The sequence below is a fragment of the Rattus norvegicus genome, chromosome X (genome assembly GCF_036323735.1).
Source record: "Rattus norvegicus strain BN/NHsdMcwi chromosome X, GRCr8, whole genome shotgun sequence".
Classification (NCBI taxonomy): domain Eukaryota; kingdom Metazoa; phylum Chordata; class Mammalia; order Rodentia; family Muridae; genus Rattus; species Rattus norvegicus.
The window spans coordinates 135,519,485-135,663,663 of record NC_086039.1 but is presented as its reverse complement, the minus strand read 5'-3'; the positions used below and the strand labels follow the sequence as shown (position 1 = coordinate 135,663,663).

The 144,179-nt window shown below is 39.2% G+C and overlaps 1 protein-coding gene and 1 non-coding gene across 22 annotated transcripts; one reads left to right on the top strand and one right to left on the bottom strand.

Annotated features, from left to right (window-relative positions):
* Positions 1–3,686: 3,686 nt before the first annotated feature.
* LOC120099481 (small nucleolar RNA SNORA48) lies at positions 3,687–3,826 on the bottom strand. Its single transcript, XR_005498652.1, has one exon. It is a non-coding gene; the product is annotated as a small nucleolar RNA SNORA48 (small nucleolar RNA).
* Positions 3,827–42,164: 38,338 nt separating this feature from the next.
* On the top strand, positions 42,165–137,408 carry Mbnl3 (muscleblind-like splicing regulator 3). Of its 21 annotated transcripts, none has more exons than XM_039099614.2 (10): positions 42,324–42,453; positions 80,690–80,936; positions 111,308–111,472; positions 120,478–120,669; positions 121,660–121,899; positions 123,241–123,286; positions 125,187–125,222; positions 127,415–127,509; positions 128,418–128,485; positions 130,247–130,385. In XM_039099614.2, the coding sequence occupies exons 2-9, from the start codon at positions 80,760–80,762 to the stop codon at positions 128,469–128,471; spliced, it is 1,005 nt and encodes a 334-aa protein (XP_038955542.1). In that variant the 5' UTR covers positions 42,324–42,453; positions 80,690–80,759; the 3' UTR covers positions 128,472–128,485; positions 130,247–130,385. The 21 variants fall into 21 exon arrangements, with proteins under 21 accessions (XP_038955550.1, XP_063135980.1, XP_063135978.1 ...); XM_039099612.2 differs by having other exon boundaries at positions 123,241–123,322; XM_039099608.2 differs by having other exon boundaries at positions 123,136–123,286.
* Positions 137,409–144,179: the final 6,771 nt, after the last annotated feature.

Here is a 144,179-nt window from a genome sequence, read left to right as displayed (position 1 = left end):
AGGGAATAACACTCGAAATGTATATAAGAAATACTCAAGTTAATAAAAAAAAAAAAGAAATATTAAAAAAAAAAGTATATCTACATTGCAGGCAGAATTGCAGAGTGTTCTAGAGAAAGAAGAGGATATATAAAGATTTCATTTACAGTGCCCTGTATTTGAGGGCAGTCTTGTTTGAATTAATCAAGCTATACCTTTTAAACAATTGAAGGAATTAAAAGCTGCATATTCCCAAAAAAAAAAAAAAAAAAAAAAAAAAAAAAAAAAAAAGATCCAGAGAAAGAAGATCCAAAAGACACAAATATCTGCAAATATCTGGTTTTTTGAAGACAATCCTTTCCAAAGCAAACAACCAACAACAACAACAACAGCAACAAAAAAAATGGTAAGCTGACCCCTGACACTATTAATGATTCTCTGTTATGCTTGCAGACAGAAGCCTAGCATAACTGTTCTCCAGAAGGCTTCACCCAGCAGCTGAGTCAGACAGATGCAGAGACTGATAGCCAAACATTAGATGGACCTCAGGGAGTCTTATGGAAGAGCTGGGGGAAGGACTGAGGAACTGGAAGGATTAGGAATTCCAGAAGAAGACCAACAGAGTCAACTAACCTAGACCTTGGAGGTTCCCAGAGTCTGAACCATCAACCAAAGAGCATACATGGGCTGGAACCTAGGCCCCAATATACATGCACATAGTAGATGTGCAGCTTGGTCTTCAAGCGGGTCCTCCAATGGAGTGGGAAAGGGGCTGTCCCTGGTTCTGTTATCTGCCTGTGTGTCCTGTTTCCCTAACTGGGCTACATTGTCTAGCATCAGTGGGAGAATTTGTGCCTTCTCCAACAGTGACTTGATGTACCAGGGAGAAGGGGGATGTAGGAGGGGTGAAATGGGGGCAGGGATGAGGGGGTGGGGCTGTGATCAGGATGTAAGTGAATAAATAAATTAATGGAAAAAAAAAAAGACATCTGTGTTCCTTCCAGCTTCTGGCTATTATAAATAAGGTTGCTATGAACATAGTGGAGCATGTGCCCTTGTTATATGTTGGAGCATCTTTTGGGCATCTGCCCAAGAGTGGTATATGTGGGTCCTCAGGTAGTACTATGTCCGATTTTCTGAGGACCCTCCAGACTGATTTCCAGAGTGGTTGTACCAGCTTGCAATCTCACCAACAATGGAGGAGTGTTCCTCTTTCTCCACATCCTTGCCAGCATCTGTTGCCCCCTGAGTTTTTTATCTTACCATTTTTGACTGATGTGAGGTAGAATCTCAGGGTTGTTTTGATTTTGCTTTTCCCTGATGACTGAAGAAGTTGAACATTTCTTCCAGCAGGATCTGAATACAGAGAGCTGTGTCACTGGCTTAGCTCTGGGGGCAGGCAGAAACTAGAAGCATTCTGTCCTAGACTGCTCCTGTGTCCCTGTGTCCTGAGGGCTCCAGATGGTCCCTAGGCGCAGAAGTGGTGGTCTTTCCTCTGCTCTCAGGTGTGTCAGAACTCTGGGTGACTGGCTTCAGTTCTGGGTGCAGGCAGTGATCAGAAGGGTCCTGTCCTAAGACTGCTCCTCGGTTCCTATGTCCAGAGCCCTCCAAACCCGTTTCTCTTGGGTCAGGAATGTGAGCAGAAGTGGTGGTCTCCCCATGCTCTCAGGTCTGTCCCCACTTCTGAGAGTCCAGCTCTCTCTCCCACACAATTTGTGTACAGAGAGCTGTGGGACCAGGTCAGCTCTGGGTGCAGGCAGAAAACGGAAACTCTTTTGAACTCTTAATCGATTCTTTGTGACTTTCATATCATGCACCCCAGTCCTGCTCATCACTCCTTTCCCTCATATCTGCCTCTCACCCTTGCAACCTCCCCCCAAAACAGCATAAATACCCACACAAAGAAACAACAACAAAGCATAGAAACATTTCATTGTGTGAGCTGTAGCATGTTGCAGTGTATCCTGCAGTATATCCTTTTGTCCACACATCTTCACTTGCAAATGTTTACTGTAATGAGTCATTGCTCTGGTTTGAGATCTCTGGCCTCTGTGACACCATTAATATTGGATCCTCATTGGAATTCCTCCTGTTTATCCTGTTGTTGCCCTGTGTCATGGAGATCCAGCAAGTTTCAAACTGCAAGACTAGCCCCATTCACGGCGCCCTTTGTAGATGATACAGGTTTTGGGGCGGGCCATTGCAGAGCCCTGGATCTGGGCTTGGATGGTAGATGAGATGGTCAGCCCGCAGGCTCTCCCTTATCTGCACCATCAGGGTGAGCACTCTAGCTGCTCTAGCTAGGCCACCCAGTGCCCTCGCCATCAGGAGGCAGGGTCATTTTTTTTTCTGCTCTCATGTCCTCGGGGCTGGCTCACCCATGCCTTCACTATCAGGGCCTGCTTCATTGTGTTGTCCAGGTGAGAGGCTGGGCCGGTTCTCCAGATTGTGAAACCCAGTAATGTGGTAGGGCTAGCTCCCCAGCTCTCGTGCCCTCAGGGGCCAGCTCTTCCAACTACAACGGGTGGTGAGGGCGAAGGGGGAGAGGGCACCACCCCCATACCCATATCACCTTAAGGCAGACAAGTGGTGGAGCCAGTTTTCCCTAGCCTTCATCATCAGGGCTGGCTCATCACTGCTGTGCTGCTCTGGAGAGGTGCAGGGCCTGTTTTCTAGAGTGTTGTAACAGGCAAGGGGCAAGAAGGGATCTCCTGTCTTCATGATCCCAGTACCAGCTCTCCTGACTGCCATATGTGGCAAGAGGCAAGGAGGATGGGGAAAGCATCACCCCTGCACCCGTGCCACCCTAGGGTAGATGAGTGGTAGGGCCAGATATCCTGTACTCTTGCCTTCTGGGCTGGCTCTCCTGTTCTCCCACCACCACAGTGAGGTCTGCTGTGCTTCAGTGCTGCAGCTGGCGAGGAACTAGTTAGCTTCCCTGAGCTTGTGGCCCAGAGGCATCTTTCCCAACTGCTAAATGGAGGGGAGGGGCATTACCTCTGCAGCTGGGCAGATGAATGCCCTCGGGGCCAGCTCACTCACCCACGTCATCAGGTCCAGTTCCACTGTTCTGCCTGGGTGAAGGACAAGGCCTACTCTCCAGAGCCCTGCCAGGTGAGAGCCGGGTCAGCTCCCCAGAACCTGACATCCAGTGTAGGGCAGGGCCCGTTCTGCATAGCTCCTGAACAGACATGTGGCCCAGAAACAGCTACCCCATACAGAGACATCCGCATGTTCTCCTGTGGTAATATGAGCCAAGGACATCGACATCAACCCCTGCCACTGCATAGTCATGGACTCAGACATGATTCTCATCAGGAGCTCAGGCTGGGACCCCACCATGGTCCCAGATGGCAGGACTGGACACTTATAACAATATGCTACTCCCCTCCACCCTTGGGTCGCCACAGTTTCTTCTTCATAATGCTCAAGCTGCTCCACTGTTTTCTCTCCCATCTGACCACCACATACTCTAGTGTTACCTCCAGTTCTCGGCTGGCCATGTGACTGGCAGTCTCCTGGGTGACATCTTCCATCCACGTGTGTGGCATGTAGGCAAGCAGGTGTCTATGACATGCCTGTGCCATGTTCTGGAGGGCTTGTCTGTGGGTGGCATGGCAGTCCACAGGTCTCTGTCTGTCTTCCTTCTTCAACACTTGTGCTGCCTGGATTTGATTTGATTTGATTTGATTTGATTTGATTTGATTTGATGAGTCCTAGACATAAGCTTTGGCCACCAAGCCAGGCATCAAGCTAGGATGAACAAAGGACTGCCTTCTGCTCTGCCCCTGACTGACAGAAAAACACCATCAACCACAAAGTGTCTCTTTGCTCATTGCCAGAAGGAGGCAAGGTATTTCTTGAGACGGATTTAAAGGAATGAAGATCTCCAATGGAGTGTGGGCTGGCTAGTTTATGTCTACTAGCTGCACGTTCTAGTCATATGAGAAGCCCTCATATTTAAATTTTAAAAAATGTAAATGGCTCCATAAGATCGGGCTATAACCAAGCCAGTAAGGCATTTTCTTAATTGGCGATTGATGTGGGCATGCCCAGCCCATTGTGGGTAGTGCCATCCCTGGACTGGTGGTCCTGGGTTCTCTAAGAAAGCAAGCTAAATTAACTATGGAGAGCAAGCCAGTAAGCAGCACCCCTCCACAGCCTCTGCATCAGCTGCTGCCCCCAGATTCCTACTTTGTGTTTCTGTCCTCACTGCTTTTGATGATGAACTACTATGTGGAACTGTGAGTAAAATAAACCTTGTCCTCCCTGAGATGCTTTTGGTCATGATGTTTCATCACAGCAATAGTAACCATAACTAAGATAGGCTAAATGAAGATAGGTACAGAAAAAGAAAGAAATTAATTTGTTGATTATTGAATTACAATTGTTCTGTTTTTAAATTATTTTATTTATTTACATTCCAGTTTTTATCCCCTCCCAGTCTCCGCTCACATAGTTCCTCATCCAATTTCTCCTCCCCCTTGCCTCTGAGAGGGTGCTCCTCCTCTCCTCCACCAGGCACCCTCCCTTCCCTGGAGAGAAGTCAAATCTCTTCTCCCACTGAGGCCAGACCAGGCAGTGATCCGCCATACATGTGCAGGAGTAGGGGATCAGGGGCAGGGAGGGGAAGGTTCAGACCAACCCACATATGCTTCCTGGTTGGTGGTTCTGTCTCTGGGCGCTCTCAGGGTTTGGGTTTTTTAACTCTGCTGGTCTTCCTATGCAGTCACCCTCCCCTTCAGCTTCTTCAATCCTTCTCCTAATTCAACCATAAGGGTCCCCAACTTCAGTCCAATGGTTGGGTGTATCTGTATCTGTCTCAGTCAGGTGCTTGTTGAGCCTCTCAGAGGACAACCATACTAGGCTCCTGAGTGTAAGCACATCATAGCATCAGTAATAGTGGCAGGCCTCGGTGCACCCCCATGAGATAGATCCCCAAGTTGGGCAGGTCACTGGACCACATTGCCTTTAGTCTCTTCTTGATTTTTGTCCCTGCAGTTCTTTTAGACAGGAACATTTATGGGTCAGAAATTTTGACTCTGGGTTAGTAACCCTGTCCCTCCACTTGAGGCCCTATCTACTGGAGGTGGACTCAGCAAATTCTCTCCCCTTACTGTTGAGCATTTTGGCTAAGGTCATCCCTACATTGAGTCCTGAGTCTCTCATATCCCAGGTCTCTGGTATTTTCTAGAGCATCCCCCCACCTCCTATCCCCAGATGTTGCATATTTCCATTCATTCTCCTGGCCCTCTGAGCTTCTGTTTTCTCTTTTCAGCCCTCCTACCATAGAACAAATGTCAGCAACCATCTCTCATTGATGGTCAGCACACCAAAAAGACACACTTGAGCTGAAGCTGAGTTTTATTGCGATGATATTTTAGCTAGTATCTCTAGAAGCCATATCACATCAAACAAATTTTTCCAGTGCTTGGTATTTGACCCAGGGCTTCATGCATGTTAAGCAAGTACTATCCCACTGAATGAAAACCGAGTGAGCCATTGGAAGTATGTATCAGAATCTGACTTAAACAGAATGTACCCAGTGCATCCCCACCTATACAAAATCATTTAATAAGACAAATAATATCCAATATAGACAGAAGCCTAGCATGGGCTAGCAGTCCTATATTCTATGTTTGAGGACATAGACTGACCCTGGCCTTAGAAAATACTGGGGTTTGTTCCCTGGTGACGTTTTTCTGGGAGCTCTTTCCTACAAATCTAACACCAAAGTTGCCCTTGGAAGCTTCTAAAGCCAACAACCCTTCAGGTGAGAAATCAATGCAGAAGCTCCCTGGACCCTGAGTTAAGCAATGTGTGTAGCAACTTAGTTGGCCAACAGCCTCAACCCTGCTCTCAGAGGTTGATGCCATGAAACTCTGGAGTCAGACACATATCTCTAGTAGCCAAAGTGTGGACCTCTGTCAGGATGAGCAGAGGTGACTCCATTGAGTTACACTGCTGCTGACAGTGGTGTGGTGCCAGAAGAACAGCAAACATTGTTTTTTCCACATGAGGAAAGCTTTGTTCATGCTTCTAGGGTGGAGAGTAGTGAAATAGCATTTGAGCATCATATGCAAACAGCAGAGTTTGAGTTCTTTTGAGACACTATGACAAAAGACTTGAAAAAACAAGCAAACCAAAACACTATAAGTGAGGAAAGGTTAATTTTGACTCACGATTTCAGAGAGAAAGAGAAAGGGAGGGGGTGGGGGGAGTTCAGTTCATTTCAGTGGGGTCTGGTCATGATGGTGGTAGTCTCTATCCTTGGTGACAAGACCATGTATTCACACTGTGGTCGTAGGCCAGGAAACAGAGACAATGGCTAGAATGAGGGGCAGGTATTACCCTAAAAGTTCTTCCCAAGGGACCTTCCTTTGTCATTCCACTTTTGCCCCACTTAAAGGTTCAATGACATTCAAAACCTGGGAACAAAATATGAGCCCCTGGGTGATACTATTAACTGCAACCAAAGCAAGCAACACAGCAACTGACAGTGTCTTTTTCTGTGGGCCAATTATCTGACCATGGGCAAGACAGGTAACTTTTCTGTGCCTCAGTACCCCCAACAATCTTAGATTTCTTTGGGGGTGTTGTGAACATCAAATAAACTAACACATAAAGCACTTAGACTAGAGCCCTGCATACGTGCAATTTCTTTTCTTTTTTTTTTTCTTTTTTTTCGGAGCTGGGGACTGAACCCGGGGCCTTGCGCTTGCTAGGCAAGTGCTCTACCACTGAGCTAAATCCCCAACCTGCAATTTCTTATTAAAGTGATCTTTGGTGACTTGTCACCACTTCTTCATGAACACTTAAGACCACGTTTGGTATCCTCCTCCCTGAACACATGTACACATGCGTGTGTGTGCACGCACGCGCGCGCGCACACACACACACACACACACACACTCACAAATACACTCTTCACTTTGAGCAGACTCAGTGTTTATGTCAGTTTCATGAACGTACTGTGAATCTCTCAAAGACACAAAGCAGTTCACCTTGGTTGCAACACAAAGTTCTCTGTTTCTCTTTTAATGGAAGAAGGTTAATTTATTCTTATCATAACACACTTAGACTGGACAGATTTACAGGGCTGCTTACGTTGGGGAGGATATGAATCTTTTAAAACAGTTACATAAAACAATTGCCCTCTGAACTTCAGGGTACTAATTTAGTAAATTACTTCACTATTTCTGGATGCTCTAATAACAGAAGTTAATGGGACAGACACATAAACAGGCAAGAAGTGATAGAATTAGGAACTCCAAATTCACAAAACAGACCAAAATGGCTAGATATCTGGACTCTATCAGTCTCCAAAGAAATTCAGCCCCTGCATTATTAGGTAAAGTACTAAATTTAATGTTAGTTGGAGCACAATATTATTTAAAGCCTTAAGCATGTGCGTCAATTGTACAACATAACATCTAAGAGATATCATCAGGGAACAAGAAACTAAGCAACGGTCTGCAGAGGGAAGCGATGAGTAGCCAGCAACCACCTTCTCTTTAATAACAGGATGCTGAGATAGAAAGAAGTAATTACAAAGCAATCCTCATTCTAGGCCACTTTCTATTTACACCTAGAGACACTTTCCTCACAATAGTCTATATTTTGTTATTCTTATTTTGCAGATTTAAACACTGAGGTTCAAAGTGATTATTCAAAGTGCCCTGTAAGTGTCCAAAGCCATGGTTTTAAATTGGGTTTGACATAAGCTTTGTATCAGCTCCTTAGTAAACAAAATTGATATGCCAATACTCATTGAAAAAAATTGATATGCCCTCTTAGAATAATTGTCCTGGAATTTTTACCACTGCCCAAGGTGTATGGAGAGGGGATCAATGAAGCCCAGAAGAAATGGAGTCTGGCACACAGCAAGGTTACTTGGTAGTACTGCTTTAGTATCTACTCAATTAAAATATAAAAAGACTAGACAAGGCTCTCCACTCTCTCCCTACTTATTCAATATAGTTCTCAAAGTCCTAGCCAGAGCAATCAGACAACAAAGGAAGGTCAAAGGAATACAAATTGGAAAGGAAGAAGTCAAAATATCACTATTTGCAGATGATATGATAGTACACTTAAGTGACCCTGAAGAAATTAAGTTTCATAGATGTGAAAAACCAAGTTGTAAAAACAAGGTTTTGAGAAATACATCTAACGTCAGGTTGCCTAATGTTATGACAAAGTTTTAGTGGTCAGAATGACCAGGCCTCAAAAAAATATATAAAAAGAAATATAAACTATTCGCTATTTTACTTGAAGTACTTAAAACATTCAAGGAGTGGGGAAACCAATGTATTTTGGTTCCAGTCCCAGTTCTAGGCAATTCCCAATTTGTCTGGATTTCACTTCTTCTGTTAAACAATCAAAAAAAAAAAGTAAACAACAACAACAAAAAATGAGTAGAGTTTTCAATGAAATTGAAAGAAGCTAGCAGATCCTCTCTCCAGCAAGACAATAATTGGACTACTGAAAATTTTATAACACATTTGAAAGTCTCTGGTTATTGTCCTAAGGACATAAAACAGAATTGTCCTGGAGAGGCTGAGATAGGAGAATTACAAGTACAATTTAGGTAGAACCTGTTTCAAAATAAAAATATAATACTAGAAAGAAAGGGCTGAAGGTGTTGCTTAGTGGTAGAGTACTGGTTTTTGATTGATCAGTTCAGATGAAAATATAGGTAGTGACTCTGTGTGTGTGTGTGTGTGTGTGTGTGTGTGTGCGCGCGCACACTCGAATGATATATACAATCATTTATTATTATGTATCGGTGTGGGAGTACACATCTGGAGGTCAGAGGATTTTGTTTGTTATGTATAACCAGGGTTATATCCTCTGATTCCCAATTGTTCAGTCAAAGAAGCATTCTATTAACAGAAGAATTAAACTGGAAACTTTTTGAAAGTTACCACTTGAAGACAAATTTGTGAAAATTTTGTATGTATTTTAACACCAGATAAGTCACCAACTTCACTGTCAAGGTGACTTTTCCTCATCTCCAACCACTTTCACTTAACTCTTAGCACCTTTCCAGAAACTTCTTAGTATGTTTAAATGCATAAACTTGAAATAATGATTAGAATGATTGTCTGGTTTGAATTTAAAAATTAAGCAAAGGGTGACACATAAGAGAAGCAGATTGTATTTTGGGTCTCCCAAACTCATCTCCGTATCCTATTTTCTGAGTCTTCCTAGCGATGGAACTGAGGCTATCAAATTGTTGTCCAAAGACTTGTCATGTTTTCAAATAGGACTGAAGATAAATTGGAAAACATTTCTTATGTAAAATTATTCTGCCATTTCATATGTGAACCTTTCTGGGAAAGATTCTGAGAAAAAGTAAAATACAAGAGTTCTGCTTAAATTATATATGAGGAGAAAGACAAAGTGATATATAAGAGAAAAACTTGCCTCAATGTAAATTGAAAAATAGGGGATAAAATTATGTAAACTTGGACCAGTAAGATGGCACATCAGAAAAGGCACTTGACACCAAACCTGGTGACCTGAATTCAATTCCTGGGCTCCACATGGTAAAAGAAGAGAACAGACTCATGAAAGTACACATAGTAAATAAAAATTGAGTGAGTCGGTAAATAAACAAATTGCATGTTTTAAAAGAGCCAAGCATGATGGTGCACACTTGTAACCCCAGCACTTGGGAGGTAGAGGCCATTGGAATGCTATGAGCTCAAGGCTAGCCTGGTTGGCATAGTGAGTTCTAGGCCAGCCAAGGTGACACAGGGAGACCACATATCAAAAATAGCATTTTGGTGATCCCTGGTGACATATTGCTATATCTGTACATCATAGCATCACTCAACCTGCGTCAGAGCTTCTTGCCAATAATTAACAGAGAGGCCCACAACTGGGGAGAAAAAGCGTTCACTCATCCCTAAATGGACGTCTTTATCAAACCTTTCCCTAAAGAAACTATGTGTCTCTGCTCCATCTCTGCAATTCTTTTAGACAGGACAAGTTTTGGGTTGGTTGGTACACTTATCCCTCTCCTGGGTGAACTGCCTGGCTACAGGAGGTGGCCTCTTCAGGTTCCATATCCCCATTGCTAGGCATCTTGGCTTAAGTCACCCACATGGACTCCTGGGAGCCTCTCCTATTCCAGGTCTCTGGGACTACCTTAGAGATGTGCCACCCCAACCCCAGCTGAAGATTTCCATTCATCCTCCTGGCCCTTTGGGCCTGTTTCTTGTCTCTCCTTGCTCCTGATCCTGTCTCCCCATCCCCCTCCCCTTCTTCTCTCCTGTTGGTATCTAGCAGTGATGTCACCTGGTCACCCACAGGGACCAGGGACCTGTCCATCTGTTGCTATGGCAGTAGCCATACATTCCCAGCATGCATTTGGTTCAGCTCCCACCTTCACCTGCGAAGCAGTTACATCACAGTTCAAATAAAGGGCAGACCTTTTCTGCCCCTTCCTCTTCTTTTTTCTCTCTTCTCCCCCACACCCTTGTCTCCACTGTTCCCAATAAACCTCTTCCACGTGGGACCATTATTGGCCTGGTGTGGTGTGTTCAGACACAAGCCACAACTCTATCACAACATCTCCCACCTCGTTCCCTCCCTCCCTCTGCCTCCTATGACTGTTTTGTTTCCTCTTCTAAGTGTGATTCAAACATCCTTGTTTAGTCCTTCCTTCTTGTTTAACTTTGGGTCTGTTGCATGTATTATGGGTATTCTGTACCTTATAGCTAATGGAACCTCACAGGAAGACCAACAGAGTCAACAAACCCCTGGGAGCTCTCAAAAGACTGGGCCACCAACCAAAGAACAAATAGGAGTTGGAAAGAGACCCAATCCCCCAGCCCCTGACCCAGCACACATGTAGCAGACAGGCAGCTCAGCACTCATGGCTATCTTGTCTCCCCTCAGTGGGAGAGGATACCCCTAATATGCCAGCGTGGAGCATACCCAGAGGGACCACCCTCTCAGAAGAGAAGGTGAGAGGGATGGGGGGATCCAGTGAGGGAGGGACCTGAAGTGGAAGCAGCAATTGTGGTGTAAATTAATGCATGAAAGAATGAATGAATTAAAAAGTACTACTGTAAACATTAAAACAAGAGAAAACTGCCCAGGAGGCAGTCAATTATGAAACCACTACCAGGTAGCAGTACTAGAGCTTACCTAACTTTGTGACTCAGAAACATGTAATGGTCCCCTTTTCTTGTTCCCTTTTTATCTCTCAGGTTGTGGCCTTAGAATGCTTTTCAGGATACTGGACTCTTTTACTCTTGGATTCTGAAGCTACACCCTTCCTCCTTCTGCCATATGGCTTATTATGAACAGTAAGGTTTCCTCACTTCCTCCTTCCATTGTCCTCTCCTATGCAGCTGCCAAGATTTACAGCTTGCCTGCCCAGGGGCCCTTCTTTTAAACTCTAATAAAACTGTCTTTTAACTTCCTTCTGAAAAACAAGACAAAAGAAGACAAAAAAGAAACTAACTTCTGGGTTTTTGGTAAGCCCAGAAGTTTAACAAAGTGTATTTCTGGGTATATGCATAAAGGTATTCCTATACCATTTGATCGGGATGGGTTGGACTGAGTGAATAAACAGATAAATCCCTTGATGGGATCTGTTTGGATGTCATTATTGGGAAATGGTGAACGGTGGAAGACCAACTTGAAGGAAGTGAACCAGAGGTAGTATATTCATGGATTTGATTCCATGCCTTAGTCTCTTCCTGCATTCTTCTTCTCTTGACTTCTTATAAGACAGGAAGTGAAGGATAGACAGTCATATGCTCCTGTGACCATGTTCTTCAGCTCATATGCACTGGGGATGACCAAACATGACCAGCCCTCTGAAATCATGACTCGAAACCATTCCCTCATTCCTTAGATCTTTTCCTCAGGCATTTTGACCTAGTGATAAGAAAGAAACTTATCTCAGCAAGGCAGCTGTGGAGGTTAGATGAGTCAGTCACATGAGAGCTAGGCAATCAACATTCCAGTGTGGCAGAAGGAAGTCAAAAGCCATCCACACACAGCTGAGAAGCACTACTGAGGGTTGATAGCTTCTGGGGAATGGAGAGTCAGTTTGCTTTAAGGGTGTGGTCCTTGGCAGTTTGACCACACTCTGGCGAAGGGTTCTACACCCATGAATACATGGCCATCACTTTTAGACTTCATTCTATGGGTTATTAAAAAATAGAAGACAACAGCATCAGTTTTAGGGCTGGAGAGATGGCTCAGTGGTTAAGAAAAAATAGAGGATACGAAGTTTGAGGAATGGCACATATGAGCAGGATTTAGAGGCAATTTGTCAGGGGTATCTGATCAAAATGCAGTGTATACATGCTTGAAATTCTCAAAATTGAATAAAAATATCCTGCGTGAGGTAACTCAGTCACAAAAGAACATGGCGGGCCCTCACTGATAAGTGGATATTAGCTCAAAAGCTCGGAGTACCCAAGACACAATTCACAGACCACATGAAGCTTAAGTAGAAGGAAGACCAAAGTCTGAATGTTTCAGTCCTTCTTAGAAGGGGGAACAAAATACTCACTGAAAGAATCACAGTGACAAAGAGCAGAACAGAGACGGAAGGAAAGGTCATCCAGAGACTGCCTCACCTAGGGATCCATCCCACATACAGTCACCAAACCTGGTCACTAATGCTGATGCCAAGAAGTGCTAGCTGACAGGAGCCTGATATGGATGTCTCCTAAAAGGCTCTGCCCGAGCCTTATTGATAGAGAGGCAGAGGCTAACAGCTAACTATCGGAATGAGCAAGTGGTCTCCAATGGAGGAGTTAGAGAAAGGTCTGAAGGAGCTGAAGGGGTTTGCAACCCCATAGGAAGAACAACAATAGCATCCAACCAAACCCCGCCGATCCCCCAGAGCTCCCAGGGACCAAACCACCAACCGAAGAGTACACATGGAGCTGCATATGTAGCAGAGGATGGACTTGTCAGGCATCAGTGGGAGGAGAGGCCCTTGATCCTGTGAAGGTTAGATGTCCCAGTGTAGGGGAATGCCAGGATCACTGGTGAGGCAGGAGGGAGGGGGGGGGGTGTAGCACCCTCATAGAAGCAGGGAGAGGGGGATGGAATAGAGGGTTTCTGGGGGGGGGGAAACCGGGAAACATTTGAAATGTAAATTTAAAAATATCCAATAAAAGAAAAAATTTAAAAAATGTTTAAAGAAACTAAATGAGTTAGTGATGTTGCTACACAACAGACCTATGAAAATATTTATAAAAGTTAAAAATAATTGTAGCTGGGCATGGTGACACACTCCTTTGTTACCCTGTACTCACAATGCAGAGACGGGTGGATCTTGGTGACTTAAGGGCCAGCATGGTCTACAAATCAGGCTCCAGGCCAGCTAGCTAGGACTACACAGACAAACCTTGTCCCAAATAGTAAGGGTTAACAAGAAGATGGTTTAGAGAATCAAAGCACTTACTGCCAAGCCTGACGATCTGAGCTCAATACTCATGGTGGAATGAACAGCCTGACTCTGTTAAGTTGTCCTCTGACTTCCACATACAAACATACAAATATACATGCACATGTGTGCATGTGCACACACAGGGACACACACACACAGGCGCGCACACACACACACACATATACACACACACACAGAGACACAGAGACAAAGAGACAGAGACACAGAGAGACAGAGACTGAAACAGAGAGACAGAGAGAAACATAATATTTTAAATTAAAAATAATTTAAATAATGATGACAAGAGTTTTTCAGTATTAATTAAGCCTCATGTATCACTTTCTGAACATAATATAATCCTTCTTCACACTCTTTAGTTAAGGTGATAGCCATCAAATTATTCTCAGAAAATGGCTATCTGTTCTCTTTCTAATGAATATGCTTTTTATGGGAAAGTATTTTAAAACTGTTGAATATCCTGCTACTCCACCAATGTTATACAATATTGTCTCAGAGTTTCTATTGCAACGATGAAACACCATGAGCAAAAGCAACTTGGGGAGGAAAGGGTCTATTTTATCACACAGCTTATAAATCTATCACTCAGGGAAGTCAGAGCAGGAAGTTCACAGCAGGATCCTGGAAACTGATTACTGGCTTGTCCTCTTGGCCGCTTGCTCGGTCTGCTTTCTTATATCATAAGACCAGGGGTGGAACCACCCACACAAGCTAATCCCTTCCACCACAATTATTGATCAAGAAAATACCCCACAGATTTGTACAGTCTTACCTTATGGTGGCATTTTTTCAAGTAAGATTCTCTCTTCCCACATATGTCCAGGTTTGTGTCAAGTTGACAGAATCCAAGCAGCACAAGTAGATTTATTTGAATCTTGTCTACAGTAGTTACCGTTTTAATAGATGCTACATAATGACATTTCTAATTCCACCATTGGTCCGAAATTCTTTGCTGGTACTGAAATTACTTTCTGTATATTCTATGACTAAACAAATAATTAAATACAATTTGGATGAAGAAAGCTAGATTTCTTATTGTCAGAAAGTGCAGGTACAAATACAAGAAGCAGGAAAAACAGAATGAACCAACTGGGACATAAGAGCATTAAGAATGTGAACTTTTTGATGCTTAATTTATTTAATAAATTTTAAATTTAACTGTTATCTATGTAGAAGCTCAGGTTGTCCCTAATTTGGTCAAATGGAAACACTGGAAAGATGACTCCTGTTTTCTTTTGACACACCTCTGTCACATTTGAGTAGTGTCTAATGTTCTTGTGCACCAGTACATTCCAGATTCATCTTTTCATTTTTGGTTTGTCCTAGCCTTGAAATTAGACATTTCTTCATAGAGCCGTGATTCCTTCCAGTAATTAGAAACCAAGAGCAGAGCCTTGGGAATACCCATTGCTTCTAGGCCCAACAGCTAGAGAAGCAGTGTGGGATGTGTGTGTGTGCATGTGAGTGTGTGCGTGTGTGTGTGTGTGTGTGTGTGTGTGTGTGTGTGTGTGTGATCAATTGATTGAGAACAGATCTCATGTACTGCAAATCATCTTGGCTATGTAGCTAAGAATGACCTTAACTCTTGATCCTCCTGTCTTTACCTCACAACTGGTTCAAACAGAATCCAACCAGCACAAATAGATTTATTTGAATCTTGTCTTTTCCCACTTCTCATATTTGCAGGTGTCTTCTCTGACAATAAGAAATCTAGCTTTCTTAATCCATATCATATTTACTTATTTGTTCAATCCTAGAACACACAGAAAGTAATATCAGTATTACTATCCCACTCCTTTGAGAAAAAGAACTCCACCAACTAGAATTCAATATTATTTTAGAGTTCTTTCATCTGTACCCCAGGGTCATGCTGTCCAAATAGTATCTCCAAAGGTTATTTAATGGTGGGAGTAGCAGCAGTGGCCCAGCAGACCAGCTTTGCAAACTCTGTGAGGGAAGAACCTGAGGAGTGGACTAGGACACTTGCGGCCAAACTTCTGCGTGCAAGTGTGATAAGGGGAAATGGCAGAAGAAAAGAATAAACCCTCAAGGTGGGGGGAGGGGTGTAGAAGCCAAAAGAGAAACAGGCCAAAGATGCCTACCTTCCTTAACCACTGAACTGCAAATAACAAAGGGCTAAAGTGGAGAATGCAACCTCTCTTCAAAGCATGAGAGAAAGAAGCCAAGTCTGATTAATAGGACATACTGCATTGTTCTCCAAACACAAACTTTTAGAGGAAAACAATGTTCCCCTGTCACATTTGTTAGCTGAGAACTCTTTTATTTAAAAATTTAAAGTGGGAAGGTGAGACGACTCTGCTAGTAAGCAATTCTCCATACTAAGCCCAATCCAATCTCCAAGATCCTCTTGGTAGAAGGAAGGAAGCAACTCACAAATGTTCTTATCAATTCCACTGTACACCCCTGCCACTACGAGGTCCAGAAGCAAATCAGTAAAGCAATTTGCTCCTTGTATTTTTTTTTTCAAAAGGACGATAAAATACATAGAATTCGAATTTGGGGTGGTTTCCACTTTCTTACATGTTAAGTAGACATTTATTCTATAGGTTGGGGGAAACATTTTTTTCATGTCAGACTTAAAGAATACCAAATGGCTATTTGGAGTCACGGCTATAGTGGTTTATTCCTGTGTTACTTTTCCCTCCCTTTTATTATAAATAGATTCTTTTCTCATACAATGTAGCCTGGCTACAATTCCCATTCCTCTATTCCTCTCAGTGTTTTTCTACCTCCCTTCCCATCTGGATCCACTCCTGTTTTGTAGTTCTGTCTCTCATTAGAAAAGAACAGGCCTCTAAAAGTGGATCTCTGTGAGTTCAAGGCTAGCCTGGTCTACACAGCAAGTTCAGAACAGGCAAGACTACACAGAGAAACCCTAAAAGAATTAAAAGAAGAGGAAGAGGAAGAAGAGGAAGAAGAGGAAGAAGAGGAAGAAAAAGAGGAGGGGAGGAGGAGGAGGCTTCTAACAACAAAATAAAACATAGTAAGATAAAACAAAACCCATCACATTGAAGCAAACCAATAGGATTAACAAAGCCTAGGAAAAGGCAGAAGAATCAGTGACCAATTCATTAACACACTCGGGAATTCCATAAAAACACTAAACTGAAAGCTATAATATATACACAGGGGACCTGGTGCAGACCTGTGCATACCTTGTGCTTGCTGTGTCAATCTCTGTGAGTTCATATGAGCCTCGCCCAGTTGATTTAGAGCCTGATTTTCTTGGTGTTCTAACCGCTCTGGCTCTCACACTCTTTCCAGCTCCTTTTTGTCAGGGTTCCATGAGATCTTGGGTTAGGCATTTGATGGAAACATCTCATTTAGACCTATGTAGCTATGTGTTCCAAAGTTGCACAATCCCACTCCCGTGTGTGTGTGTGTGTGTGTGTGTGTGTGTGTGTGTGTGTGTGCCTGTATGTGTTTCTCTGTCTCTCTCTGAGTCTCTCTTTTTCTCTCTGTCTCCCTGTCTTTCTGTGCCTGCCTCTCTTCTCTGTCATTCTCTGTCTCTGTCTGTCTCTTTGTCTTTCTCTGTCTCTGTCTTTGTCTCTGTCTCTCTGTCTCTGTATCTCTCTGTCTCTGTCTCTCTCTATCTGTGTGTTTGTGTGTGTATGTGTGTTTCTATCTCTGTCTCTCTCTGAGTCTCTCTTTTTCTCTCTGTCTTTCTGTGCCTGCCTCTCTTCTCCATCATTCTCTGTCTCTGTCTGTCTCCCTGTCTATCTGCCTCATTGTATTTCTCTGTCTCTGTCTTTGTCTTTGTCTCTATCTTTTTCCCTGTCTCTGTCTCTCTGTCTCTGTCTCTGTCTCTGTGTGTGTGTGTGTGTCTGTCTGTGTGTGTGTGTGTGCTCCTGTGTGTGCACATGCACTCATGACCATGTGTATACACCCCCCTGTGCTGTCTTGTAGGGTCCAGAAGAAGATGGTCTACCGCTCTTCATCCTACTCCTTTAAGACACAGTCTCTGAATCTGGAGCTAGGCTGGCAGTCAGAATGCCTTAGTGACCCTTCTGTCTTCCTACCCCTTCTAATAAAGCACTGAAGTTACAGACAAATGCTCAGTCATGCTCAGCACTTTGACGTGGCTTCTGAGGAGTTGAACTCATACCCTTAGGCTTGTGCAGCAAACGTCCTTACACATAAGCCCCAGGCCCTTAAAACATTTCAGTAACTTTTTTGTATATTGTTATTAATTAGTATTTGCTTTTGTTTAAGCTTAAAACAAACTCACTAGTAGATAAAACAAGTACTACCTCCAAATATCTCTACACTGTAAGCATCAGAATTTGCATATATTCTTCAAGGACTCATTTAAGAATGATACATGACTAATCCATGCTATTGACACACAGAAATTTTCCTGGATTGTACCAGGAGCACTCAGAAAATCACAAGTATCCTTATGAGACAGAGGGAAAGCAAAAGGACTGGTATGTGTGTGTGGAGGGGGGGAAGGGGAACAATATGAAGTGACCCTCCTTGTTTTCAATATGAAGGAAGATGTCAGCAGACTAATGAAGCTGGACAAGGCAGGAAGCAGAATTTGTTTGTCCTAAAAGTGCACAGAAGGAATCAGTGCTGCAGGCACTTTTATTTCATCTCAGGTTTCTGACATCTACAACTGTGTGACAATGAGTTTTTCATTTTAGGCTGGTATACCTATGCTAGTGTGTGACAATGGCAATAGAATCCTAATCCATGTTGACGTCAATAACATTTCACATTAACAGTAAAGCTTCATAAACAAAGTATTAAGTCTTAACTTTTTAAATTAAAATATTGACTTACCTGAAATTTGAAGAATGTACTTTGTGATTAATTGGATTTTCAGTTTTATTGGGTTTATGGGATATAAAATATATTTTAAAGGTTTTTAAAGATATTTAAAGGTTTTAAATATTTTAAAGATGTCAAAAATACTATCTCTCATGTAGCTTATTAAGAGTTTATTTTCTCTTATTTCCTTCAAATCTTGTTGTCTTTTAAAGATAGCAATGCTAAAATAATTATAATTTTTAAATGGTGGTGTAGGCCTTTAATCCTAGCACTCAGGAGGTAGAGGCAGGCACATCTGTGAGTTCAAGGCCAGCCTGGTGTACAAAGTGAGTGCCAGAAAAATCAGGGCTGTTACACAGAGAAATTCTGCCTTGAAAACCCAAAAAGATACAACTGTTATTTTTGATATTTTCTTTTTATTAAAAAGGACATCAAGTTTGAAGGTAGTAGGGGATGATGTGTACATGTGGGAGGCCTTAGGGAGCACAGAGGCAAATGTAATAAAAATAAATTCCTTGATATTCTCAACGAACTAATACAAATATTAGACTGAAAATATGCAGTCATCTTAAAACTTGTAAAAAGAAATTTCAGAGGTCCCATGGTCATTTTTACTTACATTTTTTTCTTGATTGATTCATTAAGGACATTGTAGAATTTTTCTAAGTATCAAGTATTGAAAGATATTTGTGAGTGATTTTTTTTGGCACGATTTCACTGTGACCTAAGAACATATGCTATATAAATAACTTGCTTTTGTTAATCAGTGTAAGTTTCTCTTTTAACTTGGAATTTTAAGATGAGAAGAAACCACAGCTAACTGAATTTTAAATAAAATACTGTTATAACTTTATTAATTGGGTAGCATATGTCTTATACCAAAGAAAAATAAACTTTCAATGGGCCAGTCAGGATACACACTAATGAATGAAATTGAACATTTACATATATTAGCTGAAGATTTTGTAATGTTGAAAGGCTATCATTCGAATGTGAGTGTTGGTAAGAAATACCAAACACCATTGCTGTGCAGCCTTGGGTAAGTGAGTTAATTTCATGTTCTAGGCCAAGTTAACTGCAACTTTGTTGTATTCAAAGTGAAAACATACTGAAACTCTTTCATGGATGTCAACATCACTAAACAACATGGAAACAATCTAGAATAGTTGGGACATTAAATAATGTAGCAACTAGTATAAAAGGTTAGCCTAGGCCAGAGCCCAAAAGGATGAGCATGTGGGAGATACTTCATATGTTGTTTCTCCTTCTCTGTTCACATCTATGGTTATCTTAGGAATTCGCAGAAGCTGTACTGAAGGAGTAAGTTAAGTTCTCCTTTTCTTGCAGAAGATGTGGTATTTGTTAGTTATATTGGCAGGCATTCACTTGCTTTATTGTTATTGCTTCTTTCTAAATAAAAGGAATGCCAGCAGGTTCCCAGCTCCGGTTGCTCTGTTCTTATTGAGGTTTTTCTCCTACCAAATGCTGAAACTTGTCATCAATTAAACTAATGGTATCATGATCCTCTGAGTATGTAATTATGAAAAGAAGAAAAAATGTTTTCTTTAATCGCTTAAGTAAGGGTCCGCATGGAATATTGTATATAACACTTTAAGAATCTTTAGTGGGATCAGGTATTATATTTCTAGAAAAGCATTTCAACCAGTAAAATGTTCAAGTGAACTAAAATTAAAGTTTTCAGTTCATTAATTAGCTTTTGATGTTCAAATACCAAAGAATAGAAAATAGAAAAAAAATCTTATGTATTTGTTAATGCAATTATCAAATACTGAATTCCCTTTTGTTGAGTTTAAATGTAGTCTTATTATTATGGGTTTTAATGTGTTCATAATAACCCCATGCAGCATTAAGACAGTGAAATCTGTAGTAAAGGCATCCACTTCATTTGTGAATCCACGCTCGTTATGCATTTCCAGTCTAAGCAGAGCGACTTTTTATTTCTATTCTCTTTATACCTCCTCTCCATTCCCATTATATAATACATTGAAAGGAATAAAACACACCAGTTTCAATTAGTAGATATACATAAATACCTATATTTACTTACACACACAAACACCCTATCCCTTTTCCCCTCCAAGACAGGACCTTTCTATGTACCCCAACTAGATTCAAACTCCATTTCCACCTCTTCCTTCTTATGGCTGTGATTTGGGGCATGTACCAGCACACCGAGCTCTATGCCTCTGTTGTTGAACATTCATTTGGGGATCCATAAAATGTAGCCACATGGGCCATTTACTTATTACAATTGCCTTTTTGTGTCGTTCTGGGGACAGAACTCAGGGCCTTGTGCATGTTGTGCAAATGTTCTCCTGCAGAGCTAGACCACCAAGCACTTCTTTATAACAGGCTCAAGATGTTTTATCTTTGCTGCTACTTTTAGAAACAAAGGTGGCTAGATTTTCAAGCCTCTACTTTAAGCCTCTACCTCTCTGCCTCACATTATTTAAATAACTTACATACTTTAAGTAAATCTAGATGCCATCCCTTGGCGGTGATATAGTTATTTCAGGGGAGCCCTTCCTCATTACCAATTACCTTCAGAACCTGCTCTTATGAATCAGGGTGACAATGTTTGATCTTCTGGGTGTGAATTTAATTTGTAAGAAGCTTAGATAGGCTGACTCTGACAAGCATTGGGGTGGGGGTAGGAAGTAAATTGGAAAAAACAATTTTCATAAAGTAAGTGTGGATCTCAAGGAATGAAAATGTTTCTCTTGCATGAGTCAGATGTTGTCTCTAAATACATTTTCACAAAGGAGTTTAAAAATGTTTAACTGGCAGTAAAGAAGCTACTTTTGGGAGAAAAAAAAGTCTACCTGAGAGGTTCAGCTCCATTGTTATTTGGCTTGTGTTGAAGCAATGTATAGTTGTTTTGTGGCATTTTAAGCAGACAATGATCCTTGTAGAATGAGTCCCTAGTTTATTCTCACATCAATTGGATAGACTTTTATTCTTGTTAATGAGTTCATAGATGAGTGGGCAATTAGGAGGTGGCAGTCTACTTGGACGTCCCTGATGACATATTTTAGCAAGATATTCCTTGGCCCTTTCTTGTTGCTCCCGCTGTCCCTTGGCTGCATGAGATGAGCAGCTTTATCCTATAGCACAACCCTGCTATGACGGGTTTACCCCATCACTGGACCACAACAATGCAGCCTGGTACTCACAGGTAGAAACTTCCTAAACTCGAAACCAAAACATACCCTTCCTTCTTTAATTTGCTTACCTCGGGTATTTTGTGACAGCAACAGAAAGTAATTAAAGCATTCGCAATGCCCAGAGGATCTGCTTTCCCAAGTTAGTTGCTTATACTTTCAGACACAAGAAGACAGAAGCTGAAGTGACTAATTATTGATTTACATAGGACACTTATGACCATCAATGACTGGGGAAGAAAAAGAATTCTGTGGCTTGGCAAGGCTGGCTTTCATGAGAGATGTGTCTACTTGAATACCTGGTATCAAGGCTCCTACAGTGTGTATCTAGAGGCCAAAGGACAATTTCATGGAGTGGGTGGGTTCTTTCCTTCCAGCTCCCTGTGGATTTGGGGGATTGAATTTAAGTCAGGCTTGCACAGTAAGTGCCTTGGTCTACTGTGCCATCTTACTAGATTCATTTCCCCTGTTTTTCAAGGCAAAGAGAAAAATCTGATATTTGTGTTTTTCTGTTTATTCTGAAAACTGCTTTCCAGCTTATTAAATGCAGCTCACATATGACACAATGTTTCCTTGGTCAGTGCGACCAATGTTCAACTAAAGTAAACCATATCCTTAGATACATAAAACCATGGACCACAGCCGGCCTAGCCAAGCCACAGAATGCATTAACTCAACATCTTTAAGAGCTCTCGGGGCGGGATTGGGGGGTGTTCATCCCTGTACAGGGGGACTTTGCAGCTATGAACTTATTGAGGTTTTCTATCATTAGTTTATTCACGAAATAGCTTTGAGTCCTAGCTGCCTTTACAGCGATAATAATACAAATATAACTTAGATATGATTCCAGTTCTTGAATCCTGATGACAAAATGAAAGATGAAGGGATTGAATTACATCACAAAGTAGGGGCACAAAGGAGAGTCTAAAAACTGAATTGGACAATGTTTTGTCACATCTCCACCAAGGCCTTTTGGTACCTGCCTCAGTGCAGAAACAAAACCCATGCTTAATGAAACTTAAGCCATTTATTCAAGGTACTTCATAGAAATAAGTTAGAAGTAAAGCACCTGCCTGGCATGCATGAGGCAGCACCACACACACACACACACACACACACACACACACACACACACACACACACACAAATATTCCAAACAAACAAGACTATCTTGTGGGTATTAATCAGAATGAAATACATACGGAGACAAAGTGTGGAGCAGAGACTGAAGGAAAGGCCACTCAGATACTGTCCCAGCTAGGGATCCAGCCTACATATAGTCTGAGCTTATTCTGGTCAGTGAGAATCACACAAAATAGTCAGTACTTTAGGGTCTTCTAAGGTCCTTTGAAAATAGTTTATCACCACAGCTGAAGGTTTGGTTCTGGCAGTGTATTCTTGCAGTTGGCAAAATGCTGTGTGATGAAACTCCATTAAGGAGAGCTTGGATCAATTAATATATGTACTGGCCTCACCCTGGAGTGAAGGGAGTTCACACTTGTCTGACTCAGCCTCCTAGGAAACAAGTCTATTGCTTACATCTAGAATCTTCCCTGTTCCTCAGTGGTCTGAGTCTTATTCCTTACCATGCCGCCTGCAAAAAACTTACTGGAGTTTCTTACAAGGCCAACTTCAGGCCTTGTTCATATTTATCAGAGGATTTGATTGGATGACACTTGAACATAGAGGAAAATAACAGCAGTTTCTGACTCAATCTAGTCATCTGCTTTACTACAGTTTGTTAGCAGGAAAGATAGTGATAAGAGCTTAGGTAACCTCTTAAATGTTTTGAGATAGGCTTTATCCCTTTGGAGATAAGAGTGGAGAGTTGGGAGAAATGACTTATCTAAGAACGCACAGTAAGTCAGGGGAATTGGAGGGAGTGACATAGACTTTCCAACTAATACTCAGCTTCTCTTTTGGGTCACATTGCAATTGTAAAGTAAACATATGCATGTCAAATATGCAACTATGTATTAAGTTGAGTCACAAAAATCATGTTTGTATTCCCTTATTTCAATAGCACAATTATAGAGAAAATATGTGTATAAAATATGCAAAAGTACATCAAGCCAAAAAAAATCAACCATTTTTACTTTCGTTTCACGAATATTAGCTACATCTAATGGAAGATTATAATATTAATTCCAACTTAGATTTATTTATTTATATCAGAGAATTTAATAGGGCTTTTTGTATCTTCACATTGTTCTGAAATGTATAATTTTCATAAGCTTCATGATGTAGTGCATTAGTTACTTTTCTGTTGCTATAATAAACACTATTACTAAAGTGACTTATGAAAGCAAGAGTTTATTTTGGCTTATGGTTCCAGTCGGAGAGTCGATAATGGTGGCAGAGGCACAGCAGAGGGGACTGGAACAGTAAACTGAGAGCTGACTCTTTCGACTCCAAACAGGAGGCAGGGAGAAGTGAGATTCGACTATGAACTCTCATAGCCTGCCTCCAGTGATGTACTTCTTCTAGTGAGACTCTACTTTTCAACTCTAACTTTGCCAAACAGTACCTCCAACTATGTTCAATTCATAAGCCTATAGGAGACATTTTTCTTTATAGCAAACAGATGGGTACTATCAATATCCTCAAATGTAAAAGATTCAAGAGATTTACTTTCAATTCAAATTTGTTTCAAACAGGGAACAAGGTAGATGCCGTCTCCCCATCATCATTTCTCCCTTGCACTGGAAGTGATTAAGGTGAAGTAATTTTCAAAGAAATAAATGACTGGCCTTGGATCCTGACTTACCTGCCATCCTCCCCCGTGAAACTACACTACCATAGATTGTTCAGAAGAACACACTGAGTACTGTGGAATCGTGGAATGTGACTCAGAAGTGGACTTGACATCCTTAGATAATGACATCCCCATCTTGTATCTGAGTGCTCTTTACAGCTCTGTGTTATCCTTTCTAAGACTTCTGCTGTCCTTTTGGCAACTCTCAGTTACCCGAAGGGGGAAGACTGATGGATCCAATTGCCAAGGTAGACAGAGTGTGGCCAGGCAGTGCCAGGTTCACGCTGTAACTAGTGATCACACCTGACTAGAACCTTGCAACACTTCTTGTAATCCCAGCAGGGCCTCCCCTGAGCAGAGGCAGCAATTATGCATAGTGGTTTTGAGATGTAAACAAATGTCCATGGGGGACCGAGTTAGAATCTGCCAAGTCATTTCATTTACAGCTTGCATCAAACTGGAATGAAAGGCTCTGATAGGGGACATTAAGTGCACTCATTTACCGTCTCAGCAAGTGGTTTTAGAATTTGTGTACAATGCTTTCTCTTTGGAGATATGATTGTACTGTATATTCAAGGCTCAGAAGGCACTTGAGAAATAGACTGCATCTTTAAAATAACCCCCTATTTCCTTTTGGACTAAGCTCAAGTACACCAGAGTGCTTTTGGCCATTTTTCATTACTATTACTTCTTATGATAGTGCCATAAGCCTGGGAAGGGATAGCGAAAAATTCTATTTTGATGGAAAAGTTGATGGTATCATATTGATTCTCTGCCTTTCTTTATGCTTCAGCAAAAGCTTTACCTGGTGAAATTTGAAATGATTATCTAAAAAATATCTAAGGGGCAAGGAAAGCCAAAACGAGTAACAGGCTAGAGTGTTGTGTCCTCTGGCCCTTAGTTTAAAACCCAAACTGGGAGAATGTTGGGATAATATGCATAAAAACGAGAGTGAGAAAACACCAAGGGATTATGGCCACTATGTTCTGTCATATGCTAATACAACGCAAACCACTGTAAGACCACTCACTCCATTAGTGGCTTGTAGGAAGCATTTAAATTTCTAAATACCAAAGGAAGATGAAAAGAAGCATATGAACTCAAGAAGTACACAAACTAGTTTGGTAAACAGGAGAACGTTGAGGCAGAAATCAAGTCAGACAGTCTGTGACTGAGGAGAGTTAAAACAGAACAGGATCATGACAATTTCCCAAGGGATCCAGGGCATTGATGAGTTCTTTAAAAGACCAGGCATTTGGCTCCATAGAAAAAAAAAGGAATTGTGCTGGGACTGATGAATTTGGACCTGGGTTCAAATGCTGCTTCTTTCTCATACTAACTGCTTAGCCTTGGGAATATTTGTTTATATCGGCAAAAAATGCATAATGCTCTGTGCTTTGTGAAATATTAACTCACATAAACTTTACAATTCTATTAAGCAAATATTATAAACTTCATTTTTTTTAAATTTATTGTTTACTTTCTGCGGTTTGGGGGATGGAACTCAAGAATTTGAACATGCCAGGCAAGTACCGAAGTGTAGGTTTGTGTTCTGCCTGCTGGGGTCTCTGAATGCTGTGTAGTCAGACAAAATGGGGAAGGCAGGAGGCTACATTCCATCCTCTCCACAGGGCTCAGGGGTGAAACATAGCCTAGGATAGGGGCGCCAGCCCGGGTGAGAAACAACACAAGCTGGGGCCAAAGTTGGCGTTCCCTAACTCCCAAGGAACCCAGGCACTGAGCCCAGGGTGGGGGAGAGGAGAATCCAGCTTAGCTCAGGGGTGTGTGTCCAGAGCACTGAGGGGCCCTCTTCAGGAGACTTAGGTGGCACAGCTCTGTGTGAAGAAAGCTTCCCATTCTCCACCCCCACAGAGGTTCTTGATGAGAGAGAGACAGCCCTTGCTTGTCCAAACTGTTTATTCATAGTGAAGAACAGGTGCATACAACTTCCTCAGGGTGGATCAGAGATTAAATACCGTTTGTAAGAGGGAATGTCTGGGAAGGGAAGCATATTGGCTAAATCCTCAGGGCCCATCTATACCCAATCAGCATGGAAAACGCTGTGCTTGTCATGATCCTCATGTGGGGAGTCACAGTCACATGCTCCAGGACAGGAACAAGGTCAGGAGTAGACGAAATACCTATAGTTCTCAGATATGAGAATTACTGGGGACTCTGAATCTGCTCAACCTTCCCAGATTTTGTTTGGTGACACAATTCTACTTGGTTCTCCACACCAAACTACTAATTAGTACCTCTAGCTACCATCCTCAATTGTACCAAAGAAGAAACTGAGGAACAGAAAGGTGAAATAACTCGTCTAAACCTGTAGAATTAAGAAGCGGTGGCACTGGGAAGCTAATCCAGGCACTGTTCAAATTCCTGTCTACCTACTTAACTGCTACGGTTCAGTTTTCCTGACAATACCTTTCTCATTTATAAAACAAATCATTTTGGTTCTGTTGTGAGGAGTAAATACTTTAAGGGGTCAGTAAAAATACATGGCACAAAGAAGCACTCGATATAAAGCATTCTCTAGGGAACAAAAGATAAATTAGTCCCTCCTGGAAAGTCCACCTTCTCCTGGGTCTTTGGACTCAATAGTGTCTGGTTAAGTTCAAAAATATATGTTGTCTCATTTCTTGGATCTTCGAAATTTGCTTCTGCCTACCAGAATGTCTCTCATTACACCCTAGGTATTTTGTCATTACTATTCTAGTGCACGTGACGTTCAGATTTCCAGCACCTCCTTTACCCTATGGAACAGAGCAGCTGCCAGATTCTAGCTAAAATACATATTAAGAGTTACCAAGTCAGCTGTACTCTTCTTCAAAGCAGAACATTCCTGCAGAATTTGACTTGCTAACAGGTATAAATTCACTCTTCAGACACCTCATAAATATTCTTTTATTGTGTATTTAGCTGTGTGCTAGGTGACATGTGCCTTACACATATACATACATATGCAGGCATGCCTACTCATGTATTTGAATGCTTAATCATTGGGGACTGGTAATACTTGAGAAGGATTGGGCCAATTAGAAGGTATGTCCTTCTTAGAGTAGGTATAGCCTTGTTGAACAAAGTATGTCACAGGGAGTTGGGGGATTTTGAGGTTTCAAAAGTTCATGCCAAACCCAGGCTTTCCTTTTTCCTTCCCCCCACCTCTCTCTCCCTCTCCCTCTCCCTCTCCCTCTTCCTCTCCCTCTCCCTCTTCCTCTCCCTCTCCCTCTCCCTCTATCTCTCCCTCTCCCTCTCTCTGCCTGCTTTCAATGACTTCTCCTGTATGACGTCTGCCATGAATACTGCCAAGTTTGCTCCCATAGTCATAATGGACTAAGTCTTTGAAAATGTAAGCAACCCCTGAATTAAATGCTTCCACCTATAAGACTTTCCATGATCATGGTCGCTCTTCACAGCAATAAAATACTAAGGCATTAAGGTCATAAGAACTTTGCATTCTATCCCGGAGACTCAGTGGAGCTTCACTTTGCCTAGCATTCATCCCCACAAACCAAACACTGTCTCCAGACCATCTTTCCCTTTTTCTTACTCCACAGCATCATTTGCCCATCCTTTATCTGCTGGCCACAGGGTCCAAGTCCCAGAAACTAAGTGACATGATGAAAGTAATCTCAGTTAAAGTGTCTATCCAGCTAACAGGTTGATGGGCTATACTCTTCCTGAGTAATGTGGTCATTTCAAAAGGTGGTTTTTGGAAGACATTAAGGCATGATGGCAGGAAATTTCAGGTCTCAGTGCAGCCTAGATTAGAAGAGTCTGCCTGAATACAACCTGGACTTTCAGAATTAGCATCACCTGCCTACTTCGCATGATGGCCTGTTGGGAAGTTTTCCTGGGGCCCAAAGTGTCTTACTGCCTTGTGGCTTTTAGCATGCCACACTCAAGGTTGAACAAATGAAATAATATACAGTACTCCTGTCTTGTTTGGGGAATGTGTCTTCTTTGGAGCCAGGGAAAAACTGCTGATCACAGCTGCTCTTTTGCACCTGGATAAAATCTGATGGTGCTCAGTACCTGGTAGGCAATCTTCCAAACACCTTTTATAAGGTGTTTTTTTTTCTTCAATTTTCACTAAATTGGGTATTATTTACATTTCAAATGTTATTCCCTTTCCCGGATTCTTGTCCATCAGCCTCCTAACCCCTCCCCCTCCGCTTCTCTATGGGTGTTCCCCTCCCCATCCTCCCCCCCCATTACCACCCTCCCCCCAACAATCCTGTTCACTGGGGGTTCAGTCTTGACAGGACCAAGGGCTTCCCCTTCCACTGGTGCCCTTACTAGGCTATTCATTGCTACCTATGAGGTTGGAGCCCAGGGTCAGTCCATGTATAGTCTTTGGGTAGTGGTTTAGTCCCTGGAAGCTCTGGTTGGTTGGCATTGTTGTTCTTATTGGGTAGCAAGCCCCTTCAGCTCCTTTAGACCTTTCTGTAATTCCTCCATTGGGGATCCCATTCTCGGTCCAGTGGTTTGCTGCTGGCATTCGTCTCTGTATTTGACATGTTCTGGCCGAGTCTATCATATAAGGTGTTTTTATTTCATTCTTACCAGTGACCTTGGGATGCAGACACTGTCATTACCTCAGCTTTCAAACAAAAACTAAGTTATAGAGAGGACATACTTGTTCAAGGACATACTGCTACTAAGCATGACTTTTAATCACATATAACAGCATTTGGAAGTCAAGTTTCTTTCACTGGCATAGCATCGGCAGGTAGAGCAGAAAGTCCTCTGGTTTATAGACACTGCCCTCCCCAGTAAGGCACTTTTTTCACCTTCTATCCAGAATATAGTGCTGCTCTATGATAGGCAGCAGAGATACAGGTCACTAGACTCTGCTCACGAGAGTCTACTCTGTAAGAATAGTCCAGGACTGGTGCCACCTTCTTCCCTTTTGTGTGACAGAAGGGTTTCAAGCACTCTTATTTTCATAGGGGAAAGGAGAGTCAGATGTATGCATTTAATACCAGCACTCAGGAGGTAGATGCAGGGCGATCACTTTGTGATTGAGGCCAATCTGTTCTACACAGTGAGTTTCAGGCCAGCCCAGGCTGCATTTGCTATGTAAACTGAGGATCTGTCTCAAAGAAAAAGAGGTAAAGGGAATGCTTAGGTTTGGTCATTGCTTTGAAGCTTGCTAAGGAATAGCCAAAGTGTGATTAGTACAATCCAAAGTAAAACCTGGGGCTGGAGTGGTAGTTCAGTGGTTAAGAACACTTGTTGCTCTTGCACATGACCCCTGTTCAGTTTCCAGCACTCACACAGTGGCCCGCAATTGTCTCTAACTCTAGTTTTATGGGATCTAATAACCTCTTGGTTTCTGTGAGCACAAGGCACATAAGAGAGCATACACATACATGCGGGCAAAACATATAGATAAAAGAAAATAAATATTTTTTAAATAAAAAGAAGTTTTGCCGAATTAATTCCCCACTGTGGTATAGTCAAATGAGGTTTGCTTTCAGGGTAGTTTGCTGGTCGTGCTTCTGTATCTGACCTGTATCTTCCTTCTCTCACTAGTAGAACTCTTACTACATGTGAAATACTGCATTAAGTAAAACCTATCACCATTATCAATAACAACCCTTTGACCAAAACTTCACCTTCTGTCATCTCACTCTATACATTTGGAGATAAATACCAAGTATTGTTTTTATTTTATTTCTGATGGCACAGAAAAATTGAAGTAGTTTGCCCAAAGTTGTTAAAATATGAATAGATGTTTCTTAGGCTCTAGTCCTTTCTTCATGTTTGTGCATTAGCATTCAGTTTCATCCCAGCATTCCAGTAAAGCACCCATGCATACTGATACTACATGCACAATAGCATGAATACATACTACAATGGCTTCATTAGGGCATCAACATATTACATGATGGCTAGAACATGCTTCAGTGTGGTTAAAGGTAGATATTTGATAAGTTAAAAATTGGAAAAGTAAGATTTTCGGTAACTGTGAAATACTTGCCTTTATGTTCATGGTCTCATCCTCCTGTGGTAATAAATCTAGTGGAATTATGATATGGAGTGCTGTCTACATGACAGAGTTTAGGTCATTCAAAATATGGATTTAGCTGTACCCATCCATTAATACACTGTTCAACTTGTGTGTTCTTTTTTTAAATTTCATTTTTCTTAGATATTTTATATATTTACACTTCAAATGTTATTTCTTTTCCTCCCTCTCCCATACCCCTCCCCCCTGCTTCTGTGAGGATGCTACCACTCCCACTCACCCACTCCAACCTCAATGCCCCAGCATTACCTTATATTGGGGAAACAAGCCTTCACAGGACCAAGGACTTTTCCTCCTATTGATGCTGGACAATGCCATCCTCTGCTACAGATGTGGCTGGAGTCATGACTCCCTCCATGTGTAATCATTGGTTGGTGGTTGAGTCAATGGGAGCTCTGTTGGGTCTGGTTGGTTGACATTGTTGTTCTTCTAATGGTGTTGCAAACCCCTATGGCTCCTTCAGTCTTTTCTCTAACTCTTCCATTGGGGTTTCCTTGTTCAGTCCAGTGGTTACCTGCAACCATCTTCATCTATGTCAGTAGGGCTCTGGCAGAACTTCTCAGGAGACACCCATATCTGGCTCCTGTCAGCAAGCACTTCTTGTCATCAGCAATGGTGACTGGGTTTGGTGGGTGCATAGGGGATGGATCCCTAGGTGGGGCAGTCTCTGGATGGACTTTTCTTCAGTCTGTGCTCCACTCTTTGTCTCTGTATTTCCTCCCATGAGTATTTTGCTCTCCATTCTCAGAAGGAATAAAGCATCCACAATTTGGTCTTCCTTTGTCTTGGGCGTCATATGATCTGTAAATTTTTTCTTAGGTTTTCCAAGTTTTGGGGCTAATCCACTTATCAGTGAGTACATACCACGTGTGTTCTTTTGTGAATGGGTTACCTCACTCAGAATGATATTTTCTAGTTCCATCCATTTGCCTAAGAATTTCATGAAGTCATTGTTTTTAATAGCTGAGTAGTAATCCATTGTGTAGATGTACCACATAAAAGCAGTAATACATAGATGGTCAGAATGGGGAAGGGTGGAAAGACAGAAAGAGGCCAGGAAAATAGTAACAGAAGAGAACTAGCCTTGGTAATGGAAAGAAAGTGAAGGAGAAATGGCAAGACCATGACGGAATAAAGAAAATAACAAATAAACAAATAAATAAATAATAAAAATCTCAGAGCAAACCATTTATTTCCCTAATTTATGAGTGAATTTTTTACACAAATTATAAAATGACTAAAAATAAATAGTAAATCATCAAGTTAACTAAAACAAAAACAAAAACAAAACAATAAACCCAAAACCAACAACAACAACAAAACCAGTCCCTCCTGATAGTTATTTTCATCAGTGCATACACATGAAGAGAATGGCATAATTTTTATTTTAAACATTCATTCACTTTATTTCATTAAACCTATTCCCATACAATTTTTCAGTATTCCAATTATTTCATTACATTTATATGTAATAAATACTTTTGAATATTTCTTCCCATGTTGGGTATTTATATCATTTTAACATATATTTTTAATATATGTTAAAGTTGCTAAAGTTGCTTGTTTTCTTCTTTCATACTGTTGCTTCAGGATTATTTCCAGGTTCACATTTCTATTCTGAAACTATGATCATATTTTATAATTCTTGATTCAGTTCACAATGGCTAAAGTGCTAGAAATATGCCTGTCATTTCAGATTCCATATACTATTGGATTTTGTGACTTGTTACTTTTGCCAGATGAATTAGTATCAAGTGTAAGTATTAGTATCAAGTATAAGTATCTTAGTTTAAAAGTGCATAATTTTGTCCATTTGGTATCTAAAAGAATCTTATAGATTTGTAATATTTCTTATGCAGATTTCATGTTCTGAACTTATATGTGATGATGCTACTATTTTCATATTTGTTTCAATACTTGTTTTACAGTTATGCTATATTCTCTGTCTCATCTTCCCTAAGTAATATTTTTCTTTTTTTCGATTTTTTATTAAGAATTCAAATGTTATCCCCTTTGCCCATTTCCCCTCCAGAAACCCACTATCCCATTCTCACTCCCCCTGCTTCTATGATGGTGCTCACCCACCAACCCAGCCATTCCCTCCCACCTCAGGTGCGCTGATATTCCCCTACACTGGGACATCGAACCTTGACAGGACCAAGGCCATCCTCTGCTACATATGCAGCTGGAGCCATAGGTTCAAACCTGTGTACACTTGGGATGGTGATTTACTCCCTGGGAGCTCTGGGGAGTCTGTTTGGTAGATGTTATTGTTGTTCTTATGGGGTTGCAAACTCCTTCAGCTCCTTCAATCCTTTCTCTAACTCCTACATTGGGGACTGTGTTCTCAGTTCAGTGGTTGGCTGTGAGCATCCACCTCTGTATCTGTCAGGTTTTGGCAGAGCCTCTCAGGAGACAGCTATATCAGGCATGTACTTCTTGGCATACACAATATTGTCTGGGTTTTGTGATAGTATATGGGATGGATCCGCAGGTGTGGCAGTCTCTGGATGATCTTTCCTTCAGTCTCTGCTCCACACTTTGTCTCCATATTTCCTCTTGTGAATAATTTTGTTCTCCCTTCTAAGAAAGACTGAAGCATTCCCACTTTGCTCTTCCTTCTTCTTGAGCTTCATGTGGTCTGTGACTTGTATCTTGGGTAATCCTAGCTTTTGGGCTAATATCCATTTATCAGTGGGTACATACCACGTGTTGTCTTTTGTGACTAGATTACCTCACTCAGGATGCTATTTCCACCCATTTGCCTAAGAATTTTATGAAGTCATTGTTTTTAATAGCTAAGTAGTATTCTATCGTGTAGATGTACCACATTCTCTGTATCCATTCTTCTGTTGAAAGACATCAGGCTAATTTCCAGTTTCTGTCTATCATAAATAAGGTTGCTATGAACATAGTAGAACATGTGTCCTTGTTATATGTTGGAGCATCTTTTGGGTATCTGTCTAGGAGTGGTATAGCTGGGTCCTCAGGTAGTACTATGTCCAATTTTCTGAGGAGCTGCCAGACTGATTTTCCAGAGTAGTTGTACCATATGCATTTCCCTGATGACTAAGGATGTTCTTAGCCATTCCATATTCCTCAGTTAATAATTTTTTGTTAAGCTCAATCCAAGTGGATTAAGGATCTCCACATAAAACCAGATACACTGAAACATAGTAGAAGTAAAAGTGGGGAAGAGTCTTGATCACATGGGCACTGGGGAAATTTTCTTGAAAAAAACACGAATGACTTATGCTCTAAGATCAAGAATCAACAGATGGGACTTCATAAAACTGCAAATTTCTGTAAGGCAAAGGGCACTTTCATAAGGAAAAAATGGCAAAAAAAAAACAGCTTGGGAAAAGATCTTTACCAATCCTATATTTGACAGAGGCTTAATGTCTAATATATACAAAGAACTCAAGAAGTTAGACTCCAGAGAATCAAACAACCCCACTAAAAATGGGGTACAGAATTATAGAATCCTTCCCTTTTCATTCATTTCATCATAACTAATTTTTGCCCACCTGGTTAAAATGTTCCCATATAACATAGAGACTAGGAAGACCCTTGTATTTGTGACTGTCTAGCTCCTTAATCCATTACAACTTTTATTTTACTTTGGTTAGTCCAAGTATATGCAAATGTGATCTACCAAAAATTCACTTCCCCTCAAAAAAGTCCCTTTGATGCTTCTTATTAGATTTGGAGTCTTTCCATTGAAACCAATACCAAAATCTCAGTGTTAGTTTAATTCAATGTGCTATGCTCTTTTTTTTTTCAGTGGCAAGCAGTTGCACAAGCCTTGGCAGGACCAATGGATTCTCCTTTCATTGGTGTCCAATAAGGCCAACCTCTGCTACATATGCAGTTGGGGCCGTGGGTCAGTCCATGTATATAGTCTTTGGGTGGTGGATTAGTCCCTGGGAGATCTGGTTGGTTGGCATTGTTGCACTTATGGAGTTGCAAGCCCCTTTAGCTCTTTCAATCCTTTCTCTAATTCCTCCAACAGGGATCCCATTCTCAGTTTAGTGGTTTGCTGCTAGCATTCACCTCTGTATTTGACATGCTCCAGCTGTGTCTGTCAGGAGACATCTATATCCAGTTCCTGTCAGCATGCACTTCTTAGCTTCATCAATCTTATCTAGTTTTGGTGGCTGTGTGTGTGTGTGTGTGTGTGTGTGTGTGTGTGTGTGTGTGTGTGTGTGTGTGTGTATACCACATGTGGGGCAGGCCCTGAATGGCCATTCCTTTGGGCTCTGCTCCAAACTTTAACTCAGTATCAACTCCTATGAATATTTTTGTTCCTCCTTTTAAGAAGGAGTGAAGCATCTGCACTTTGGTCATCCTTCTTCTTGAGCTTCCTGTGGTCTGTGGATTGTATCTTGGGTAATTTGAGTTCTTGGACTAATATCCACTTATCAGTGAGTGCATATCATGTATGTTTTCTGTGATTGGGTTACCTCACCCAGGATGATATTTTCTAGTTCAATGCATTTGTCTATGAATTTCATGAAGTCATTGTTTTTGATAGCTGAGTAGTACTCCATTGTGTAGATGTACCACATTTTCTGTATCCATTCCTCTGTTGAAGGGCATCTGGGTTCTTTCCAGCTTCTGGCTATTATAAATAAGGCTGCTATGAACATAATGGAGCATGTGTCTTTATTGTATGCCTGACCTCTTTTGAGTATATTCCCAGGAGAGGTATAGCTGGGTCCTCAGTAGTAGGATGTCCAATTTTCTGAGGAACCTCCATACTAATTTCTAATTTCCAGAGTGGTTGTACAAGTTTCCTCCAGATTTTCCAGTTTTGTTGAGTATAGGCTTTTGTAATAGGATCTAATGATTTACTTGAATTTCCTCAGATTCTCTTGTTATGTCTCCCTTTTCATTTCTGATTTTGTTAATTTTGATACACTCTCTGTGTCCTCTGTTTAGTCTGGCTAACAGTCCTTTTTACTTCTACTTGGTTGATTTCAGCTCTGAGTTTGATTATTTCCTGCCTTCTACTCCTCCTGGGTGTATTTGCTTCTTTTTGTTCTAGAGTTTTTAGGTGTGCTGTCAAGCTGCTGACATATGCTCTTTCCTGTTTCTTTCTGCAGGCACTCAGCGCTATGAGTTTTCCTCTTAGCACAGCTTTCATTGTGTCCCATGAGTTTTGGTATGTTGTGCCTTCATTTTCATTAAATTCTAAAAAGTCTTTAAATTCTTTATTTCTTCCTTGACCAAGTTATCACTGAGTAGAGAGCGTTGTTCAACTTCCATGTATATGTGAGATTTCTGTTGTTATTGTTGTTATTGAAGACCAGCCTTAGTCCATGGTGATCTGATAGGATGCATTGAATTATTTCTATCTTCCTGTATCTCTTGAGGCCTGTTTTGTGACAGAATATATGGTTAGTATTGGAGAAGGTACCATGAGGTGCTGAGAAGAAAGTATATCCTTTTGTTTTAAGATGAAATGGTCTATAAATATCTGTTAAGTCCATTTGGTTCATAACTTCTGATATTTTCTCTATGTCTCTGTTTAATTTCTGTTTCCATGATCTGTCCATTGATGAGAGTGGGGTGTTGAAATCTCCCACTATTATTGTGTGAGGTGCAATGTGTGTTTTGAGCTTTAGTAAGGTTTCTTTTACGTATGTAGGTGCCCTTGTATTTGGGGCATGCATATTTTTGATTGAGAGTTCATCTTGGTGGATTTTCCCTTTGATGGATATGAAGTGTCCTCCTTATCTTTTTTGATGACTTTTTATTGAAAGTCAATTTTATTTGATATTAGAATGGCAACTCCAGCTTGTTTCTTCTGACCATTTGCTTGGAAAGTTGTTTTTCAGCCTTTTGCTCTGAGGTAGTGTCTGTCTTTGTCTCTGAGGTGTGTTTCCTGTAGGCAGCAAAATGCTGTGTCCTCTTTAAGTATACAGTCTCTTAGTCTATGTCTTTTTATTTGGGAATTGAGTCCACTGATATTGAGAGATATTAAGGAATAGTGATTATTGCTTCTTGTTATTTTCATTGTTAGATGTGGAATTATGTTTGTATGTCTCTCTTCTTTTGGTTTCGTTGTAAGGAGATTACTTCCTTGTTTTTTCTAGGTTGTAGTTTCCCTGCTTGTGTTGGAGTTTTCCATCTATTTTCCTTTGTAGGGCTGGATTTGTAGAGAGATATTGTGTAAATTTGTTTTTGTCATGAAATATCTTGGTTTTTCCATCTATGTTAATTGAAGTGTTTTGCTGGATATGGTAGCCTGGGCTGCATTTGTATTCTCTTAGGGTCTGTATAACATCTGCCCAGGATCTTCTGGCTGTCATAGTCTCTGGTGAGAAGTCTGGTGTAATTCTGATAAGTCTGCCTTTATATGTTACTTCACCATTTCCCCTTACTGCTTTCAAAATTCGTTCTGTGTTTTCTGCATTTGGTGTTTTGACTATTATGTGACCAGAGGAATTTCTTTTCTTGTCCAATCTATTTGGAGTTCTGTAGGCTTCTTGTATGTTTGTGAGCATCTCTTTCTTTATATTAGGGAAGTTTTCTTCTATAATTTTGTTGAATATATTTACTGGCCCTTTAAGTTGGGAGTCTTCACTCTCTTCTGTACCTATTATCTTTAGGTTTGATCTTTCTATTTTGTCCTGGATTTCCTGGATGTTTTATACTAGCTTTTTGCATTTTACATTATCTTTGATGGTTGTGTTGATGTATTCTATGGTATCTTCTGCCCCTGAGATTCTCTCTTTTATCTCTTATATTCTGTTGGTGATGTATGCACCTATGACTCCTGATCTCTTCCCTAGGTTTTCTATCTCCAGGGTTAGCTCCCTTTGTGCTTGCTTTATTGTTTCTATTTCCATTTTTAAATCCTGGACGGTTTTGTTCAATTCCTTCATCTGTTTGGTTGTGTTTTCCTGTAATTCTTTAAGGAATGTTTGTGTTTCCTCTTTAAAGGTTTCTATTTGTTTACACGTGTTATCTTGTATTTCATTAAGGGAGTTATTTATGTCCTTCTTGAAGTCCTCCATCATCATCATAAAATCAGATTTTAAATGTAATTCTTGCTTCTCCAATGTGTTTGGATGTCCAGTATTTGCTATTGTGAAAGAACTGGGCTCTGATGATGCCAAGTAGTCCTGGTTTCTGTTGCTTAGGTTCCTGTGCTTGCTTCTTGCCATCAGGTTGTCTCTGGTGTTAGTTTCCCTTGCTGTCTCTGAAAGTGGCTTGACCCTCCTTAGGCCTCTGTGTCAGTACTCCTGTAGACCTGTTTTCTTTCAGCGGGATCTGGGAGCAGAGAGTTCTGCTCCCAGACTGGCTTTCATCTCTTGGTGTAGGCAGAAACCAGAAGGGTCCTGCCCCTGACTGCTCCTAGGTCCCTGTGCCCAGGGGGGCACAGATGGCACTAGGCAATTTCCTCTTGGGTCGGAAATGTGGGCAGAGAGTAGTCTCCTCTGAGTTCCCAGGATTGTCAGCACTCCTGAGGGTCCAGCTCTCTCCCCACCAAGTAATATTTTTGTAAAAAAAAAAAAAAGTTGACGTCACATAGGTTGTTAGTTTCTCTGCATATTCATGAGAATTACCCTATAGTAAACAATTCCCAGTTTACATATAGTAAACTCTGAACTTAATGATTATGTTGTGTCAAGGAAAGGTCTCATTGCAGTAATGTATCACTCTGGTTGAAGGTGTCAGTAAGCCATGGAGGTGACATATATGTGGGGGCAAGGTTATGTATATCCAATCCCTGTATTTTCCTCTTAACTTCAATTTAGGCCTAACCTGCTCTGAAATAAAACCCTGAATAAAATAGTCTTCATTTTCAATTATTTTTCCTTTCTAACATTTGCTGCCGGTTAATTTTCATATTGTGCCAAAACAGAAATTTCTCAGTAGAACTAGACTTACAAATGAATAAAACTATTTCTGTTTTGATCCAGTTTTTAAAGGAAATGATGTTTTTAAAGATAATTGGGCTTTCAATATGCAGGCCCTGTCATACTAGGAATGCAGTTCAAAGCACTTGAGAGATTGAGGCAGAAGGATCTAGCATTCCAGCCCAGTGGGGAATTAGACCCTGTCTCAAAACAAAAGAAAACTATACAGAGAGGGACATGGTCACTACTCGAAGGTAATGTTAATCATATATGTAACGTGGTTTTATTTTAGTTCTATTTAATCAACAATTATACATTTTTAGTAAACATCTGCATTTTATTGTTTGGTCATAGCTCTTATATTTATAGCAATGTTATGGCATACCAGATAGAACAAGTATCTGAATTCACATTAATTCAGACCTTATACCTTTGTTCAGTATTGTGTTAAAGTACATGGCCTGCCATCCTGATTTGGGATCCTTGTTCTGTTGCTTGGATAGATTTTACTGTGGAAAACCCTTGCTGTATCTGTTTTTAACATGAGAAAATCATCATCACCTTAAAGTGATTGTTATGAGGATTAAATAAACTAATCCAGGTCTGGACAATGGTTGCACACACCTTTGATCTCAACACTCAGAAGGCTGAAGCAGGTATATCTCTTGAGTTCTAGGCCAGCCTGGTCTAGAGAGTGAGTTCTAAGACAGCCAGGGCCGTTACAAAGAAACTGTCTTGAAAAATTAATAGTAGATATCTAGATAGATAGATATTTAGATAGACAGACAGACAGATAGATATATAGATCTTTTAAATAACATTCCTACCATTTTGTTTTGTCTTCTTTTGGGGGGATACTATTTTTTGTGTTATTTTTAGCATTATTATCTTCTGAAGATATTTTAAAAATATGGATAATTTATACTATATATTTCTCAAAGGCCTGAAGAAAAATTGCCTCATAAGTTCATCTGGTCCCAGTGTGTTTTAGAAGATAATACAATTCTTCCACCTTTGTCCTGACTTCTGCATTTACCAGAATATGTCCAGCTGACCCTGACAATTTTATGTAACAGAAAAAAATGGCCCAAGTTTTTTTTTCTTTTTTAAAACGTCTTTGCAACCTGAGAATTGCTGATCAGTTTATTATCTGTGCTTACAATTATTTTAGCATTTTGTTACTTACTGGATCATTTTATCATTTCTTGTCTAAGGAATGCAGTGTGCACTTTTATAAAAGCGTTACTTTGGATGCCAACATCCATTGGCTGTTTAAACTTTAGTTTTTAACAACCAGATTTCTGCTTTTTCCCCCCTGTCTCTTTATTTAGAAGCTTTGTGTGAACCACAAACTCCAAATTCCCAACTCTGAATGGAAAAGGCTTTTTAGGAATGGGTGAATAAAGAGTGAATAATGCCAACAGCTCTCGAGCCACCCTTCAGCGAGAAGACAAGAGGCTGCCGTGAAGCTGCTGCCTGCAGAGCACTTCTAGAACACAGCAAGAATTAACAAGTACAACTGTTGCTGATAATATAAGGCTGGTGAGAAGAGTGCTACAGATTCAAAACAGGAGGGAGATGCTTTTTGTTCTTTGTCATAGTATGGCCTCCCTTTTATGTCCAATTGCACAGGTTAATTGTCTTTTAAACTGAATAATAAATCAATTATGCTGCCTCGCTGAGGGGTGAGGGCACAGAAAATCGACTACAATATAATAAGAACTTTTGAAAAAAAAAAAAAAACCCTTACAATCATTACAATGTGTACACTAACACATTGCAGATTTTAACTGTTTGCCTGTACGGCATCTTTAAAAATATGTCTGTATTTGTTTGGGGGTCATAGTAATCCTTCTGATATGAAATCATGATAGGAGGTTTTAGAATTTTTCCTATTACATTAGTCAAAGTTAAATATAGTTTACTGGAAGAAGATGCTACTTCAGGCTGCTCTGGTTTTCACCTTACATTTTTATGTACAAGTGTTCATTGCAACTGTAAAATGCAACAAGAGCTTCGAAAGAATGTTCCCAAGGTATGTGTAAAGGTTTGCTCTCATGCCCCATTTGACTGTTTGGTGGGTCAAAGGGCCAGGAACGACAATTCTGAATCAAGCAGTAACCTTTGAAGATCCATCAAGGTACTAATGCTGAATGATCCCAAAATGCAAATAGGAGCAGATGGAGGTGTTATGAGACTTGAATGTGCAAACATTTATAAGAAGCCATCTAGAGTATTGGTGATGAGAAGGCCCTATTTTCTTTGATTATGTTCTTCTACACTTGGTCTTAGCCAAAAGGCCGAGGAGTTATGGTTATGTTCTTCTAACCATGTCTGAGAAGAGCCAAAGAGACTATTTACTGGCTAAAATGTGTTGATAAGGTTACTCCCCCCTCCAATGTAGGAAAGAAAATAATACAATCTCATTTGCAGTTTTCACTGACTAGCACTTTCAAGCAAGAGACAACGTTGAAACTATATTGTCCCCCAAATGGGTATGTTCCTAGGGGTATACTGTAAGCTCCTAAGGAACAGTTATTCTAGCAACTCCAGAACAGTGTAAATGGGCCTGTCTGTGTGGTTATTAGGAAAACCTGTGTATCCCACAGGAGATGTGGATTGCGATGATAGACAGAGGTGAGGGAACTGGTGTTGCTGATGTTTATAGTATACAGACTCCTTTGTTGAGTCACTGACATGACAGTCCCGTATTTGTTGGGTCACTGAGCATAAAGTTATATAATTCAGCCTTGCCCGTCTTCCAGGTTCCCCAAGTAACCAACACCTCTTTTAGTGTTCTCTAGTGGCTCCTGGACTGGCAAAACCACATCCTATCTGCCAGACAAGTTTGGCTTTTTTTTTTTTTTTTTAACAGTAGCACAGGGACTTTGGCAAGTATGAAAGACGGCGTGGGAGAAGTAGTTAGGAGTTCATGAGGTAACCAGGAAGTCCTTATTTTGACTTCTGTTAGGATCCTGGCCATAACTCTTAAGTGCTTGACAAGGTCCCTGCACACTGTCTTGGTGACTTTCCCAATTCTTGCCAAATGCCATTGCAGATTTTAATTCTGTGAAGGGTAGTTTGTGCCCAGTCTTCTAGCCATTGCTGTCGGACTCTGATTATTTTGCATTTTAACACACGGAGATTGATTTCTTGCCTAAAATGAGCTGAATTCTATTTGGATCAGTTCGGCAGAATTAAAAAGTATAATTAGCCTGAGAATTCACTTCACTCCACAACCTAACTGCCACTTAAATATGCCCTGCGATGCTTTTACACTTTGTGTGGGGCTTATAGAGCTGAGCTCTAGGCTGAAGCAGTTGATTGGATGCAGGAAAGCAGCCATGAACGGCTACGAGCTCCTTGTTGACGATCCTGCATATGCGTGTGTTATCTTCTACAATTGTCCTCATAAAATTAAATAAAAGCACGCGTTCATTATTGCGGGGCTCCAATTAAGAGACAGCTGGTGCTCTTATTACGCCTGCATTAAATTGAAACTTGTAATTTAGATGTCCAGATGCACACTTTAAAACCCAAGTATAAAACTGCATTTGCTTTGTCCATTTTCCATTCAGAAGTATCTGGAATCTTACCTCAGGGCTCCTCCTACCCGGTAAACTCCCTTGCAGTCGGGGAAGCATTTCCTCTGATCAACAGTTTTCCACTCCCAAATCTTGGAGGGAAATAAAAGATCTGGGGGGTTTATGGAAGGGAGGAGACCCAGGAAGGCAAACGGTGAGTATTTTACCCTCCACGAGTTGAAATACGCATTGATCAAGGGCATTTTGGAATTTTCCTACTACACCTCACCTGTCTCCGGAGTGTCTAGAAACCTATAGCTTTGCATTACAATTGTCTCTGTAGTTGGCACTGCCTTCGCTGAAGCTCTAGAAACTTTAGAGCCGGCTCGCGCTTGCGACCCGGGGGTGGTGTGCGCATATCCCTCCAGCCTTGCTTCTGTACATCCTGAACAACATTATGATTTGCCCCCATCCCCCCTCCACGCACACACACAGTTAATAATGCAATGACAAAAGCCACTCTCGGCGAGGGCTTGTGCAAGCTGAGGGCTTGGGGGTGGGGTGGGGGGAGGCGCCACACCCCCTGAGAATAAAGCCCACGCCAGCAGTCTCCGAAAAGCCAGCGCGAAGGTACGACTCGCACAAAGACGAGATTTCACGACGCAAGTGCGTCCTACAGGAAGAAAGTGCCCCCAGTCGGAGCGCGAGCAGGAGCGCGACTTTTTGGCGCTCTTTGCGAGCGAGCCGCAAGGAGGCGGAAGACTGTCCCGGGCCGGGGCGCGGGAATCGGAGCAGCCAGCGCCGGACGGGGGAGTTCCTGCGCGTGGCGTCCTCGCAGCGAGACGCCGCCGGAGTCGTCCTCTTGGTGAGGTGAGGTTGGACGGTGGCAGGGGTGGTGGCAGTGGCGGCGAGGGGCGACGGCCAGGCGGGGTGAGTGGCGCTACCTGGCCGGGCGGGGCGGGGCCGGTTCGGGGCGGCTGCGGAAGGCGGTTGCCGGCAACTCCAGGAGTTTGGCGTGAGTTGCCTTGCGGGAGCCTCAAAAACCAAATTGTCTCTGTGGAATGGCCGAGTGCTAAAGTGTGAGCCAGAGGGGTCGGCCTGGAGAAGCGCGGAGATGCGGGACTTTTGTGTGTATTGTGGGGGTGTACGGTGGAGGGGTGTCCGGGAGAACCTAGGACATGCCTCTGACTAGGGGCCCGACTTTGGGGGGATGAGATGTGGGGGGTTGGGGGGTGGGATGAGGGTCGGTTGCCACAGCAACCACGAGCCTCGGTGGCGAGAGCCTCGTGCCTGCTCCTGCCCGCCCTCCGGCTCTCCAGCTCTCCAGCTCGCCTGCCCGCGCGCGCCGCTGCGGCCAGAGAGCTAAGGCGCTCGGAGGTGTGCTCCGAGTGGACTGAACCAAACGGTTGCGAGCGCGGGGGGAGGGGAGGGCGTGCTCCCGGGCCCCTCCCCTAACCCGTCGGCCAAGTTGTGGGGGGACCCCCCTTACGGAGGGCACCCCACACACTAGCGTCTCCCCAGGCCCGAGGCAAAAGCGTGGGGGACTTGGGGACGGGGTTGGGGGTGGGGGCGGAGGTGGACACCTCAGGGCTTGTGGTCTTGGTCCCCGGAGTTCCCAGCGCGTGTTGCTGGACTTGACACCGTACACCCCGCTGCTGCTGACTTGGAGCCCGGTAGCACGTCCCAGCCCTGAAGTTATGGAGGTGGGGCGGGCTTTAATTTGCCTATATCTAAGGATTTCAGGAACCTCGCTTTAAAATGGCGGCATCCACTATACACCCCTGCTAAAGGCTCTCCTGGCACCAGCACCTGGGCCACCTCGCGCAGCGCTGCTTTTTTTGCTTCTCCTGCTAACAGATGGCATGTGCCCCTGTTGCTGCCTCTGCCCCTACCACTGCCACTGCTAGCAGGGCCCCTTAGCCTCTGGGTTTGCGCTAGCGATTGAAGGTAAGGCTGCGGATGAGTTTGGGTTTTTGAAACTGGCTGCCTTGCTAGGACGCCAACGAAATGCGCTGCTTTTTAAACTTTTTTCTACTCCTGCAAAATGGCAAACAGAAGGCAATTTAACACTGACTGCAACTTGTTGCGAGTTTTTTTTTTCTGTTTGTTTCGTTTTCTTTTTTCTCTTCTTTTTTCTTTTGCTTTTCCTCTTATCTTCCTCTCCCTCCCACTTTTCCCTTTTTAAGTTAAAGAAGCTTCCTGCATGGCTTGTCATTAGCAAAAGCTTTCTCCAACTAACTTTCCCATTTCCCTGGGATGCCTTAGCAGGGCCGCAGCAGAAGTGCCTCTCTTCCCTCCCCGTGTCGATACATTTGGGCAGCTTGCTTTGTACTACCTGGAGCTGAAGGGCATGACGGCTCTACATTATAGGGGTGTATTATAAAAGGCAGCTTTGGTTTTTAGCACTAGACAAAATGCTTCTATGATATAAAAACGACATTAAAACAGGGGTTCTACTGACGTTTAACAGCAGGCCATTAGTTGTGCTGTTTTGGCACACGTGAGTTTTTCAGAACACTGTTTATTGATACGTATGCACCCACATAACATACATCTATGTGAATTTTTTGTTCCAATGGCTTTAGGGAGTCCTTTTGTCTAGATGTTCTTAATTGCTATTTATAAACTGGCCCCTGAGCCCCCACAACCTTCCCATATGTGGATGTCAAGTTCATGGGAAAGCATCAATTAAAATAGAACTGCTGCAAGATTTAATTTTGAAATGATTGGTGATTTATCACAGTGCAGGCATCTTGGTTTAATTAGTAAGGCTTTGGGTGATTACTGATATAATGGTTGGAGAACAGACTGCTGGTATACCTGAACCAATGCCTGGACACCACCACGTAATATAACTGATCCAGGTATTTCCTCCCTCTGAAGAAAGGCATATTGACAGCGAGCCTTACCAGAGACTTACGCTTTTTTTTCTGATTTTAGGCACATTTTCTCTTTGCCTGTGAGAAATTTAGGCCTTAAGTAAACATTAACTAGTAAAGCAAGTTAATTTTTTAAAAATTGTAATGCTTTGGGGAAATGGTTTTCACAAATGTTTAGAAAAACTTCTCGAAGCAGAGCCTAAACAGCCTTTTGTGTATAACCTGGCTATACTACTGCACTCCTGGGTGCTTTTTACTTCTCTCAAACAGTAGACGCTGGAAAGGAGGGGAAATATTGTTTCACACTTACTAAAGTCTAGTGCAGGTTTTCTGCCCAGGTGCTGCTGTCTACCTAGAAACAAAGACCCAGTGCTGCTAACAATGGAATTTACTGTGTAATAATCCCACACTGCTCTCAGAGACCCATGGGAAGCAATCCCATTTGAAAAGGGAGGTGCTAGAGGGAGATGGATAGATATTTTCAAAGGAAGGATGACAAAAAACAAATTCTCAATTTTTTGAGATGATTTTTAATCTTTTTTTTATTTTTTAATGATTTTTTTTAATGATTCCAAACATCATCCTCAGTTCTATAAGCTGTGTGGTGTGACTGAATGACTTTGGGCCAAATACATCATTATAAAAAGCGAAAGTATTAAACCTTGGGGCCAGAGCATTATAGGTGTGAGAGCATATCCCAGTTAATGTTCTGCTGCCTTATATAGGGATGAGACTAGAAACTTTATTTGAAAATGGGAGAGAGAATTGGGACAGTGCTGGGTGGTGACTTTCTGCTTTGCTCTGCTTGTAAGAACCACTCCATTTCTCGGATTTCCGTTCCTGCTTTAAGAATGCATAATGAGTCCCAGGACTGTTATAAAACAGCTTTTTCTCAACTTGAAATAGCGTTTCCTAACAGCTTCTTTTTAAGGGGCATAAAACCTACGACATGAGCTCGTAGCCAAAGCAGCCTGAGTGTATTTGTACCTATCTTATAGTTAAATAATGTTTTGCATACACTACTGTTTAATAAATGTTGAACTATACAGGAAAATAGGCAGTCTGTAGTTCATAAAGGAACAGGTTTTGTGCACAGCTTTCAATTTAAACTGAAAGCCTTTTTGTACACGTGCAAGAACCTAAAATGCAAAGTAGATCACACTGCGCCTCCTCCTCATTTCATTCTTCCTGCCTAAAATGGGTTCTCTTGTCTCTCACCGTACTTCCAGGGACTTGGGAAAGTTGTCCTTTTAGCCAGTAGGTGTGTTATCTGTCCAGCTTTACACAATGAAGAAGTAAAAAAGCAGCTTAGGAATAAAAAAAAAAGGTTTGTCTTTTAAGTGGCTGCACCGTACTACACATTGCTGGAATGGTGACAAGCTCTTGGCTGTTGTACAGATGTTGACAGTATAGCTTGAAGTACAGTTCTGTTCTCCATTCAGCTGTCTTTGCATCTAGGAAAGAGGGGCGGGAAGAGAAGGAGTGAAAAGCCGTACTGTGATGGAGCTATTCATTCATAAAACTTTACACATACTCTGCTTCTGGTGAAAGAAAGTCAAGAAGGTGGCGGAATTTTTCCTTTGAAATAAAAGATTCTGTCTGCTAGATTACATACGGGCATTCGGGAAATGCGAACAATAAGTATATTAGACAAATATCTTGTTCGTGTCTCATTGTTAAAACAAAATAATGGTCACTGTCATGTTAAACTGCTCAAAAGTCTGAAAGTGATACAGGTTGCAATCACCTTTACATTGTTGTTCTTATTTTGAGACAGGGTCTCACTATGTAGCTCAGGCTTGCCCTGAACTGGTTACAGGTATGTATCAGGCTGTGGAATTATGAGAGCCATTGATTGAACAGATGGATTGAGACCATTATAAATGTGGTGTTAAGGAAGTAGAAATCAGAACTAATATCCCTCCATGGTATTTTTCTGCTTCTCCCTCGGTATGATATGATACTTCAAAAATGGAAAGCTGGGTTTCATATAAAATGAGGTGGATCTTTTCATTCTGAGAGAAAATACTGTGTCTAAGTGCAAGGAGTTTCAGTGTCAAATAACCAGCAAACAAACATGAATTATGAGCAAGGAGAAGCAATTAGATGTGTATTGATGTAGACTTTGAGATCTATAGGGAACTCGAAGGTTGTATGGTATACTTATATGTGGCCTCCTGACAACCAGGAGACTAAGCTGCCAAGACAACTTTGAGAATTAGGACATATAAGGTATCGATTACTTTGAAAACATTTTTATAGTCATTTTTAAAAGGCACGGTATAAGCCCATTATGATTTTCTAGTTGACTTTCAATTGGGTGATATTGTTTTTAAAAGATTGATGGGGAAGATTTTGGTTCAGAAATGAAAGTATTCCACAGTTTCTGGGACTATAGGTACAAGTATAACTTTGATTACAAATGTACAAATTTGTGGTCAATTAAGAATAATATATGTAGTCACACATTGATTTCTCCCTGAAATATAGAAAAATAGCTTTTTTACAGTGTTTTTACAAGATTAAATGAAAGAAAAACAGGTATATTGAAAATAAACAATAACAAATATTTTTATACAAATGACCTGTCTTTGTTGCTTAGAAATGTTTACCTCTGGGCACACTTTAAGAAAAAGGCTCCGTTTCTTAGAACTAAAGAGGAAGCAACAATAAATGAGACTTGATTTGTGTGTGTGTGTGTGTGTGTGTGTGTGTGTGTGTGTGTGTGCACGTGCATGTGCGTGCATGCGGATTTTTTTATTTTTTACATACATGGTGTTAGGATTATTGTTTCCCAGAACCCACGTTATAAAATGTAGTTGACATCGGCCTCTCTGATTTGCCGAGACTAATTTCCAACTCCTAGGCTTAAGTGCTTCTACGACTTTAACCTCCTAAGGAGCTGGGACTATAGCCATGCAGCCCCAAGCCCAGCTTCTCGAAACTCTTTATAACAACCATGAAAAGAAAAGTTAAGGGGAAGAGGATCCAGATTAGAAATTTAAGACTCAATTAGTCATGCTTGTTAAAATATATGTCCACTCTCAAGGCAAGTCCTTGCAGCAGGATTAAGTTGGCTGACAAGTAGAAGTGATTTGTTTATAATTCGGGGCAGTTTTGTCATTACCTATACTGTCAGTGCATCTGTGTGTCGTCGGAAAGAGAATGCCTACAATTGAGAAAGGGCAGTCTACATAGAAATACAGGGGCTAGCACTGGAGAATTCTGCCACGCTATTTGACCTCCTCAAGTCATCGGAGCATCCTAGAGAGAGACTGGAGTTTGGCTGGATTGGATTTTTCAAATTGGTTTTAGTGTGTCCCTGAGTGATCCGGAGAATTCTGAGCTTGTTGGCTACCTCCATTTGTGTAGAAATTTGGGAAAGATTTGCTTAGGCTCATTCAGGTTTCCTTAAGTGTAGCAGCACGTCCTTTGTAGGTAGACCCATGGATCTCTGTATCTTATATTGTCAGTGCTTTCTCTTCTAGGTAAAAGTTTTATTCAATTAAAGAATAGAATGCTATTTCTAACTTGCTCTTCATTTTATCCATACTTTTCCTGTGATTTTAAGTAATATCGTTTGTTCCTATTAACTAAAAATGAGGAATAACTTATATTTGACTGAATGTCTTGCTGAGGGCCATACTAGTGACTCAAAATGAGACCAGGGGCTACACATTCACTGACAGCTTTTAGGATGAGACCTCAGAGAGTGACCTGAAAGCTAACTGCTACTTTTCTGTCACCAGGAATTACATTTAATGTACAGCCTTGGCATCCCAGGCAAATCATCTTCACCGTGAAGTTATGTCTATACAGTTCTTTTTAACAAGCACCACAGATTACAAAAGAATAGATAAAAGAAAAACTGTTACTGAGGTACCTCCTGACATGTGTGTTTTAGAAAGTGATAGAGACACACGAGAAATATGAAAAAGATACTGGGACACTCTCTTTTTCAGACACTGTCCATTTACAGGTTGGATAGCTTTCTATTTTCCCAAGATGTGGGTGTGAATGGTGTCTCTTTTTACTGTATCTAGAAAGCAAAGCCCTATCAGGACAGGAACTGCCATTTCTGAGTCTCTGCAATCATCTTTTGTGCCCAGAGGACTATTGTTGTTTTTGATAGAGCTGTTGCAGTTTCTCCTCATGTAGCAATATAAAAGGAATTATGCAACAGGATGCATTGAGGAACAAGGTGGGAGGGACACCTTGTCGGAACACAAAGAAAGGCTTGAATTTCACCTCGTTTTTAGGCTGCTACCTTTATGGACAAAACAACAGCAAATAGTAAAAGCAGAACAAAAGTGTCACGTGTGGTATTAGTGTGTGTATGTGTGCACCTGTGAGTGCCTGTGTGTGTGTGTGTGTGTGTGTGTGTGTGTGTAAAATAGAATTCCTCAGTTCTTTCCTTTACAAATGGACATAATCTATTGCTTTATTAAGATAATGTTTGTGCATTGGGGCTCAGTGGATAAGTGTACATCGTGCACTTGTAGAGGACATGTCTTTCGTCCCAGTCATATCAGGTAGCTCACAACCACATCTGGCCACCTCAAGCTCCTACAGTCTTGTACACACATCCACCCACTCACGCATACATATAATTAAAAATAATAAAAACAGGTGTTTAAAAAGATTAGGTTTGTAGTCTAAATAAATATAAGTACTTGGGAGACTAATTAGAAAAGGGGGAAAATGGAGAAAGGCAATATGACTCAGAGGAGGGTAATAGGGGATGAATACACGTGATAATTTATGCATGTATAGAAGCAGAATGATGAAATAGACCATTTTGTACAATTAATATGCTCTGTTGAGATGCTTTTGAAAAGAAATGTGAAGTACTAGACTGGAATATCATAAAGGTGTTCTTCTGAGTTCTGTTTAAATTATGTAGAGGTGTAGTCAACAAGACCCAAGCATGAAGCTCACACCTCATCTCAGTATTAGTGTCAAGGATTTGTTTGCCTTTGTGTTTCTACCTGTGTGCTTGTATGTTTGTGCTTGCTCAGCCAGCGGCGTGAATGCACATACTGTTGCTAAAGGGCACATTGATGCTTTTGAAAATCCTTTCTGTCTGTAATTGGTGAGAATACCAAAGAAGGTGGGGGAACTATTCTCAGCAGCGATTTTGAGAGGGCAAACTCCCAACTCATTTATGCCAACCTCCCACCAGTCTCCTACCCAAGTACTTGGATAGCATAAAATAAACCTTATTAATTCATCCGGAAGTATAAACTGAAACACAGTGCACCTTATGTAGCCGTGTTTTATGTCTGCAAGTTTCAAATACATGAAAAGTGTGTGTGGAGAGGAGGTCTTTGGGTGCTGAATCTGTGTGATTGGATCTGTTCTATGAATGGCTATAGCAGTGGTCTCAGCTTTAGACAGATCTTGTGTCAGGAGTTTTTAAAGTAAGCTTGAGGCTGGATTCAGATTGACATGGACTGTAAGAAAAGGCTTTTTGGACTTTTTGGGGGGGGTGAGTTGCAAAACAGGGTTTCACTGTGTAACCTTGGCTGTCCTGTATACTGGACTGACCTCAAAGTCATAGAGACCCATCTGCTTTCTGAGTGCTGGGATTAAAGGTGCGTACCCTGTTTATTAGAACTTCTGAACACTGGTTGCCCTTTATTATGTATAAATCCTCTTTATCAAAGAGATAAATTTTATTCTGTGGAAGAAGTCATTTGAATATACTGAGAAATTCTATGTAGCAGAAATAACAATGCAAAATATTTTCCCTTTATTACTTAAATGTGCCTCCCCCAATTCTTGTGATTGAGAACTTGAACAGCTGGCAAAATGTACCACAGTGCTTTTCACTTTACTATGCCGGGGGAAAAAAATAAGAATCCCTCTGTATTTTGTGAAGAGTGATTTTCCTAATCTTAATAAGGATCTCCAATTTGATTCAGTTAGGTAACTCTTGCTAAATGTGTACAAATCCTTTTGTAGGGTGACGACCGTGATGATGATGGTGATGACAGTGGTATAAGAGAAACTCTTAGAAGCTGCTTCCTGCGATGCTATTCTGCATGTTCTAATAGTACTGATCAGGTGTGCGACAACTACGCTTCATAAGTTTGGTTCTGAAGTAACAGGAAAGAAGAGGCTGCATCAGTAATTCTAGTATTTGTTCCTAAATTCTTTTCCTAACTTTTGCCTACTGGTCTAGCATCCATTAAAATGCAGCAAAATGCCCAAATGACAGGCTGGGTGAGCTCTGCGAAGTTCATGACACTTTGTAAGTTACATTTGTCAATTCACTCATGGGCCATACAATAGCCCTTCTTATGGTCTTGTGTCTATCACCAAAGAAATCTCAGGAACAGTTTTAGCTATCTAAGAAAGCAGTTCAAATAAAAGTGCTTAAAATGGTGACCAGCAATGACAGGAAATGCTGGTTACCCTCGTCTCCTTCATAACTAAGTGAGGCCCCAGCTGGCTGACTGGCTTTAAACTTCCTGTTTGAGGGCTGCTTGGGTCAAAAGTAGCTGTGTTTTCCATATAGAGATTTTTTTTTCTTTATTCTGTAAGGCCACAATAAATCTGTCACTGGACTGCATATTTTGTATATTTTATGGACTGAATCATGTGGTTTGAGTTTAATTTGGAAGGCAGTGCTTTTACAATCAAGATTTTTTTTAACCCTGACATGTGCAGCTTTGGGTCTGGGATTGCACTGGTCTCCAACATTTTATGACTTTATTTACACAATAGTGATTGTGGAGGAGGGCATTTCCTGCTAGTTAATGACTGGCTGGAAGGCCCAACACTCCAAATCCAGGGGGAGAGGTCCATTCATTAAATGCCAAGATGGAGCCTGACCTCCTTTTCCATGAACTGGTAGGGAGAAAGTGAAACTGCAGTCTACCTTCTGAATTGCCCAGAACAGGGGGAGCAGAGTTAGCTATGGAGGTGGGGCCTCATGGCATGGGGAATGGGGCTTCTTTTCCTGACAGGAACATGCTAAGTCTTTCCCTTAGGTTGTCCAACAGGGTCTTGGGCCAGGAGGGCATTTCCTTTAGGTTGTCATTGCATAGGGATCCAATAAAATTACAGGCCCTTAACTGACCTGAAAATGCTCAACTAGGATGTACTGTAGCTACCTTAAAAACCTGTGCTATGACGTGATTGAGTTTCTTCATTGGTTGGATAACTGATTATGACTAAAGTAGGCAAGAACAACTTAGAATGGGATGGAAAGAATGTCTTCATTCAAAGTCACACTCGAGGGCACCAGCAGGTAGACATATTCTTTTCATTGACTCCCAATACACGAATGAGAAATACTGTTCATAAATCCTGCTTTAGCATCTGAGGAAGTACCTCGGGAGGTAGGGTGATAGTAACCATTTAACCGGTAACATCTCCAGGAAACAGTTTTCTTCTTCTGTAGTTCTTGCCTGCTGTAAGCCATCTGAAGTGTAAAGAACTTGGCATTGATTTAGAACAAAAATAGAATTAAGACCAGGGCTGGGTTCACATGTAGGAGTTCCTTATTTCATGACCTGTCCTTCACTCCCCTTAGCTTATTAAGCCTCCAATTTGCTGACTAGTTCAATGTTTATAAAAGATAAACGTCTGTTCTGGGTTCATTTAGTAGGTACATCCGTATGAAAACACTTGTGTGACACAGAACTTGTCTTGCCCTTTTACTTGAAATTAAAGTTCTTTTATGTCTTCCAAACTTGGTGGGGGTGGGGGTTGGTTAGAAGGACTGAACTGGAGTTTTCAAACATAGGCCGTCAGACACCTGGATCTCTTCACGGGATTGAGTAATCTGTCACACGCAGAGCAAACCAAATAGTAAGTTTCAGTTTCGAGTCTGGCAAATGTCATCATATACTTTTAAAATATTCTGTAATCTGGAGATTGCTGGTCATTACGAGTTTGCAAAATGAAAGGGTTTTAAAGTTTTGAATGCTCTACAAATAAACTGTGTACCCATTATACTTGTTATTAGTAAATGGTTCCTTCAGCAGGTTTTTCAACAGAGATGTGAATGATGAAATAACAGGTCAAAACATGATTTTGTTTAAAAACTTGAATTCAAAGGTTATAAATCACTAAGGTTTTTCTAGATTGAATTAATGTCAGTATTCTTCCTTACAAACTGTTTTGGGCTAAGAGCCAACCAAGTTTTCCCAATTAGGTATCCTATTGGCCTGAATATTCTATTCAGGCATAATTAGCAACATGGCTGCATTTAAACAACAATCCCAAAACCTTAGAGGGAGCTTGCTCTACAAATTTAATTATGCCCTTCATTTTCTTGACATTATTATTATTTTGCTTAGCAAACTCCTGCTGTATAGTTAATCTAAAAGTATATTATTTTAACGTTTGACTATGTCAGTCTGAATCACTGGTGTCAAAAAGTGAAGCTTTACCCTGCTGTGTATGGGCATAATAGTATTTCCTCGTTCTCTATGTCTATCTGTTTGATCTTTGTAGTTTTCAGGTATCAGCAAACGACTGGGCAGTGTGCAACAAAATGTATGCACTCAGTTGCAGTTAGCATCTCTTCAGAACAAAACTGCATGGAATGGATTTTTCCTTTTTGATTTTCTCGAGCGGACAGTGATCAAGGGATCCTGGGGCCATTGGTGTCAAAATACTGAGTGATGCTGGTTCAGTGCCTTGGTAGCTATGTTCCCATTTCCAAGTATCTAAGAAATTCATGAGAATGATTACTCACAAAGGGGGTGGGGGACAATAACCATTTCATTTTTCCGGTAATTAAACCCAGGAAGAGGAAATGAAAAAAGATTTCCTCTGCTGACCAGATATGATATTAGGCATTGAGTGCTATCCATTGGGATATTTGAATCATCCTTATTATAAATTTTCACATTCTGTGTATATTCTATGGAATCAAGTCATTGGTGGAAGGAAAATATTGTTGTCTAGGCTACTGTTGTTTCTGTGGTAGGATCATAAGTATCTTGTCTTCACCTTCCTACATCTGTGGCCATGTTCCCTCCCAGTGCTATCAACCCGTTTTCTGTCCTAGATATATTGAATTTATCTTCAAAGATCTCTTCCTGTGGGGTATCCTTTGGAGCCTTAAAGTGGTGCTGATTTCTCAATTCTCAAGACTTGAAATGCCTTTCATCACACACATTTAATTGTTAAACTCGTTACCGTCCTAAAAATAAAATCTCACTACCAAGGACTTAGCATCTAAACTCTATGAGATTCCTTCCTCAGAAATGCTACATGTAAACCCTAAGACTAGGAAAAGACATTCATCTAGTCATGGCGTAATTTCCTATCAGTTTAGGAAAGGAGACGTAAAGACAGCAACAACCATAATAGACAAGCTGTCATAACAGACATCAAAGCATTGAATATGTTACTTTATCCACAGTGATAAAGCAGCTAGCATATATTGGTGAGTGAGTTTGTTTGGTAGACCCTACGAGTGATATTTCTTCTTATTAAATTTGTTATAGTTCTTTTTTCGAAAGCAAAATTACCTACGTTTCAGATCAAAAGCCACCTTTGCCTATCGTATCTCTTTTACCACCAGCAACATTTACAGAGCAGGCTGTAGAAATATAAGTTAAATATAAGTTATTCAAAAATTTCAGAACTTGCAAGCATGTATGTAGTTGGCTGTATATTTATTTACTTTAGGCAAAAAAGATTCATCATTGTTTCGAGTGTCAACTACATTTTTTTCTTTAGCTTCTGGCGGTGGGTGGGGTATGTTATGGACTGTCTGGCAAATTAATAGTGAGAAGCAAAAGTTTTGACAGAGTACCAAAGGCTGTTGAAATCACAGCTCTCATTCATGTAAGTGTAACATTCTAGTTTTTTCTCAATCTGTTTAAAAATGGTATTGTGGTAAGTTGTGAAACATTCCCTACAAATTATATTTGAAACTTTTTAAAGCTTGGTGTATGGAACTTGAAGTGTTTGGCAGTCGAATGTGATAATGGTGAGTGGGACTAACCTCGGGAGTCAGAGTAGTTATCTTCTAGAATGGAGAAAGAAGAAGAAAGGGGGAAGGGGTGCAAGACTTGCTGCTCTTGCTTGGGTTGTTCTCTAGATCATAGCCCTCATTTTTCATCAACTGTTTCCGCCAAAGGAATGTTCTGATGTTGGTATTGCTGTTGATGGACGTTTTGTGAGCCATTGTGAAGTCATCCTTTGGTTCTAAGAATTGCAAGATTAGGCATGAGGAGAAGAAAAGCCTGCCATCTCAACTCCTAGTGGGATGTCCCTGTTCATAGCATCCATCATCTTAGATAAACAAAACAAGAAAAAAAAGCAGAACAAAACAAAATGCAAACATCTCTCAAAGTGGCAGGTTTTCTTTTTACAGTTGGCTTTCCCCAGATCCCTATAAAGGAATTCTTACTAAGAATGTTTCTAGAGTTTAGAAATTTCCTTCCCCTATCCAGAGCAGAAAACATTTAGTATAGGAAGTCAGAAAAATCAAATTACAGTTATTGCTTCTGTATAGTTACAGATTGCTCCCTGACTTGCTCGGTATGGACACGTGTATAGAATGTAACCACTGGAATCTAGATGCCAGGAGCTGAGGCTTCTCCTGACTTGGGCTCAGTGATATTGGAACACTTGGGTGGCAGGAGAACCAGTGTTTACAGCTACCTGCACCTCCAGAAATGTAGTAGACTTTTAAATCAATCTTAATATCTGTAGGCAGGAGTTTATATATGGGAATAAAATTTGAACCCCCATTTTCACACCCAATAAAAATGTCCTATAATAGGTGTTTATTCAGAGTCAACTGACATTTATTGAACAATTACCGTGTGCCAGATGCTTTACTAGGTACTTCAATTTTGTTTTGACAAAAATTTGCTAGTACGAAATATAATTTGTACTAGCCAATCAGGTATTTTCTTTGGTGTCTAATACATTACCCTGGTAAAAACTGTACCCCCAAGTCTTTGTGTACCTTTTACATATGTCTCCCGTGCAAGCAATACATTCGTACTTACTTCTCTTACTGGTTTGGGGATGAACTCCTTATCTGTCTGCCTTTACTTTTCAGGTTCAGGCATTATAGGTGTCAATCACTCCAACTCTTACAGGTGTATCCTCTCTGAGGTTATTGTACAGGTACAGATGGTCAAAACTAGCATTTCTCAATCAGTTTATTTTACCACAGACTCCAGGGAAACAAATTTTATTTAAAAAATTTTTTAATTAAAATGTAATTACTTCATTTTCCTCTTTCCCCTTTCTCCCTTCAACCCTTACCATATAACATCCTTCCTAAACAAGTATAGTCTATTTACTGTCACTTGTATGTGGTATCGGGGAATAACTAATTTGCTCCTGGAGACATTCCTGAGTAAGGCTATATTTCTCCTGCTCTTAGCATTTCTTAGTTACCCGTAGTTCTTTAGCTCTTATCTAGAGTCGTAGCCCCTTCATGTTAGTTTGTCAACTGCCGTGGTCCTTGTCCAGATCATATTTACACAGTCATATCGTTGAGATTTCCTGGGTCTGAGCCCCATGACATTTCTAGAAGATGCAGTCTTACAGAAGTCTTGCCATTCCTCTGGCTCCTATGATCTTTCCATTCCTATTCCACAACGTTCCCTGATCCTTGGGTGCAGGAGTTGTGTGGCAGATGTATTAATTAGTGCTGTCTGCATTCTGGTCACTGTGCTTTTCTATAATGGTCTCTGTCTGCTCCAAAGTGGAGTCCCTTCGATGAGGCATGGAAGCCGGGCCTAAGTGTGAGTGTAAGGATAAATGTTCAGAATGTAGGGAAGAGTTATGCTGCTTTAGTAAAGTTGTGGTTTTAGGTTCTCCTCCAAGATCCATAACCTCACTAGTCAAAGGGAGTTAGCTAGGTTTCCAATAACAAACATCATTTCCTCCTTATTGAGCAGGCCTTAAGTCCAAATACGGAAACGTTGATTACTGCCAAAGTGTGCATGTACAGTATGGCTAAGGAAGAGACCACTGTTAGTACAGGTGGGAAAATTTCCTTCAAACTATATGTATGCACATAGATTCTATGTATTCTATGTAACTTCAGATAAATAGGTATCCTGTTCCTTATGTCTTTTAAGACATACTGTTGTACTCTCTTCTTTTTTCTTCATTGTTAACCTCCCTCCCCTTCTCAAACTAAAGCCCTCTCTCTAAGTTTTCCAGTTCTCCCTTCAAGCATTTATATCCTGATATTCTCATCTCTAGTGCTATCCCTTCTATGGGCCCTTTTTACTCTCCTGGTTCTGTGCTTACTCCAATTATAAACTCACATCTGAAGAGTGGGAGTTTGGAGGCACAGGTGAGAACGGACATTCAAAGTTTGTCTTTCTGGATTTGAGTTACTTCCCTCAGGATAATCCTTCCATTCCTGCAAATTTCACTTCATTTTAAAAGACACTTTCTTAGCTGTAATGCCTGGGAATTCATGGCTGAAATAAATACCACATTCCAAGGATTAAATTGCATTGAAGTTACATATATTTCTATAAAATTATATGTATCCTTCTAAATATAAGCATCTGGCTTTCTATGCCTCTTTTCAAGTTACTATGCAAACCTCACTTGTTGATAATAATTTAAAAATACACTATCAAAATAGTTTACTGATATTTTTCAGAGTGCACACCAAACAAAAATCAACAGAAACTTAGAAGATTCCCCTCAACATGGAAAAATAGGTGGAAAGTACATTCTGAAGTGGCAATGAATGTTTTACGTTTTAATTCCTCGTTCATACTATCTGACTGAAATTTATCCTTCCCATCCTGCCCTCATTCATCTTCTCCGCATCTCCTTCCTCACTCCCGTTGCTTTCTCTGCTGAAGATCAAACTCAGGGCCTGACCCTACTAAGAACTCCTCTATATGGTTTACATTTCTACTTTACCATTTCACTTTGGAGAAAATAGATTTTTTTAATGCAATCCCAAGTAAAGTAACAGCTTAAATGGTTTTACAGTTCGATTCTGTGGATGCCCTTTTTCTTTGTTCAATTGAAACCACGAGCCAGGTAATAATTATTGCATACATTTTGGATGAGATTATTAAGTCTGTGACCACGGATTTGTAACTGTTTGCTTCTTTTCTTTTCTCCATCTTTATTAACTTGGGTATTTCTTATTTACATTTTGATTGTTATTCAACTGTTTGCTTCTTAACTGGTAGGGTTGCAAAGAAAAGCAACTTCATGTCACTTGTTTAAGACTATAATTTTGAAGAAATCAGTTTGGTAAACAAGTTGTGAACTCTAGACATCCTTAATTATTTTTAATATCTCTTCAAAAGCTTTATTATACATTACCAAAGAACTCCCACTCATAGAAACATCTGTCCTCTTGCAAGGGTTTGCGCTTAGATTTCTTCTTACACTTCCCTACTAGATTCAGCAAAGAAATTGAACTGAGTTTTTACAAATATTAATAGCATGAGTTCTCAGTATACTCTTGTCCAGTAAAATTATATATTTTTAAGGGTTCACACATCGAAATTAAAAGAATTAGAATTGAGAACCGACAGAAAAATGTATTTCCCCATAAGTCTGCATTTTCCTTTGAGGGTCATGTATATGCATGCACGTGTGCGTGATTAATATTGTAATAAATACCAAAGAAATGACGACTTGTTTGTTGAGCTTAAGGTGGAAAAATTCCAGCAAGGGAGACAAAGGTGAGTGATGAGAGAGCATTTCCAAACATAGCCCTCTTAAAATGGCCTTTCAGTAAAAGCCGTTGCCTCCACCTTTGGCCATCTGCATTGCATTCAGAGGAACATTTACTTTAGAATGCCAAGTGCCTTGTCTTTCTCAAAAGTGGGGAAGTCTGATTTTGTGGCGTTTTAAAGCCTATTCACTTCTAAGCAAATTCTGTTCATTTTTTCCTTGTGTTAGTTCACCCTCAGAACTCCTTCTCGCCTCCCAGTACAAACTTCGCCTTGTGTTTGCTTAGCATCACCTTTTCGTACACCTCTAAGTACCCGTGTGGACAAGGACACATCTAAGTTCCAGCATATCCTCTACACCTAACCAAGGGTTTGACTCTTGCAACAATTAGCCTGAAAATCCTACTCTTCCTATGTGTCATATGAGTGGTTCATCCAGCAGAGGTGGTAATTTATTTGACTTCAGTCAGGACGCAGCACAACTTTATGTGAAACAAAAAAAAGCAAGTCTCCAAAATCCAGGAAGAAAAGGTAAGGACATTATTCCCATTTGACGTCTGCAATCAGCTTTTTGTAGCGCATCAACCCTGGCATCCCTCTCAGTCTTTGCCTGAGAAACTCATAACTTTAGGAAATTTCCTCAGCTATAAGTATATTAGTCACTGTGTCGTGTTGTTCAAAAACCAATTATAGTTGACCTATCTATTACAAGTCTGCAATGTGACATTCTAAGTGTAAAATACTTTGCTCTCCCTCCTGCAACACAAACAGATACAAATATTCACTGGGAGAGTCTTAACTTATACTTTACCAAGAGTTCTAGACTATCTTGACTTATTATACACATATTTTTGTGTGGTAGCTATGAGTCTGTTCAAATTGATTCTCCCTATGCAATAACTGGCCTAAAATAAAATAATTAATCATTTGAATTTACTTAAGCATGTTAGATGATAAAGAGTTTTCAGTGTCAGTGTGGCACTAACTCCAGAGGGATCAACTAGAAAGTAACATTGAAAGTAATATTGAGGTCATGTTAAGAAGTGACAGGAAGAAATGATATGACACTACTCTTTTCCTACATAAGTTGAATATTCTATATCTGAAACGCTTGAGTCCAGAAGTGTTTCAGTCTTAAGTTTTTTTTAATGTTTTTGGATTGTTTGGTTATGTACCGTGTATTTTGAATTAGACCCAAGCCTAAACTTTAATTTCATTTATGTTTCTTGTAAGAAATTTTATATATTAACATAACTTTGCACACAAAACCCAGTTTTATGGTATGGAATTTTCTGCTTAAGGCACCATGTCAGTGTTTTTGTTTTTGTTTTTGTTTTTGTTTTTTTGTTTTTTTTTTTTTTTTTTTTTTTTTTTTTTTTTTTAAAGCCTTGGTTTTCAGTACCATGGTCCAAGCTTTTTGGATTTCACTTATCAGATTAGGGATGTTCAACCCGTAGTAACAACCACTCGTTCCATGTGAGACTCTTTGGTAAGCCGTTTACTGACACTGTCTCTAATGTTCAGAGCAACTCCGTGAGCTAGTGTTCTTATTATCGTTATTACAGATAGGGAATCCTCAGCTCTGAGATTAAGTAACATGCCTGGAGACATTATGCTAATAAACAGAAGCGTTACCACCTAAACTTAATGCCCTAATCCCAGAGGCTATGTATTTCTATAGACCCCACATTTGCATTAGAGAAGTATAAAACTGGTTTGGGAACTTGAGTATGCTCCCTGAACTTTCACATGTTGGCCAAGTACAATTAAGAATTGCATAAAAATAGAGGAAACATTTGGAACAGCACATGGCATAGATTTCCCATTTGCTTCCAAGTTACAGAATTACATGATTAGAAGGGTAGGGAGAGAAGCATCATGAAATGACTTGTTGAGGACAAGTCTCCTTGGGACGATACTCCCAGTAATAGCATCCCTTAATGTTCCGGACTTTTACAATGCGAGGTTTACTACAGCAGTACCTGATTTGTTTTTACCATTTTTTAAAACATTTTTATTTTATGTGTATTGTTGTTATTTTTATCGCGTGTATGTATGTGAGTTGCATGTGTGCTTGGTGCTCTTGGAGGCCAAAATAAGGCATAAGATACTCTGGAATTGGAGATGCAGATGGTTGTGAGCTGAAATATGGGTGTTGGAAATTGAACTTGGGTCTTCTGGAAGAGTAACCAGTGATCTTCACCACTGAGGGTCTCTCAAGCCACAGCTCCTGGTATTTTGTTTTGAGACAAGGTTTCACTCTGTAGCCGTGGCTAGCCTGGAACTAGTTGAATAGATCATGCTGGCCTTGAACTCATTAGAAATAGGGTTGTCTCTACACCTTCGAGTGTTGTCAGCTTTATAGGTTTCTCCCTTTCAAAGAATCTCTATACAGCTTGGTTATGTTCTCAATAACCCATTCATACTCAGTTCCTCACAGGCTTCCTCCGTGTATGAACTTGCCTCTTCTGGTCATTCTCTTGAATGCCAGGATAAAAGGCCATACCTGGCTTTTCCTAATATTTTCGTACGTATGTTTTGTTTAGAATTTTTCTATGTAAAGTGGTGACTGCATAGAGTTTATCCGCAGCACATTTTAAATCATGGTTTAGCCTGGTGTGGTAATTGATTTATAACTACAGCACTTAGGAAGCTGAGATGTGAGTTCAAGTTCAGCCTAAGGTGCATAGCAAATTCAAAATCAGCCTAGGATACGCAGGAGATTCTCTCTCAAAATAAAATTAACACTAACAATAAAAATAAACGACAAGATTTTCCTTCTGATGTATTTTTCATTTTAACTTTCCTTTCAGTCTACCTGCAGGCTTTTTGTTGTCGTTACTCTTGTGTTTGTTGTTTATTCTATATATTTTACCAGTCATATACTATAAATCAGCCAAATGTCTAGGTTCTGAAGATGAGCTAACAAGCAAGTGTTGAAATGAATTTAGTATTAGAAAGAAGAGCCTAAATTATTTTCTATAAGCTGAAACATCACAAAGAATTATTATATTTTATCACCTTAGATGTTCTTTTTTTGTTTAATTTTATTGTTTAAAATTTTTTATTCACACAGGTCACATGTGGGTTGTACGTATGTATTTGGAATTATATATACATATGTGCATATAGAAACAATTAATTAAAAACAAAGAGGTCGTGGATTTTAAATAGAGTAAGGAGGGGTATATGGAGGGCTTTGAAGGGATGAAAGGGAAGGGTAAAATTATATAGTTCTATTGTCATGACAAAAAAGAAAAGAAAAAATTCTGATTTAAATAGGCAAAAAAGTGGATATAGCCCAAATACCAATCGAATGCTGACTTAGATGCACAATTACATACAATTCAAGAACAAAAACAAAAAGCAGGGGCTAGAGAGATGGCGTGGTGAATTGAATCAGTTGCTGCTCTGGCAGAGGACTGCATTCCAGTTCTCAGCACCCACATGGCAGCTCACGACCATCTGGAACTTCAGTTTTAGAGGATTCGGTGCTCTCGTCTGTCTTCTGCAGTCACAGCAGGCAAACACATAAGATAAAATAAAATAATCTGAAACCCTGTAACTACAAATGAAAAAAAAAACCTGAAGAGCATACTGCTATGTAACATGAGCGAGCCATAAAAACATTGCCTAATCTCAGAAAGCCACATGCAGTATAATTTGATTCCTATGGAATGTCCAATAAAGACAAATGTATAGACAGAGGAATCGTACTAGAAACTGTATAGGAATGGAGAGATAGGATCATATCTGGGCTGTGTGGGGCTTCCTTTTAAGTAGAATTAAAAACCGTATAGTTGACAGCATTGGCAATTACAAATACCTGTAAATACAGTCTAAGCTTTGAACTGTAATTTGCATAGGGCATATTATGTGCTACATGTACTACAAGTTTACATCTCAATAAAGCCACCACTACATGCTTTACTACAATCTATGTTGAAACTTATGTATTTTCATTTTGAGAACTACATAAGTTATACTGATAGAGTTGATCCATTTTTAAAGAAGCGTGATCAATTAGAACAGCCTTGGAATCGTGTTGCTTCTATGATCTTTTCGAGAAAGTAAATTCTTAACTGAAGTCCTCATTTGACCATCTTCATCTTTAGAAGTATTCTCATGTAGTGTATATTTTTGCTGTGCACCCTTCTACATGCATCAAAACCTAACTTTGTCACCATGGAGCACAGTGCCTTTCATAATGCATGTGTTGATTACTTTTATTCTTTTACCAAGTTTCTTGAGAATTTACTAATACAAATTGTTGAGATAGACATTGAGCTTGTCAGGCTTACAGTTGAGCATCATTTTAATAGGGCAATAAGTGCTGGCAGTAAGTGGCACGGATTGACCTGTATTCCAGAGAGGCTGAAACCTTGAGGGTAGGTCTGTCTGAATCTGGTCCCTTAAATGCTAGTGTGCACATTGTATAAGGGGCATTCTTCGCTACATTTGAACCAATCCAATAATAAGGCATTCATATTTTAACTAAAATAGTGAAGCTAACCTGTATTTTCCCAGCATTTCAAAGAGCCATGCATTTCATCATCAAATAAATTATATGTTTTATTAGTAAATGAAAGTTAAGTAGAGCGATTATTAACATGGCTTGCCACCTCTAGACATTTTATATCTTGATGGGACTTTGAATAATCTCTATGTATTTATAGAAAGTATTTGAGTTCCTTGTGTGTGTTAGACCCAGATATTATGCATTTCATATGCAGGAGAGGCAGAACAGATTAGTCTCTGCAGGCAAACATTCTAGAACATGTCCGAATTTGATTGTAACTTTTCTTCTGCAGAACTTTGAGCCAACTTACTTAATCGTTCTCTGTGTGTGAATTTCCTCATTTGTTAAACAATGAAGTAAGGGAACCTGTCTTACAGGATTGTTTTGAGCAGTGAGTAAGTTAGTCTATGTGTATGTGTGTTTAAAATAGTGGCCCACACATAATAAAAATTGTGTGCACTTTTGCTGTTGTTTTTGTTGTTGGTTAATTGAAATCTTGTGCTTTATTATCCAATTTCCAGAAATTATTACACAATCACCTTTGCATGACATACAAACGATGGATGAATAGTTTTCTCTAAGCAAACCACCTCAGTTCTTATGTAACTGTGTGTGGAAATGGGAGAGCAGCTCAGCGTTCTTTCCTCTTTATTCATTTTCCATGGCCACAGAGAGTTAGAAGTTACCTGCCTATCTCTTGTCAGTGAGAACATTAAAGTAACACATATATTATCCTGTGCCAAAGCATCAGCGCATAGTTTAAAATATACAAGAGAAAAAGCACACAAGTATGTTATTTATACTTATTGACTGGATTTAAGCCACCTCATTTGTAAGGCTTGTGACTTAACTATGACCTTTTCCCCCCAACCAATGGTGTCATTGTTACCATGTTGTCTAGGAGCTAAATTTCCATAGTGAACTTCAGACATGTATTGCAGAGAAACTCTGACTTTTTTCCCAATATTTAGGAGTTTTACTAAGCCTAACATTGACATGCACAAAGTATTTTAGAATAATGATGAACTAATGTTGACTTACTAAGAAAGTCTTAGTATAGATTATTGTTAATTTTTTATGCTTATATATTGTTTTGCGATTGTCACTTCTAGACCAGTGATGATGTAGCCATGTAGAGTGAAGTAAGAAGGAGTGAAGAAGGTACTTTGTCACTGACAGTGGGGACCTCTTGGGACATGATATTGCATTAAATGGTGTACAGTCAAGGGTCCCTAGTAGATCCATTTTGAGCTTTTAACCACTGGGAACCAAGTAGTTAACAATATCTTCACCATATTTAAATCACTGTTATGTTTATCATTAAGTGCAGGTATTTTTATATTGTGCACACTCAGTAGATGTATTAAGTACCAATGCATTACTGAATTAATATGTCATATGTGCATTAATTAAATATTACTAATAGTCTTTATTCTATTAAATTCTCTTAAATAGTAGGTGAGATGCAGCTCAGTAGTAGTGCTTGCCTAGTACACGAAGCTCTGTCTCTGTGTGTTTCTGCCCCGTCTCCTTTCAACATCATCACATTATACTATTCCTGGTTCACTCTCCGGAAAATGTCTCATCTTCAGTGTTCTCATTAACTTGAATGAAACTAGACTCTTGCATATCTCTTCACAGTGCACATACTTCACATATGTGAAGGGATTGACTGTGTGGTATCCATTACCAAGTACCTAACACAAAGTAGTTCTATTTCCCAGGAGCATGCTTCAGTATGACAATGTAATATGGAGATTTGATTGGCCTACTTCCTGATAGGTTACATAGAAACCAGAGGACCCTTTCTCTTGTCTACCTTTTGGAATGTCCCAAAATTCAGCATTAAAAAATGACTTCTTAGAAAAGCATCAGCTCTAATTAGCTAAGCCCTATGCTATAAATATTAAATCATTTGAATACCATCCTTGTAGAGTTATCTAGTGCCTGTCCCAACATCATGCCATTGGATCTCTGAAGACTTCATATTTCTACTTGTGTTCCACCCCTCGATATTACACACTCTTCCTTGTGTGTAAATAATCTCAGACTGAAACATTTCCTTACTCTTCATGCACTTTAAAGAAGTCCCTTCAACCAATACCAATCTTGGTCTCAAGATCATTTTCTCAACACCTAAATAGCTATGACAAATAATTTCACTATTTCCAGTCCCCCATAAACTACCAAACTACATTAAGTTCATTATTACAGTAACTTCTGATTTATTGAAAAATTATCAGAAAATGTGGCTATGAATTAACCTTCGAAAAGCCTCGTGAGTTAGGATTTACCCTTTTATTAGTGTGAAGAGAAATCTTTCTGAAACATTTTGTAAAACCTTGATTTGGCTTTCTGTCACAGGATAGTGAGGGAAAATTCTGCTTTTCCTGGTAGCCTAAGCCACCGTTAGGAAGAAACAGTTTGCTGTGAAGGGCATGTTGAACATGTGGTGAGATCAACACCAAAGACTCAACTTTGGAGTCTAACGATCCATCATCTCTTCTATCTCCAGCTTTCTTTTGGACTTGAATGTTTGGGTTCACATCAAGAGTAATTTACAACAAATAATATTATTTTTGAACTTCCTTAGTAGGTTATCTGTACTTGTAGTTTGCTTTGGAAAAGGAGACCACTATTCTAAATCTGACAGGTTGAAAGTATTTGTCTCAACACCCCACTGAAGTAAATATAATGATTTTTAAGTCAAAGTAGTGGTTTTAGCTCTATGTCCACATGTATTGTCATGCCACAAAACTGAGTTTGTAAGACAAAGGGGTGACATACTAGGAAAGGGAGTAGTGTTGGATTTAAAACTTATTTCAAGGTTAAAAAAGACTATGCAACTTGGATTGTCTGAATGGAACTCGAGTTGACTCTGTCACTTGATCATTTTCTATTACTATCAGAATCATGCCCTCTGTAGTCTTGTCACTGAGTCAGTGACATGAAAGCAGAAAATATGGGAAATGCATCTGCACTTCTGGTGTTATGTTCATGACTGAGTCACCTTTCAAGAAAAAGCATCAATTCTTCCATGCAATGGATATGTATAGGTCTGTTCTTTCTGGTTTTCATTTATGCATTTTTCTGGACTTGCTGCTCTCAGTGTAGTGCTTTGCATTTGGGAGATGTTCATAGATACAACTTCCCCATTCACGTTAAAGTAAACAAGAACCCTGCTGGGATTATTTCTTTTGTTAGCACAGATGCTGTCATTGCAATTTACAGGGAATATTACCTTTGGAGAAGAGAGTATTCAAATAAGACTTAGCTTAGTGTTTTATATTTCTAGAAGTTTGTGCTTGAAAAAGCAGTGAAATCTAGAGCTTAATTATCCGCCATCTCTATAAATTTCTAAGTGTTTATAATCTGAGTAGATTCATTAAGGAAGGAGGCTGTTTTGTATGGTTGTTTAGCCTTTTGTTACCCTAAGGCAAGAAACAAACAAACAACAACAAAAACAGCAACAAAATTTACTATGGAAATAGCACATGAGTAAAAAATTTTTCCTCTCTGATACTCTAATAAAAATTACAGGTCCAGAGATTGTTTTAGCAATAGAAGACTTGTGTAGCTTGTGTAAGGCCTCACCTTCCACCCCCAAGCATTGCCAAAAGAAATGAACAAATAAATTATCACTGACTCATGGCATCCTGCTTTGGTAAGATGATTTTCATGTTCCTGGTCCAGCTTCTCATTTAAAGTGGCAAAATTGTAGTGTGGGAGGTTGGGGGAATGCCTAGCAAAATAGTTCAACAGTCCACAGAATGATAGACAATCGGGTATACCTCTCAAAGAAGGAGGGAACACACAAACTTTACAGAGAATTGCAGAAACTAAATACCAAGAAAATAAAAATGGCAATCTATAAATGGGCAAATGAAATAGTAGAATTTCCATTAAAAAGAAACACAAGTGACCAATGCTGTTTTAAAAGGTACCGAATATCCTTAGCTGCCAGGGAAATGCAAATTAAAACTTTGAGATAATACTTCCTCACTGTCAGAATGGCTATCATCAACATATGACAGCAAATATTAGAGAGTATGGGGGGGGGGATAATAGAGCTTTTATTGACTGTTGATGTGGGTGAAAATTTATAGCATCCATTGTGAAATCAGTTTGGATATTTCTCAAAAACAAATTAGAACTACCATCAGATGCAGCAATTTCCTTCCTGTGCCCATACCCAGAAAACTCCATAACCCACCATAGAAATATTCGTACTCCATGTTGATTGCTGTTTTATCATTATAACAAAATAATTAGAATCAATCTAATTGTTAATCAACAGATTAATGGATAATGAAAATTTGGACTGTGTGTGTGTGTGTGTGTGTGTTTGTGTTTGTGTGAGAATATTTTCAGCTCTAAAGAAAAATGTCACAAAATTTTCAGGAAAATAAACGGGCATAGGATGTATAATATTAAGTGAGTTTAGAGAATTTCAGAAAAAAACTGCATGTTTTCCCTCATATATATGTATACATATATATGTTTGTATGTAATGCAAGGACCAGTACACATGGGTTCATATAACACAGAGGAAAGAGAGCAAGAAAGTCTAAGCATTATAGGAAGTACCGACAGAAGTACCGACAGAGGCAATGGAATCCAGAAACAAAAGAGGTTATAAAGCTAATTGTTTTTCTAGTCCTAGGTCAGACATGGATTCTTTTTTATTCTGGTGGTGGATAAGTGCATAAAAATATATTCAATAGTGAGTAAAAGTATAAAAGGCCACGTGAAGCTTCATAGCCTCAGAATGACTGTCTACACCATTTATGGAAGGAAGTTTACTGAGATGTATAGAATTAGGGTCTGGTTAAATTTGCTGTAGGATTTCTTTTATTTGTAAGTTTTTATAATAAAATTAGTAAACCTTTTAAAAAGCACTCCATGCTTGTATTTCATGAGACACTGCTATGAATGCATTATAATGTTAAGACACCTGAATGGATGGAACAGCCCTGTGAGATAGATTCTGCTATGGATACTACATTATGGATGAGGAAACCAAAACATAGATCGTTTGTGTAACTTGGGTCTTTCAATTCAAGAAGAGTTGGTATAATGAACAAGACTTCTGTTTCCTAAACCCTATTCGCAACTCTTATGCTATGTTGACAACTTTTTGATGTGTTTCAAAAAATTAGACATTTAAATTTTCTCTTTTTTTCCTCATAAACAAGTACTCAGATACATAGTTTTTATTTTTAGGCTTTATATATTTAAATTAATCTTCCTATTTAAAAAATCTATAAAAGATACTCTCAAAGCCTGCCTTTCTTTATTCACATTGAAGAACTGTACATATATTTTGAATATATGAGACTGCAGCGGATTTCATTAACTGACATTGCTAAGATCTGGGTAAGCTTTTTCTTGTGTCTCAGAGGATGCTGTTACATCAGCTCTGTGCTGCGTCCCAAAGGTCGCTGTTTACTTTTTTTTTTCCATCTAGGTCCTTTGCACTCACTCTCAGACTAAGGGTTTAATTCTAATGTTCAGTTTGGTTAAAGTCAATCTAAGACACCAAATAAATACTATGATTTGACCATGTTTTCTTTCCTTCTAAATTTCGGATTGTTAGTCTGGAATGTTGGATTTATGGAGCACCTGCCTCATACCATGAATTTACAAATCTGTCATCTGTTTTTCTTTCTGCTGAGATTCGTATAAAACATATTGACCTATATTCAAATCCAAGCCACATTATTCTAAAGCTTCTTGTATGTACAACACAATAATGGGTTTTCTTCCCTTTGGGGGCCTTTGTCTCCTCACTAAGAAAGGGGTGGAAAGGTAGACTGAGAATCTACTAAATGTCTGGGAAGGGACTGGGTCCTGTTCTGAAGCTCTCATGGAAAGAGAGCAACAATTATAATATGATGGACTCAATGGAGAGGTCTATTTGGACAATGTTTTGTACATGTTTTGGTTTCTTTTGCCTGCAAGACTTGTGAAATCTGACTTTAGAGGAATTAGTAAAATTTCACCCTTGCTTAGGAAGTATATTCTGTAACTCTAGCTGGCCTTAAAATATAAACTTGTATGTAGTACTTAGTATTTAAAAAACAAATACAGGAATCCAGTTTTTCTAAGTCGCCACTTATCTAAACTCAACTGGAATTTTTCGATTTTATTTTGGCATGTAACCAACAGGATATATTATTGTTTAGGAACCATTTGACTTCATATTACTGAATAATCTAACCGTGTCAGGTACTGTGCTGGGGGATGTTATAGTAATTGTATATTCTATGTCCATTTCTAATCTTAGCAAAATGGAAATCAAATTAGTGTCACTCTTAGCTGCAGTTACTGAAGCCGGGCACCTTGAATGCATTTGTGGCAGTAGAAGCTGCATTGTAGATATGCAGGAGCATTTGAGGAAGACATTCTAGCAACGAGGGTGTTCGAAGCATTCCTTGAGAGAGGATGTACAAGGAAATCCCCGTGATGTTTATAGCAGAGACAGTGGTGCTGCGTAAGGGATAATGAATCAATGTGTGGGTCAAATAGTGAGGTGGTTCCTAAATAGTGTGGCTGATCCTAACCATCAGTAACCTTTTAGCTTTAAACATACTCTTTTTAGAAAGAGAAGTTGGAGTTCTTAAAATTATGGCTCGGAGTTCTTAAAATTGTGACATTTTCTCACTAAGGTTTTATCTTAAAATATGTTTGAAATATTGAAAATAGGGGATAAATGAGAGGCTGTGGCTTTTCCATGTTTGTACATTCAGCATCTCGTTATGTGTTGCTGAGTTAGTCCTTTTTCATTGTTTGTTTAGAGAATAAAAGGAAAAATGATTGATAACTACTCTTAAGGGGAATTCAGTGATTGGCTACTAGTCATGTAGTCCAAATGACTTAATGAGCTGTTCATTTGCCTGTTTTCAGCCTACAAACTAGAACTGGTCTTCGAGTATCACTTCAACACTCGAATTATTCAAATCCTCACTCCTTACCAAATGCGTCGGATTTGACTTTTGACACACACACACACACACACACACACACACACACACACACACACACACAGAGAGAGAGAGAGAGAGAGAGAGTCACGAATATCAACTAAAGACTAATGATTTTCATATGGAATTTGTGTTTTATTAAGGATTTGAAAATAATATTTATGTAATTATTAAAACTCTTCATGCTAGGTTGCATACGATCAGATTTAAGTATATTAAAAGGATTGTACACTTGAGTGGAAGTTGATTTTCTTTTTGCTAGTCCATCTAACACCACAAATCTTTGATTTACCCAAATAAGTATCTTGGTAATGTTTAAAAAAAGAAACCCTGATAACAGAAAGTCACATTCCAGCCATTATTAATGGGAAAGCTGCTTTGTTGCCTACAACTTGACTATTTTTAGTGCTACAAACATTTGGTAGTACAAAGGATAAATAATACTGTCCACATTAGGGCTTTAGGGGGCTTACTCCCAGGTTTTGCCTGTGTACGTTGAAGTTTGTATTTACCAAGAACCTTTATGTTTTTCTTTTATGTTTTTTTTCCTTTTTTAAAAATTGAGACATGGTCTCGCTATGTAACCTTAGCTGACCTGGAAGATTCTTATGTAGACCAAGATAACCTTGAACTCACAGAATCCACCTGCCTCTACATAGACTAAAACTATGTGTTATCATGACTCAGCCCTTTTTGATCTTTTGTGGACCATCCTGTTCCATAAAAAAGAATGTAGGCATTTTTGTTCATTGTATAGCTGTCAAATTTACTCACTTAGATCTTTTAGTACTTAGTAATGTAGATGCCATGTAATATTAACCAGAACTTCATTATTGCCCCTGTGTCCCCTGTATACACTATTATAAAATCATGAAGTGTGGTAGCGTTAGTGTGGGTTTTTATCTGATTTGTTAAACAATTCTCTCACCTCCACATAAATGTATGTACTCCATTTAATTTAATATTTTATTTAAGGCCCTCGTAACACCTTTTTTCCTCAACACATATTCACAAATAGACATATTTGTGATTATTTAAAGTATTTTTGACATTTTTATACATGTTTAACTACTTTTTAATTACTCTTACTTTCCAGCACTGTCAGACTCCATATAAATGCTTTTTCCCACATTCATGTTTTTTATGTACATAAACTTTTAAAGATACTTAGTAATCTATATGCCTGTTCTTACTCATTGACACTTGGTGGACAGACTAACTGGTTCAATTTCAACAGTTCCTTTGAACTTTATTTTCTTTGTATGTATTTTAATTTTTTTTATTTATTTAATGTGTTGGGGGTGTTTTGTCTACATGCATGTCTGTGCACCACATGTGTGTAATGCCTGTGGAGTCCAGAGATGTCACTGACTCCCCTGGGACTGGACTTATAGATGATTTTAAGTTACCATATATGTGCTGGGTCCTCTGGAAATCAGCCAATACTCTTGACCACTGGTCTATCTTTCCAGCACCTTGAGTTTTATTTTCAAGTGCCTGCTTTCTTTTAACGTTCTTATTTAGATTTTCTCCACAAGTGTCAGAGTATTTATTTTTCTCTCTGAATGATCTACATGTTCCAGGTTTTAATATAGAAAGTTAAGTGATTAGCAACAAAACAAGTTGAGTTTTGGAAGGTACTGACAACCTTGTTGTAATATTATAACTTTATAGTTTTTTCATAATTCCTAAAGTTTGGCTCAAAGTGTTCAGTTTGGTTTGGATAGCTATTTTGAGGTCAATAAATTTTGTTACTGAGAAAGAGATTTACTAGGCCCAAAGGCTATTATGCTTCCGCTCTCCAGCTGGATACCAGATTTTTAGACCACATGTTCTCTTGATTGTGCTTTTAAAGCCCATTGTGTGATGCATTTTCAAACGTAGTCACTAGCTATGCATGAGAAGATAGGCTCTTTCCAAACTCCGAGCAGTCAGAGTCCTCTAGATCCAGTGAATAGTGTGCTTTCATACTGTGATTACATACATGAGCTGGGAAGAAAATTGAAAACCTGGGGGTTATTTCTGGTGTCCATGACACTCTCATGGTTTCTGAGAAATTTCAATGTTGGAAAACTCAGTGCAACTATTTAGAGCCAAATCCAAAATTTCAGTTGCTGAGAGATTGTGCTTTTAAATTAAACTTTAACGTTGTTTCTCAACAGTACACATTTTACAAAGTATTGCAGATAATTGATCAAGCTAGTGACTATAAATTAATAATAGCATCTTGTCTGGCACAAAATAAGAGTTTCATAAATGTGAATTATGCTTATTTTATTTCATTGTATGCTTATAATGCACGTGTTTGTGTGGGTACGTGCATGTGTATGTGCATATGTGTGCGTGTGGGGGATAGAGCTTGAGATCTGGTACTTTTCCTGATCAAGTTTTACCATATTTTTTATAACAAAGGCTCTTACTGAATCTGGACCTCACTAGTTGCCTATACTGGCTGGACAAATAGCTCTAGAAACCCTCCTGTCTCAGACCCATTTCCCTCCCGTACCGGGGCTACACATCCGTGCCTCTTCTTCAACTTTGTGAGGGTAAGCATCATAATGTTGCAAGGCAGGCGATTTACCCACTGAGACATTTCCTCAATATTAACTATTATTAACAAATGAAAACTATTTAACTATACCAGTTTTTGTATGTGTGGTCGAATGCTAGGTAAAATAATCCTCAGATTTTATTGAGTATTTTGTGAATCCTAAACTCACCTTTGTGGTTTTTACTCAATACAATTCCCAGTATCTTACTTGATTAAAAATTAATATTGAGAACCTTTTATATCCCTGACCAGAAGGGATTGCCTTTCCTGTGGGAATTCAAAGCTGCTGAGGGTCCATGTTTTTGGTTTTTGTTGTTGTTGTTGTTTTGTTTGTTTGTTTGTTTTGGTTGTCAGTAGAAGGTAAACATTCCTCCACAGCCAGGAATTAAGCTCTAACACAGATCTCATTTGTTAGTGAAAGAAACCAATAAACCAGGACAATTGAGTTCGTTCACCTATTTGGAACAGACTGCCAAGGTAGCATATATGATCACCTTAGATTATTAGTTCTTCATTTGTTCATCAAAATTGTCAGGCATCTCAGCCCAGCAGACGAACCTTTTTGAGTCTGTTCAAGGTCGTAGTGATTAATAAGTTACTTTATCTCACCGTGGCTCTGATAACTACTGGGTACCCATTTAAAGTTCTTTGGAGTATTTTAATTATTTGACATGTACTTAATTTCTCAATCCCTTGTGTAAACCAGAAGTCTAAGTTTAATTAGCATGCCTTACAAATATAGGCAAAATAGTAATTTCCCAAATTACTGAGGCAAATGGGAGCTGAAACTGATAAAGTTCGTAGAATTGTTTCGTTGTTGCTTACATATTCTTTCTTTCCCCCTCCCTCCTTTCCTTCTAATGGTGGAGATGTGCCCAGATCCTCACAATGCCAGGCAACGTATTCTATCACTGAACCATGTACCTAGACCTAGAAAACTGTTTTTCATTGAAAGACAATTTAAATTACAGAGTTCAGATGTTGCTTTCCAATCTTATAGTGTTAAGCCCATTTGGGGGACAGAGGATGTGGTTCAGCCATTTAGGAGCACATACTTATGGGGGATGAGGAGTTCAGTTCCCACATACTGCCCTTAAAGTCTGGTTCCAGGGGATCCAACTCCCTCTTTTGACCTCTGACTCCCTCGTCTGGCTTCTGAGGGCACTGCATTCACATGTACACCCCCATCCCCATAATAAAAAAAAAATCAAATCTTGAAGCCTATTTTACTTATAGCTTTCCTGTACTGTGGAGGTCTTTAAATCTCTCCTTTGGGGCTTGTTGAAATTGACCTTGGGAGTTAGAAGACAACATGTCCCATCTAGGCTGACTGATTTCGTTGTGATTGTATTGTAGTCACACCGCTTTGTTTAGCATTAGCAAGTCCATTGAATACTTACTTGTGTAACATTTAATCAAACAGTGTTTAAAAGCCAAGATATTTAAAGTTATAAATTTTTCCATAAAGACATTTTCTATAAAGAATTGGTTTTGTCAGTCTAGCATAAATCACTCTGGGATATGAAGAACACATCAAATTCCTATTTTAGGAATCTTGTGAGGAAGACAGCCATAAACTTGGATCAAGACATACACACACACACAGAGAGAGAGAGAGAGAGAGAGAGAGAGAGAGAGAGAGAGAGAGAGAGAGAGAGAGAGAGAGAGGAGAGAGAGAGAGAGAGAGAGAGAGAGAGAGAGAGAACGAGAACTTAATATTCTGTTTGATTTGTGCTCCCTGTGTTTCAATCTTTATTCTTTCCTGCGACAGCCATTGTTCCCATCGACATGAATTCTAAACGACTGGTTTATAGGCCCCTCTTTTCATCAGATGCGTGATAGGAAGTAGTAACCAGACACCACAAGGGTCAGCGCTCTTGTATAGACATTTCCACAGAACTCATTTCCATAGCATTCTCCGTTCATGCCTACTGCAAAGTTTAGCTCTGGTCTTTGAAATGAGGGTACATTTTTTAAATGAGGGTACATTTGGTACTCTACCCACATTTTTAACCACAGTAAGTTTTCTGTTGTTTGTCTGTTCTTTATAACTGCTAATAAAGAAGGGAGGCTAGCCATTGAGACTGAGAGGCTGCCTTCATTTGGTGTAAGGCTGTGATGAATTCAGGTAGGGAGGCCCTTACTGGATGCTGACCAAGTGTAGTGATGGATGTCTTCATGTGGCTGAATCATTATATGCTACCTCAGAATACCTTGTTGACACATTATCATTTTAGGACACTCACATTTTTTGACCAGAGATAATGTGGTTCATGGTAGCCCACCTAATAGCATCTTAGAGTGCCTGAGTTTAGACCACAGTACTGCAAAACAAAAGAGAGTTTGTGATATACTTGGGCTGTTTATAAATATTCAAAGGGAAAATAAACATTATTCCACAGTTTTTATTATTTTGAATGTAGGAAAAATGCCAGTGGGAATTTAACTACATTTTAAAAAAGATTCTTCATTATAGACAATGAGACTTTTAAAATTGAGTATGGGTGTTATAAGTCAGTGGGTTTAAACCACTTGCCATGCAAGCTTGATATTCTGGTACTGATCGGCTACCAAAACTTTTCTTCTGAACTCCACATGGGAACTATAGCACATTTACATGCATGTGTGCAGGCACTAGTGAATAAATAAATATTTTAAAGTATAAAAACGTCATAAAAATGAGCCCACTTGACAAAATGGGGGTCACCTGTTAGAACAGTAATGATCAAAAGAAATCATTACATCTATCTTTTCTTCCATGACTATAGATATAAACCGAGGTAGGTCGTTTAATGGGTTTGTGAAGTAGAATAACTAGACTTAATTGCTATTTGAAAAAAAAAAGTTATGTGATTTTTGTTAACCTGGGGCTACTGTGGAAAACTTCAACAACGGTTGAAAAATTCTTTGAAAATATTCTTCACATGGGTAAAATATCCTTCCTTTTATGGTCTCTTTTTGCTTAACAGAAGACTTGAGTGTTCTCTAGGATACTTGTGAAATTAGGGTCTCCATCTGCTGTGCTAGGCACTACCCGTACGCCCTAAAGGGGGCACTATTGAGCCATTAACCAAAACAAAGGTCCTGAAGCAAATTTGAAACAGTCAAGGCTTTTAAAATCTTGTCAGCCTGCCAATGCAAGCAGTGTATGGCAGGTGTGCTGGAGATTTGTAAAGCCAAAAGAAATGGCCACAAGAAACTCAGAGGTAATACAGATGGTAAGGGAAGCCTAAAATGGAAAGAAATCAAACATTGTATTCATTGTTCATTCTGGAGCCCTATAAAAGTAATTTAAGGAGTGCCTCCTCAGCCACGGCGTCCTTGTGGTCATTGGAAATACTAGGCATTGGCCATGCTTCTATTTTGTGTACTGACTTGGAGAGACACAGAGTGGCGAAAAGGAGTAGATGGGAAGAATGTGGGCAAATGAGACAATAGTGCCCGTTAGTAGTGAGGTTGTACTCCTTGGGAATAACCTCCTACTTCTATCAGATCAGCAGAATGGAGTTCTTCCTAATTTGGTGGGGGTGGGGGGGCAGTGAGCAGGGAGGGAGAGGGATATTTTACGAGAAATAAAAGGAATCCTTAAAACACAGCGTGCCTTTTCAAAAGATGTACTTACTGGTGAGTTCATTGTATTTGCAATAAGTTTTTATACTTGCCTTATATTTTATCTAGTGGTCTTATAGATGAGCAATATTTTGAAGTTTAAAATTGTGAGAAAATACTCAAATTCACGGTTCCTTTGCTTCCAAAACCTAGAGAGGTAGACAGAACTCTGATTTTCACAAGGTGGTGATGAAGTTCCTCCCTAACAAGGTACAGCTGATAGGCTAATGTTAAATTAGTGTGCCACCTTAGTGTCTTTCAAACTAGGAGTCCTTAGGAGCAGTACTTGAGATTCTGATGACAAAATGAAAGGCAACGAAACTGAGAAGCTATATTCTTTCCTATCAGGGAGTTGGACAGAGCAAAGTTATGTCATGCAGACAGCTAGAATAATGAAAAACAATGTGATCTTTGCCATAACAAAGACCCAGAGTTTTGATATGGTTTAAAAGGCTGGTTATGATTGGACTGAGCACTGGGATCCCAATGGAGGAGTTAGGGGAAGGACTGAAAGAGCTGAAGGGGTTTGCAACCCCATAGGAAGAACAGCAATATCAATGAACCAGATCCCCCAGAGCTCCCAGGGACTAAACCACCAACCAAAGAGAACACATGGAGGTACCATGGCTCGTGAGAGGAGAGGCCCTTGGTCCTGTGAAGGCTTGATGCCCCAATGCAGGGAAATGCCAGCGAGTAGATGAGTGGGTGGGGGAGCTCCTTCATAGAAGCAGGGGGGGTTGGAGTAGGGAGTTTGCGGGCGGGGGACTGGAAAGGGGTATAACATTTGAAGTGTAAATAAAGAAAAAATTAATAGGAAAGGCTAGTTATAGAGTTAGACGGTTGGGCTTGAAGCTTAGCTCTGTAACCTACTTAGCTATGTGAAGTTGTGCAAATTAATTACTTAACCTTCCTCGCCTCCATTGTCCCATCTGTAAGATGGGAGCAATAGAATCCTCTCTAGGAAGAATCTAGGCAGCAATAAATCTTAGTGTGAATAATTCCTTAGTATTTCTCTTCATGACTCACTTTTGTGCAAGCATTTAAGAGTGGATAGAAGAGTATTAATTAAGTCAAAGTACCTGGTGTTAGAAACTCACGGTGAGTTAGAAACTCATGTTGAATTCACATTACTTAGTGTCAAACCCTTCACCAACTCTCTAATATAGTCTTTCCAATTCTCTGGTTCTTAGACTAGTTCTTTATCTAAATGGACATAAGAAATTCCACAAAGCCAGAGATCTTATCAGTATCCTCAACCGTGCCTGGCACATAGCAGATACCAGTACATGTTGGTTCAGCACAAGTTGGGGATATTATGAAAGGGATGATACACACCAGGCAAGAATGGAATGCTGTGAATGAAGCATAACCATACCACAAAATGACTAGCTTTCCTCTTTTGAGATTACCAAGGAAGATAAATGTTTTCTGTCGATCTGTACAGAAGGCTTGGTGTGAGAAGACACTGCCTTAAGTCATGGCGTAACCACTCACAGCTTAGTACTGTCAAACAAGAGGTTTAACTTTATGACTTTCATTTCTTTCATCAGAATATTTCAGTTATCACTCGTGGTTTAGAGTATTTTGGAGATAGCATGAGAAAGTCCTGGGGTTCCAGTCTCAGCACTTCAGAAAAAAATCCAACAACTGAAAACAGCAGTCTTTTTGAGAAAACCAGAGATTGATGCAATCCTGGCATGTGGAAACTGAAATACAGAAAAGAACAAACAAATGCACTAATTTCATGTTTGGCATTGGAGGATTCTTAATCAGAAAGGGCCAAACCTTTCCTGTTGCTTTAATATAAAGCAGCAAGGCTAAAGTTTTACTGTGTTCCAAACTAGGAGACCTTTAAAAATGTAAGAAAAGCCTATCTCTCATGCACAGTCTTTCAAGGACAGCTGTGTGAGGGAACTTTAGATTCTCACCAGCTCCTTTTGTTGTACCAAATTTCTTCTGAGCCAGCTCCCCAAATGTTTTCACCCTGAAGGAAGGAAGAAATGTATTGGCTAGAATCATATCGAGGAATTGGCCAGGGTCCCATCCAAGGTCAAAGGGAAGCAGAAAAATAAACCCTGTTCTCTACCCACTCCTGTTGTTGATGCTACATGGAATACTTGACTAGAGACTAGTTCCTGTTGCATTTTTTATTTGTGTACATTCAAAATTAAAATTTATACTTCATATCTGTTTCTTCATGATAGGCATCTGTAGAAAAGTCTTTCTCCAGATCTTTGCTGTTTATGTTCAGAGCAAATCCTCAACCCTTATAAATATTCCTCTTCTTTTGGTAGTTTTCTTTCACATATGTAATTTAGTTGCAGGATTAAAGGTAAATGTAAATCTACATACTCCGGAGCACACTGTTACAGTGTACTTTCCATAATATACTAAGCCACTTAGAATATGGGAACTGGATTTGCTCTTGGAAATGGCCTTAGTTAACCTACAGTGCTCAGAGGTAATGCCCAAGGTGAAGACAATGAAGCATGGGGTAGGCGCTCCCATTACTCTGCAGACTTGCTCCTTTTTCCTGTCTATAGTTTTTGTTGTTGCTGCTGCTACTGTGCCTCTTTACACTTAAAAATAAGGTATAGCTGTACTAGGCAATGTTTCACATGCTGTTCAATTTATTCATTTATAAGTGCTCAATTTGTCAGGTGTGGTAGCACACCCCTATCCCAACATGTTGGAGGCAGTGACAGGCAGATCATTGTGATGTCAATGCCAGCACGGTTGGACATAGTGAATTCCAGGGTTTGTAAATAATGTTTCTGTAAACATTGCCAGAATTTCAAGCTGCTTTTCAATAATATACCGAGGCATTGTATTGCTGGTTATATAACACTAACCTGGTGTGGAACTAATAAGTTTGTCATAACCACTGCACCATATTTGATCCATTTGCCTGACAACTTTAAACCTTTAGAACATGGTTGTACGTGTAATACAATGTGAAGGGAACCCCAGAGCAGTGAGAGTAGTCCTGGAGCTTCTGTTGAAAGCCCACACTATGCCCTCAGGCCCATTATTGAGTAATTAACTATAATTCCACATTCCCAGTTAGCTATTAAGTTTTCCAGAAGGGGACTAGAAAATTCACTGTGACAGTAGTAGAATTAAGAATAGTTTGTTCCTGAACGAGAAATGTAATACTTCCTAAGACATCAGTAATCCCAAGTCTTTAGCCAAATGCCAACCTCGTTCAGTAAGCGATAAGAAAACGAAGTCACCTACGACACTTTTAGAAAACTTTCTCTGAAGGAAGTCAGAGGGAAAAAAGCACATGGTTTGTCATTGACTAGATAAGCTTGATTGCATTTGGTAGGCGTTTAATTCCTCAATGGTAACTGAAAAGTCCAGTGATGTTGACTCTCCTCTGGCTATTGAAAAGACAAACAAAAAGGGTTTGATTATGCTCAAAAAATAAGTGGAAGATTTTCAAGAGTTTGAAATGCACTTTGGATGACGTTAACAAGATAGGTGCTTTATTGGTTACTTGGGGCTGACTTTTGTTTTGCTGTTACTTCCGATTTCGCGCATGGCATATCATTGGCAAATTAACTTTGCATGTGTCTTCTCAACTGAATTGCTTGCCACTGTTGCTGGTTGACACTGGGCTAACTGCAAATCTTCAAGCTGCATAATCCCTAACGTATTGCTTCAATGGCGCTTTCTATCTCGCCTACCTATGTGTGTTGAAATCTTCCTTTCATAAAAACTAATAAATAACCAGAGAAATACATCCAGGAACAACAGTCCTAACTGCTCAAGGAATTTTCTCAAATTGAAAGCACATTTTATATTTCCATCCCCCATTTCACTTCATAGGAAGTGAGTCTCTGGCTAGTTTTGTCATGAATGTTTCATATGTTTTCCATGCATACATGCATTCCTGTGTTGTGGTTTGAGGACAAATTATAGAGACTGCAATCGGCCATGATACGATTTAAAGACAGATTCCTGGTCCCTCTAAAAACCAGACACACACAAGTAAATTGAACGTGTAAGGGGATGTTATGATATTTTCTGCATAGTGGACACCAACATGCAGGATACCCTGAACGTATCAAAAATCAACGCTCATTTTTAAGAGACTGGGATGTTGCCCAGTTTTGTACTGCGCCAGGAAGCGCCCTTTTATTAATTGTATCTGACCATACTAAGTTGCAGTGTCGGTGTTTAGCTGCTTCCTGTTTTACATAAATCAGTTACTTTTCTTTCAGAATCTAGAGTTTGAAAGGAAGCATTGTAGTGGTTTAGCTAATTTCATTTATTTTTTTCTTGCAGGTTCTGAAAAGTGCCTTTTCTGAAAACTCTGCTGCTTGGATTCTACTCTAGAGCTCTCTTTCCAAGCCCTCTCCCCACATACCCTTCCCACTCCTACCCCTACAAAACCTGCCTTGCTTGTAGTTCACTGTCAGCAACTTGCCCATTTATTTTTTCTTTCATTCTCAGTTTTCTTAGTCATTTGTCCTCCCCCTTGATTTTGCAAAACTAGATTTTTAGGTTTTAACATCCTCCCAACCTTGTTCTTCTGAGCAAAGAGTTGGGGAGATAGACTTTTCTCTCCTTGATCAGAGACCATCCGCAAATTGCCAGCAACATATGCTTTTTGTAGGAATAATTGAAAACATCAACTAGATAGCATAGGATTCTTTTGAACGTCTGCCAATTATTTGAAGCAAATTCAGCAAAGGAACAAAATATAGCATTCAATATCTTAACCTTTCTAGTTGCCTTCTTAGGACTTGGTCTCTAATTTGATTTTCGGTTATTCTGATACAACGTTGACTTACTAAGTGGCTTTTAGTGCTTTGACCAGATCAGACTTGACTTTAGTGAGAACCTAAGTGCTAACAAATACTCCACCAAGGAACCTGCTCTCACTTCACATTTGGTTCTGATTCCCTTAGATCCCTTGAACCATCTGCAGCCATACTGTTCTCTGAAGAGGGTGCACTTGGTTGCCATTTTGCTCTCAGTATGACACCTGTCAATGTAGCACTAATCCGTGATACCAAGTGGCTGACTTTAGAAGTTTGTAGAGAATTTCAGAGAGGAACTTGCTCTCGAGCTGACACAGAGTGCAGGTTTGCCCATCCGCCAAGAGTTTGCCATGTGGAAAATGGCCGAGTGGTGGCCTGTTATGATTCACTAAAGGTGAGTGTTATGTGTGTGCACATAATTGCTTCAATGTGTTGATTTCTAGACATGTGAAAAGAAGATGTGCTAGAAAAGAGTAAAAGTAATAATATTATGAAATTATGTATTATTTGGTTTAAGACAAGGCATACCCTTTTGTGTGCTGAAGTAAGCCAGTTGAAGGGTTATTATACTAAAGTCAACTCATTAAGATAGATATACTTGTAAGATGAAAACTCATGAATTTTTGTAGGACTGGGGTATTATAAACTTGCTGAAGTTTAAGCAGGTTCTCTAGATGTCTCTCTGTCTGGTCTGTAACTTGCTATGTAGACCAGGTTAGCCTTGAATTTGTAGTAACCCTTCTGCCTCTGCCTTCTGAGTACTGGGCTTGCAGGCATTCACCACCATACCTGGCTAATTTACCATCTCATGGGATTTTAATTTGTATATAGAGTTTAGACCTTAAAATGTATCAGAATTACTCATTTTGTTTTCTCTATGAATGTTTTGCCTACTTGTGTTTATGTACAACTTGTGCATGCTTGGGACCCACTGGAGGTCAGAAAAAGGCATCAGATCCCCAACAACTGAAGTTATTGATGGTTATGAATCACCATGTAGGTTCTCGAAATCAAACCTGGATCCTCTACAAGAGCAACAAGTGTTCTTAATCACTGAGCCATCCTTCCAGCACAGAGAATTATGATATCAATAGTGACCAACATTCTCATGCAACAGAGAAACCTTTTGATGAATTATATTATACAGATAAGTATATATAGCTTATTTTGCATATTAGTAAGATATGAATACCATATAAGGTCAGTCACCAGTCAGAGAGAGCATGTAAGTTAAACCTCACTGTTCAGGAAGACTAGATATATTGTTATAAAACTAACTTCACTCATGTCTCTTCTTGAGCACACAACTGAAAACTTCCAATTTGTAAGTATCAAGAAAGTCCTACTGCCACAGTTGTCAGGCTTAAGTGTAGCAAAGTGTGAGGGCAGGTGAAATGCTCTATACAGCAGGACATAAATGACGGTGGACTATGAGAATGTATTCATTTTCATGTTTGATTCATAGTCACCTTAATGTAAGAAAAAGAATATCCAAATTACACCAGAGAAGCAACAAATGTGGATGGATTCTTGGTTTAATTAATAGATTTGCTCTCATGAATTTGAAATGAATAGGTTTAGCAAGAATTTTTTAAAATTTCGTGCTATTATGTGACTGTCATGATGATTAACTTCACCCCACTAACATTTGTATCGCTTGCTGCTGCGCTGGCTCTTAGAGGTGTGTTCTTTTGTGTGCTGCTTTCCTTAGAGGACATTTTCAAATGCTTTGCCATGGGTGACTCTTATGATTGGGACCAGAAATGCTCCAGACTTTAGAGTTCTTCAGATTTGGGGCCATTTTCGTCTTCAGATTTGGGGTTATTTTCATGTACATAATGAGATATCCTCAGGATGGGACCCAATTTCAAATGGGAAATTTACATTTTATGTATAATGTACTTAGGACCCATAGGTAATTTTAATGCAGTGTTTTAGTTCATCTATTGTTTGAATGCAAAATGAGGTTATGTATGGTATTTTCCAATTATGACAATTTGCCATTTTGGTGCTCAGAACACTGGATTTTGGAGCTTTTTAGTTTTTCCAATTGGGGATGTTTAATTTAAACTTCTCTAGTTTTGCTTATTTCTTGGTGCTAGTTTTTCTTGTGGACAATTCTAGTTCAATAATGGAATCTCATTATGGCAAAACAAAGGGTAGAACTAACATTGAAAAACTCCGAACTGCTTTTCTTTGAAGCAGATCTAATAACTCAAAAGGTTATTTTTTGGCTAATCTTGGTGGCACACAACTTTTATCCCGGAACTCAGTGGGCAGAAGCAGATGAATCTATGTTGAGTTCAAAGCCAGCCTACATAGCAAGTTTCAGGCCAGCTAGGGCAGCAGAGTGAGATCCTCTCTCAAAAAAGGCATTTCTTCATTGTTTAATTCATGCTCTATCTACAGGAGCTTTCTGTGTATTAGTTTCAGTTTCTTGGGACAGAACTGGGTTGGGCCTTGAGGCTAAAAGGATCACTGATTCAGTTAAGTCGTGGCATCTTTCACCCAGGGCACATGCAAGTCCAGGCATTGCTCTGGGTCCCTTTTCTTCTTGCTTCAGGAGATCTGGAATATAGTTCCAGTCCCACTAATCTGATCTTTCAGCTCCTTTGTCTCTCAAACCTTGAGTTACTTTGTCTTTAATAAATATATAATACCTTCACTACCTGGCTTTCATAATGTCTGCAGAGATTCCAAAGAGACAACACAAACAAGAAACAAAAATTATAATAAGTAGGAAGTGAGTGAAGTGTAAGTTTGACTTCTTACAGTTAACGGAGTTTGTCTTAGGAGCTATTAAAGGTTCCATTTAGGTAGACTTTGTTACTTCATGCTGCACGCTCCTGTGTCCAATCCATGTGATGAGGGTGATTTTAGTTCTGTAATTTACATACATCAGTGTTCTGTGGTTCGGTCAGAAGAGTCTCTCTTTCTAGACATCATAGAACGAGGGAGATGTGCGATCTCCATAGTCTTTTATAGACTTCAGGTCAGTGTTTCTATTAAAGGCAAAAGAATGCTTACTATAAAGTAAACATTGAGGACAATAATAAGAGAAAATCACTTATATTCTCTTCTGGACTCATTGCTCTTAAATTCAGGCATTGCGTTAATATCTTGATGACCAGTCAGACTAAATAAAGATGATTTACATAATTGCTAAAGTCTTAATTTCTTTTCATGAATATTAAATATTTCAAATATACAAAGCCTTTTATATAATTATTTAATTTGCCATTTAGATAGCACATTCATCAGCGTCCCATGTCTACTTAAAAGCTTTGCATTTCTTTCTTTCGTTTTTTTTGCATAGCTTCTTATCCAGGATATGCATGAAAGCTATACTGAGATCAGGGTAATTGACCTACGCTGATTGTACTCCTATCATAGGCACAACACAGAGAACGTGCCTTAATTACTGCCGACACATTCATTGCTCCTCTTGAATTTGTATAATTGAAGCACCGTTGAATTTCTCTGTGTTTTCTCATCAGTGGTTAAATAAGCAACCATTTGATGATTTGTAGGCTGTAGGTTGTTGGTTTTTTGTTTGAGTCACATATGCATGAATATGTATATCCGCATTGTGTGCTCGTGCATGTGTATCATGTGCATGTATGTGTGTGTGTGTGTATGTGTATGTGTGCGTATTCCATTAGTACTAGCTATTCAAACAGACGAAACAGTTCTTTGCCCACATTATAGGCACAATAGACACTGTCCTGTTCCCCCCTTGTAATGAGGGGAGGTCATGATAATAGGCAGGGTGACTGGAATGGATTGATTGTGCATTGTGTTAAAAGGCTGCGCTGATAACTATATGAATGCTGCACCATTTTCAGGGAGGAATCTAGTATGTCATGCCTGTAAATGAATTCTCAGCTACACAGAAGACTTTCGAGTCTTGTTACTATGTAGCTGTTTTTGACTCGGGTGCAGTGTCTCCTTAGTGCATTTATTTCAAACTTCCCCTTTGGCATTGTTCAACCCATTCTACACCAATTCCTTGGTATTATGGGCTGTCATTGATTTAGATTGGCATTTAAAATGAATTACCTGTAGATTTAACAAAAAATCATATGTTTGTGATTGTTTTCATAGCCACCTGCTTACTCTGCATCAGAAATATCAGGCAGATCTTCAACCTCCTACCCTATCCTTCATCACCTACCTGCTATACTAAAAAGACATAAATGCAGCAGCTAGTGCATTACAGCACATTGACAGCAATCACATCTACCTGTCACAGTCAGGACGTTGGGTGCTTTTGTAACAACTACTTGCTAGTTAAGCCATAAGAGCCGTCATAGTCAGAAGGTAATTATGTTAATCCATATATATTCTTAAGTGACAGAAACTGGGCGAGTACATAAAAGACCTCTAAATAATGTCATCCAACTTTAAGCACAATGATACTGTCTGTGAAAAATAAAGTATGTTATATAAAAATATTCTTGTAGGTAATAATTGGCCATAGCATCCACGGGATTGTTCTATATTTAGAGCTACTAATCACAACAATTTTCAGTAGCTTAAAGCTTAAGTGTTTGGGAACTGAGACTGTAGGACAGTGGTTGTTTGCCAAGCATAGTCAAGGCCCTGAGCCTGCTCTCCAGCACCCCGCCCCCCACCCCCACACACAAAAAGACCTCTTTGACTGTATTTTTGCTCATGCACATTTGCTTAGATACAGCTTGCCAGATGTCAGACTCTTAGCATAACCCCAAGGATTACATGAGATATAGTACCACTTATGAACTCCAGCAGGGAGATTTGCTTGCACTATAAAGCCTGTCTTTCTGAGAGTCATGAAAAAATAATGTTTTACTTAAAAAAATCTTGGATATTACCCTTTAAAAGGAATATGCCTTCATTTATATAGTCTTTTGAGGAATATTTTTTAAAAATCTCATTTGATTGAAAAATGGATTCTTGATTAGCACCCAAACACCCTCAGCTTATTTGAACTTTGAAATAAGTTTAGATTTAGAGAGAAGTTGCAAAAATAATAGAAGCATTCCCTGTATACTCCAGCAGATTTCCTGAAGTGTCAGCAGCTTGCAGCCCACTCGTGATATAACTCCTCCAACCAGAGAATAAGCCCTAAGCCATGCTCCTAAGGAAGGGACTTGACTTAAATTTCCCCAACTGGTTCCCAAAAGGCTCAGCAGTTCAGATATTTAGTTTAAAGAAGTTTTGTGTCCAAAGAATTTAAAATAAAACTAGGAAATGAGGAATTTTGGCTGCTGAAAGACTATTCAGTTGAAAACCTTTACCGTTTATATAGGAGGAAAGTGAAGAATTAGTAAGAGAAAGTTAATTTCCCAAGATCACTACAAAGCTATCGGAAGAGCTTGACAATTTGAGTTTTTATTACAGCTGAGAAGAAAAATGGAGAAAATATCAAAGGGGTCTTTAAATTAAAGTTTATGGTCCATGCTTAGTTCCTTTTCTGGAGTTATTTGTTAAGATGGGATCTTAGAAGCAGCCAAGACTGATCTTTAATTCTCACCAATTCTCCTGACTCAGTCTCCCAAGTCCTGAGATTACTGGAAGGAGCCGTAATGCCTGACTAATACGTAGTTTATTGTTAAACATTCGGACTGTTTGTTCCAAAATGGAGAGCAGACTGGAGATACTGTTGGTTACAATGTTATCTAACATTATGCTGATAGTTTTCTCAATTCCCAAGCATCAGAACACTGAGTTGTCTTTGTCCATTCTTTTCCCCAAATGCTGCATTGTCACATTAGTTAACCAGATTGGTGGCTGATTTTTCATAATACTCTCTGATGTTGTTATGTACTTACCAGGAAAGTGCATTGGCTAGCTAGTGATATCTGTCACCAATCGCCTTGAAGTAGTCTAGTAGCTGTTTAGCCTCAGAATGGATTTAAAAAAAAACCTTGAACTCTAATTGGCTTTATTTAAAATGTTGTTTTATAGGACCATAGCTCAAAGTCATTTCTCTCCCACCTTGCAGCCAAATTGTAATTGAGCACCTGGTGATATATAACTCAGGATAGAGCCAAGAATGCATTTGTTAATTGCTATTTTGATTATACCATTCCCATGTGATAGGAGACACTTGAAAATCTGAAATTAAACTGTGTGTTATATATCAGCTCCTCAGTTATGAAGTAACTTCCATGTTAAGGCAATATAGAAACAATTTTGTTTCTGTTAGCATAGCTATATGAAGTCATTGAAAATACTGTCCTTTTCTAAACCCTATTTGTGTGAACTGTGGGTACCTGGTACTTATGTACTTTTGGAACTTGGAGGTAGATTTTTAGGAACATGGCTTTGTACCCAGAATATCATTTACTGGCTGCTCATTTTCCCCCAAGAGATAAACTTTCTGCCTGTATCCTCCTTAAAGAGAATTTCTTTCTTTAAATCCCATGTCATTTGATCTTCAGCTTACAGACTTAGATGATTCAGAGGAATCATAGATGTCTGATGTCATTATCTTTTCATTTTCCTGTGAGTATTGAACTATATAATCAATGTTTGAGCTTTTAAAATTTGTTTTAGCAATTATTCTTGTATAATCTGGATTTGTAATCCTCTTTGACATTTCACCATTGTTGGGGTTTTCTCTTACTGCTATTAATTTATTTAATTAACTAATTAATTAATTTTAGAGAGGTTCTTTCTATGTATCCCTGGTGTCCTGGAGCTCACAGGCTGTTCTGGAACTCACAGAAATCCAGTGTCTCTGTCTCCTGAGTGCTGGGATGCCTGGCATATTTCAGTGCTTTTATTCCTATACTGACAGTTACTTTATCCAAGGTCAAGTTTACTGCCAGATGTAATTATACATATATTTAAGTTCTGCTTTTTGTTATCTTGATGTTACTCTCTTTAAAAAGTCAGTAGATGATTCCACTTTTGTCAATGTTTTATTTTCTAAGTGATCTCCCCTTTGTGAAATTAACCACATGGTCACTAGAAATAGACTAAATCATCTATATATTTTATGATACATTTGTGTAGTATTATAATCTGCTGTGTAGTAGTATAAGCTGTCGTTTGGTTAAAGAACATATGGATATAGGATACATCATTAGAAATAGTTTTTCAGCTTATGACTTTGCAGAAGCATTTATTAAATGTATATAAGCCTTTAACTGGGTGTTTTCTATCATAAATGAATATTATTCCCCCCTGAAATAGATTTTTTGACACACTAGAACTTGGTATAAAAAATTAACCTCTGTTCCTACCCATATTATTCTATGTAAGCATAGACAGTGAGGGTGGTTTCCAAACTGTGAAATTGTCCGTAAATTTGAAAGTGTAGAGCCCATAGTAATATAGCTGTTAAATACAACAAATTCCCTCAACCAAGACATATCTTTTGTGCCAGGCACAATTTGCTGACAAACTACATAGTAAAAATATTCTAAATTTTCTACTTACAAAAATGTACAGAATGTGTTGTTGCCTTTTTGCAGTTGCTGGGAATGGAACTGAAAGGTTGAGTGCCTGCTAGCTACCAGCTCTTCTACTAGTGAGCTACTTTTGTAGCCCATGTGCTTCTATTGCTTTGGTTTGTGACAGTCTCACTGGGTATCCCTGAGTGGCCTCTAAGTTGGAGCCCTCCTTCCTTAGGCTTTCCAAGTGCTGGGAATTCAGGTGCGCAGCCTTATTTAGGGCTTCAGAGGACTTTTTCTTCTGTGATTTCACACTCTTTACCTAGTTTTGTTTTATACCCTGAAATACATTGTGCATGGACAACATTGTACTATCCCTAACCTTTTATCCAGAGATGAGATTGTTTTCAGACTACATTGTCACATTATCCTCACACCTTTGTCCATGGGTCTATTTATGAACGATAGTAACACTGACCTAACAATTCAAGGATTTCTAACATCTTCAGGAACACTGTGTTCTTGCTTCAAAGATCTCAGAATACCTATCAGCAGAAGTTGTTTTTCTGTTCTGAATGTTTGTGCTCATCACTACGTGAAGTTACATTTTTCTAGCTTCTCAGATAGCATACTTCGTAGTTTTGCAATTTTGTGTTTTCTTCATTTTTAATAGCCAAGAAAGAACCTTATATGGAAATACATTCAAAGGGCTGGGGCTGGGGCTGGGGCTGGGGCTGGGGCTGGGGCCGGGGCTGGGGCTGGGGCTGGGGCTGGGGCTGGGGCTGGGGCTGGGGCTGGGGTTGGGGCTGGGGCTGGGGTTGGGGCTGGGGCTGGGGCTGGGGCTGCAGCTCAGCAGTCAGGCACACGGTTCACACAAGGAAGATCCCAAGTTCTATCCCCAGCACAGAAAAGCAACCAATCAAACAAACAAACAAAACCTTTGGAAATAAATTGAGTTGTAAATGTAACAGAAAAACATGAAAACCATGGTGATTTTCAATTTGCCAGCAGGTAGTTTGGAGGACTATTTGTGGTTTATTACCAGAATTTGTATGAACGTCAAGGGTTATTTAATGCTGAAGGTCCTGTTATATCCATTAGAAGTTCTATATGAATTACAACTCCCAAAGACACGATTTTTTAAACAAACATTTATTGAAACATCTTACTTATTAGACACTGATTGGGCTCAGTACACAAAATTATAGAAGACTTAACTCCTACTTGATCTCCTAGTATAAGACAGCTCTGTCATGTGTCATAAACCATGGATTATCTCACAGCTAAAAGAGTCCACAGGAAGGACAGGACTGGGATTATGTCCAGCTGTTGAGGTTAAAGACACAGACATGGAGGAAGTGGGATGCCGGTGTGTCTCAGAGTTGAGTGTTAAGGACAGGCTGGAGCATAGAGCTTACATTGGAGGGAGTAAAATTCAGTCAGCCAGATGGAGAATGTGACTCTGTGTTCGAGTGTTTAAATAGATGGATGGTTGAGTTGTCAAGGTGCTTACCCTGCAAGCCTGAAGACCCTAGTTGGGATCCCCAGGACCCACATAAAAAGCCACGTGCACATGCTTGTAATCCCAGGACTGGGAAGTGGAGAATGGGTGATCTCTGGGGCTCTCTGCCCAGCTAATCTACCGTAGTTGGTGGATTCCAAATTCAGTGAGGATCCTTTCATTAAAAACAAAACAAAACAAAACAAAACAAAACAAAACAAAACAAAACAAAACAAAAAGACCACGGTACAGGAGGGCAGGAGGACAGCATCAACTTCTGCTCTTTACATACTTCCATACACATGTGCATCCTCCAAACCTGTGCACACATGTTACCACCACCCCCCACACACACACCACATATTTTAGACTGGCTGTAGTGGCACACACCAGCACTGAGAGCTTGAGAAAGAAGGATCATGAGTTTGAGGCCAACCTAAGGTATCTACTGATATCCCATCTCAAAAACAAAGTTTGAGTGAGGTTTTAGTAAGGATCTCCCATTCTCTCTGTTATTTTATTTATTTATTTTTCTGCATTGGGTGCCATCTTACTATTACAACTTTTTATGATTACCATGTAATGGTGCCTTTAAGCTAAAAACACCTGTTCAGTGAAACAAACACCTTACAGATGTAACTTTTATAAAATTATCACCAACTTCTGCACTCGGTGACATTTAGCTTAGATTTGAAGGCTGAGAAACTGCAGATTTGTGCAAATGGAATTCTGTCCCTCAGAATTATAGACCTGTTCTTTATTCAAATGTTGGATATTCTATAAATTTTGCATTTTGTGTACTTTTACCTTATATTGGTACTTTCAGTGTTTTTCTGTCTGACTATCATTGACTATTATTTTTAAATCGTGTGAAGAATCTATTAAAATTTCAATGTAACTTGACATTAAAATGTTTTGAATTTGGTAGCACAAGGTAGCTCACCAATCAAGGTATTATTAGAATCATGATTAATGATAATGAGATCATTGTTATTTCTTGGAGTCTGAACATAAAGGCAAAGATAATTTCTAATACAGAGAATCCATGCAAACAATTTTTAAAAAATCCTCAATAACTATAATTTAGTAGAAAGACTATACTTTGAAAAGAAATAGCAAAATACTAAGAGTGTAGACTGAAAATATAATGTTATGGGGGTATCTGGGCAGGCATATGAGTTATAGCTTTGCATTATTAAGTCAGTACAAGCTCTTGCATTTTCCCCATGTTTATGACCATTCCTAGATAGCAATGTCCGGTATTCAAAAGAGAATATTTGGAGCCCTGTGAAATCCTCAGCAACTCTGGTATGAGCCAGTTTAGGCAGCTGACTCTGTTTTCTTTCAAAAACAGGAAAGATAAGATGAGCATGGTGCCCAGTGTCTATGATCGCTGAGTTTGGTAGTTGGAGACAGAATCATCAAAAGCTCAGGGTCTTTTGTGGCTATATAATCAGTTCCTGTCCAGCCTGGGCTACATGAAACCCTGTCACAAAACATACAAATAACAACAGAAGGACAGACAGACAGACAGCGTCAAGTCCTGTAATATTTTTGAAAATGTTTCAACAAAGAAGAAAAAGGTGAAGTATTTTAAGTATTGAGTAGCGTTCAGCTGAAGTGGGCTTTGACAATGACTTCCGTAGCTGTGATTTGAATGTGCTAATGGACAACTGACCTGTTGAAAGAATCAAGGCTCTTTTCTTCAAAGTTTATGCCTTGTTTTGATGGCACATGACATCTGTTCAGTCTTATGAGTAATACCTCAGGAAAATCCAAGCATCCTCATCAAAGTCACTCTTCCTCCTTCTCAGCTACCCAAAGTCATCCTAGTCACCTTTGCTATGTGCTGTGTTCTCAACCCCTCAATAGGTTTCAAGTCCTAGGGTCCCCTCTGCCTTTCCTTAGACTCTGCAACTCGAAGAGGGATGAGGCTGACCTTACATGAGAGGTGCTTAGTAGTGAATTATTTCCTTGATCAGGGAGAAAACAATGCAATTCAATATGTTTTCCTGAAAGCTCTGCCTTACATTTGGGGCCCAGTCATGAACTTTATTGTAGATTTGGGATGTTTGATAGAATTACCAAATTTTAAAAGAACTTCCTGTAATCCCTACTGCATCAAACTTACTCTTCAGGCCTAATGTAATGATCCTACTAGAAAAATACCTTTCTTCTAAGTCAATTTGTAAAACTTTTAGACACATGTAGCTCTATAAATAGAAATAGAGCGTGTGTGTCAGCATGGGAAGAGTTTGATTCTGTGTCTGGGTTGCATTTTTTCAGTTTCCTAAGCTCCTAGATGGCTTTCTTTAGACGGCGACATATAGTGAACATTCCAGTATTGAGAACTAGAGATCTCCATTGAAAAATCGGTTTCCAGTGATACAATTTCATTTATACAAAAGTAGCAATCATATTATTTTCCATACATTCAGTGCAAGTATTTTTCAGTCTAAACTAAAAGAAGAAATGCAGTAAGTGCAACTGCAACTAGTCTTAATATAAAATGGCAAAAGAAAAATAGGTTCAACTTGTCAAATGGGTGTTGGTATTTTCTTCATTGTGTGAAAGAGGGTGACTGAGAATGTAGCACAGCCATAGGAAGTTTAAGGCTCTTAGTGCTTTATCCAGCACCATGTGGGAGAGGGGATGGTGTGTATGTGAGTGTGTGTGTGTGTGTGTGCGTGTGTGTGCGCGCGCGCGCGCGCATGCGCACGCCTGCGCAGGCATGTGCAGAGACCAGGGGAAGACTTTGGGGGTCTTTCTCTAGCTCTCTCTGCCTTATCACCTGGAGACAGGGTCTTTTCTTGAACCGGAAGCTAGCAGTTTCACCTACACTGGCCAGCCAGGGAGCTCTCAGGATCCTTGGATCTCCAAGGTTACAGATGAACTGTGTATCTAGTGCTTGCTCTGAAAGTTAAGAATCTGCTGAGCCTCGGCTTTAGATTATCCATATTGAGACACTGTAGTCAGCATTGGGTTGTTTGTTTTGAGGTAAAAGCAAGAAAATGCTTTTACCTCATATTTTCCAGATATGTGTTTCTGGGGGATAGAGAGGAGAAGTGATGTTTTCAAATGACTGGGGCTTCCACAGTGTGAAGGTATGAATTTAAGGCAAACTCGGGGGGGAGCTTTTTTCAGTCCCATTTGAGTCCTGAGCAAACATGCAGAAAAACAGTCTGGCAAAGCTTGTAGAGCAAATATACTCACCATGGGACCAGAGCTCTCATGTACTTACTTGCCATTATAACTAATAGCCCTATTTTTGTAATCAGAAAATGAATTCATTTCCTAGTAACTTTGAAAAGCCTCATTTTTCGTTATAGTGATCTACATTGGCTTCCGGGGACATCACTGTTAGTACCATTACTGATGTCAGAGTCATGGAGGAAAATGGACAACTCTTCACTGGGGCCTTTTAGAAATAGAATTATCAACAACAGGAAAGGATGCTTGGTAAAGAGCTAAATCTAGTGTTTGATAAATAGAGCAGTATTCCCTGACAGCAGAGGATCACAGAACTATGGTGGCAGACTACCTTGCTCTGGACACTTGATGTGTGTTCTCTTGCTGTGACCTACACCTGCCAAAGAAGACTATCAAAGGGTAGGCTTGGCCTTCTGTTTTCAAGAAACCCTCCTTGTGATTCTGATGAACACAAATATTTGAAAGGATTTAATTTAGAGAAAAGATGTAACAATTCAAGATAATGTTTCAATGCTACAGAGTTTTTACAACTGTGCATTGTTCTTCCCAGTGCTTTGTAGCCTAACATTTCTTAATATTCTTTGGTCATAGAATGATATTTTTTTGGATTGTATGGAAACTTCTCATGGAATATTGTGTAGGGAATTAACCAAGAAGCATATTGTTGGATAAATATGTGAAACTGAAATGGAGTAAGATGATCTTAGCCATGTACCTGTTCTAATGCTTTAGAAAGGTTAGTGAATTTCTGTATGTTGAAAGCTCTATTGTCAGTATTGTAAAATGTGCAAAATACAAATACAAAATTGTATAAGCAGCAATTCATGAGGGCAAAGTGGTGTGCTTGTTATATTTGTGTGTGTGTGTTTACATATGCACGTGTGTGTATTTAAGCATTTTTGCATTTTTATGAGTCAATTTAGCTTCCAAAAGGTTAACTTGTTGATAAGAAAAATGGGAAATGAACTGACTTAAAATGAGATTCAACTTTTAGTATTTATCTACTTTGTATAATATTTAAAATCCCTTTGCTGTTTATAAGCATTGGTATTTTAACAATTAGCATCTTATTTTATGATTCATTCTTTTGGGGGTACAGAGGATTTTATTTGAGCACTTCACACATGTATATAACATATCTTCATCAAGCTGTTCCTTCCCCTCCCACTCCACTCCCTACCCTATCCCACCACCACTCCCTCCCAATTGTATTTGTTCTCCTTATTTACTATCATTACACAATCTGCTCATTGCTTTATCCTTTGCACTGACCAGAAACCATTCATACCTTGTCTGATTTTCTATCTTTTAATACGTTATAAATGAAATATAATATTGATCACAATAATGCTAGAACTGTGTCAATCAAAGACAGTGATGTCCTATGCTTTTGTGTATAAGAAAGATGATTTTGATATATTTTATTAGGATTCTAATATGAATTTCTGTTGCGTTACATTTCAGAAATATTGTTAGTTTTGTTTTCTGAGTACTGAGACTAGAACCTGGAGTGTTTGGTGGTCTGGCAAGTGTCCTACCACTGAGGTGCACTCTCGCCTTTGCTACTGATGAATCATAATGTAGGATAGTTGCAGTACTAGGAGAATACTAATTCGTCTGTCAAGTGCTAGTTTGTTGACAGTTGAAGAGGAGAGAGCAGGGGTTTGGAGTGTTTAGGGGACTGAGGGTGTTATGTGACTGCATCTTTATCGCCTGCTCCTCTACCTATGGAAAGGCTAAGCTACGGTAATAGCAACTTAACAGTAACATCCAGTTCTCATAGGAGAAATATCGCTTTTTAACACTATGTTAAATTATTTGTCTAGGCACTTGAGGATTTATATTACTTATGTAATCAAAAATTATGTAGAGTATAATGCATTGCTTCCAATAGAGAGCTAAAATGGTACAAATAGCTATAATTAGTTAGATTATTTTTGGTTAATTGTAAGGAAGTATTTTGGTACTATTAAAAATAATACATTTTTGGATATGGTATTATTTTATTTCCAAAATATAATAAATTTTACTCAGTCCCTATAGTCTTTCAAGGAACCTATAAAGTATACGGGATTAGGAATTACTTGTACAAAAAGTTAATTAACAGAATTTGAATTACAAATCTAGTGTATTTGGATTCTACTTTAGCGTTCTTTGCAGGAGAATCTACATTCATGTTACAATGCACTTCTTTGTTTAGTAAAACTAGTTTGGAGTATAACTAGTTTCTTAGTCAGGTTTCTGTTGCTATGACAAAATACCCGAAAAGAAGATAGTGTGTATTTTGTGTACAGTTTCAGAGGGTGTTTTCTGCTCTCTATCCTGAAAGGTGTTGAGTCCTGTAATTGGAAAGCCTGTGGCAAAGGAAAGCTGCCCATCTCCTGGGAGCCTAGAAGAAAATGGAGATGAGATGAGATGAGATGAGATGAGATGAGATGAGATGAGATGAGATGAGAGAGAGAGAGAGAGAGAGAGAGAGAGAGAGAGAGAGAGAGAGAGAGGAGAAGGAGGGAGGGAGGGAGGGAGGGAGGGAGAGAGAGAGAGAGAGAGAGAGAGAGAGAGAGAGAGAGAGAGAGAGAGATATGACAGGAGATAGAAAGAAAACTAGAAAGAGAAAGGGAGACTGATTGATTGATTTTTGAACTTACAGTCAATATTCCAAATGATCAGACTTGGGCCTAGTATCCTAAAGTTCATTGCCCCTCCTAGTAGAGTTGCCATCTGCCTAGCAAGTTTTCACTCATGACCCTTTCGTGAATATTGCAGATCCGAATCCAAATAATTAGTTCTAAATGGTTGATCCTCAGAACACTGAATTCGTGATTGTTAGTGGTTGTTTTCCCTGTCATATTATTTTCATTCTGTGCAGTCGCGTACATGTCATCAGCAAATATCTATAGCACTTTATGTCTTAAAAAGTTGTGAAAAAAAAGAAAAAAAAGTTGTGGAAAGGACAAATTGAAGAGTTGAAATGTGTACAGTACTAACATATTTATATGATATATCTGCCTACTCACTTATACTTGAAAATCCCAACATTCGTGGAGCTGAGCTTTTGGGGAGGAAGGAAGGCTTTCGTGAGATTGAATGCATGTACTGTGATTGAGTTGCCTGTTCTGAAAGGATTCGAATGTAACCAAAGAACAATCTGTACTGTTCTGTTCAAAACAAGGTTGAACTTTTGTCCCTTTTGGAGTTTTTCTCCAAACTTTATCACTTTGTGCTAATGTTGAAGCCACAGCACTCAAACCCTTGTGATCAGAAAGCCTGCTCCAGAATGAAAACACTGTGGGTTTCAGCTTCTTCTGTTGGGGTGATAAGAATGGTCACCAAATGCCACTCTTGGTTCTCTCTCTCCTCGGTGAGGTTTTGCTGAGCCCTTCCTTTTGCTGATCTTAGTGGTCAGGGCTCAAGCTCTCTTGACCTGACCAAGCTTGTGAAAACTTAACATTGTTTCTCCCAAATATGCCTTCAGAAGCCTGAAACTCGTATAAAAAGAATCATTCCACTTCCCGACAGATAAAAGACTTTCTTTTTTGTTTCAGTGACTAGCTAGTTGCTGCACATTTTCCTGCCCCCTCTCTTTTAAGCCAGTGTGTGTGTTAATGTGCATGTGCATGTGTGTGTAGGGTTTGGATGCATACATGCAAGTGCATAAGGAGGCTGGAAGTTAATGTCTAATGTCTTCTTCTACCATTCTCCATCTTCATTTAGAGGCAGAATCTTTTTTTTTCCTTGAACCTGGAGTGCATGCTTTGAAAGAGATTATAGAGGTTATAGAATAATGGGTTTCCTTTTGACATTTTCATTTATATATATATATATTCATATATATTATATATAATGCCTTTTATTTGCTCCCTCAATCAGCCCTCTCCTATTCTCCATCTCCCTGCTGACCCCTTTGCTTCCACAGACAGTCCTTCCATCTACTTCAGGGTCACCTATACTTTTTACACTCCCTGCTTTCCCTCTGTCCCTCCCTTTCCAATCTCTTCCTCCCCTATCACAGTCTGTTTCTCAAAGGAAGAAATTAAATAACAATAATTACTGGAAAAATCGTTCCACATTCTTTGCCATCTGATACAGAAATTTATATTTCCCTTTCTCTCCACCCTTAAGTGGATCCAGTCTTTGCTGAAACTCATGCAGGTGGGTGGGAGCTGTCTTGCCCCTCTCTAGGATGCACTCTACCTGTGACTGTGACTTTCAAGGGTATGTGTTTGCCATTTGCTGATTTGGGGAGGGGGGGGGTAATTTCTAACTTCTTTCATTGCTAAATGAAAAAAAGTATTGCACATTTTGAAATACACCAAATGGATTGAGTTCCTTAAAAAAAAAAAGAAATTTATATTTCCTTAAGATCACATCTCATCTAGCTCAAAGTTGTTTTCATCAAGGAAACAAATGCCTGGTGGCAGTGTGAACTGGTGTGGCCATTATTGTTTACAGTAAAAAGACCTCTCAATAAACCAAAGGCAAGGCACATACAGAAAGACTCAAGTCAGCATGCTGTAGAAATACTTGCACACCAATATTTACTGCACTATATGAACACTAGTTTTTTTTTTTTTATTAACTTGAGTATTTCTTATATACATTTCGAGTGTTATTCCCTTTCCCGGTTTCCGGGCAAACATCCCCCTCCCCCCTCCCCTTCCTTATGGGTGTTCCCCTCCCAACCCTCCCCCCATTGCCGCCCTCCCCCCATAGACTAGTTCACTGGGGGTTCAGTCTTAGCAGGACCCAGGGCTTCCCCTTCCACTGGTGCTCTTACTAGGATATTCATTGCTACCTATGGGGTCAGAGTCCAGGGTCAGTCCATGTATAGTCTTTAGGTAGTGGCTTAGTCCCTGGAAGCTCTGGTTGCTTGGCATTGTTGTACTTTTGGGGTCTCGAGCCCCTTCAAGCTCTTCCAGTTCTTTCTCTGATTCCTTCAATAGGGGACCTATTCTCAGTTCAGTGGTTTGCTGCTGGCATTCGCCTCTATATTTGCTGTATTCTGGCTGTGTCTCTCAGGAGCGATCTACATCCGGCTCCTGTCGGTCTGCACTTCTTTGCTTCATCCATCTTGTCTAATTGGGTGGCTGTATATGTATGAGCCACATGTGGGGCAGGCTCTGAATGGGTGTTCCTTCAGTCTCTGTTTTAATCTTTGCCTCTCCCTTCCCTGCCAAGGGTATTCTTTTTCCTCATTTAAAGAAGGAGTGAAGCATTCACATTTTGATCATCCGTCTTGAGTTTCGTTTGTTCTAGGGATCTAGGGTAATTCAAGCATTTGGGCTAATAGCCACTTATCAATGAGTGCATACCATGTATGTCTTTCTGTGATTGGGTTAGCTCACTCAGGATGATATTTTCCAGTTCCAACCATTTGCCTACGAATTTCATAAACTCGTTGTTTTTGATAGCTGAGTAATATTCCATTGTGTAGATGTACCACATTTTCTGTATCCATTCCTCTGTTGAAGGGCATCTGGGTTCTTTCCATTTTCTGGCTATTATAAATAAGGCTGCGATGAACATAGTGGAGCACGTGTCTCTTTTATATGTTGAGGCATCTTTTGGGTATATGCCCAAGAGAGGTATAGCTGGATCCTCAGGCAGTTCAATGTCCAATTTTCTGAGGAACCTCCAGACTGATTTCCAGAATGGTTTTACCAGTCTGCAATCCCACCAACAATGGAGGAGTGTTCCTCTTTCTCCACATCCTCGCCAGCATCTGCTGTCACCTGAGTTTTTGATCTTAGCCAGAACACTAGTTTTTAATTACATGTATTTATGTATGTCCCTGTGCACATGTGTGCTATAATGTGCGTGTGAGGGTCATAACACAGCTCGCATGAATCAGTTCTCTCCTATAGTGTGGGTGCCAGCAATCAAACTACGATCATCAAGCATGACAGCAAGCACTGAGATACCCGAGGAAGACTATATTTAGCATTCAGTTACCTTGTCTATTTATTTTCTGGTCACCCTAAATATCTATATGTACTTAATAAAATATCTCTCACTCTACACATATCTGTATATTATGTCAGTTAATATTGAGTCCTTATGGAGACTCAGCTAGCACAGCTGTTTGAAATTATCTAGGAAACTAGCTTCAGTTTAGCTCTACCAAAGTATTAGAAGCCAAAAAGGAGTCTTGGTCTTTAGAATGGGACCTGTGGCTGGGATAAAGCACCTAGGTTGAAGTGCACACTCTATTTCCGTTTTATCTCTGTGGGTCTGGGCACTTCCTTCCTTTTCTATTTCAGTTCTCTCCACTAGGAAGAGTCAATGAAATAATGCATTTATAACACTTTGACCAGTGTGTGGTAAATACACAGTGAAGGCAGCCACTTGTATTAAGCTAGATACACAGTGAAAAACTGCAAGTCAACTAGGTAGGACATACACATCTGTAATCCCAATACCCCAAAGCTACACACACACACACACACACACACACACACACACACACACACACACACACACATCAAGTTGAAGCCAGGCTGACTCCCCAAAGTTAAACCAGTTCATAGCATCCTATAAACCGTTCAAATGACTTTTCGTTGGTATGGAGTTGGTAGAAAACCTAAACGTGTGCTAACAGTAGTCACGTGACAAGTAACCTAAGCTCAGACCACGTGTAGAACTTTCCTCCAGCTTCCTTCTGAATCTTCAGCACTCCCTTGACCTTATAGAATCTAGTGTGTAATAAACTCACTGCAAAATGGGAAATGGGATAAGATTAAAAAGCATGCTCCAAGTACCTTTAGTGGAAAGATCCATGGGTGAGGCCTGCATACTGATGTTTTTACACTACCTGACTTACTTTACTTTATTGGCTTTGTAAAATATTTTCTAGACTGGAACTTGACTTGCTTTATATAGAAAGTATAAATAGATGAACTCATTTAATTTTTTCAAAACTCCCATTTTCTAAGTTTTAACTTGATTGACAAGGAAGACACAGCATACCTAGGGTAGATTTGTTTTATTTTTATTGTTCTATCCCAAATCGAGGACTCCACTCAATTAAAGTACAGATTAGATTACACTGTAGCGTGATGACACCTTTCTGTGCTGAATGTAAAGTGTTCCCATTGTAAAATGTACCTCATCCTTACAAGTACACCAGTCCTTCTATAAACCTTCCAGCTTTTCAAGTTACTTTGGGAATAAAACTGATGTATTTTTGGTCCTGCTAAGACTGAACCCCCAGTGAACGTGATTGTTGGGGGGAGGGCAGCAATGGGGGGAGGATGGGGAAGGGAACACCCATAAAGAAGGGGAGGGGGAGGGATTAGGGGGATGTTTGCCCGGAAACCGGGAAAGGGAATAACACTCGAAATGTAAATAAGAAACACTCAAGTTAATAAAAAAAAAACTGATGTATTTTAAATACAGCTAATTAATTCTCTCCATTCTTTGCTTTGCTTAATTTTTTTTCCTTGTTTGGGATTTAGAGATACTCATCTTTTGACAATGATGGTATTTCAACTTCTTCTTCGTAAGAGCATGAAGCATTTATGGTTGAAGGATTGATTTATTTTAAAACAGAAAACCTTTTTTTAATCTCTATATTTTCCTTAAACTAATCCATGTTCTAGTTACATTGTAGATGCCCTTATTTAGGTCTTTGACCGATAGGAACAGTGTCATCATTGTCAAATACTAAAAGCTCACCAAAAGCAGAGGTGAATTTAATGACATTGCTGTATTTACTGAACCAGCCTTGAAGAGGATCATTGTAAAACACACTTCTTCAAAAAGTTATAGCAGCAGTCTCATTTAGGGCTCTTTGTTGATTCACTTTATATCTCTGAAATGCATGTCTCTGAATTTCTAGGAAACTGAGGAAAGTAGTGGGTGTTAAGGCAAGACAGAATCAGTTCTTTTCTTGTCTTCAGAACATAGAAGATAACTGACCTAAGTTTTTGATAAATTTCAGACACATTTTGCTGAAGGTAACACTTTATTTAAATATAGTACACTTGGGGTTTGCAATTTCATCTTGAAATGGTATGACACTCTAAACCGTCTTGATTCTAGACCTTACATTTTTAAATAAATCTTACATACTGATAAATAAATATGAAATGCCTAAGAAAGTGTGACTTAGTTCATGCTACCAAAGATTTTAGAGGTGTCCCATGTCACCAAGTAAAACTTCTTGCTTGGAAATTACATCTTTGTTATTAATTGGAATTATGATAGGAGTGTGAGGAGAACTCTAGTTGTCATGTAAATACATGTGTCCCTTTCTGAGGTTTGTAACATGATCTCTTACAAACTTAGTAACCTGTAAACATTTTAATATAGTGCCCTCAAAATTTTTTCATCTGAAAGAATGTTTATCTTTAGCACAAGAGCACCTGATTTTTATCTTTATGTCTCTAATTTTCAAATGCAGTAGTAAGTCATTGTATATGCTATTATACAACTTTTGTGTGGATGGATAGGTGGCTGGATTTTGTGACAAAATTATCAAACTTACTGACAACACACTGTCTCTTGCAAAATTAACTTTTAAAACTCTGAACAGTAATTAGCGGTTTTCTCATCTTGTGTTCTCCTTACATGTTTGGAAGATATTTATCTAAATTAAATCCTTGTTTGAAATTTGTATTTCACATAGAGGCAGGAAATTTAATTTCGCTAAATGGAAACCCCAATGTTTAAGCATAGCACATAACCAAACCCCATAGGAATCGAGGGAATTGCCAAATACCTTCCTACTTCCTGAGTTTTAGTACAGTGAAAACTCACTTGAGACTCTTAAGTCATGGAAAACCTGGAGTAACTGGCTTGGTTCCAGGGGAAAGAACTCCCAGTGTAGAAAAGCCAGTTTGACAGAGGTGGCTTCGCACAAAAGAAAGCTACAGCAGGCTCTGTGGAATTTCTGATAAAGCAAGGAATGACCTGGGCCTGGGAAGATGACCCGGGCCTGGGAGGATGGCCTGGGCCTGAGAGGATGGTATGGGATGCTGTTTTGTAGCAATCAAAGTAAAACATGGCCATCTTGTTAGCTTTGGAGACATTTAATCTAGGCAAAAACAATACGACAACAAATATTGCAATGGAAAATCACTTTTTCGATTTAGGACAGAAACAAAAATGAAAATAAAACTGAAACAACAACAAAACAAACCCTAGCTTACAGCATCCTGTGACTTCTAGTTTGATCTTCAGTTTCTTTTTTTTTTTTTCTTTTCTTTTTTTTTTATCGGAGCTGGGGACCGAACCCAGGGCCTTGCGCTTGCTAGGCAAGCGCTCTACCACTGAGCTAAATCCCCAACCCCGATCTTCAGTTTCTTTATCTGTACCGTGAGGGAGATGAATTTTATATTTTCACTAGCCCTTCTATAGAAAGATCATAGAGGGCGTTTGATGTAATGTGGTAGCTTTTACTAATTAAAGAATGTCATAAAATACTGAGTGAACAACAGTGAGATTTCTTTACTGAAGGATATATGGGACTTTTGTATATTTTCACTCTCTGAGAAAACTATATATATTATTTATGCCATTTCGCCAAACTATTTCCATCAGGACTCCCTCCTTTTGATAGTCCTGCTTCGGAACAATGGTCTGTAGTACACTTCCTAGCAAATGATTTTCAAGACTCTTTCCACTTGTGTTATTTAATATGTCTGTTATATGTCCATCGATGTATAAAGTTCGTAAGCAGAGTATAATTTCATTCACTTGAAACCTATTAAATCTGAATCTTTTTTAAAGATTCTACTCAAAGACTCTGTATTACTGATAAATAAAAATAAATTCAGGAATGTGACTAGCAAATGATTCCTAAATTGACCGCCACTTCTCCGATATGTATTCATATTCAGCAGTGTGAGCCTATTTTAGCCATTTTCTGAAATGTATTTGATCCATTAGAATTACCCATGGCCTTGACTTTTACTTTGTTTTCATTGTATTTTTATTTTATGTGTATGGATGCTTTGCTTGTATATGTGTTTGTCCATCAAATGCATGCAGTGTCTGTTTAGGCTAGAAAAATGTGTCAGATCCCGGGACTGGAGTTATAAATGGTTGTGAGTCACCATGTGGGCCACAGGAATCGAGCCTGGATCCTCTAGAAGAGCAACCAGGGCTCTTAACCACTGAGCCATCCTTCCAACGTTATTTTTAAATTATTCCTTTTTAATTTTTAGTGTTTGTTAGTCTTCTGCGTGCCTGTAAGTCAGTGTGAGGCTATCAGATCCCCTAGAACTGGAGTTACAAACAGTTGTGAGCCACCACGTGGTTACTAGGAATTGAACCTGGGTCCTCTGGAAGAGCAGCCAGTGCTCTTAACGGCTGAGCCATCTCTCCAGGCTTTCTTTTAATATGAATAATCAAGCAAAACGCTATTCCAATTTTGTGTTTTGAGTATGTACTTGGATAAACTTTATGTGAGTATATAGAGACACATGACATTAACCTCTCATTTCCCTGGGTGTTAATGGATGAGTAGTCCACAGGCAGGATTAAGAAAGAAAGTCGGCCAGCCTGTTTAACCTCTCCTTAGCCCACAAACGGAAAAAAGCTTAAAAATATATACAAAAGCCTCATTTTCATGCTGTATTTTGTGTACTCAAAAATTTGTTGTTAAAGTTTGGAGTTCGACTGGGAGTGTAGCTGGAAGATAGTGGACTCTGCTGGGGACGGAGTCCACCTCCAGCTCCACAAACTAAATAAATAAATCGGCTGTCGAGTTCCATGCTCCTTCTCACTTAACCTAAAGAGGGAGCTCCAACGGGCATCGCAGTCACTGAGATGTACAAAAAAAAGTAAGTGTACTGTCTTGCCTCTGTGGCTTAGAAGGTGGAGTAGCTGATTGGTGTGATGCTTATGGTGGGAGGAGCTACGGAGAGAACAAATTGCCTTCTCCAGCAGTCAAGTTCCTTCAGTCCCTTCTTGCAGCTGGTCAGGTAAGGTGGAACTTAGCATGCCTTCTGGGTGACTGGTGTGCTGATCCTGGGCCGGCCGATGGGCCCTGTAAGACGGAGCTTCTCCGGCCCTTTGGTAAAGGGAGTAAAATGGGTTTGAGTGGGTTTGACTTTATTTAGCTCAGTTCACAGCATAAAACAGTTGCGGAGAAAGTTACCAGATAAAATATTGAAGGTAGCATATGTATACTTTGATGGCTTATCTAAAATTCAAAGTAAATTAGGAGTCTTTCAGTTCTATTTGTTAAATGGAACATCCTTAGGTAGAATTCAAAGCAAAAGCCTTAGTGAGGCCAGAAAAGGTACAGGGAGCTGCTGTTCTTTTTGTCCTGGCTTCCTATTTGCAGTGTTAGACTCCGAAGGGGGTGGGGGTGGGGGTCCGGACAAAGAAAGTAAAGGAGTACAGTGGATTCTAATGCTGCGCAAAGACGGACACTCTTCTGTATTGTCTCATAACAAAGCCTATGTAGTATGTAGCCATCTGATTACATGGCTTTAAGTGCGGGTTTTTTGCAGGTAATACACAAAGTTTTCTGTACTTAATGGAATGTTATGTTAGTTGCCACAAGGCACTGAAAGCCAGCTTCTGGGAATACTCACCATCAGTAGTGCTTCTGAATTTGATAACTTGGCACCAAGGTGTGTCTTTATCTTGGGGGTTTAGTTTGATTCTGGCTATTTTTAAAATAGAAATGCCTCATTCACCAGGAATTGGTTATTGACAAAGTATCCAGTAAATATTTTACCTAAAATGATTTGAGGGTATTCAATTGGAGCAGGGGTAAAAGCCGTATGTTTAGTTGGTGGGGAGGGGAGCAGCAGGGGTAGATTCTGGATCTCGGTGAGGTAAGATTGCTTCACCTGTCGCAAGTCCGTCATTTACTGTTATTTACTCTTTTAGTTTTCAATGAAGAAATTCAAGCCTGGGATTATTCATAAGTAACATCTTTCTTTAATGGGAACTAAATTGAGCTTGGGTGGAATATATTTCTTAAGAATTGATATATACAGTAGAGAGCCACAAGAAGGCTCCGCCTGCTGTGATTTTCCTAAAGCCATGTATTTCCCCTTTCTCGAAGTAGCTTAAGGGAATTTGACCTACAGCGTGCTTAAGAGAAATTCTGGGTAGGGTGGGGCAGGTAGAGAAGCACTTTGTCGTAAACAGACCCGAGAAATACAGAGCTCCCCTTGGGCGGGCCCAGGTGCTGATTAGATATGGATCAGGACTGGTTTTTTTTTTTTTTCTTTTTTCTTTTAATCGTTCCTGATGGTCATACAGTGGGGGTCTATGTTCTGGGGAATCTTGAGAGTCTTTGGATTAGAACTAGGGGGTCATGTCTGTGTGCCTCATGGACTCATATCACTTCTGGTCCAGTTATATTAAATACTAGAATGGTGGTCATATATTCCTCCGGGCTCATAGACTATTTTCTAGACCTAAATGAAATAATACTTATTCAATTCAGTCATGTGTTGACTATTGTTCTCTTTCTTGGAGAAAGAAGCGGGAATCTTGTGAAAGGCAGTATTAGGGGGAGCAAGAAGTCTATAAAATTATCCTCCCAAAGGTTAACAAACTCATGTGGCCACTATCCACCAGGCACAGATACATCCCTGGCGGGGGGGCGGGGCTTAAAAGATGAGAAAGATAGAGGTCTTCCCTGAGAGAGACTCTAAGTCTAGCAGACGAGATAGGCATGCAAACAATTTATTGATGTATTTAGTGATAGGTGTTAGGGCAGTGCTGAGTATACACATGGAGGCACAAAGGTAAGATAAGGGGTTGGGGGTGGGGAGAGGAGAAGGCCTCAGGAACAGTCTTTAACAGACACGTAGTCCTTTGAACAGATTCCATTTTGGGTACTGAGAACGAGAAAACTGGCTCTTGTGCTTACTAAGCTGCCTGTGAATCAGTATAAATCCCGTCACCCATCATACAAGGGTACACAAGCTGTTACTTCAAGCCTGATTCAGCCCTAAAAATGTTTCAGTTCTCAGAATCACATTATCTTAGTGGCTTCTCCTAGAACAACAGACAATTGTTGAGCCTAATCCTCCCTTCGTGCTTTAGAGGTCACAGCTACAGAGCCCTCTTGAAGAAGATAGGCAGGAAAATGCTACTTTCTTCCCAGAGTCTTCCCTATTTGGACTTGATAGCTAGTTTCGTGGTGGTCATGATTGCCCTGAGAAATGTGCCTTTGGGTTGTTTGAGGAAAATAGGGTTCTAATAGTATGAAGAAAGGGATGTTAATTGTACCTCTGAGGAGGACTTTGCTGGCCCATTCCTTGGTGGTTTGTGTTCAACCTCATTAATTTTGCCTTTAGCATATTTTCAAAACTGGTTTGTTGAAACATTTTTTCCAGATTTCTTACCAGCATGTTAAATTTATAATATAGGTGGTGAGATGCAACATGTTCAGGATACTCATGGTCTAATGCATCAATACTGATTGATGATACATTATTTGGAGGAGAAAATTATGCAGATTATCTCTATTAGCTGAGAGATAGAACTCCAAGAGAAAGAAAGTGGGAGATTTGCTGGTACTGCTAATAGCTGGGGAAGACGTACTTTGGAAGAATGCTGACTCAACTTTCGCTCTTTCAGATATTTGCTAGATTTCAATAGGTCTGTGATACGGCAGGAACTAGACAGCCTGGAACCTGGCAATTATAAATTCCCTATTCACTGGTCCATCCTCTGAGAAGCCACATCTATGAACATACATATGTTATAGTAGGCGAACACAGGTCAGGACTTTTTCCTTCCTTTACCACATGATCATTAAAACATGGTAACTCTTTTTCTTCTTGAACAAATTATCTGCGTGGTGTGTTTAACATTTATTTATTTTAGCTGCTGATAGTGCAGGCCCAATAAGGCCATGTCTTCGAAAAGGTAATTCAGGTAATTTGGGGAGGTAACTCCCCTCCCCATAATTCCAAATGTATATAAAAAGGCAAGATATTCTGCAAACAGCTGTTTTTGTTAAAGATACAGTAACTGACAGAAGGTAGATTTTCAGATTCCTAGGGTCCTTTTCTTATTTTGATAGATGGTAGGGCTCTCTCATGAACATAAAAAGTACTTTTCATAGGTTTTTTTTCCATCAAGTGCATAGTATTCTGTTAGCTGACAGACTCATAACTTCCAAGACTTAGGCAGGCTTTGAGTCATTACAATGCTACTTTTCTTTCTCTGTTAAAGGCTTGCTATTCACTTGTGAAAAGCCGAAAGGTACGGGGAAGGCAATAGATTGGATTTTGGAGGTTTTATAAATGCTCTGCAAGTTTCTCCTTTGTCTGTTATCAACTTTTTGATGCGGATGTGGCTCACAGATGTCGTCAGCCATTCCCTCGCCCTGCTGCTTTTTGGTCGCATTTTCCCAGACAGTGGGTGGGAAAAGAGGGGACTGGAAGACTCACCAGAGCAGCAGCACTTATCTCAGCAAAAACTGCTTTCCTTCTAGAATCATGGTGCTAGCTGCTTAACTTAACAACATAAAGACAACGAGGTGAGAGTGATATATGTGTCTTTAAGACCAAATGTAAGTAGGAAAAGAGGGAAATTGAGGCAAGCCTAAATGAGCTCACTCTGATTCCCTTATTTTTTTTTTTTGTCTCTGCATGGTTAAAGGGTGAGGAAAATTGAATTACTTATCTCGGCCAGCCCTAGCTGCTGTGTTTAGGATAGTCACTTAGGCCAAAGTATGTTGTTACTTAACTTTATGAAGTCCTTCCGAACATGATCTAATACTTACCGAATGCATGGCACTTCGGACTCTGAATCTAGATAAGAATGGAGTGAGCATGATACACCATTGACTTGGCTGTGGAAAATGAGGGGTTGCTTTTCCAGAGCTAAGATTCGTACTGGGTCATTGTGGATTCCTTGTGAAAGGGTGTCCTGTGGCCCACTCACACTGCTTCATGGTAATCTGTGGTCATTGGTTTTCAAAGGACAGCAGCAGTCTTTGGGACAGTCCCCTCCCCATCTACATCTCATCCTATCTCTATATGCTTTACCAAAGTCATTTTACCACTATAAATGAAAAAAACAAGGGTTACCAAGTGTTAAAAACTACAGTTTTACCCCCATCATGCCAATTAAAATATTAAAGCCTGTAACTAAATTTGGAGCTCTTGAAGAATAAATCATATCTAGAAGTTTATTATCGTCAAATGTTCTGCATATAAATATATTGCCCTGAGTTCTCTGAAGGGAGTTTAAAAAAATACATGAGGGTCTTAGTGTTCTTTTGTACCAGTGTATTTCACAGTTAACATGAATATTAAATTACATGAGCTCCTCATCTATTGTTTTGATAAAACAATGTAGATTTTCTATTTTATAAGCTTTCTTTGTCACAAACAGCAGTCTCCAGTGAGGTGGTATATTGCTAGGCATTTGCATTGTTATACAATTAAATTATGGATTCTGTCATTCAAAAAAGGATGCTTTATAAATCAAGTAAAATCTCATAACTAAGACGAATAACTTTTTTTTAATTTCATGATGCCTCATATCATGCTTGGTTTTATAGCCCAACTGGATGTGATTTTTACACTGTAAATTTCTTTCTTTTTCTATTTCTGTGTACTGTTTTTGCTTTGTAAAAAATCTCATTAGTTTCTAAAGAAAGAAGTTTAAGGAAAGTTAACTATTTGTAATGGACAGCAATAAAAAAATCATAAAGATTTTTTTCTCTCCTTCCTTTGTTCCTTTCCCTTCCTTCTAATACAGTAAGTGTAAATGATGTTAATATTCTGTAATTTTTAGCAAATGCTAAAATCTCAATCAGTTCCTTTTCTTTCCCTTTAAACAGCACTCTATTGAAATAGATAAATTAATGGGGGTAAAGGCACTCTACTGTTTGGAATTCTGAACGTAAGAGATGCATTTATATGTCTTTTCCTCCTCTGCAGAGGGATTACAAATCCTATCCCACAGCTACCTAAGAGCCGTTGTCTTTGTCTAGGCTTTACAACCCAAGGCAATCCGGCTCAGCAGCTGTCCGAGCTCTTTTCCTCACTGCTGCTGTGTAACTGCCCCCAAACCATAGGAATGACGCAATGGCCTAGAATGTGTGTCAGCAGCAAGCTGAAAGATAGACAAAGGTCAGGACTAAGGTATTTCCACCTGGTTAGCCGGCAGGAGCCCCAGCTGCAGCTGCCGCAGCTGCCGAAAGAACCTGAAATTCAGAGGAGAGGTCAGAAATAGGTGGAGCTTTAAGATCCGGACAATTCTCTTAGCTCTACGTAGAACTAGTAACTCTCCAAATTTTAAACCACATAAAGAGCAGCGAATTTCTGGAAGTATTTAGATCAAAGCATTCAGTTTCTAAAAGTACAGTAAATCCTTTCTTTGTGAGACAATCTTATCAATGAATGAGAAAATGCAAGAAGCCTAATTTTTATACTAATGAAGCTGTTATCTATATTTATCTTAATACATTAAAGGACAGACATCTTTTAAAAAAAGATCTGGACAATTACAGGGCTCCCTGCAACTTTGGAATAATTCCATTTCTCTGGAGAAATGAGATGGGAGAAGAGAACAAGATTTAGGCCTAAGCCTTGGAGAATCAGGAAAGCTGACGTAGAAGCATAAAATGCCATACCCTGGTGGCAGTCACCATATGCTATGCATCTTCTAGACTGTATTTTGGAGCCAAACAACCTTAGTTATGCTGCTGGAGGGTGAAGGGTCTAGATATTGTAAACCCTGTGCCTGTGTTAGCATTTAAGAGAGATACGGTATATGTAAAATGATGCTTACGGTTTTCTTGAGATGAGAGCCCTGAGATTTTGATTTTTAGTGTAAGGGAAATTTTTCTTACAGTCCTTATACGTGTTGAAATTATATAGCATTTTATAAGCTATTTATATGAGTTCAGGAGAATTAGCTTAATATTTCCAACTCTTAATATGTAAGATTTCTTCTTTTGCCAGAATTTAAGAACTAAATTTAAAGATATATGTGAAGTGAGGATATTATTAGATTTTATAATTATTTTAATTTGATTAAAAATAAATATACCAGGGGAAGAAAGAAAACAGCAGGTGATAAGTGTACTTTGAGTTTTTCACACTAGGTTTTAGGTTATAGTCTACCCCAAGAACATGTGCAACTATCATGCAAGTGAATTACACAGATGTGAATATATTAGAGAATTAATGAAGACTTTTTTAAAAAAGCAGCAACGATGCATTCAAACTTGCATTATATATAGCTCAGCAAACATTTTGATAGTACACACCATGTTTCTCAGTAACATTGTAGGAGTGACTAGATAGAAAGATACTGAAATATAAATAAATGAATGTGGATATCATTTGAGTATGTAAAGAAGTAATATGCATAGGATGTGTTGAATGATAACTCTTGGTCAACTGACTCATTTTTCCCCTGGGAATTCAGGTAACTTAGCAATTTGCATTCTGAGTCCAGAGAAAAGGGTTGTATATTTTTCCTTTCTTCCTCTTCCTCTTCCAATAACTTCACGCTGGGCGAAGACCCCAGCATCTCTGGGAAAAGGTTTAATTGCAGTTGTGCTTATCTTAGAAGGATTATGGCGGATTTAGTAATCCAAACAGGATAGTCTTTAGTTGCTTAGTGTAAGGTTCACGGTTGAATACAGGGGTAGATCATATTGAGACATTGCAATAAACAACTTGTCCAGTGACACTCTTTGCTACCTCATAATCAGCAGCTGAGTCACCATTTACAGGATATCAAAGGCATGTGGGGTTTTGCTTTTGATTTTTTGAAGCAGGCTCCACTCTGTAGCTTAAGTTAGCCTTGAACTCATGGATTCCTCCTTCCTCTGTCTCCACAGTACTGGGATGACAAACATGAGCCACCATGCATGGTTCAGTAGAATTTAAATATCCTCTGTTGAAACTGAATAAACTGGGGTTGGGGATTTAGCTCAGTGGTAGAGCACTTGCCTAGCAAGCGCAAGGCCCTGGGTTCGGTCCCCAGCTCCGAAAAAAAGAAAAAGAAAAAAAAATAGAAACTGAATAAACTATGAATTAAAAAAGATGAGAATCCAGGACATACTTTAATATCTAAATGACCTAGGATGTTGTTGCTAGAACTTAATGAGCAACTTGACTGCCAGACATACAGATTTATTCTCAGATTATGGAAGCCTCATTAGCATAAAGCATTGAGAAAAAAAATGAGAAAGCTTTGGAAGCCAGAATGTCCCAGGTAATAGAATCCAGGATTAATAAACTTGTATGTGATTCGTAAACATCCTCCCTGATTTTTTTTTAAATTACTTGTCCATGTGGACCCAGATCCCAGGCTTAAACAGATGATTTTACACTTTTACATCTCTTGTTGAAAGATTTTTATTTTTTTCATTTCTACTTACATTTTATGCCACACCTTTCCTAAAATTTTATGTTCTAAATATAGTATGATGCATAATCAAAGTAAAGCAAACCAGAGCAACTAAGAATGTTCTAGAACAAGACCAACTAGATTTTTGCAGCTATGTCGCCATGGGCAAGACACTTGATGTCTCCTTGTATCAGTTCCTTCAGCTGGGGATAAAGATATGAGAAGTGCCCATTTTGCAGGGCTGTTAGGAAAAGAAAATGGAGGCCTTCGTGGCTATTGCTTGTGACTGGCGGTTCTTAAGCGCTCAGAAAGTTTCTATAATTTCTTAAGCCATACGAGAACTATTAAACAAAGATTTATCTAAATTTTTGCTATTAGGGTCGGTGCACTCGTGAGAACTGCAAGTACCTCCACCCTCCACCCCACTTAAAGTCGCAGCTAGAAATTAATGGGAGAAACAATCTGATTCAACAGAAGACTGCCGCAGCCATGTTCGCCCAGCAGATGCAGCTTATGCTCCAGAATGCTCAGATGTCATCTCTTGTAAGTTCCAGCAGTCTATGAAAACTGCCAGTGCATGTGGGATATTCTGGTTACTGTATGACTGTTCTAGTACTAGCTGCCTCTGCACACAAGCTCGATGTCTTTGTCAAAGCTTACAGCGGAATCACTCTGCAGGGACTTTGGCCTTTTCAGTGAGGGACTGTAAAATTTAGGGCAATGCATGTGTGCTAATACCAGTTCAAAGTTGTTTATTTGAAGGAAGCAATCAGGTGTGCTGGATTCAAAACCTCTTTGCATTTATACAGGGTGCGAGTTTTGAAAAGTACCTTAAAAGAAAAGGGATTTTATAAGAGGGGGATAAGTTTTGATTACTATTACACAGAGACTTGTAAGACATTACTTCAAACCAAGTTTTCTTTATTTGGTGTTTTGTTGTTTGTCTATTAGTTTTGAGATGAAGTTTCACTACGGCCTCAAACACAACACCTTCCTGCCTCAGCCCCTCAAACACCGGGATTTATAAGCATGCACCATTTTGTGATTGCTTTTAAATACATTTTCTTTTTAAATAATTTTAGATTTATAAACATTTCAAAGCATAACAGAGTGCTCCTGTATTTTTTTCTTGCCCAGACTTCTTTCTTATTTTTGTGAGGTGCCGGAGATTGAACCCAGGGATTTGAACATGGCAGGCAGAAGCTCCAATGCTGGGTTGTACATCTAACCTTAAACTTTGATTTTCCACAGTGAAGGCAATGAAATCTAAGGCCTTATGCATGCTCACAAGCATAAAATTATTCCGGGCTGTATTCCCTTCACACACAATTAATATCTTATATTACCAGGATAGATGTATCAGAACCAAGAAGCTGTTATTCACATATTATCTCTGTGTCCAGTCAAGGGTAGCATGGCAAGATTATTTACTTGTTCCTTTTTTGTCCTGGGGTCCGTGACCATTTCTCGGTCGTTTTCTACTTCCTATGAGCTTGATATTTAAGGACGTAATTAAGCTCTATCTGTTCATAGTGTGCCTATTAATTAATCTTGTACCGAAACCTTACAATACAAGGTTGTGTTTTAGTCCAGCACGTCTTAATAGAAACAGAGCATGGATCCCTCTCTGCAATCGTTCTTTAGATCTCCAGGTTTACTCAGTGGTTTCTCATTTAAATGCTAGATAGCCTGCTCCCTTTAAACCATTTATAAGACCCATTTGAAAGGACCATGCTTCCTGTGTTACGCATTCATCAGTGACTGTGCCTGAAAGTTGACAGCTGTCCATAATGGCATGTAGGTGCTGTGGAAATAGAGAAGTGGAACGATCTGCTCTCAAGAAATCTTACCTCATTCCAAAATGGATTCTCAGATGCCAATGAGCAGCATGTAGATATAGCTTTCTATCTAGCATATCTGTTTACATAAGTCCAACCACAGTAGGCTATCGAGTACTTGATGTTTTTGTTCATGATACTGTTTCCAGGATATCTAGACAGATTGATGTAAGATAAATCTCATGTTCTACACTATTGGATTGCCAAATATATTTGCCTTCTAAGTCATTGCTGATAATTAAGTTGATCGATTAATCTTCACATAACCAGTGGGCTCCTTAGAGCTCATTTGGCCTTCAGTAATACTTTACATGAGCAAAGTCCTGGTTGAACTCTTCTGGGCTTTCATATGCTGAAGGATCATGGTTCCTCCCTGCTCACCTAGATGGGATGAGGCTGAAAATCGTGTTCACAGAAAAGTAGATATGTACATTGAATCCAGAAACTGCTTGGGAATAAACTAAAGGTATTTTTAACTATTTTTCACTGTATTGTGGTATGATGACAAAATGTATTCATTTAAGGCATAAATGTGATGATTTATACATATAATACATATGTGCCTCATTTATAAAATGAGACATCGTGGATTAACTACATGGGTATTATGCCATGTGGAACAGATCAGATCGAGAATGACAAATGCTGCATGGTTTCAGTTATATGTAGAATCTCAAAAATGTTGATCTCATAGGAACAGAGAATAAATTGATTATTGCTAGAAGCTTTGGGAAAGGGTAGGGAGATGTTTGTCTACGTTTGACTAAAATAAACAAGTGTTTAATTCACCATTACCATTCTCAGGCTTTTATGGGAATAAGAAAGGAATAGAGCAAGATATTACTAATATTCGAGCCCAATATATCCTATAAAGCCAGAGCAGGTATCTTTTCAAAGGTCAAGATACAGCCTTCTGAGTGCCAGTCAAATGCTGTTTCAGGGAATCAGAGAGCTGGCCATAGGGTAAAATAGGGGTGAGAAAAACTCCATTCTTTCTTTTCAGCCTGTGAGATCCTCTCTGTCTCCATTCTCACTCCGTGTAGGAATGGTTAGAGTGGCTCATGCTGGGCAAATCGAAAAACGTTTTAAAAGAAATGAGTAATACATTAATTGAATTTTGAAAATTCTTCAATTGTGCTTTCTAATTTTATTCACCATGAGTTTGATAACGGGCTATATATGTTTCCCTTTTTTCTTTGATGGGTGTAATTTCAGATCTCAAGCTAAAGAAGATAACTGATAGGACTCAGAGTACACTTTATTTTATGGCATGTTACAATAAATTAGAAATCATTTTTCTACCTCATTTAGTGATAGCTATTGTGATGTAATAAATTAATATGGATTAATTTCTACAGCTAGTATGTGCACAAAAATCTAGTCCTCAGATGGTTGATATGCTCCTCTATAGTCTAGGAAGTTGCTTTGTAGAACTGTTGTAATTCAGCTAATGTGTGCAATTTTAAGTGAAATTTACCAATCTCTTCTGGAAGGTATCTCTTTAATATGAACCCTAATCTTGACATTACAGTGGTAATATATAATTTTGCTTATTTTTTACACTACCAACTCTTCCTATAATCAGTTCTTTTTATCTCTTTTAATGACCCCCTTACTAATAATTTGATACTTGTCCTTAGAACAAATTTTGTTTAGAAATTTCCAATCCTGTGTTTGTGTGATCACACATTAATAACCATTTGTATCACTAGCTTGAACTTCAGGTCTTTCCACAAAGCCTAATTTGATTTGTATCTAGGATACCAGAAGAGCACATTTGCCTTTGGAAAATTGAATATAACTTGCTCATTATAAGCCCCTAGATAAAGGGAATGTCAAGCTACAAAGACTGAGAGCTAGAGAGCAGATTCTGTTCAGTGTAACTGAACAATGGATAAAAACCACACCTAGTCAATTTAGGTAGAATGCTTGCTATGGTAGGCGAGTTTGTTCACTGTATGCACTGACATTTGCTACTGTAAAGATCTACCTTGAAAGCTTTTGGATGGCTTTGTTAAGAAAGTTTAGCAGGCGGAGCAAGCAATGTGGCTCCCTAGAATTTTTCCAATGCATTTAAAAAACCAGAGTTTCTGATGTTCAGACTCGGTTTAGACTGTCAAGAGGTAAAAGAACACTGTAGAATACAGTAGAAGTCTACGTTCCAGAAAACTCTCAAACAAAGCAAAAATTAAAAATAATCTCAGCTTCACAACGAAAGGATTCTTACTACTACAGATGATGCATATACATATAAAGTAAGTATAATGCTATAATTTTCTTCAGACATTCTGTATACCTGGACTTGTATTAGGAAATTTCTTTACTTCTTTGAATATTGTGATTGCCATGAAAGCAGGCCTTGACCTAGTGGAGTGTAGCCACCTGATAATTTCTGTGGAGAGTGTTGGCACACTGAAGTTGACCAAATCACATCCTGAGCATTCTGGAGTGCTACTATGATTTGAGACAGAATTTCATTCAGATTTAACTATATTTCTAGACAAAAAAACCCCAAAGATCGTGTTATTTACTGATTCAACTTTATTTCCAGAGGTAGTCTCTCACTACATGGTCTAAGTTACAGGCTTCACAGATCCTAGAATTACTCTTGCTAGCAATTACTGATCCAAAGTGTTTGTTAGGTCAATTTTCATCACTTTGTACGCAGCATACCTTAAATCTCCTTTAAGCTAAAGTAAAATCTATATCTAATAACACTTTTGCTGCTGTACCTCCGCTGTTAGTCATTGAATGAATATTTCTGGTTCTAACAAGAGTCTCCATATTTATCACATTAGGCTATTCTCTTTTCTACTCTAGCATTATCTTTCTAATAAGCATGCAAGAGTTTGTCTTTGCTTTTGTTGTTTTACTGAATTTTTGGATGGTATTAAGCCCAGTAATGATGAAAAAGACTTCCCTGTTTTATACAACCTCAGTGTCTTGAAATAAACAATACAGGGATGGGATTTAAATGCTAGTAAAAGTTAAGGGCACTGCTTTTCTGATATTAAAATCAACTCAACAAATTGCTAACAAATGTTTACCCCTATTAAAGGAGAATGCTTAGTCTTCTACCTCTAGATAGAAGCTCAGAGATGGAAGGCCATAGCTATTCTGTGGCTTCTTGGTCATGCTATAATTTACATCACTCAAAGTCTTTTGTGTTCATCAATAATTGTAACCGATGTTGGATATTACTGAAAATAAGTAGGTCTCTTTTGTTAGACAAAGCAAAGTATTTGGCATAACATCTAATTTTCATTTCTTTATGCTAACTTGATAAACAATTCATTTTAAGCAATGGGTTGGTGTTCCCAGAATGTTTATAAACTAGACACATGTACTTGAGGCATAACTTTTGCTTTTTTCTTAATTTTGAAATGGAAACACTTTTACCCACATACTTATGAGGTACACTCCAATAAATTTATAGATGCATAGAATGTGAAATGCTAATCAGTGTAATTAGCATTTTCATCTCCGCACTTAGTGGATCAATGTGTTGGGAACATTAGGACTATGAAGATCTGTGCTAGACTCTAGTTACTCAAATCATTATATGAAAGAGACACCTATACTCTGAGGTTTATTGGCCACTGTTGACAGTAGCTAAGATATGAAATCAACCAAGACCATCAAGAGGTAGCTGGGTAAGGAGCAGAACTTTTATTGAATTGCTTTACTGTTCAGAAGGTACGTTAGAGTCCTTTAAGAAGAATATTTGCTAGGCTCTTAAAATTTTACCTTGGAAGACTGGGGGGGGGGAGAGAACGCGAATTCTTATGTTTGAAAGAAGTTAAATGTCCATAAATTTTTTGTAATACAAGTTTATGAAAGAGCACAACGAAATCAGTGAATAGATATTAAAATAAAAATATACTCATACTTTCCCTATGTAACTAAATATAACTTTTAATATTTTTAAACAACTAAAACATAAAAAGCAGATTGCATTAAAATAAAGGCAGATTATATTTGGCTGAGTAGTCCTAATTTGTGGATTCTTATTCTCCTTATTCAACTTTTTGCCAATGCACCAGGACATTGTTACCCACAAAGTTCACATTTGAGAGCTATACAATCTAGTTTTCAAAAAAAAATCACAAAACAATCTCATCTGTCTAATGTAAGGTTTTCATTTTGTGTTGGGACTTTAACTGCATGTGGTCTATGGGCCCACGAGGAGCCAGAAACCTGCTTCAGGGGCAGATGTCATGGACCCTTGAATTTCCTAAGATCCCAGGCCACATTTTTGTGTACACATGAAGCTTTCCTGGACACAGTTCCTACAGCTTTTAGCTGACTCACAGAATGCCAGACGCAAAAGATTAGAGCCATTTTTTCTGAAGACATTCACAGAACTTTTAGGAGGCATTTCTTGAGTGCTTGGTAGTTTCTAGGCTCTGTGCAAATGCCCCGGGAGTCTTAGAAATTTGTATGATAGGAGAAATCACTGCTAGGCACTGTGAACAAATAATTGTCCAGCAATCTTGTTTCTTAAATTCTGCTACATTCACTATTCTTCATCCTTCGACAGACTAGAAGGATAAAAATCAACATCTCTGCTTTTAAGATATAACATCTTTTGATATTTTCAAATATTAGAAAATAAGTAAATACTTCTTTAAATGTCACAGGCATTTGAAATATCCAGACCACTCTAGACTATATAGAGAAATCAGATTCCATGTATTAAGAACCTTTTCCTTAGTGTTGTGGGATGTTGTTGAGTGGTAAAGAATGCTTAGCCTGTATGAGGCCATGGGTTCTGACTCTGGCATTCATACACACAAACTCCCTTACCTTCTTCTTTAAAATAGGCAATAAACTTACAGATGGGTTCATGTTAGTTCCGTGGACATGAAGGACTGTTATACACATAGAGGCAGGATTAAGTTACTTAAGAGGCAGGCTTAGCTTACTGCAACTGAATGTACACGCTTGTAGGCTGCTTGACTTAACCCATGACTGTTAGTCAAAGCTAAGCCATTGAAGGTTCATATTCATAAAATGAAGTCGTTAGCTTGGGGCAGAGGTGGTGTTGAGAAAATAGAAATGCTTATTTGAAATGAAATAAGCAGCCCTGGAATTCCAGCTCTGCTCCAGGGCTGCAATTGGAAGAACTTGCTTCTCAATAAAGTGTTATAGAATGACATTTATACTCAAGGGGGAAATGGTCATAAAAGCTACAACACTAATTTTAAAATCTAATGACAACCCAGTAGAGTTTGTGGTTAAATCTTTTAAAAGAACTCAACATCTCCAGAAATCATTTTACCTTTTTAATAGGCTGATTATTTACAGATTTTTTATACTATTAGAAGAAATAACAGACCCTAAGTAGATTTAAATGGTTTTAAAAACAGAAAGAAGTAAAAAGAAACATTTCCCTGGCAGAAAGGAAAAACTACAGAGGTTAGAGCCATGAAAGAAAGCTTGCCTTGTGTGAATATTAAGCTTGGCTTTTAATTGAAAATTAATTACAGAGTTATTTTTTAGTCTGAAAATAATCCATCTACCCTTCAGCCTCTGTTCAATAGATCCTAGTTGTAATGTTTTATTCAGTTTTAGGGAAAGCAAAATTAAGAAGTATTTAAACTTGGAAGTGACTTCAGTTAGATAGTCCATGAAAGTTTGAGAGAAAACAAATACATGGAAACAAGACTACTATGTTGTTCAAATGGGGAGATTTTCCTTTCAAAGAGTCTTGCTGATTTGGACATGAGTATGAGTCATTGAATTAGTATGAATCAAGGAATTAGACCTTGTCACTGGAGATGGTGAGAACTTCGACAAGTTCCTGAGAAGTGTTCCATCACAAGACTTACCTGGGCTTGGTCAGCCCAGGGCTATCTGTCCTCAAACCGGGGAACCCCTCCCCAGGCTGCTCCATCATCTTTCTTGGCCCCTAGTGTGGTCCCTTCATCTTAACATGCCATCTTCTTACCCTAATGAGACTACTTCCTTTGAGCTGGATTCTCTCTGCATTTTTAAGACGTTAGTCCGTTCATTTAATAAGTACCCAAGGACGACTGCTGAAACAGGAGTACCTCCATGTTAGCCATCTTGCCCTTCAGGGTTTCTTCCAGCAGCTGTGCTACTGGAAATTTGAAGTAAGCATGGAGGACAAGGTAGGGATTGTACTCATTGACCCTGCCAGACTCCACACATTCTTATTTCCCCCTAGTTAGACGAAGCCCTCTGACTGCAATTTCGCAAGTGTGGGGGCAGCTTGCTTTCTGCAGTGAAAGAAGAAAGAAAAAGAGTGCAAGGAGGAACACATGCACTTAGTAAAAACACAGTAGGCCAGCGCCACTTAGTAACTTATTAAATTGCTATTAGACATATGTGAGTAATATATATTATTCATTGATTAAAATTAAAATGTATTGTTCAATGTATCTTCAAGTGTATGTACAAGCCACTCAGTAAGTATTCAGTACTGTAGGGTGCAGAGGACTATCAGTGAAATGATAAGCACGTTGGAAAGATGCACACATGCGGCAGGAACTGGAAAACAATGTTGTAAAGTGATAAAATGTGCCGTTGTGGAGGCTAAAGACATTAAACAGAGCAAGCTCAAGTAGAGACATACCCAAACCAGACAATACCATTGCATTTCTAAGACCTTTCTTTAGTAATGATGCTCTAAATTATGGACCATATAATTCTGTTATCTTATCTCTTCCTCCCTAACAGGAATCCTTGTAGCATTTCTAGAGCCTCCTTTTGAACTATGAGTGTCATATGGCCCCTAGATAAAGACAAGGTTGGGCAAGTCACATCCATTTATGGAAAAGGGCCTAGAGTTAAAGAGAAAATAGTAAAATAAAATGACAATGATAACCTCATTTTTGGCAGACGGTGAACTGTTAAAGCATTCACTTTTCCTAAATTACCCTTTTCTTTTTCAAATCTTCCATAAAGAGCAGTGGGCTAAGAAAAGAAAGCAGGGCAGGCCGCTATTGGGTGGTTGGGACTTGACAGGCAGCCTTGGAGCCAATTACAGCTGAGAAGTGGAAGGAGGAGGTGGGAGGAAAGGGGTTTCTAGAAGTACACCAAAACCCAACTTAAAGGCATGGCCAAAGTAAGGAAACCGAGAGAGAGAGAGAGAGAGAGAGAGAGAGAAAGAGAGAGAGAGAGAGAGAAAGAGAATATGAATATGAATATGAATGTGTGTATGTGTCTTGTCATTTGTTGGTTAAATTAGGGCTTTTTCAAAAATCAGCTTACCAATAAAGTTCATTCCTATAGAGAGTTGTTATTTTAAAAGCAGCTATATAGGAATAAGTAAAAGACAAAAAAATCAAGAAATAGTACTGATTATATTTGGAATATATATATTATGTATAATATGTATAATTTCATTTATATATACTTTTTTATGTAACAACAATTAATAAAAGTAAAGATGTCATGTATTTTAAAGAGAGTAAAAAGTGGGGTATGGGAAGATTTAGAAAGGAATGGAAGGGAGAAATCATATAATAATATAATTGTATAAAATAGTATAATAGTATAATTTCATAATAAATATAATAAAATGATATAATTATATAACCTCAAAAATAAAAGAAAAAAGAAATAGTTGTAGGCTGTTGGTAAACTGTGGAATGGCTTGTGTTCCCTCAAGAATGCCTGGTATAATAAATGGTAAGAAGGATTTATTTAGCTGTAACAACCTCATTTTCTCTCTTTTGAACACAGGCATCTTTTCCTATGAATCCATCACTGGCAGCTAATCCTACCATGGCTTTCAATCCCTACATACCTCATCCTGGGATGGGCCTGGTTCCTGCTGAGCTTTTACCAAATGGTCCGGTTCTGATTTCTGGAAACCCACCTCTTGCACTGTCAGGAGTTCCTGGTCCAAAACCACCTCGTACGGATAGACTGGAGGTATTCGTTAAGACATATAGAAATGCTTTGAAATGAATGTTAACTTTATGCATGATGTACCATATTCAGAGGCTAATTTGTTGAGTGTGGGTAAGTAAATCCAAGTACCTTTTTAGCCTAAGGAGCCTGAGAAAGAATGGTAACCATTTTTAAACTTCAATTAGGCCTTGTTCTGAAGTGAGTGAATCATTGCATAGGAAGTCTGAGTGAAAAGGTTCTCTATACCTATGCTGGGGCATTATAGAGTAGGATTATTGGAATTGCTCATCGATCTTTACTTTCTAGAACAGACATTCTTATGTGGAATGATAAACTGAAAACAAAATGAACCTAACATTCTAAAATTATAGAATGTTAAACTGTGTGCATGGAGGTCGTAAATGAAATATGTGTCTATTTTCTCCATGATAAAAAAATTATGTACTTCATAAGTAATGAAGAATTTAAAGAAAATTTCGAACAGCCTTTGATTTATTGGCATCCCTTAGTTTTCCCTTAATTCTATTCTTTGTGCACTAACATAAATAACTAGTCGATGTCTTAGAAAGCCAGCTCCATTGGCATTCGCATGCTCATGCGTTGTAACAGAATCTGAGTATGCACGTGATTTAATGTGCTTTACATGTGGGCTGTGTAAAACTACCAGTACATTGCTGTGTAATAAAGAAACACCCCAGGCCTTAAAGAAATAATTATTCTTAAGATGGATAGGTTAACTTCAGTACAAATACATTTTTCAGTAATACTTTAAAGTCCTATATTTGTATAAGGCCAATAGACACTCCCATCTTTGTAGAAAATGTGATTTACCGTACGATAAGTACGGTAAATTCTGCTTCATATTAGTCTTGATCTTTCATAGCTATTTCCTACAGAGGTGACAAGATGTGGATGTGACTCTCATCTGTTCTAGGAAGGTAAATATAAGCCAGTCACCTTCCAGTCATCACTGGGAAATGTATATGTTTTTGTTTTTTTTTCCTTCTTAAGGTTTGCCGTGAATTTCAGCGTGGAAACTGTACCCGTGGGGAGAGCGAGTGCCGCTATGCTCACCCCACGGATGTTTCCATGATTGAAGTCACTGATAATACTGTGACAATCTGCATGGATTACATTAAAGGCCGATGCTCCCGGGAGAAATGCAAGTACTTTCACCCACCTCCCCACTTGCAGGCCAAACTCAGGGCAGCTCATCACCAGATGAACCATTCCGCTGCTGCCAACGCAATGGTAAGAGCACGTTGGGACTCTGGGCTTTCTGTTGGGGCTGAGGTGTCGATGATTCATGTAAGCCTATTTTGTCTAATACTCTGCATATATGAACGACTGTCCACTCATGAGTGTATCTTAACACAAATAGCCGAAGTTATACATTAGAAAAGATAGGACCAATCTATTCTAATTATTTGCTAAGACTTTTTTTTTCTTTTATTGGATATTTTTTTATTTACATTTCAAATGTTATTGCCTTTCCTGGTTTCCTGGACATAAGCTCCCTATCCCATCCCCCACTTCTGCTATAAGGTTGTTTCCCCCTCCCCATCCACCTTACCCGACCACATTCTAATGGTAATTTATTTAAAAATCTTTATTAGCATTAGCCCACCATTTTCTTTCTCACAATCTTAGAAAATGGTAAAAATATATAATTTTAAAAGTAAATGGTTCTTTGAGTATCCTAGGATCTGAGTAGCCCGAATAGTCAAACGTGGCAGCGTTGTCTGTGAATTCTGAGTCCCTCTCATGGGCACTTTGCCACTCACATTTGAATTCCTTTGAAAGCACTTGAAAGATGGGGTACTATGGAGCTTCTGATCTCACAAAGGTCACAGTTACCTTTCCAGTCTGGTGACACAGGGCAGGAAGGGAGGGAAAGATCAAGGCTACCATAGGTCCAGGGAGACGTTGACTTGACTGAGAGACAAGGCCTCTCCTTTGCATTAGCCTAGTGGCCATTTGTGGGAAAAGTTAGCTTTGATTAATAACACTAAAAACTAGCAAGTAGGAAGAAATAATTGTGTGGTGCTGTGTGACCCCGTGTGAGAGGTCAACGCTAGAAATGCTCGGGTGTTTCACTACAGCTGTGTTGGGCTAGTCATCTCCTTCCCTCTTCTACTGTCAGTTCCCTCTGTCTCATTTCTGTTGTTTACTAAGTGAGCATACACAAGAAGTTGTGTATGACAATTTGCTGTTAAAGTTTACCGCCCCTTCCTGCCCCACGTGTTAAGGATTGGAGACAGTAAAAGGCCCTTTCCCTTTATGTTTCTGTTTTGTATAAATGTTTGGCTCTGAAACAGCCAATCTGTTAATTTACCCTGCTGGGTGTCTACTATTCCTGGAAAGTATTGCTCCATGGCAACCCTTGTGGCTTCCCAAACTGCATCTTTGATCACTGGCACTTTCTTGGTCTGAGTACATTTTTACTTCTTCCCTGATACTAGCGATGAATTCATCCCTTCTTCATAGGCCCTGCCGCCTGGTGCACTTCAGCTGATACCAAAGAGGTCAGCCCTTGACAAGGTCAATGGTGCCACTCCAGTCTTTAACCCCAGTGTTTTCCACTGCCAACAGGCTCTGGCTAACATGCAGATTCCGCAGCCGGCTTTCATCCCGACAGGTGAGGGCACAGCTCTGGGAATATTGGGTTTAACAGGTGAGAGCACAGCTCTGAGAATATTGAGTTAAACAGTTTTAGTATGTGTACTGCAAAGCCCCTTCCAAAGGGGGTTTGTTGGGGACTATCAGCATGCATTTTCACTATAGGTAAAGTAAAGCTATGCCATTTGATTTGCTATTATCTAGAGTAACATGATTTTGGAAATGAATGGCTTGAAATCGAAAGAAGAAAGATGTTAATAGTTTTCTTTTTTGACATTTCTTTTTACTTTATGCTTCTGAAGGTTGATTCCCTTAGTTTAATCTCAGCTAAAGTCTTGACTCTTAGTGATTATTTCACAGATAGTAATTATCTGTCAAAAGAATTTTCCGCCCTCAATATTGTAAATTTTGTAGTTCGTTTAACTATGATATAACAATCAGTAATTTTTAAACCCTTAAGTTTATAGCAAATTTTTGGTCTATATATAAAACAGGTAGTTTCAGCTTCTGACTCTTGGAAACTATTATTAAGTGAAAATAGGAGTTGGGAGTGTGTGGAGTAATGGGGAACTTGTCTAGCATGGACAAAGCCTTAACTTTAACCTCTACTACTTCCAGAAAGTTCTGGGATTTTTTTCTCTTTAAAAAGCTTTAATAAATAAAAGTACCATTTGCTTTAAACCCATTTATAAGACTTACAAATTTCATAAACATGCCTGATGCATAGCATTGTGTACTTAGACATAGGGAAGATAACGAGCTGATCAGTTGTCTAATTGTGAAGGGAGCCATTGATGTAACACTGTTTAGTTATTGACAGTCATTCATCCAGTCACCATTTCCAAGGCAGACACCATACATTTATATAATAGTTTCCAGAGGTGAAAAATGAACTTCTTTGTCATATTTCTATCACTTAGAAAGGGAGACAATTTATATCTAATGATATAGACTTTTCTTCCAAGTCTAAAGAAAAATATATAATGCCACAAAGTAAAAGAGAAAACTCATACGGTTTGAAGTAGCTTTTACTTTCTTCAACAGTCACAGCAATTTCCATCTACCTCAGATCACTCCATTTTGGCCACTTTTCAGTAACTATAGAATAAATTTGGTGGCCCAGAATGTCCAGCCAGGGATGGTTGAGTGTGGAAAATTTTACATTGTTCATTCCAGGGTTTCTTTTCAATTTTAGAGTGAATGTATGTAGAAGTTAGACATTTGTTTTGCCAAATTTGACACATATACAAGCTAGTTTTAGTTGCATGCCCATAATCCCAACACTCAAGAAGCTGAGTCAAGATCGTTTTTGAGTACAGGGTCAGCTTGGTCTAGCTAAATAGTAGACATTAGGCCATTCTCAAATTCACTGTCTCAAAACTAAAGTATATGGATGTACAAGAAATCTCCCAAATGCACTCCCCTGAATTAATAGCAAACTAAAATCTAATTTAGCTGAGATTCCCCATAATGGAAAGCCAATCTCCAAAGAGACTGCTCCTCGGTTTCGTGAGCTGTGGGACACGTTGTTAATAGAGTAATTCTCTAACTACAGAAGACAAAAATAGGCAACAAACTTGGATCCTGGAACATACCTTTAAACGGATGGGTGTAGGAAACAAAAAATCTCCCTTTATGAATAAAGTTTTGACAGTATATTTGCCTAGAATAAATATTTAATTTAAGTGAGGTTATTCCTTTTTTAAAAAAGTAGTTCTATTTTAACCTGAATTGCTTTTATTACCTGGGTCTGTGGTCTTAAATCTAACCTGTAATTAGAAGCATGGGTTACTCTTTTGCATGTGCTGATGAATTGATGTTGCAAAAAATGATCTCCCAATTAAAATGCACTTCTATTAAGCCTTAATAATGAAATCTCTCTTTTCTTTACCTTCCCCGCTTATCTGCATGGTGTACAGGGCCAATACTGTGCATGACTCCTGCTTCAACTTTTGGTAGGTTTCATACAAAAAAAAATCACACTTTTCTCTAGCCTAAAACCATCTTTCTGCTGTGACTATGAAAACATGGTTGACAAAATGGTGTAAGTGGACATGTTTGGGTACTTAAGGTTTATATGGTGATTTGTACAATCAAAGTAGACCCATTTCTCAGGTCCAAGTAGGTTGCCACTGTAGCCAAATTCTAACCCTGCCATTTCCATAGCAAGTGAAATATTTTTAAAATCTTTCCTTCCAGACTGAAATTAGATTATTTTTCTTGTTCTTTTATCTATTATTTTAAAAATAAGTTTTTAATGTATAATTTATAAACTACAATAAAACAATCTCCTCCCTAAGTTATCCTTACAGTGTAATGCAGTCAATTCACAAATATTGAAAAAGAATGACTTAAGCAAAGCTAGAACATCCCGCAGTGTTCTGTGATAGATTCTATAGCACTCAAGAATGAAACATCATCTGCCCAGAAATTAGGGACAACTGAATCATTCCAAAAGTGATATGGAGGTAATTATGCAATTTGAAGCTCCCAGTCAAATCCTCTCAGCCATTGGATAGCATAAAGTGAAACAATTAGTTACACTCGGTTACAATCAGTTAGCCACCACCGGTTTGGAGCCTTCCCTAAGCCATTTGTAGTTCACTAATAGAAAAGAAAATGAGAAAGCCATTTTGGGGAGGTCATAGTTCCTAGGAACGAGGAACAGATCATGAAAAAAGGATTCGGAACACATCTTAGCATCTCCTAACACCCCAGTCCCTCTCATAGTAGAGAATTCGCAACAGTTTGATCTCCATCCCACTGGTGGACTAAAGGCTATGTGGTCATTGAAATAAGAAAGGTCAAAATGATGAGCACATAGAAGCAACATAAACACAGCAAGACCTAAACCCTGGCAAAGGGATGATGCCTGTTCTTGAAGGATTAGCTGTCCCCCGTAGGAATTAATCTTTCCTGGTTACTAACAGGAACAGTCTATGAATTTAAGGGCAAGAACTGACTTCTGCAAGGCTGAGAACTGTGTCTCTGTTTTCACCTTTTCTGACCTGTCTCTTGGGGCTGCTTCCTTGTCCTTCCCCTTTCAGAGCTCTGCTTCTGAATGCAATTGCATGCTTTGGCACTGCAGCTTTGCACACAGCTGCTGCACTTCCAATGAGAACAACATGAGTGCTTTTAGAATTACCATGTTAGACAAGCAAAGATGACTGTAGGAAACCAGTAACCAGAGATGAGTAAAAGGGACACCTAAGGAGTTTCTGTTATTCACTCTTTGGGGGACATTCACTTTGTCCCCAAATTTTGGGCATTCACTTTGTCAGTCCAGTGTCAGCAACTCCGAATTTGACTGAGGTAGATGTGACAAGTTATCATCTGTGTATGCTGCCCATTAACACATTGCCATTCACACATTAAATTCCATGCCTGGCTTTCCAAAATAAGCTGGAAATTAGAAAATCATCCAAAAGCTTTGAGACTGAAAGGAGCAGAGCAAAGCATCCCAAAGAGATTTTGCAGCTGCCAGCCATTGTAGGTCTAACATTCACTATGAAGACGCAATTTACTATGAAGCACTTGTATATTTGAAAATAGTTAAAACTTGGCAAGCTGAATACATATTCCATTGTTTTCATCATACCTGCTCTTCTACCACATACTTATCAGCAGAACCACCGTTCTTTCATATGCAGATCAGGTAAGTACACACAAAACTGTCATTGTACAAGAAAATCAAGTTACAGAACTTGTCACTGAACCCAAACACTAGTCCGCAATTCCCTAATTAGTTTTGACTGTGCAATCTAGTGACTTGTCTGCTTAACTAGCTTTAATAGGTAGCCCTGGTAACAGCAGATGGTTTTTTCATATGCCTTCATTACTTCCTGAAAAGTTCAGCCCTTTGAATCCACTACAATGTTATTTTGTTCAGAATGTTACGAATGGCTCTGTTTCATTAATGGTGACTATAATTGGCTTTCCCCTTTTCTCTTTTGAAATTTTCCTCCATTCCGTGTTGTGCTGCTTTGCACTGACTCTGGTTGCATGCTGCACCCTGGTGTGTATCCATCCTGATGATGTTACATGGCTTGTTGCTGGAATATCTACTACACCCCATTCCATCGTATCTGTCATGGTTGTATAAATGCTTCCCCCTCCATGTGTCGCTTCCATGATTTCCTACTGCAAGTGCCCATGATGCACGGTGCTACACCTTCCACCATGTCTGCAGCAACACCACCTGCCGGCAACGTTCCCTACGTTCCAACAACTACAGGCAATCAGGTTTGGCCATTTACTTCATCTGTTCAGACCTAGATAACCACAACGTGTTGAAAAGGCACACGATATGCCTTTTCGATTGGTGAGATGTATTGATCCATATGCTTATGTGTTTCTTAACCAGTCGTTAGGTGTGGAATTTTTTAATATATAATTTGGGTACTGTATGTGGTTTTCTACTCATCTCAGAGTTAATTGGTAAACAGATGTTGCTCATGTTATTCTATATCAAATTGTTGCTACCACACCAGTCCTCAAATGTATATGCTGTTCTGTATATGTCTGAAATGCTTTGTCAGTCTGATCAAGAGGAAAACTTATTTTACCACCCCTCCTCTTTTATGATTATTGTGTTTGAACTTTGATTTAATAAGCACATCACCTTTACTTGAAATTCCACTGGAAAAAAAAAGCATGCTATCACATTTCTTTCCAAGGAATACATATCCTGATTTTCACCTAGTGATTACATCAGAAATCCCTCCTCATGTAGACATTAGATGTGCTCATGTTGTTTTTATTTTCATTTGGCTTAGTTTCTTCAGGCAGAGTCATGGGCAGCTGACCAATATTTAGGGACTCTTGACTTTGTGAGGTGATTGGTACAGTAGCTACTGAACACCGTGCTGCAGATTCTGCCTCATCGAAGTTGGGGCTTCCCCCACCCACCCCACCCCCAGTCAGCTGCATATATTTCAAGCATGACCATGGCACACACAGCATTCATTCAATGATTAAACCACACTCCAACCCATGCTCTGCAAAGTTGACACAGTAGAAATAGTAAACTTACTCAAAGTTTCCTGTGAAACTGATCATTGTTATTGATGCACCAAATCCAAACGATGAACAAAATAAATGGAACTTTCCTAAGGCACCATTGTAATGTAAAATCTTTTTTACTACTGTAGATGCCCCAATTATCAGTACATGAACTGAATATGAACATGTTTGTTTCACAATAGAACAGAAAGTTTCTGTAAGTATTAAAAGATGTTATCCGTAGGGTTTATTTTTTATTTACACAGTTGTTATTTGCTAAGTTTGGGTAAACATTTTCCTTTAAAGACCTTGCTTACAACTTGAGTTTGACTGTGCATTCAAAAGTTTCCAAACTGAACTATGAGAGAAATGACATGAAATTTTGGATGTGCAGATAATAGCTGTTGATCTATTTTTATAATGATTTTATATACTCAATAATGGTTTTCTATTTTCAAAAGGGCAAGATTTTTTTAGTCAAAAGTACATATCACATTTGAACTTTAATTTTTTTTATTCCATTTTGTTCTTTTCAAGACAAGATTTCTCTGTGTAGTCCTGTCTGTCCCATAACTGACTGTACATCAGAATGCCCTAAAAACTCAGTGATGTGGCTGCCTCTGCCTTCCAAATACGGAGGCTAAAGGCATGCGCAAAGACACTCAGCTTAATTCTCTAAGCTAAAGCTTTATTTTCTTGTTGTTGTTGAAGCAAAACAACGTCATTTTGTTTGAATTTGGCTGATGAGATTATTTTAAAGGCAGTGAGTGCTGTGTTTCTTCCTGGGTCAGTATACAAAGCAGGGCTCTTTCTGTATGTTGCAAGGTGTTGCCTTCCATAATCATCAAATAGAATTGCTCCAGCTGTTTTGAAGTTTGAATGGCACACAAAGTAACTTAGTGATCTAATAATTATTTTTATTCTTTTCCCAACCTTAACCCCGACCTCTACTTTGCCTAGATCGGGGACACCCGTAAATTCAAGGCCTTAAACGTGTGGGGGCATGTTTGTTGAAGATACATAAGAACCCTAGACACCTGACACATGAAACTATTTGGAAGTGCATTGCCAGTGGAGCAAGCTTAAATGTCTCCCACCCGCAGTCTGGCATTTGGTTCAAGGAGGTAGCTGATATGCTTGCTGCCGCCCTAGTTGTACTTCTCCCAGCAATAGGTCCCTAATACTGTTTCAGACAAAGCCCACAGCTATTGTACACTAGATAAGCAGATTCCCCCAGTCATAAGGAATGTCTTAAAAACAACATGGAAAACCTGAAGGAGCTGGAAGTTCGAATCATTCCGCAGGTGTTACTTGGAATAGTAGCAACTTGGGAAAGTATTACAGTGGAGGTTTATCCAATGCTTGCTAAGTTCTCATAGGCTGCTACACATCAAGGTAAAGAAAATTCAAACGTATTAGTTTACAGAAAATATGTTTGGGAAGAATGATTTTTTTTACTTGATTCCCATGGGAAATGAGGTGTTTGGTAGAGAATAATCATGTTCACGTGTAACAAGCGTGGAGATTATCTTCAAAGATCAAAAGTGTCGCTTTGTATAATAGTACATGACTTACTCAGGATATTTTTGCAAGAGTGTAAGATATTCGGATAAAAATGTAACGCCTTGTTTACTATTGGACATTTTCAAAGGGTTTAGTATTAAGTACATTTTGAGGGTACATGCCTTTTGGATGAGATGAACCAATGTTTAGGCGATAAGCATATATTTCACCGTTATCTAGATAATACCTTAAATATGGCCCACTGTTGGAACCTCCCATAGACTATCCCAGCAATGTGTCTGTTCCATGATTCTTTGCATTAACCCACTGTGTCAGAGGGTCTGAAATTCAGAGTGGGGCATAGCTTGGTTTCTTAGATCATATAAGAAGTGCAATAAGAAGTAGTCTCCTGACACCTTATTCAATAACCCTTCAGTGCTTCTTACTGACTCCCCTGTTTTGTTTTCTATTTCAGTTGAAATATTGAGCAGCAGAGTTACAGAGTATCAGAATCTCTCAACAAGAAACTCCATGTGGCCTTTCTACATATGTTCTCGTATGTCCAACACAACAATAAGCATGGTGCAGTCAATATATTAAAGCACAAATACCTGTTGACAAATTCAAGTTTTAAAAATCTGTGGAGATGTTGAAGCAAATAGAAAATTAACCACTATGTGTTACCTTATTGGATTAATCGTAAATGAATTATCATATAGAATACAACCACACATCTTTGTCATGTATATGAATTATCAGATCCATGTTACATTAATTTTCCCTCTGATAGAAATTGCCACATTGAATATAACCATAAAATATTGTGACTTTTTTCATTAATGATTTATGCTAACTGAACATCCACAGTGTACTGTAGGCTTACTGTATACTCTTGGTGGATAAATTCTGTTTTTGAAGTGTTACCTTACTATTTTGTTTACAAGATAGTCTATTGGATTGATGTAGAATGTAACTGATATTTCCTATCCATTTTCCTCCATTGGTATATTGTATTAAATTGGGTTCTGTTTAGCTTTTCCAAGCTATAGTGTTTTCTTATTGTATGTGGTGTTTGGTTTCAATTAGAATGACATAAGTGGGAACAGAACTATATGTGACTGAAAAGTATAACAGGTTCGTGGTAATATGCCCTCTTTAAAACATTTCCTTGAGCTATACATTTTGAAGCCCTCACTTCTGAGTGGACACAAAATCTGTTCGTGTGTAGGATTTCACCTGTAGATCTGACCTTGCATAGTCAATAATATACTAAATTTTTAAAGGAGAAAAATACTTACCTACTTATGATGGGAAAGTTCAAATGTCAACCTCAAATCATTCCTCTTAAGTAATTTGAGAATCAAGTGTTCACACTCCAATAAATTTCGTAGCATGTATAAAAATTATTACATTTATTTTGTCACAGGAATCCCATCTCTCAGCTTGAGTGTCTAAATTTGGGCCATTTGTCATCCTCAGCTGAGAAACTGGTACTTACTAGTTTAAAGGTATGCTAATCATGGGTTGGAAATGGAGCAGAGAGATGTGGGCGTGGAGACAGTTTTTATGTACTAGCAGAAAGTGTGTAAAACCTTTGCATTGTAACCTTTTGCACAAATGCTGTTTTCCAAATGCAAATGGCTCATGCTCTTTTGACTATTCTTTGAATAATAAGTACGATGCAGTCTAGCAAAAGTCAGTCCAGGTGAAAGAAAATTGTTTCCAAATGAGGCCTTACCTCCCCAAATGGACCATCTTTCTCTATTGATCACAGAAGGAGGCTGAGTACAGGTTTAGAGAAATGGCAGGAATGGGGGCAGGGAGGATTTAAAATGACTTGGAATGTGCAAAAGAACTGGAAAAGGTTTCCACAATTGTCTTTCAGTTTAGTTAGGCTGTTTCCAGTTTTGCTAAAAGCAGCAGTGAAGTAGCAATGCTGCACTGACAAGTGTTTCTCTGACAAAACTTTAACATCGGAGGGGGGGGGGGGACATGATTTGTTCAGCTTTGTCTCAGAACCAAACCTATTTTTTGTCATATCTGAACTTACTTGCCTTTGTGTGTGTTTCAAAATTAGTCAATTTTAACATCCTTTGGTTAATAGAGAATAGCAATAGCCCATGGAGGTGTGGTATGAATTCTTCTTACTAATACTTCTGTTTCTGTGACAGATAGTGTATCTCTTCTACTCAACAAAGTTATTAACATTACTGTTATTATAAGAGGGAGGAAATGTATTTTCCAAAGCCTTAGTAAATTGAATAGTTTGTACTCAATGTGTATTCTCCCACAGGAAAGCATAAAATCAAAATTTTGTCTGTATGACAGTTGATTTTCTTTGTGAAGATCACAATGAAAGGGAAACTATCTTGGGCTACCACACGACAGGTAGTTGGATTGATTTGCAGAACAATAGCATTGGCAAAGACTTTACTGCCTTTTCCACAGTTGCTAGAGAATCAGACTGTGTGTGTGACTTACCTAAGGCTGCCGAGCCATTGTGGGAACCAACTTTTTACATCTTTCTTTGGAACATCTGAACTCAAAGCAGACCATATTGGCTCAGATATTACAAAAGCAAGATTCCCTCTGGTGGTTGGTGTCCCATTGACCTTAATTGTCCAGGCGAATCCTGGTCACCAGTGATTTCTAAATAGTCTTGTTTTTCTATGGGCTTCTGCCCTTTGTGAACTATTGCTGAACTTAACAGATTGAGAGTTGTCTGTCCTTTTACCTGTGGGCTCTCTGAACCACTGTATTTCTATTTCCTAACATCGTAATTGCAGGAAGAATGTACTCCAGCTAGTCTTAGATGTAGTTATTAATGGATATGGGAATGTTTTGTGCAGAATGAACTTTTGTAGTTTGACAGTTTGGTGCAACATACTAACTCATTTAACGTCTTAAACTTTTGACCAAGGTATATGTAGATGATTAACTTAGAGTAGACTTATTCTCATGTTGCTCTAAGCACTGGAAGATATTAATGTTGACTTACCTTCAGGAGGAGATTTAGTGAGGAACATTCAGGGTAGTTGTCTTTTTGGTGCGATGAGTTTCCATAATATAGTATTAGCATTTTAAAAGTTGCAGTGTAAGTGAAGTTTAAGAAAGCAAGTTCAAAACTCGAACATTTTGATCCAATTTAAGGGAGTTTTGAGGGAAATGAAACTTTAAGATAGCACTCTAGTTGTGCAATGACTAATGGTCTTACTGAAGAAAAGACAAGTCATCTGACTATAAATTGAGTTAACAAGATCAGTCACAACTAATCAGTGACTCTAAACCAAAATTTACCCAATTATTTGTATATAAACCAAATTCCAATCAGTTGTGATTTATACTTAGCATTTTTTAGTTAGTGTTTTACCATGGCATCCAGCTTCACGTGTCCAAAATTATCGACTTTCTCCATCTTGTCAGCCTTTTGCCAAAATTTGCAAGAACGCTGAAACTGAAACTTGGATAAAATGTGTCAAATCTGCAGAGAAGCAATGTAACTATGTGATTTAAGAAGAGCTTAGTAGTTTCTGCTTTTCCAAAAAACACTACGAGAGTCGGGACTAGAATTAAATTAAGTGGATTCGTACAATTGCTATTTAAATACAGTGTTGACTTTTGAAATTGGAGCATGGATCCACACTTAGCTATTGTTGTTTGTCATGAAAGCAGTCTGCTTGCTATTCCATCAGTCTTGCTCATATGTCCATCTCTGAGCATCCTAAACCAGCAGCCACTGGGAATGCCAGTTGGTTCTTTTCCTTGTCTTTGGTGAGTATTGGTAAGGATGCCCTTGGGCAAAATGCAGCCGAGGTTTTTCTAAGATCTGGCAGTCTGTGGGATAGGCTGTGGCATGCAGAAGGATTAGTAATCTAGTTCTCTTTCCGCCTTAAAAAAAATAAAGTTCTTCTACATTTCACTGAAATGGAAATAAGTAAAATTGGTGGGGAGTCGGATTTGATTTGATTCATTTGATGGATTTGACTCCAAGTTTTAATTTGTAGATTTAATAACATAGTGGCCTCATTTTACCAGAGCCTGTCAGAGATAGTGGAATAAAATAGCAGATAAGAGAGTTTAGCTTTTTGTAAAATTTAGCAGATAGTCTAATCAAACTGTAAATATAATACAACTACAGGCTCTGAGAACCAGGTCACTAATTGGTGCCATGTTTTTGTTTTTCTAATTGTTAGTTTTTAAGGTTTTCATTGTACTACATGTTTATATCTAAGTAACTAATAAGTTTAATTTTGAAGGAGAGTTAGAGAAAGTTTAAGTTTTGACCGCATATATTCAGACCATCTTTGTAGGCTCTGAACTGACACTGTAGCAGAATTCAATATAAACACACTCCATAACTGCCCTCTACAATTCACAGTTCAAGAACAAATTCAGCTTTGTACACAAATGATAGATGTCAGCTAAATATATTTAGTTGTTGCTTTGGCAACAAAACTACAACATGGCTACCTTTAGACATTTATGCATGTAAAACTTTTATGTGTAAGCTCTATGTGGTTCATGACAGTGCAAACATATAGAAGATACAGCTCAAACTCAGAAAATTGATGATGTTTTTGAAGCCCTGTGTCCCATGTAAAAGCTGAATTTGTGTTCCCACGTAGCTTTTTGTCCAAAACAAGTTTATAACACATGGATTCTAGTATAAGGCCTTATAGTTTAGAGAATGTGTTGTGTTGATAGGGTTATTCTACAGTATTTTGACACCAGAACAAGCTTGACATAGATATTACCTGGCATTTTTTTCACAACTTTATTCAAAATTATCTATTCATGAAGTATCTGTAGTTATAGAAACATTATATTTTCTGGATTTATTCACAAAAACTATATGTGAGGATTAAAGCATAAGTAAACATTTCAAGATTAACCCATATTTGTGAAGCCACACGTAAAGATTCTATAGAAGGGTCCTGAACAGTGTTTAAGAGACTTATGCCACAGTCACCTGACTGTCTCAGTTAGGGTGCGAATGTGTGAGACACCCCTTTTTTGCACTTATGTACATAGTCCATGAAAGCAACCCTTGGAGCTTTGACAATATAAGAAGTCTGTGGTAATAGGGGGAAGTTAGGGAGAGTACTTTGTGAAGCGCTAAGAATTAGTGAAAGCATGGTGTTGCAGTGCTGTTGGGGCGGCTAGCTCGCTACGGTTCACCAGAGGCTCAGACTGCTAACAAATGCCAGATCTTCAACAGCACTGAGTGAGAGTACAAAGCATTTCTTTTCGAAAGGCTACCAGCAAAGATGCTTTTCTGCTTGAATTAATTCCCACTGTAAACACGCACACGCACGCACACACACACATACACACACACATGCACACATGCATGCACACTCACACATGTACCACATAGTGGATAAGGGTCTCAGGAGAGATTTCCTTTTATTCAATCAGAGAGAGCAGAAAAAAAAATACTCAGTACATTACAAGATAGTTACTCTCGAATCTAATGAAAACAGATTTCATCCTTTGCAGTTAATACTTATATCAATTAATGTGGATTTAAGTGATAAAATTGTTAATGCTTTAACTAAACAGAAGTGAATCAGCCCAAATCTTACATGAGCTAGACACTGGAAGACAATGTCAATTTAAAGTCCTCAGCCAGTTTTCACTCCAAGTCTGCAGATAGCCAAGGAGCTTCCTTGTTGTTCTCCAAGACACCAAGGCTTAACAAGGTTGGATGTTTGAAAGGTTAAGGGATGGATCATCAGGGGCACTTTGAATCCTTCCCATCTTGAGTCAGGTGTCTTGGACCCCATGCTAGGCTGAGGGTAGTTGTTGGGAAATGTTGCTTTTCATACACAGCTAACTCTCTTGGAAGCATATAACTCGATCTGCAGCCATAGCTCATTAGTACAGCACTTGCCTGGATGAATGAGGCCCTGGGTTCCATCCTCAGGACTGCAAAAGAAAAAAGGGGAAGAGAGAGAGAGACAGAGAGAGAGAGAAAGAGAGAGAGAAAGATGGAAAACAGACCAAAGTCAGAAACAACCCAAGCCTTAATGTATCCCATAGCTCAGGGCCAGTTGGCTAGAAATTACTTTTCTTTTCCCCTCAGCTCCTGATCACTAAGTCAGCAATACAGCCACCACCCTGACAATCTGAGCAGCTGTTTTTAGCCAATTGAAAATGGAAGCATACATTCATTTTATAGTTAAGAATGCTCACTTCAGCTTTATTACTCCCATAATTTCATAACCAGCATCGTGATGTGGACATTCCCTTGTGAATCTCTAAGTCATAAAAATGCATTTTCATAAGGACAATAGAAATAGGGAATTTGGTGTGTGGTGCTGGGAATACAGCCCAGGGCTTTGTGTGCTCTGCAAATGCTCTAACACCAGGACTAGCCAGCGATAATAGTTTATGTCCAGAGCTATCAACCATAAATTAGTAGGGATGAGCTTTGAATCATCACAAAAGATAGCCAATGAATTTATAGCATGCACGTGCCCACAGTTACTTGGTCCCATGCTGAAGCTTGAACATAGTGACTGTATTTCAATTATTAAGGTGAAGGAGAGAATCAAGTATAACAAATGCATGTGACTCAAGCTAAAAGATAAATTAGGATGAAGTTTGACTAATTTATGATTTCTAGCCCCTCAGCCTTGCCCATAAGTGACTTACTCACTGGAATTAAAAATCTAGATTATCCCAAAGAAAATTTATGTTTATAGAGAACCCTTCCTCACTTCTACTGTACTGAAAAATGAAAAGTGCTTTGGTCTGAATTTAGTTGCCAGTCTGTATAGATGATGCTACAAGAGTCCTCTCTAGTCCTCATTTTACATTGTGTTACTTTGAAGAAATACCTCTGTAGCAAGACCTAGAAGAATTAAGTGAGCTTCTTCTCCCACACACATAACAACCTTAAGACTCTGTCATAGAACTGCACGGTTCCAAAGCTTTATTTCTGTATACAGATGCTATCTGTCAATGATGGAAACCAAATTGTTTTGTTGCTGTGTCTTTTGTGTCTAGCAGTTGAGTGGATGATATGGCCATCATTTCATTAGATGCTGGGGATACCGTTTTCAAGTTTCTTATTATTACCATCGCCGTTGCTTTAGTTACAAAATGAGCCATTCGCTCCGAAATTGGAATGATTAAAATGAAGTCCATTTTTAAGAAAGGGAGGTCTCACTCAGCATATTGTGTAAACTAGTCCAAATTGCATGGCCTTAAATGATTTTGATTCTCCCATCTCAGCGTCCTGGGTGACTTCTTTTGCTTCACCATGATGAGCTAAGTTACTCCCTTGTGTGATTATAAAGGGATAACTTCTAGCTCCCGCTGACAATGCTGTGGCTTGTACAAAGTGGAAGCCCTTTTCTTGGGCAGAAAATGGCAATGTAAGAATTTCTTAGCCCTGTGCAACAATTAAAAATTTAAGTAAGGACCAAAATATTTTACAAGTAAAAACTGTTGATGTGGTATTTTGTCCCCAAATGCAGTAATTCATTCCCTCAACTGCAGGTGTTTGAACTTATTCAAGTTACAGTGTTGTATTACCTGTTTGTCTTTAGAAGTGTTCATTATAGAGCTCATTTTAATATGCTACATTTTATGTTTCCTTTTTAATTCTTTCAATAAAGTTTCCAAATTCCTTGGCTGTGTCTTCATTTATAAATAAATATTCACACAGACATTCAGTCAGAAGTTACTCATGTTCTAGTATACAAAACTTGACATTAATAAGTCTAATATAAAATTTACGTTTGTGATTTGCCTCAGTGTTATATTGCATACACACAGTAAGCTTATTTCAAAATGCCTTAAGTAGTTTGGAATACATTACATATTCATTTTATTTGGTGTATTTTACCCATAAGATTGGAGTTAGTAACACCAAAAGTTACACTTCTATAAAAGAAAACAAAAAAATTTTTGTGGTTTCTATTGTTTCTTAGAAACCCTAAGGCATATTCCAAAATACGTGAGAAATTTCTGTGTATCAGTTATCTATTTTTATCCTACACTTTCAGTATGAAACATGAAACCAGTATGTTCTATTCATTCTCATCAAGATGGACATCAATGAAGAGTTTCACAACAATAAGATACATGGATTTTCCCATTAAAATGTTTCTAGGGTTTTAAAATGTTCATCTCCAACCAATGGCACAGGAATGAAAGGATTCTCATTTTTGTTCATTAAGAAAACATGTAACCTGGCAATATTTTATTCTGCCAGATCTCTAAAGATCTCCGAAAATCTAATACAAAAGGCTTCTCCTTTTGTCACCCTCAAGAAAGTTTGTATCAAAAGCTGGTGTTCACCTGTCTATGACAATGTCAAGGGCCAGAGAGGAAATTAGGTCCTTTCTGGTGTAAACTATTACCATATTCTTTTACCCTTTGTTCCCTATGTTAACTATTTCTAATGTGATCCTCACTTTGGCATTTTGTAAGCCACATTTAAGCCCTTGGATGTGTTTCTGTGAATGACAAATCCAACACAAACAGATTCGGCATATAAACATTTATTAAAGGTTTGAGGCTTCTTCTGAATTCATTTTACATCACTGGCTTATAGGTAATAATTTGTGGCAGACATTCTCAGCTATTGTTGAAATAGAGACATGGTTGAAGTTGACATATAGACATAACCAAGTTTGTCTTGGGAACTTTCAACTTTATTCCATAACATCCTTCTGAGGCCCATCTTACTCATCCCTAATACTCTGTAGGTGTCTAGCCCCATGGTAGCAATTTGCAAGGCCTACATTCCCAGATCCATCTGGAATCTTAGCTATTAGACTCATACTGATGAGATCCTAGGCTTCGGAGAGCTGTTCACAGCTGAAATGTAAGAGAAAATTGCAATCTGAAGAATGAAAGTATTTCATGAACCGCGTCTCCTAGGGAAGTTTGGGCTTAGAAAGGCACAGCTCTCCAGTGATCCAGTATCAGACATCTACATGTATAGATAACAGGGATGTGTGTTGTGGAAGGGAACCTCAAGCATCCTGTCCCGGCCTTTAAGAGAGGCATTCCGATTTCTGTACATTAGTAGTTCAGTCAGTTGCCACCTCAATAGGGCCAAAAGAAGAAAATGCTTATATCGTAATTGTCTGCAAGCTTCTCAAATACGATGAACATAAAATACTAACAAGATAGTGGAAACCTGAAGGTTCAAGAGTACATAACTTACTCGTGTGATCAGCATTTTAAGAGTAGGCCCCACTGACCAGCCTCTTATAGGGTTATCTTCTATCATAATCCAATGTCTATACTTCTTAATTAATGTTCAACAGATGAACTCTCATAGTCTCATCTTAAAAAAATGACTCCTTTTGTACTGGAAACCTTCCTTTAACTGACTTCTTGGATATTTCTCTTTTTTTTGTACCTAGCTCATGCTTTCCCATAGGCAGGTAGGCAGTGTGTATCTGGGGAATAAAGTCAAGAACACTTTAAATAGAAGGGTAGCCACCTGGACATAGGCTACATGTGTAGGTTGTTAGAACTACACAAATAGTGTTGTCATTTCCAAAAGCACAATTGTCACATAGATGTAGAAGTCAGTGTAAAAATGACATTCTGGCCAGAGCACCCCAGAGTTTGTGTTGTGCATGAAAATGTCACAGGGCAGAGTGTTCAATATAAAGCACAGCTGACACACATGCAAAGTTGATAAAAATTCGCTACATTTTCCTTTATGTGACATAAGTCAAATGGAAGTTTCGTGAAAACAAGGGGTAACAGCAAGTAAATAGCAGAAACACTATCAGATGGCCTGTTCTAAGAAGCTGGACTTTGGGAACACAGACGAAAGCTGAGGAAGGTGTGTACTACATTCTCAGCGACTGACCACAGAAGATACTGGCCCTCCTAATGAGGACCAATGAAGCTCTCAGGCAGAGGATGGTCAAGAATGAGTCAGGGATGGAGACTTGCCCTTTACCTAAAAAGTTGAAAATTATGTGTTAGGAAACTTGGCAGTTAAAAGAGAAGTGTAATTATGTTAACTATACAAGTATATTGTACATGATTATTGGTGCACCTCTCTCTTCCCCCCCCTCTCTCTCTGTGTGTGTGTGTGTGTGTGTGTGTGTGTGTGTATGTGTGTGTGTGTGTGTGTGTGTGTGTGTGTTTCATGGTGTTGTTCTTTTGAATTCCTATTAATAAAGTCTGTGTTAAAATACAGTTTGGGGACAGTTATACCAGGACAACCAGAGTCCAGGTGATTAACAGTTACAATCTGGAGCTCTAGTTAGGTGCTGCCAGCAAATGAGGCATCTGTGGAAATAAGCATACCCACCTTTGAAACTTATATAGAAGACCTCAATGATAGTATCGAGCAAGTATTTACCATGATCTGAGCCTGCATCCAGGGATGGATACCCCATAAACAACCACTTTCTCCAGATGGACGCCATAAGAAGTATTCTAGAACTTAAAGATGCATGGCATGTCAAGAATCGTTGAGATGAGAGTGTGAATCCAGAAACTCATCAAAACTACTAAGGAAAAATGGCCCAAGAGCATGGTCAGCATATAATGGCATTCACTATTGTCTTCTGTGCTTCTAATCCTGAGGAAACATCATTATGATTTTAAAATGTACCATTTTGGGGACAACCAGGTGGTGAGGCTGATAACTGAAGTTTGAACCTGGGGAGTCACATGACAAAAAATTAAATGACTTCTGCAAGTTGTCCTCGGACCTCCATGTGTGCTCTGTGGCAAGGGGCCACATGGTCTCATTTCCACACTCCCTCCCGGCCTCCCTCTCTTAATCCCCCTTTCCTTGTCTCTGCTCCTTGCTTCTTCCATGTTTGCCTCTAATCACCCATGTCTGTCCCTCTTCCACCCACTCAAAAAGATATTTAAAAAAATATTACGCCACTTTGGATGTTGTGAGAGTGGTTTATAAAACACTTAGCAAGTATCCTTAAATGATTATTGCACGTGTAGTGCCCTGCCGCTTTGAAAATCTCCCCTCCAGTTTTTCTTCATTCCAGCCCACCCTTGTCACTGTGAGAAACATTGTCCCAAATCAAAAGTTTCATTTCCTTCCTTTACCATAGTTGTACAAGGAGATATTTAAAAATAAAAGGAAAATTCAAAATACAAATACATGGGGGTTGGGGATTTTGCTCAGTGGTAGAGAGCTTGCCTAGGAAGCTCAAGGTCCTGGGTTCAGTCCCCAGCCCCGAAAAAAAAATAAAAAAAATAAAAAAAAAACAAAATACAAATACATAATCACATATATAGATATACATACAAGACACACATATATGCACAAGTACATGTGTACACATGCATTGGGTTTTTATTAAAATAGTACATTTTAAGTGTGAATGTATATTAAATATAATGAAGTATTCAGCAGTATAAGTCTACTTTGAGGATTATGATCATAATGGATTTACTACTAGATTTTTGAATATTAAATCACAATTGAGAAGGTAATCGCAGTATAATACATCAAAATATAACCAACCAGATCTCCCAGGAACTAAACCACCATCCAAAGAGTACACATTGGACTTAGAACACCTGTCCCTAATGGAGGAGTTAGATAAAGGACTGAAGGATCTGAAGGGATTTGCAACACCACAGAAAGAACAATATCAGCCAAGCACAATGCCCACAGCTACCAGGAACTAAATCACTGGCCAAAGAGTACACATGGAGGGACCCATGGCTCCAGTTGCTTATGTAGCAGAGGATGGCTTTATCTGGCATCAGTGGGAGGGAAGCCCCTTGGTTCTGTGGAGGCTCGATGAACCAGCTAGGGCACTGAAATAGGAGGAGGTGAGTGAGTGGGGGAGCTCCCTCATAGAAGAAGGGATGAGGCAGGGGATAGAGGGATTAACTGGGAAAGGGAATAACATTGGAAATGTAAATAAAATAACCAATAATATAAAATAACATAAAAAATACATCAAAATAAAGCTCCAGTTTTCTTTTTTTAAAAAAAAGGTCCACAGCCTCTCAATTCTTGGGGAATCAAGTATACATTCTAACATTGCAACTTTTTGTTAAATAATGGTTTTAACTTTTTAAATCAGCATATATTCATTATATATAGTGATGGGTTTCATAAGGAGAATATCTTTCCATTATAGCATTTCTTTAACCTCAGGAAGTCCCCATACTCTCCTTTCTCTCTCTCTTTTTTTTTTCTTTATTAACTTGAGTATTTCTTATTTACATTTCGATTGTTATTCCCTTTCCCGGTTTCCCGCCAACATCCCCCAACCCCTACCCCTCCCGTTCTCTATGGGTGTTCTCCTCCCCATCCTCCACCCATTAAGGCCCTCCCCCCAACAATCACTTTCACTAGGGGTTCAGTCTTAGCAGGACCAAGGGCTTCCCCTTCCACTGGTGCTCTTACTAGGATATTCATTGCTACCTATGAGGTCAGAGTCCAGGGTCAGTCCATGTATAGTCTTTGGGTAGTGGCTTAGTCCCTGGAAGCTCTGGTTGCTTGGCATTGTTGTTCATATGGGGTCTCGAGCCCCTTCAAGCTCTTCCAGTCCTTTCTCTGATTCCTTCAACGGAGTCCTGTTCTCAGTTCAGTGGTTTGCTGCTGGCATTCGCCTCTATATTTGCTGTATTCTGGCTGTGTCTCTCAGGAGCGATCTACATCCGGCTCCTGTCGGCCTGCACTTCTTTGCTTCATCCATCTTGTCTAATTGGATGGCTGTATATGTATGGGCCACATGTGGGGCAGGCTCTGAATGGGTGTTCCTTCAGTGTCTGTTTTAATCTTTGCCTCTCCCTTCCCTGCCAAGGGTATTCTTTTTCCCCTTTTAAAGAAGGAGTGAAGCATTCACATTTTGATCATCCGTCTTGAGTTTCATGTGTTCTGTTCATCTAGGGTAATTCAAGCATTTGGGCTAATAGCCACTTGTCAATGAGTGCATACCATGTGTGTTTTTCTGTGATTGGGTTACCTCACACAGGATGATATTTTCCAGTTCCCTCCATTTGCCTACGAATTTCATAAAGTCATTGTTTTTGATAGCTGAGTAATATTCCATTGTGTAGATGTACCACATTTTCTATATCCATTCCTCTGTTGAAGGGCATCTGGGTTGTTTCCAGCTTCTGGCTATTATAAATAAGGCTGCTATGAACATAGTGGAGCACGTGTCTGTGTTGTATGTTGGGGCATCTTGTGGGTATATGCCCAAGAAAGGTATAGCTGGGTCCTCAGGTAGTTCAATGTCCAATTTTCTGAGGAACCTCCAGACTGATTTCCAGAATGGTTGTACCAGTCTCCAATCCCACCAACGATGGAGGAGTGTTCCTCTTTCTCCACATCCTCGCCAGCATTTGCTGTCACCTGAGTTTTTGATCTTAGCCATTCTCACTGGTGTGAGGTGAAATCTCAGGGTTGTTTTGATTTGCATTTCCCTTATGACTAAAGATGTTGAACATTTCTTTAGGTGTTTCTCAGCCATTCGGCATTCCTCAGCTGTGAATTCTTTGTTTAGATCTGAACCCCACTTTTTAATAGGGTTATTTGTCTCCCTGCGGTCTAACTTCTTGAGTTCTTTGTATATTTTGCATATTAGCCCTCTATCTGTTGTAGGATTGGTAAAGATCTTTCCCCAATCTGTTGGTTGCCGTTTTGTTCTAACCACAGTGTCCTTTGCCTTACAGAAGCTTTGCAATTTTATGAGATCCCATTTGTCTATTCTTGATCTTAGAGCATAAGCCATTGGTGTTTTGTTCAGGAAATTTTCTCCAGTGCCCATGTGTTCAAGATGCTTCCCCACTTTTTCTTCTATTAGTTTGAGTGTATCTGGTTTGATGTGGAGGTCTTGATCCACTTGGACTTACTCTCCTTTCTCTTATCTCCCTGTCATAGTTCCTGTCCATCACTCAGGCATAAAGTACTGTCCTGTACAATGTTGTGTTATGTGTCTGTATAAAATCTAGAATTCAAATAAGTGAGAAAATTTAAATATTTTTCTTTCTATGCTTTTGTTTTGTTTTTTGGCAAAAGACAGAATATCATTCGTCTTGTGGCCATTATTATACTACACTTTTCTTTTTCTTTTCTTTTCTTTTCCATTCATCTGTGGACACACACTCTCTTAGCTGATCCCATGACATGACTGTTCTGCATAGTGCGACAATGAATGCAGCTGGGCAGGTATCCCTGTTGAATGTTGACTGAGATTCTTCTGTGTATTCCTAGTAAGACTTTAGCTGGATTGTATGCTAGGTCTATTTGTACTTTTTAAAGTAGCCTGTATAGAGATTTTCATAGTGACTGGATTAACTTACCAGCCATGTACCAGCTCATTCCCTACCTGCAGCCTCACTACAGATGTGCTTTATATGTTTATTTCATATTTTTGTACCGTCATGGTGCAGTATTTATAAGCCCCTATGTGTCTAGAAAATGATACACT

What these genes read in the sequence shown, in the direction of transcription:
- Mbnl3 (XM_039099606.2), top strand. Translation starts at nt 80,760, where the DNA reads ATGACACCTGTCAATGTAGCACTAATCCGTGATACCAAGTGGCTGACT. An exon ending in CCTGTTATGATTCACTAAAG is followed by an intron (nt 80,937 to 111,307) that starts GTGAGTGTTATG and finishes TTTTGCTATTAG; the next exon opens with GGTCGGTGCACTCGTGAGAA. An exon ending in ATGCTCAGATGTCATCTCTT is followed by an intron (nt 111,473 to 120,477) that starts GTAAGTTCCAGC and finishes TTTTGAACACAG; the next exon opens with GCATCTTTTCCTATGAATCC.